At 35.9% G+C, this 102675-nt stretch overlaps 7 protein-coding genes across 9 annotated transcripts; 3 read left to right on the top strand and 4 right to left on the bottom strand.

The window, feature by feature from the left end:
- Positions 1–5330: 5330 nt before the first annotated feature.
- LOC144432160 (uncharacterized) lies at positions 5331–8823 on the bottom strand. The gene is made up of 6 exons (XM_078120284.1): positions 8699–8823; positions 8443–8501; positions 8169–8184; positions 7052–7114; positions 6453–6676; positions 5331–6233 (listed from the first exon to the last, which is right to left on the bottom strand). Exons 1-6 carry the CDS (start codon positions 8766–8768, stop codon positions 6039–6041), a joined length of 627 nt encoding a protein of 208 aa, XP_077976410.1. The 5' UTR covers positions 8769–8823; the 3' UTR covers positions 5331–6038.
- Positions 8824–13938: 5115 nt separating this feature from the next.
- Positions 13939–16745, bottom strand: LOC120341382 (uncharacterized). The gene is made up of 6 exons (XM_039409874.2): positions 16498–16745; positions 16242–16300; positions 15989–16004; positions 15555–15605; positions 14985–15208; positions 13939–14344 (listed from the first exon to the last, which is right to left on the bottom strand). The coding sequence occupies exons 1-6, from the start codon at positions 16565–16567 to the stop codon at positions 14153–14155; spliced, it is 612 nt and encodes a 203-aa protein (XP_039265808.2). The 5' UTR covers positions 16568–16745; the 3' UTR covers positions 13939–14152.
- A 5322-nt stretch (positions 16746–22067) lies between these two features.
- LOC120341491 (uncharacterized) lies at positions 22068–31072 on the bottom strand. The gene is made up of 8 exons (XM_078120041.1): positions 30823–31072; positions 29377–29531; positions 27237–27255; positions 25845–25931; positions 24850–24954; positions 23909–23995; positions 22877–23001; positions 22068–22382 (listed from the first exon to the last, which is right to left on the bottom strand). The coding sequence occupies exons 1-8, from the start codon at positions 30998–31000 to the stop codon at positions 22191–22193; spliced, it is 948 nt and encodes a 315-aa protein (XP_077976167.1). The 5' UTR covers positions 31001–31072; the 3' UTR covers positions 22068–22190.
- Positions 31073–41572: 10500 nt separating this feature from the next.
- LOC120341640 (uncharacterized) lies at positions 41573–68172 on the top strand. Its single transcript, XM_078119732.1, has 9 exons — positions 41573–41830; positions 60358–60436; positions 61793–61915; positions 62013–62126; positions 62333–62464; positions 63715–63878; positions 64721–64850; positions 65610–65792; positions 67720–68172. Exons 1-9 carry the CDS (start codon positions 41585–41587, stop codon positions 67722–67724), a joined length of 1176 nt encoding a protein of 391 aa, XP_077975858.1. The 5' UTR covers positions 41573–41584; the 3' UTR covers positions 67725–68172.
- A 2170-nt stretch (positions 68173–70342) lies between these two features.
- LOC120340715 (uncharacterized) lies at positions 70343–89308 on the bottom strand. 3 transcript variants are annotated; one of them, XM_078119733.1, is made up of 8 exons: positions 89119–89307; positions 85042–85152; positions 83029–83168; positions 81639–81787; positions 78415–78474; positions 74971–75072; positions 73208–73268; positions 70343–72449 (listed from the first exon to the last, which is right to left on the bottom strand). In XM_078119733.1, the coding sequence occupies exons 1-8, from the start codon at positions 89120–89122 to the stop codon at positions 72321–72323; spliced, it is 756 nt and encodes a 251-aa protein (XP_077975859.1). In that variant the 5' UTR covers positions 89123–89307; the 3' UTR covers positions 70343–72320. The 3 variants fall into 3 exon arrangements, with proteins under 3 accessions (XP_077975859.1, XP_077975860.1, XP_077975861.1); XM_078119734.1 differs by lacking the exon at positions 78415–78474 and having other exon boundaries at positions 89119–89308; XM_078119735.1 differs by lacking the exon at positions 85042–85152 and having other exon boundaries at positions 89119–89304.
- A 1330-nt stretch (positions 89309–90638) lies between these two features.
- On the top strand, positions 90639–97690 carry LOC120340722 (TELO2-interacting protein 1 homolog). The gene is made up of 3 exons (XM_039409069.2): positions 90639–92805; positions 94291–95101; positions 95597–97690. The coding sequence occupies exons 1-3, from the start codon at positions 90695–90697 to the stop codon at positions 96191–96193; spliced, it is 3519 nt and encodes a 1172-aa protein (XP_039265003.2). The 5' UTR covers positions 90639–90694; the 3' UTR covers positions 96194–97690.
- On the top strand, positions 97566–102270 carry LOC120340723 (regulator of microtubule dynamics protein 1-like). Its single transcript, XM_039409070.2, has 7 exons — positions 97566–97779; positions 98025–98154; positions 98507–98585; positions 99318–99582; positions 100326–100500; positions 100931–101064; positions 102137–102270. Exons 1-7 carry the CDS (start codon positions 97717–97719, stop codon positions 102191–102193), a joined length of 903 nt encoding a protein of 300 aa, XP_039265004.2. The 5' UTR covers positions 97566–97716; the 3' UTR covers positions 102194–102270.
- The last annotated feature ends 405 nt before the right edge of the window (positions 102271–102675 follow it).

The raw sequence follows: 102675 nt of genomic DNA, 5'->3' as shown, positions 1-102675 counted from the left end.
CTGTTTTATGGATAATTTAATTGGAATCTTTGCGTAGATTACAGAACACATATTTATCCAAAAGTAGAAATTTTCTGATTTTAAAACGGTAATATTACATTTCCTGCTTTACATCAGTTGTTTTTTTACCATTTTCGCGGAGCCGAATCCCAATGAAAAATTTCTATAGTTCGAGAAATCCCTTTGCAATTGGATTGCTGGAATCCTCGCCGCTGTCTGTCTCGCTGCTGAAACAACTGGTTAACTGGAAACCAGACGAGAGGCCGTGGTGCGCCATAAGATTGTCTTCCCTCCTCCGGGATGAACTTGAAATTTTTTCCTGCTCGCATATGATTTCACTATACTCATGTATTCAATTATACTTAAATAATATACATATGATAATATAGATAGATTGTCAGATATAAAGATAAACTTGTGGAACCCATGAACTGTACTGGCGGAACATTTGTTGAAACCAATGCATTAGGCCAGTGATTCTCAAACGGTGGGTCGCCCCCCACAAGAGGGGAATGGACAATTTATTGAGAAGGCGTGGCGCTAATTAAAAATAAAAATATTTTTTAGATTTATTCTTGCCGCCTTATTTTGGATTCTTACAGTTTTGGGATTGCGATTCCATCCTCGTATTTTCAATTTGTATTACTTACTTGTATACTTTCTCATTGTTATCTGTTATTTGTAGCTTATTGTTAGCTAGTTATTTCTGATGTGGGGCAAGAGACTTGACAATTTGTAAAAAGGGACGTGGTGTGAAAACCACTGTATTATGTGGTAGTAAGCTAAAACCTGGAAAACTTTAGTATTAGTATCAAAATTCGCAGAGATAAGTTTCTGATACAAAAATATTTTCCATTCATTAATTTTGTTCAAAAGTACTTGCAAGTGTCAACATTTTAAATGTGGTGTTAACGAGTCGATACATTCAGGTTCTGTTTTTATCGAGATTAAATTCGTGTGGGTACTTCCGTAGTATGTGTCCCAGGTTATGGTTGTGCCATAATTTTATTCCGATTTTGCGGGCTACAAGGAAAAGTGGTGCGGCCGCGAGGAAGTGCAAATTTTGAATGGAGTGCGGCCCGCGGAACGGATTTTAATTTAGTTTAATTTGGTACGCGCGAGTAATTCCAATCTGTTAGGGTTGCAAAGAATATACCTGATGCCTATGACGTTACCATGCCGCAACGGTTGGCTTGAAACTTTTGTTCGTGCATTTTAATCCTATTTTAAATAAAGGTGCGGCCCGCGGTTTTGCCCATTTATTTGCATCTGACCCGCCTGTATTAGGATTGCCTGTATTAAGACGAAATTCTTCTTTTGGTTTGCAATACGATCATATCCTATTTTAAACTGACCGATTGGTTTTAATTGATTTCAGTTAACGGATATATATAGATAAAAAAATGAAAGCAGCTTGTCTCCTTTACTTCCGGCCAATCGGGCCCCGTTTCCCCGACGGAACGGGGTTTCTTCTTATTTCTCCGTCGCTTGCTTGATTTTGTTCGGCGCCACAATGAAGGTTGATAACATTGCACGATTCGCCACCAGTAGGAAGAGGAACCGACTTTGAAGATTGAGCTTCAATACCGAGATATTGTAACACACAAGATAGAATAACAAAATATACTGCTACTTTTAACGCCATAGTTTAAATAGTTCCCTGCGAAATAAAAATGGTCTCATTTTGATATGATTGCACATATCTATGTGGCACGTTCAACTACTGTTTCTGAATAGATATGTACAATACCGATATTTTCGTTCGACCGTTAAGCACACAGAGACGACCAACTGTGAAAACATGATAATCAAGTGGGGTTGAGCTAACTTGATATAAAGGTACAGTCGGGAATATGCAAATACAGACATCCGTGCTATATATGTATACACTGATTGTTTAACATACATATGCATATATAGTGTCGTTTATGTGATGTACATACACGTCAATGGCTGTATATGTATATGAGTTATATTCATATTTTGGTTGTATTTGTATGACAAATTACCAACCCTATCGGTATCGGTATTGTCATCATTTACAACTCTTTGAACTTTCGATTTCATAGCAAACTACCTGTATGCTTACATTGCAAGTTTGCGTGTTCAATGATACAAAATTATCTCGCGTGAAACAAAACACTACTGTGAATGCAATGGATCTGGCGAAAGAATCGTGACAAAAAAGCAATTTACGAATTTTGCGATATTAGCGCTTCCCAGTGAAAAATGCCTCGAGACCCTCAGCTACCCAACCCCCCGGGCATCGGGGTGTTTTTCTCAAATGTCACATTATGTTTAGTTTTCTCGAGTATCTTTTTTTTTCATTATTGTGGACTTTCTACAAAAGATCCAAATAGCGCTTATGTATTTTGTTTTTTGTTTTGCAAATAACGCAATTTGCTTGCGCCATTCGAAGCATTTGAGACCGATGACGCGCTGCGCGAGACTAAAGTCAGCCATGTCGTTCGGAAATAAATAAGAGAACAAAAGAGAATGCTCCGTAATTGCGACATACGGGATTTCGCAATCAATTTTGCTCACAAATCAATTATCTGCGCACGGATGTATGTCGTAACGATGGAAGTTTTGCGCCGTTTGTTTTGTAGTAATTAGTGTGAGCGACGGGGTTTACAGACAGCAAAAGGGTCTACAGACTTTTCGTCCCACCGACTTTTTCAACCATTACTTTACAAAGGACGGTTAAATTCCAAATTTAAGGCGCGTTGGGAGTTGTTTGAAAGTAATGAGTAATAATGTATAATGAAGAATAGATTCACTCATGGAAAATTATTCACCGCAGTAGCGACATGTAGCGGTAACCTGCTACCACCATTTTCTAACTAAGATACCCATCGATTGAACGATTGACTGCATACACGATAAAAAAAATACAATTATATATTGTATATATGTACATACTAACATCATGCTGAACCTCACATTCAGCTCGAATATAAAAAAAAAACAATAATAATCTCACTAATTTTGTATAAAAGAGAATGTTTCATAATTCATATTCATAATTAGCTAATTCATTTTTTATACGGTATAATAGCTACACTCTCGACAAAAACAGAAGTTATGAAACTAAACTTCCCGATCTCATATTCGATCCCTGGGTGATGCTGCTCGATAATCAGCTTTGGTTCCCCGCAGCTTTCCTTCCCCAGTCGACAGGTGTGATTATCTTTTTTGATCGTATTTTGTGTAAAACTGTCTTCTTTACTGGTTGGAAAAAATAAACTGCACTCTTGACTTGTAAATTTATCTAATTCATCTTACTCGAGATATATGAGCGCTACTACTCAAAACACGAACCTTGGCTTACTGTAGCTGCAAATTGTTTGACTCATTATTGCATAAGATTTATTGCATGACATAATTATCTCTGCACTTTGTACTTTCTTAGCCCATCCATCAAATATTCATTGCTTCAGATAAAAAAAAACAAGCTTTGGTGGTACTGAAAGGGTTGTTTACTCACCACGTTCTCATGGCCTGTAATTAATTAACTCCGTACCACTCAGTCGTTTTACAAAACATTCAAGTTAAATATTCCAAAATCTTCGGGTAAAATATGACATGGCTTCAAAATAATGATTTAGAACAGCGGTTCCCAAACTATGGGTCGCGACCCACTGGTGGGTCGCAAGAGGAATCTCAGTGGGTCGTGAAAAGATGTAAAAAGCTTTAAATAATTATACTGGTTATTAGGATCGGTGGCAAAGCAAATTTAAAAGCAAATTTCGAAATAAACTGCAACTTTTCAATTTTTTACGTTTAAAACTATCTGAAATTGAAATAAATGTCAAGTCTATTATGAAAAATAGCAAAAAACAAGCTTATCTTTCCGACTAGCTTCACTGAAAATTCAATTTGAGAAAATAAATTTGTTTTCTCATCAATGTTTTATTAATTTATTAAAGTTAAGTGGGTCGCCACCACGCTGTGGTAAAAAATAGTGGGTCCCAACTCTAAAAAGTTTGGGAACCACTGATTTAGAACAAAATAGAATTGAGCGATAAATTATCGAAAATTTGCTTTGATTATGACCTATTATTTAAAATTAAATGTTTAGGTACATATTGATTTTGCCGTAAATGCATATGGCATTTATCTTTGTATGTACATCACTAAAATAGCTGGTATGTATAATCGGTTGTTTATATATATGTATATAACTTTGGTTTTGTATGTAATTTTTTAAAATTGCTGCATATGATTCTGCTATGCTATATTTAAACTACCATCTGCTGTTTCAGATTTATGGACGTCTGAATCATAAACGACCATAAATGACCACGCTTTTTGGGGAATCGAAAGTCTTTTCAATAAATGCCAATCATTTTATTTATCGCAATCTGTCTGCGATCTACACTTCGATAAAAGCTCAGTCATTTCACCAGAATTTGACATTAATTGAATAGTACTAACTTGTCTAGTCTGGATTGTTGAATTGTCAAGCAATCAATTTATTTGTAATTTCGTGGAGTCATATATATATATTGTTATTTCTTCTCAATATTACTTTACTCTAATTGTGAATTGTTGGGCAAAATAAACCAGAAACATGTTTCGTAGTGATATATATTATTGTACACGGAACAAAAATGATACATGACTATGGAAATGATCATGAATCCGCCGTTACATTTTTTAGAATGCTTGTCATGAATTAAAAAATATTAATTTAATAGCACGTATATAATTAAACATCTCGTTTTGGTGCTATTTAGTTGTGTTTGGGAAGTACGAGTCATCGACTCTAGTGACTTAGATCTTATATATTATAAATGAAATGACATCACTGGAACTCCTATTCATCCGACTGCCTGTGAGACAATAACTCAGTGATTTTTGACTCGGATGACGTGTGACTTGACTTGATTCGTGTCGTTTGGTTGAAAGACTTTTAACTAACAGTGCTCTCTAACTGGTCGAATTATCCTGAACCACATTTTCCGCGTTTTAAGTATTTTGCCAATGGGCCTTTGGGATGATGAATATGCCATATTAAGGCTATATCATTGTGCCTATTTCAAGTCATATTTATGTATTTCTTATCACTGCTTCTACAAAAAAATGAACCTAATGTGGGTCTCTAGCACAAGGACTTAATTACCAAACTGAGTACATAACTTTGTTCAAGTGATTCTCTTTTCATGTCCTCCCTAACCCAAAATATCTATAGATATGGTCATTTTCACGCATGCACACATTTTATCTCACGGTCCATTTCTTTTTTTGTTTGATTACCAGTAACTGGCGAAACAATAACAAAGAAACGCCACAAACAATCGAATGAATATATTCAACATCGTGTTTGGTTATATACAGAAATTAAAAGGGTGAAACAGCTATTAAATTATTTACCGAGCAGGAGGTCACAACAATTAAGGGGACCAATTTAAAAAAGGGGTTATACATTTAATAATAGTAAATGAATAATAAAAGTAAGTAAAAATAAGTAGAAGCTTATTGTGTGGGCTTTTATTTTATCTAATTCAAATCACAGGCCGACTTAATTGTGAATAAAAATCCACAAATAAAATTATCAGCAATTGAATCTACGTAAGCACGTAATTCGGCCTTCTCTCATAAATATAATTAGGTTTTATGCCTGGAAGGGAAACATTGTAAAATATGCAAAAAAAGTAGCTTTCAAGAGCAATTTAAGTTTAGATCACCTAAGGATCAACTGAAGAATTTCAAATAAATGAATAAACTGGTAAAAGGGGGATATTCTTCAGTTGGGAAACGGGATCAACTGAAGAACCAATTAAACTAAGACCAATTAAAGAATCTCCTCCTCCGTTGGGTTTTCTAGTTGATCCATTAATACAAGTTATGGGTCAAGAATAACTCAATTATTTGAGAATCGATAGTTCATAATATCAACGGCCATAGAAAAGCGAACAAAAAATCTTCATTAAACTGATATTCTAAATAATACAATAAAATTCAAGCCATTTAACCGTTTTTATCTTTATATAATTCACTCCGTCAAGGAAGATCCATCTGGTATTGATCTGGATTTATATTTCACAGATGACACCATGGAATGGCCAGGATGAAGGAACATTGGATGTTCCCTGATCTTTATTCTTTGGATCTTCATTGACACCAAGAATAATATTTGTGTTCGATGAACCGGATTTCGGATCACCAGGGAACCACACCTCTGTTGCTATAGTGATTGAGTTTCCATTGAACAGCAAAAGCTGATTGTACTGTAACAATTGAATAAATCGTTTTAAAATCTGTTTGCTTAAGTCACAACTGTTCACTGCAACCACTGTTCTATTATTTTGGTTTTGTTTATTATCCTTTCTCTTGAATATATTGCACCATTAACCTGTCCAGTGTTGGGTAACTTGATTAAAATCGGTTTTGCATCAATTTTTCGACGACGGTAAAGTCAAACTTCAATATGTGACCGTCATACTAACCTTATACTTCATTCCTGTCCAGGCGGCAATCCATGTCTGACCAGAAGGGATTAGTGAACGTAGGTATGAGAGCAACAGCTTGTCATGAGCGAGGTCGTAAATATTCGCGGGATTTCCGATTTTCATTGACTTGCAAATTTTTCGGGCATCGTTGAAGGTTATGTTGTTTTTAGTAAACACAACTGCTCGGTAGCATTTTGAATGATATCTGACACCACACTTATCTGAAACATGATTGTGGTCATTAAAGATTTTATGTTAAATTGACAACGCTTTCAGAAATAGCGTCAACGAATCTGGGATTAATTAAAGTTTGTGGAATTTTTTATTAAAGAGACTTCAGAAAACTGTATTCCGTTAATTTCGTGTAAAGACAAAAGTGACGGGATGAAATAAGAACGGCAGATCAAATCCATTTCAGATGCATGGTGGAGGGATGTAGTCAAAACCGGCTAGTGGCCAGGAGTCCAATACTTGAAATATTTATTAAATTAACTTTATATTCAAACCTACGTGCCGTGCAAATCCTTTCCTAACGACAGGGAGTGACATATTTTATAGTTATAAATTATCGAATCATCAAGCACAATAGAAATTACCTTTAGCATCACATTCAGCTTTTTTCTTATCGTCATGACTCTTCTTGATCAGTCTGACAATATCTGTGAGAAAATTGATATATTTTAGTTGTGTGTAGGATGCTGTGTTTCAAAATCAATTTTCGACTTGTTATACTGCCCAATACTGCCTAGAATTTTTTGCTAACGGTATAAATAACTTTACCCACCATATTATGGCAACACTATAAGAGCCTTGACAAAAAATTTGCACCAAGTTTTAAGTAAATACTGTAATAAACTTGGTGTCGCAAAGATCGTTGTGAAACGTTTGCCAAACTTTCTTTCTAAGAGCCAGGAGTAGATTTATTTATGTTGTTGGGTAGACATTGTGGACGTACAGGGTGAAAGGTTATGCTCGATTTTATAGTAATAGCAGTTTTATTGTATGATAAATGAGAACCACAACATCCAATATCTATAACATCCAATTCAATGCAGCTCGACTATAAATCTTTTTACAATTCACAAAAATATATCATTCGATCAATTGAAAAGACTTTATGATAGGGCGAAACTTTTTGGATATTCTGCGTATTCGCGTCGTAAGTTGAAGATATCAGGCGCGAAGATATTCATCACACGGAGTGTAATGAATTAAAATTAGGCCAGAAAAATTGGGAAAATAGCAGCGTCTCACCAATAGAACTGGGTATTTTCAAATACCTGATGCTTTCACAATTGAATCGAATATTTATTTCGATTCGAATCTCGAATTTTTAGGGATAATAAACACAATAAAAAACTTGTTTCATCAGTACCTCACAAGAAAAAACGAATCATGTCATGAATGCATTGCAAAAATTTGTCTTTAATAAACAAACTGAAGAATTCACTTCGACTTTTATGCAGCCAAATAAAAAACAAGATGGTGGCGATTAGAATCATTATCATCCCTGCTTACTAATTAATGGCTGATTGGTCTGAGCCTTTTTCGAAATAAAAATGAAAGATCGTCACTTTAATAAAAAAAAAAACACTAAATACGTTAACTGGCTTAAACTTCAATAAAATGTTGTGGCCATTGCATAATTTGTTTACGGTCACTTGAGTAGACATTTTTGAATCCAAAATATATCATAGAATAAAACGAACTCACCGGATCCATCGTTTTTCTGTGAGATAAATACAAAATGCAGATGATTAGTAACATCCTTCTACCACGTGAGTTGTTTCAGATTATCAATTTGATTTGGATCGAAAATATTATTTTGGATCGATGACGCGGTTGTTTGAGCGTTATACCCAATAGTTTTGGCATCGAAAGCCCCCAACCGTTCAAAAAACAGTAGTATTGATCGATGCTTGTCTAATGCCTTATTTGGAGTTGGAGAGAGAAAACATCTGATTAAAAATAGCAATTTTTATTTCACCTCGCAATCTCCGACTTGAACGAGTTTCCCATTCACAATCTTGGAAACGCAGGATCCAGCTGTCAAAAATAATACGAGGTTTTTTGGACAGAAATTTCGATATTTAAAGGTTAAAAATCTGGTTGAATGTGATATATTCCGAAATGATTATGAAATTTAATATTTTATGGTACCAGAAGCCAGTGGTGGATGTAGACAAAAATTGCCTGTAAACCAGAATTGCAAAATTAACAAATATATCTGAAACTTATCTCACTGGGTAATTTTATTTCTGCTAGAAAGCCACAGATGAGGGAGATAAAGAAAATTATTTTGACGAGTTCCATATTCTCTTCTAGAATTGTTCTTGGCAACGCTAATATATACTTAGCAATATAGCAAATATCTGTAAAAATAATGAAATCGTATTATAGGTTCAGCGAGGCTATAGTTATCTTGGCATGTTCAAAGTATTCTCTTAAAGTAAGTTGGGTGCAAAAAGACAATATTTGATGACAATTTATAAGATATTAGCTGGAGCGACACTCAAATAGAGCTGTGTGGTATCGAATTCCACGACTCGTGAAGTTGGGATATCGGGCTTCAATTACGCATGAACCAAGGAACTAACCTGAACTAACCACAAATATTAAACATACATTGCGGACCTGACGACTATGAACCACCCTGAAAATCATTCACTAAAACTTATTCTCAGCACAACCACCACATTCGCATATGCCTGTTCCTATTCAATTAATACTTGCTATATTTATACCTCAAGCCGCCCATATGTTTTTCAAACCGCCTAGCTATTCGTGCATTTTAATACTAACGACCGCCATCCATTTGCGTTATTTTCCTTCGTCACATTGAAATTTTACGCGTTTATCTGAAAATTTTTTTTCTTGAGTCATCTATTGCGACTGTCCAGGAAAAACCAGTCTGCGTAACCGTATTACATTTAGTCGTCATGGAAATTTTTTGCCGCGCACAAGCAACGCAACGGAGATGGCATGCATCGTCTTGTATCACTTGATTTTTCAGTGCTAGGTCTCAGATTCTCAGATTCTTCCCTATGGCTTCATTCATATGGATCATTCAGATTCTTCCTTATGACTTCCGATTTTTTTTTCGTCAAGAATCTGTAACTTCTCACGAAAACGATATATAAATTGATCAATTTTTAATACCCTTTGATCTCGGAAATTTATTTATTGTACTACGTCAGATTTGTACCGTAGTTAACCGTTGTGAACGAAAAAATAAATTCTTAATCGAGAAAAATTTACGATAATTTAGGTGCCAAGTTCGGCTCGGAAGGCCATTCCGAAGCAAAAAAATAACGATTAAAATAAATCTCAATTCGACCATAGAGTATTTAATGCAGTTTAGTGGTTGTTCTGCATTTCGCCGATTTGGGTGTTGCCACGTCTCGCCTAAGTCGGAAGTTTTGCATTGTTTTGCTTTGAATGAGTGATTTCTTATCGCTATATTTAACTGCTGAAAGGTAAAATCGCGTTCAATCCGGCAACTAAAACTCGAATCATACAATATGTCGTTGGGAAGATTTTTATTTTTTGATTTATTCAAACTACCGATCGCTGTTTCCGCTTAGTGGAGTTCTGAGACACGAACGCTCATTGATTCAAGTCTGGCGCATGGATTACGTTTATTGACGCTTCATTCACCATGGCTATATCCCATCCCACACGGACTAATTTCAGTCAAATAGTCTGATTTGCAACCGATGTGTTTGTTGTGGAGTAAACGTTTCCTAAAAAAAACGAGGAAACTTTTAAAAAAATCTGTCCGCATTAAGTAGGACAAAACGTTACATTTTTCAGACATTTTAATTATTTGAAAAAGCTAAAACAAAATGGTAATACGCTTTCAAACTTATCCCAGATAACCGATGATGGTTTACTCACGGAAGAGAAAATTCAAGCCTTCTGTTATTAGCTAAAAAGTAACACTCCTTCAGCAAAGGAAGTTCTGAAGAATCTTTCTCTGAAACTTCTTCTCAGCACAACCACAACATTTACATATTCCCGTTCCAATTTATTTTATTATTGCTGGTATTCATACTTCAAGCTGCCCATATGTTACCAGGGTATTTCTTCAAACCGTCTCGTTATTCATCACTAACGCCTTCCGAGCAAAATATCTCTTTCACGTAGCATCCATTTGCGACATTTCCCTCGCTACCTAAAAATTTTACGCGTTTTGGCTGAAACAAATTTTTCCTGAGCCACCCACTCATTGCGACTGTGCAGGAGAAACCAGTCTGCGTAATTATTATAAATTTTGCCGGCATGGGAATTTTGTGTTGCGCCCAAGCAACGCAGCGGAAATGGCATGTATCGCCTTGTATCACTTGATGTTTCATTGCCATGTCTCCTGCGTAATTCGTGAGGATATTCAGCATAAAATAATTAATTATTGATCGTCGGACAATATCATACCAAAGTAAATATATAGCTCCATAAATATATAACTGTGGCCTAAACGGTTCCTATAAAATTTAAATAATAACCGCACACCGGGCATAGGCCGTGCTTTGAGAAACTGCAAATATATCACGACCATTTATAATTGTAGATCGCTTATAGAAGACAAATGAATGTATTACACTATTTCGGTTATCCCTGATAAAACCCCGGTAGGTTAGATATTATAACACTGGGCGATTTATTATTAAGCCATTCCAAAAAGTTGAGAGAAGTTTTCGTACGGAATGAAATCATTGAGGTTCTTCCCTATGGCTTTCGAATGTTTTTGTTCTGGTCAAGAATCTGTATCTTTTCACGAAAACGAGAAATTGATCAATTTCTAATACCCTTTGACCTCGGGAAATTTTTGCAGTTTCATTGATAACTGTGCTTGCCAGTTGTACCGTTGTGGTGGAAATAGTATACTTTTAGTCGAGAAAAATTAAACGGATAGAACGACATACAATAATTTAGGTACCGAGTTTTGTTTGGGAGGTTGGTTCAAGGCTGAGAAATATACCAAAATCATAACCTTCTATCGAAATATACAATCTTAACTCTTTGAACCTGAGAACGTATTCTGACCCTGAAAGCCGCTTTAGCGGCTTTGGTGGCATCCCGTATGGGGTATGCAACTTTGAAACCCTCATATCTCGCGAACCATATATTATATTTAGACAAGTTTTACATAGTGAAATATAATCTACAGGACTAAGTATAATTTAAAAATTAAGATAAAATATTGTGATCATCTTAGGAAAGTTGGCCAAATTGAAAAGCTTAAAAAATTTCTGAAAAACTCCTAAATCAAATTGAAAAAATTTTAATTTATTTCGATTTAACCTAGTACATTATCGACTACATTTGTAGAAGTTGAAGATAGCTTTCCAATGATACCATTAGATAAAAAATTATGTTGCACCATTCAAATTTTATAAGCATTTTTATTCCATACGAAAAACACTTTTCCCTGCATGCTCGTAATGTCCTTCACGTAAGTTCGTACTCGTGAAGCGATCAACGACTTGTAAACGATACACGGAGGAATTTACGCATTACATTCAGTCTCAAAATCTGTTCGACTTAAATACACAATATGTAGTGTTATTGCCGTTTAATTGCATAAAAATATGAAAAACAGTAATTGCAAAAAATAGCAAAATTTGTCTGACTAACAACACACAGTATGCAGTGTTATTGCTGTTTTAATTGCATAAAGATACAAAAAATAGGAATAGCAAAAATACTCTATTTCTAAAAACGGAATGATGGAACATATCGCTTGATGCATTGTTTAGCGCCAATACTAGACTTTATTGTGCCAGCTTCTCTTCTTCCGATGGATGAATACTATCCAATATTCCCCCGGGAAAAAGCTTTCGTTTTAAATCCATTGTAAATATAGCAATATAAAGAATGTAGCGTATATGCAGTAATTTCTAAAATCGAATGAGGCCGCAAAATGTAAAACACTGACCAGGTGAGCTACTGGTGCCACCATGTCTTCCATATTCCCGTTATCAGTTTTTTTTTCAATTTTCATGATATCCAACGGTGAAGAATTAGCCTTGATGTTTTCGGCGGAACCTCATAAGTGCATGAGGATCAAATATTTCACTTCGGCCATTCATTTGCGTCCCATATGCAGATAATTAACGTATATAAAATGGCACAATCTGAACTCAAGCTGTGAACGACCAGATGCGCAATTGTTATCACGACAATGTCGTCGCCGCCCGGCGCTCCAGAAGTATGTGTACCAATACGGAGGTAACTAATTTTGTTCGTCTACTTTACATCAAATTGTGTACAGGGACTGATTACTATGGGCAGGGGGTGTATTCAATTGAGTAACACAGAAAGTCCCCAAACTTGTAATAGAACAAAAATAAGGAAAATCGGAATAAAATTATGGCCTAACCCTAACCTAGTACACATGCTACGGGAGTACCACAAACGGCATCGCTTACTTTACAGACATATCCTATAAATTGAATAAACTGGATTTTTCTCTTCGTAAAGGTGGAATCTATCCGATAAAAGTGGAATCTTCACTGTCTGGTTTCAATAATAATCTCATAGTGTATTGTGAAATTTACCTAGACGACAATTTTTCCGATTTTCTAGCTTGCAATTACGTGATACCAGTGGCAGACACATATGTAGTGTTGATGTAGACACGTATTTCAATCGGAAGTTCCAGAATAAAAAATTTACTCATTTACAAACATGGAATGTTTGGATAGAGAAACATGGAGAAACTTCATGTTTCAGCCATCTTTGTATTGAAACAGAAGGCAAAAGCAATCGCAAAAATCGATGAAAATAATATCATAATGACCTTGATTGTTAAATCGTGCTTCTCGTTATTATATAAACGTTAGCCTAGTTTTTGTAAATAAACTACCTCTATTCAAAGTTTTTCATATCGAGTTTTGAGCCTCCGGAAAGGGAGAGAGAGGGGGAGAGAGAGAGAGAGAAATAGAGAGAGAGAGAGAGAGAGAGAGGGAGAGAAAGAGAGAGAGTTATTGTTTTGTCAACCAGAAAACAAACGAAAAAATATATACAATATACACAAAGTTAATTCGGTATAGACTGGAGAAAGCGATACGACCATATAAGGTCATCAGAGTCAGCTCCCCCCAAATTCACTATTGAGATTCGCAGTTAAACGTATGCAGTTTGTAACTGGCTCATTCAGAAAAGTAATTGTCCACCCCTGTGTTAGCATGTGTCAAGTTATAGTTTATGTGTGACGCAGCCAAAATTAGACCGTACTAATGTGACGCAAATTGAAATTGTTCAATCATCGGCTCGTGTTCGAGGTGATCTAATTGTGCTTGTGAAGTAGATAAAGGTGAAATTGAGCTCACTTGTATGCCGGCCCTAACCCAAGATATTCAAAGATTGGTAGGCGTAGTCATTTTACGCATGAGTAAATTATGCCTTTTGGTTTAAGTCCTTTTCTTTTGAATTCCCAAAAACTGTAAAAAAACACTAACAAAGAAAGCCCTAAAAGGATTCAATGGATTTTTATTATCATGTTTGGTCATATACGAAAATCACATGGGCTGAGGCAGCTTTAAATTTTATTTGATGGGATAAATGTTTCTATAGACAAGGATCTAATGCAAAAGTAATGAAATAATATAAGTAAGTTAAAATAAGACAAAATTCAACTATTTGTGGTTCATATCATTCAATTCGTCAACAACATTCTGTCAGGTTTTTAGCTGGTTTTATATTTCGCAGATGACACCGGCCGTATCCGCGGTTGGTGGTGTATTGTAAATTCCCTGACTTCGATTTGGGATGTTATCGATTCGAAGAGCAACATTCGTCCGCCATGTTGTGTTCTTTGGAAAAGTGGGATTCCAGACTTCTGTTTCTATAATGAATGGTCCTCCATTGGACAGCAAAAGCTGATTGTTCTATAAACATTGATACAACTGACATATTAGATGAAAAACAAAAGTATTTACTACTAGTAATGAGCTTCATAGTAAACATAATAGTAATTAAGAGCCAAATACGATAGGTAACGCTATGATCGTGTGGTAAATACATAAATATGGGTGGAAAACTAAAAACCACTGAAAATATCACAAATTCTGAAATACTTTAAATCACAAAAATTTCAACCAGGCGGCAACGACTTTACAATATATTTGAAATCATATTTATGTTCAATACATACAAGGTGTCCAAAAAGTTTCGCCCGATCATAAAGTCTTTATAATCAAATGATATTTTTTTTTAATTTTAAAAAAGATTTATAGTCAACCTGTTTCTAATTGGCTGTTATAGATGTTGAATGTTGTAGTCCCCATTTATCATACAACCACATCTATTCAAATTTGCAATTGGTAAGGTAATGATATCTGGCGGAACTTTTTGGACACCCTGTATATATGTTTTTAATCTCTTAATAAATCATAATGCATCGTTAACCTATACTTAGCACCATTCGATAATTAAATTAAAAACTACTCTGAACCAACCTTGTTTAATAGGTTTACCAAAATGAGTCAGACGCCGCTTAGATTTTAGTTGGAGACGTACTAAACTGACCTTATACTCCAACCCTGTCCAGATGTGTGCCGATTCCTCACCAACAGGGATCAGTGAGCGTAGGTAAGGGAGCACCAACTGATAATGCGCCAAGTCGTAAATATTTGCGGGTATTCCGTAGTTCATTGATTTGCAAATTGGTTCGGCATCAACGAAGGTAACATTTGTTACATTATACAAGACTGATCGGAAGCATTTCGAATCGTAAATGACGCCACATTCATCTAAAAATAACATTATGGTTGTCTTCGAATATTTTATATTAAAACTGTCTTCAGAAAATGACGTCTTTGAATCTGAGATTCAAATGTTGTCGATTTGTTTATTTGGTGACAGAGGAAATGTACTCTATTAACTCCCTTGAGAGAGAAGCCGTTAGGACATACTAAGAACGGGGGCATAGTTGATGGGCGAAATCGAACCCACCAGTGCTTGGGTTAATTACCCAACGACGGTAATGGTCGAAATATTGAGTAAATTATATCTTGATTTAAATATATTCTTAACGCTTTGATGAGTGTGGCATATTTATAGTCGATTATCAAATCATCAAACATCGATATAAATTACTCCCAGCTGTTTTCTTTTCAACAAGACTCTTTTTGATCAGTCTGGCGATTTCTAAAAGAAAATGGATATATTTTAGTTTTGTGTAGAGTCAGGCATTTAAAACCAGTTTTCGTCATATTGTAATGTCTCAATTTTTGCATTGATAGATTATGTAACTTTGCCCGCCCTAATATGGCATCACTATGAAAACGGTGTCAATAATATTTTTGCCAAGTATAATTAGAATACCGTTACAAGGTTTGAGTCGCAAAGATATTCGTGATTTAGTGTTGCCAAACTTTCTTTCCTAAAGCCAAATCGTAACCAGTGGAAAGTTTACCAGTAGGAAAAATATTTGAACCATTTTTTAATTATGAATTAAAAGACCTATTTGCTTACTGTTACGGATAAATACTTTTGAGCGCATTATAAATCATTGGTTAAGGCGAACTCACCGGATCCATCGTTTTTCTGTGAAATAAATACAGAATGCATATGATTAATAAAGTGAATATAACACGTAAGTTGAATTAGATTATTTGAGTTGCGTGACACGCAGAAGTCGGATTTAAAACTGTTTATGTAATATAAAATACAAGCTTAGAGTCCTTCCGATATTACTAGCTCTAGAAATATCAGTAACTGCATCCCCAAAGCCTCGTTTGGAGTCGAAGTGTGGAAACACGTGATAAAAATTAGCAACTTTACCTCGCAATCTCCAACTTGGACAAGTCTCCCCTTCACGATCTTGGAAACGCAGGTTCCAGCTGTCAAAAATAAAACGTGAAGTTAAATAAAACGACATCTTGTGCGACATTGGTTGATTGTTTTCTTTTTGGCATAATTCTGAAATGACCTATATTTTTGAATTCATGGTACCGGAAGACAAGGATGGATGTAGACAAAGATTGCCAGCGATTAAATATTGCAAAACTCAAATAATTGCATCCCAAACAAATCTTACCAGGTAACTTTTGCTCCGCAGGCAAGACACATGTGAAAGAGATGAAGAAAATTATTTTGACAAAGTCCATGTTGGATTGTAGAGAGATTTGATAACACAACTAACGGCTTAATTATAAAGTAAATATCTGTAAAAATATTCAAAGGTATTATATGTTCACTATCTTGTAACCGCTCACTTTTGACAAGTACACTATTTTCGGCTATTCATGACCCCTTTTGAGATACAAACCGAAAGCAGATACCTTATGGCTTATGCAACATCTATGAATACCAAAATATTAAAAAATGTAGTTATTGAAAAATTTAAACTATGATACAAAAGCAAATGATTATCAAAATGTACACCTCGGTGTCCCGATTATGAGTTAGAGCAGACCTTTACGTACACATATAAATATAACAGTTTAATCCGATGCTGACATCAGTAAGGTGTCATTTTTGACAATTACACTTATTTGGCCTTTCATGATATAGTTGACGATACATGTCTAAAATCACATATGCAACATCCAACTACTATTGCTGTATAAGACTAACTTCACCCATATTCTAAACCAGCCAATAAAAACCGGTCGACAGGCCCTTGCAAAATCTGCGAGCGCGCTACACGCGATAAGGCTGCAAATGATCACGTGTTTGTGTGTGCTAGATCAAGAATATATAATAAAAAAACGCGATAAGGCTGCACGCGATAAGGCTGCAAATGATTCCGTGTTTGTGTGTGCTAGATCAAGAATATATAAAAAAAACGCCCGCATGACGCAGCATTCTACCTTTATTCACTTATAATATTTATGCAGTTGAGGACAGTTCATATTTGCGTGATGTTTTGTTTAACCCTTGCAAAATCGGCGATCGCGCTACACGCGATAAGGTGGCAAATGATCACGTGTTTGTGTGTGCTAGATCCAAAATATAAAATAAAAAACGCCCGCATGACGCAGAATCCAAACTTTATTCACTGTGGTGTTTTGTTTAACGCCACTTCATGTGCATCATATGAAACGATTTTCATTGCACCCTGTAACCCTGTGCGTATTTATAAATCTAGAATGGTCAAAACGGATTTCTTTCGCAACAACTAAAGCTTATTTGTTCACTTTTATATTAGTGCAGTTTAGGGCTGCCTTGTGCAACAACAAAACTCTCTGCAATGCGGCAATTGCGAACAATTTTGATAACAGTTTAAATTTTTTGTTGAAATCTTTTATTATTTTACTATTTATAACATAGAATAGAAAAGACTTTTGAATTACGAAACAGCCAAACTGGATTAACCCAGTATAACAGCGGAGTTGCGGGTAATTTTTATGATAGTTTATCGCGGTATTACATCGTGTTATGTCTATGAATATAAAACTTTATTTAGTTAAAATCTTCAAAAAGCAATAAATTACTTCGAGAGATTTTTTTTTTGCAAAATCGGAAATTCTTGCTTGAGAAGCTAGTATTTATAACGAGGCCAACAATCTTCTCGTTAACTGCAAGTGTTCTTAGTTTTGAATCGGGCATATCAAATACACGAAGTCGGGTAACTCCAAATCTGCAATAAACAATCTGCTCCGTACAGAAACAAATGATCACAAGCGTGTCGATTATGAACTAGAGCCGTGATTACAGCAAGGCAGTTATGTACACACAAGAACATTAACAGCTTATTCTGACGTCAACATCACCAAGACTTAATTTTTGATGAATACACTTTTTGACTATTTATGATATAGCTTATGATACGACTGTTGTTGTACGAAACTGCTTTCACCCAGATTCCAAACCACCCATTAAAAACAGGTAGGCAGGCAAAATCACGAGTGCGCTATACGCGAATGACGATGGAAAGTGATCAAGTATTTGCATGTGCATCTAAAACATGAAATATACAAAATACACCCGCATGACTTTATTCGCTTAATATATTTATGTAGTTGAGAGAAGTTGATATTTTCGTGCTGTATTGTTATTTAACGTCACTTCCTGTGTATATTATAATAAACCAACTAATGAAAACACTATTTTGATTGCACCCTATTACCCTGTGCTGCATTTTTAAATTTGAGTCCGGATCACGTGACTGGTGGTGTTGAGAGATCAGCTTTATCTGTGCTATATCTAGAATATATATATAAAAAAAAACGGCCGCATGGTGACGCAGCATCCAACATTCATTAACTTGTTATAAAGTGCAGTTGAAGGCAGTTTATATTCTCGTGTGATGTTTTGATTTACGTCATTTCCTGTGTTATATTAGAACATACTTTGCACCCGATTACCCTATGCTAAGGTGCTCGCTTAGCCTAGTCAGTTCAGGTTAATATTATTGCAACAGCATCACGAATACCTTAGCCTGACCCTGCAGATACCAATGTTTGCAAGAGTCAAAATGATTCCATGCACAGGTACTATAACTGGTCGTATTTTTTACAGTTCAATTAACATGCAGGTTAGTATAAGGTCCGCAGCGTTACTGTTTTGCATTTTGTAAAAATTAAAATCGCCCTAATGAGATAGCAAAAAACTTTATTCGTCATTAAACAGTTTAACAGTATAAATTACACCAAATCACACATGTAGCAATCATCGAAATTTGCAGTACGACACTAACTCCACCCAGATCTAAACTGCACAGTAAAGATTTAAAGTAAATCAAGTCAACAGACGCTTGCGAATCAGCGAATTCGCTCTACTCGACTGACGGTGGCAAGTGATCGGCAGTGATTTTTTATATCAAAAATATATATAAAATAAAAACGCCTGCCCGACGAAGCATCCTTTATATTTTACGTTATATTCATACTTTATATTTTTATTGCACGTTGTGCTACTTTTTTAAAATATAAAATGATGAAATTTTGCACAACGCAACTAACAAACCCTATTCACCCCTATACAAGAGTAGTTTCGGGCACTTTTGTTTATCGTTCAATTGTTGTCAAGACCTTTTAACCTGCACTGTGTATATAAATATAGAATAGTGGAAACGATACTCCGTGTTATATTTATAGGTTAATTTTGTTTATGGTTTAAATTGTTGTCACGTCCTTTTAACCTGTACAGTGTTTATAAATACAGAATAGTAGAAACGATCGCTTTACGCAAAACCCAAAGGTAGTCAGTCCTTTATAGTAGTGCAGTTAAGCCAATTTTGCTTATAGTTTAAATTTCTGTTGCACTCCTTCTATACTCTGTGCTATACTCATAAATATTATGCAATAACCAAACGTATTTCACCCTTTATAATAGTGCAGTTGCGCCAATTTTAATTATAGTTGGAGTTTTTCTTGCAATATCTTACCCTGTACAATATTTATAATATAAAAATGGAAAATTATCCAAAAATTTTTTACAGGGACACTTTTTTGGTTATTTATGTTATAGTTTACAAGACGTACATAAAACACATGGACTTTTGTAGTACGACACTAATTTCACCCAGATTCTAAATAACCCACCAAATCACCCATTTAAGATGAGACAAGTCGCGACTGACGGTGACAAGGGATCAGACATCGATTTTATCTTTGCTATACCCCAGTATGACGCAGCATAGGATAAGATTTACATATTCATCTCGGGGGAGAGGAAGCCGACAAGACGGATAAGTCATTAATGTGGCAAACCGCGGGCTCTGATCCGGTTACTAGTCCATGTCGGGTATGGGATTAATCAGCCAGGTATTTATTTTGGAAGCATGGACTCGATGGTGGGGGAAGCCGTAACCGACAGGCGGTTACGTGAGCCACCCTACTGATCCAAGTTTTTTTACTTGTCAATTTTGTCATATTTGCAGTCGAAGGAAGTTTATATTCTCGTGTGGTGTTTTGTTTAACGTCACCTCCTGTGCTATATATATATTACAAACCAACAAAATAAAAAATAAAATTATTGCACGCTATTTCCCTGTGCTACTTTTATAAAATATAATATGGTAAAACTTTCAAATAACGCAACAAGCAAACCGTATTCACCCTCATACAAGTGCGATTGCGGGCACTTTTGTTTACTGTTTAAATTGTTGTCATGCCCTTTTGACCTGTGCTGTGTTTATAAATATGGAATAGTAAAATCGATAAAGGTAGTCCTTTATAATAGTGAAGTTGGGCCAATTTTGTTTTCATGATATTTATAACCTAAAAGAGAAAAAAGATCTCGAAATTTTTAACAAATACACTTTTTGGTTATTCACGTTATAGTGTGCAGGACGTATAGCAAACACATGAGCAACATTCATCGACTTTTGAAGTATGACACTAATTTCATCTTGATTCTATACCCCCACTAAAAATTCAAAGTGAGACAAGTTGCGACTGACTGTGGCAAAGATAAGACAGATTTTATCTTTGCTATGCCTGTACCCACGCATGACGCAGCATAGGATAGGATTTACATATTCACCTCGGGGGAGAGGAAAGTTAATAAGACGGCTTAGTCATCAGATGGCGAACCACGATCGCTCTCCAGTCTATGTCGGGTATGAGATTAGTCAGTTATTTGTTTTAAGATGCATGGACTTGCTGTTGGAGGAAGCTGTAACAAACCAGCGGTTACGCGAACCACCCTACGAATCCAAACTTTTATTTACTTGTCAATGTTGTCATATTCATGCAGCTGAAGGCAGGTTATTTTCTCGTATTTTGTTTTGGTTACCGACTGTGCTATATATAAAACAATCTAACAAAATATAATTTTTTTTTTTTGCACGCTGTAGTAAAAACATCCGCATCACGCGACAAACAAACTTTATTTACCCTTTTACGAGTTTAGTTGCGGACAATTTCGTTTATCGTTTCAAAATTTAAATTGTTGTCGAGCCCTTTTAACCTGCACTGGTTTATAATAAAAACAGTTGCATTTTGCAACAACTAAACATGTTTTAACCATATAATAGTGCAGTTGCGGGCAAAATGGATTATAGTTCAAATTTTTGTAGCACGATTTAACAAACGCGTAACCGCCAAAAGATGTGCAATTTTCGATGACGCCATGGCACATAAAAAAACGAATCCCATAGCCCACAGATATTTTTGAAATAAACAAAAGTGATAGCCTTCGAGCAAAAAATACAATTTTTAACCACTGAAAATTTCGAAGCAATTGGTCCAGTTGTTGAAGAGAAAAGCGATTTTTCATAACGATAAGAAAAAAATACCAAGAAGAATAACAAGACCATAAAATAAAACGAGCCATAGGTTCACTTCGTTTTCAATAAAAACTTACCGTATGGTAAGAGCATCAGTGTACGTTAAAAAGACCAGGGCGAGTGAAGACTGGAAAACAGACCAAAACTTTACTATGTCGGAAAGCATGAATTTTCTATTAAATGTTTCAAAACATTGGGGCGGTATGAATGCTGAAAGCATCCGGAGGGGCCACGAGCCATAAAGGTTGGGAACCACTGGTTTATAGGAATATAGAATGAATATCAGCAGTGGCGTAACCAATGAGCTATTATGGGAACGATCATGTGGATAAAAACCTCTCGCCAGACCGTTGCTTGTTAATAATGGAAATTTTAGTTAAAAACATGAAAGTGAAAAACAAGATATAGATTACAGTGCATTTATGTATATTCATCCTCTTATAAATATCAATAAGGAGTCTAAATTTTCGCCAACCGGATTCAGTTTTTGTATCATTTGGAATCGATGAAATAATCCTTCAGCATAATCGCCTGGTTTTAATAGTAAAATTTTTTTAATAGCAATACATCATTACATCTTCGCCGTGATTACAGTTGTGGGCTCCCCAGCCATTGTGTGCACAATGAAATAGGCTTGGCTCGGTTCCAGTGCAACTTAGTTCATCCAGCCATATCTTGCCGGTACCTTGCCCGTATTTTGTAGACGAAACGCCACCATTTACATACCCCAGCATTTTACAGACGACCTGACAGGGAAATATATCTATTCACTTTATGTCATTACATCCGGACCAGACAGACAAACAGATCAGAAAGACAGGCAGACGAGACATACAGACAAGACAAACTCACCCGACAAACAGAATGCACGCGGGGCAATGCAAACATAAAAATACAAATGAGTTCGAATTCAATTCACCTATGTTACTATATATACTATTGCATTCGCCTATGATGCTATACTGTGCCATGCTGAGCTTATATTGCAGCATATACACAAGGGTCGGAAGCCTATATGATCTTTATCGGTCCTGTACATTGACACGCACAAAACAATATTTAATCACTATTCACTGTGATTACTGTTGAAATATTTACTTTATTGTATTATGTTTATAATAGTGTTGATTTTGTGGTAATGAATCTCTCTCTCTCAAAATCGTGATGTTTAGAACCATGTTTGAATAAACGAATCCACGGGACAAAATTCTATTCGCGTGATACAATATATATATCAGACCTTTGCATCTTTGCTGTCAAAGGAATCATCGCACACGGTTCCCCAAATTCCTTGATGGTAGATTTCTACTCTTCCTCTGTATGACAGCCCTGAGCCAACCAGTCTCACTACGGATAGCGCCGAAACTGTCAAGAACATGAGAGTCATGTGTAAGTATATAATTTCTTTGCATATACCACGTTTACCCGAAAATGAAACAGGATCCCATTTCATTTTTTTTTTTTCGAAAATCAATTTCATTTCATTCGAAAATTAACACTAGGGATTATTTTGGGGAAATGTCTTTTATTTTATTTATCAAAAAAAGAAATACGAAGTAAAGACTTAGGAGATTTTCAAATATACAAGATATGAAACGGATAACCATTTACTAATAAATAACACGTCTGTATTTAAAATACTTGCTAAACATATACTTCAATTGTTGTAACAGATGACAACATCAGATGAGCTTCTTTTACTTATGAGGAGTGAGAGTTACGCACCACCATTGTTCTATCTATATGATGAATATGTTGCCACCATTGCCCTACACCCCCGGAATAGGGGGTGAACACCCCCATCCATAAAATCCATAAAAGAAATGTGTCTATGACTTGGGACATACGCAATTTTGCAACTTGACTATACCAGTCCTGAAAACCAAACAATTCAAAAACGAATGTTATTCTTAGTATCTACTATATCTAATCCCCAATATAGCTAATCTGTCAATGGACTGACTTCACAGGAAATTTGAAAAACTATCGAAGTATTCGATTTTCTTCACTGAAAAAACAAAATATATCGTGCTACTTCCATCTACCATTCCTGAAAATTTGAAAGCGGTTTGGTCCTCACCTTTCTGAGCATACGCCTATTCTTTTTTGGCGCTCTTGTAGTATGTGTACCAAGATGTCGCACAACCTGAACCCTAACCCGGTACACATACCATGTTCAGGTTGTGCGCCATCTTGGTACACATACTTCTGGACCTCCTATTTTTACCATAGCAGGGTTCAGTATAAACTATCTATATCCAACGTACTATACCTTTCCTATCCAATGTATTCAAAGACGAATCCTGACGAGCGTCTGTGCGAGTGGTTGAGCTTTGTAAGTTGAATAGTTTTGATACATCTGGAAGTATACAAAAGGGTTGCAGCCGGGTTGTTGTACTGTAATTTATTAGATCAGAAACCCCGATATTACAGATTTGGTATTTGAGGCTTGTGGTTTTACCCATATTTTTTCAATTTTCCTTCAAATAAACGTATGCTTAAAGTTTTGTTTTTGAATGAATTCAAATTAAATAGTTATTCAGTCAATCAATTGTAGATTCTGGAGAAACACTGCCTACATTTTTCATTTTTTCAATATTCAATACAACGCCACTGAGAACCATGAACGAAAAAGTTATCGGAAAGGATATTTTCACCCACGATGGTTTATGAACGGAGTCCCATAACGCTAATTTGGATGTCCGTTTGGCCAGACATAAATAACATTGAATGAAGGATAAAATAATAGCATATAAAGCATATTATATCGTAACACGTGGATATTCATTTGCAGCGAATGTTAATATTATGGCCATTTTCATTGAATTGATGGTTAATTAACTTCCTGATGATTTAAATTTGGATTCCGGCTTCAGCTCTTTACTATCCGGAATTATATAATTTTGATCAGGTGCATAACCAAGTAGGGTTGAGGTTTCCCCTTTTTAAAATAGAGGTACATCGTCTTCAGCATCACACACAGCAATTTTTCGTAGTTCGAAACGCTTTCTAGACCCTGAGGAATCTTGAAAGCCTAAGTACCCGCTAGCGCAAGCTGTTACATAAGGTATAACTCTGCGATTTGACTTCACAGAAAGATTAGTGAACTTAGTACTCCGTACAAAGTTACGACTTCGGGTAATTTAAATTCGACTGCGACAAAAACACGCCAAATATCAACTTGCGATTTCAAGGCTCTGACACATATCATACCGCTCTTAGTCCGAATAAAAGACTGTCGCATGATTTCGGTCTCGTTGCGCAGGACCCCCATCTCTTCAGCTAGTTTTGTGTTGTTCAAGTGAAGTGTGTTCATTTCTGCAATAAAAATGAAATAGGTTAGGACTGTGGTTACCATCTGTTGGTTCGTAAAGCTAAATTCTGTCCGCGAAAAATATTGTTGTTTTTCTGTCGTCTCAATACTTTTCTACCGAAGCCAAAGTTGCGTATATTACGAAATTTTTCTTCAGCCGTCATACTGCTGTTTGATAAGTGGCCCGGCGACATTTTGGTGTCCAGTAATCGCACTTTTTGCTTATTCGGTTCCGATTCATCCCGAAAGCGCTTTGTCAAGTCTCGCGAGATTCAGAAACCTAAAGATCGGCACGCGTTTTTTTTTTTGGGGGGGGGGGGTCAGCATGCTTTTTCTGCTTAAACAAAGAAATATTTATAACCTTTTTTTTGGATAGTCATATTAAACCAGGAAACAGTAAAGAACAGTAGAATATTCCAGGGTTTCGCCTTGACATCCAGTAACATATATATGAACTTGTTGCGACCCTGCAAGGGGCAAGGGTAAATTTGTATCTAATTTACTAACAACAAATTCCCTCACTTCAGAAAACCACACCGAACTTTTTTTTAAAACAAGACCGGATTACTGATCATCGCTACATTCCAAGAGTGAATTCCACCCGATGTCCATCGGTCAGGTATAGCGGGGTTGCCAGACTCCTCATCGGAATAGAGTGGTTCACGTAACCGCTGGCTGGATACGGCTTTCTTTAACATCAAGTCCATGCTTTCGAAAACAAATAACTGGATAGCTAATCCCATACCCGACATGGACTGGTAACCGGACGAGATGGCCGTGGTTCGTCATATGGTTAGGCCGCCTTATCGGCTTTCCTCTTCCCCTGAATAAATATGTAAATCCTATCCTATATTTATCTCTTACTTTAGACAAATATGACAATTCCTGTTTTTACCTTTCAGCAGCTCACTCCTACTCATGTTCAGGAGTTTTTCGGCCACAGTGAGTTTTTCTATTTTTTTCATTTGATTTTTCTTGAGTGCTGCAACAGAAGTAAAACATCAATTCAAACCCTAGTCCTATCGTTCATAGGAAGGAACAGGGACGATTAGAGTTCCTCAATGTTTCTGCGCATCTTTTCTGAGACAATATTAGATGTATAAATAATCTGGTGTCCCTATTGTGGGGCCCTGTGGATTTCGCGGGAACCAGTCTGGGTGAAGATAAGAATTTTGCATTTGATTACCTCTACGCTGAGGCAGGCCAACAATAAAATAAACGTTGAAAACCGTTGGTCCAACTCACAGGTTCTCAGGTGTGCTGAAAGCCCAGCGAAGTATACGTTCAATTATCAAAATACTGACTTGGATAAATTTGTAATTGTCCGAACAAGAACGGCCATTTTTAACTACTGAAATTTTGATTTATTAGCTACGGAGAAAAGCAATTTAACAAAACGATACTGCGCTTATGTAAATCGCATTCTGTAAATGCCTTTCAGATCTTTTGTACAAAACCCCGATAATGCAAAAATGTGACATTCGAGAATAACACCCCCGTCACGTATTAAAATAAAAACGAGAATATCGGTCGGAGACCGGAGACTTATCGATCGGAGGTTAGGGGATCCCCCAAAACAGCGCTCTTACTCCATAGTGACACCGTGTGTCCCATCACTAATTAATTAATAACTCGCTAATTATACGACATAAATTATCGAAAATCTATGGGCTTCTGTTCCGAACTATGATGAATGCACATGCAAAATTTGGAGCAGAGTCAATCTTGCTTTCGTGACATATCACGTGTATCTAACAGACAAACAAACAAACAGACAAATACCTATCAACATACTTACCGATCTTAAGATCGATAAAAAAAAACTAGTAAGTATGCGCTTAGGGTTATAAATGATTTAAAAATTTGAATTCAATTTGAAGCGCAATATGCATTCCAAATCTGCATCCTAACTGGATAAATATTTTTATATAATTATTTTTATTTTGGGAGTCGGCGGAGGTGTTTTGGCCGGGGCTTTGTACAACGGATCATGCCTTTTGTGAGATTTAAGAAAAACACCCCGAAATCAAAATAAAAAAAGTAAATATTCAGTTAGGGTTGAAAATGATTTAAAAAAAATTAAAAAATTTTAATTTTCAGCGCAATCTGCATTCCTAACCCTCATCCTAACTGGATAATAACTAATTTCCTTATTTTGCGAGTTGGCGGGGGTGTTTTGGCAGGGGCTTGTACATAAGATCATGCTTTTTCTCTTTCTTATCGTCCAACGAGCTATTTATCGCATTAATACCGATTCTTGTATTTGTCAAAAAGCAAAAAATCTCACCTTCCTGGGTCTGACAGCTCTGTGAGATTTGTTTTTGTTTGCTATGACGTCACTGAACGTTCTGCGGACATCGGACGCTATTTTGTGTCCAACTGTACTGCTTCGCGGTCGCCATTTTGTGTCCGACTGTACTGCTTCGCTTGGTGTGAATATATTTGTAGACTGTGATCTGACGGTACGGTAAACCGTACTGTACTGCGAACAGACGTGTCCATATATTTGGGCGTAGCTCTCTTGTTATTATTTTATTCCTAAATATTAATTCATACGCGTGACTGTTCAAGAAGTAGGCGGTATACGCATGTCATTATAACAACACCGGGATCGAGTTCAGTCTGTGTTTTTGTTTATTGTAATCGTGGGTGTCGCTATCAAGACATTCATTTAGTTTATCGTTTTTAATTAGTCGGTTTTATCGCGGGTTCAATTCCCATGCACCTCATTTGTGGTGTATCAAATTGAATATGCAATGCCGAACGGGAAAAACATTGGGCATTCCAAAAATGTAAGTAACTTGGTTCAAGTCGGTAGGCGCTCAAGATCTTCGCTGATACATGAGGCGGCCCGCACTTCAGTAACCCGTGACCATCCACGCAAAATTGCAGCTACAGCGACAGCGTACTGCAGTGACCGGGATTCGAAACTGCCAGTTCAACTCAGAGCTGCGCATCCCGTCTTTTTCATTTTCGTCAGCGGTATACTGAGAGCTAATAATTGATCATAGTCACCAAAATTCCTGAGGCTTCCCCGGTTAATGGATTAACGAGATGAAAAGCGCTTGTTCGAAAGAGTATTTGCTTCGCGGGGGGTAGCGATCTCGGAATTTTAGATCCCAAGGTAGTTTGCGAGATAAAGACAACACGTTGTGAAAAAACTAGTAATTTCTCAACAATTGGCGGAATTTTTCGCTGATGCCATGGAAACGGAACATCATTCCAAAATTTGGTGAAACGAACATAACTAGAGTGATCTATAAGTTTAGTTTCGTAACTACTGTTTTTGTCGAGAGTATAGCTTTTATAATGTATAGAAAATTAATCAGCTAATATATTTAGAAATAAATAAATATTTTAGATTATATTGAGACGCTACAGTTTCGACACACAGACGGACAGAGTGACCGAGAATAAGAGTCTACTCTAGCGGAGATCCAATAAAACTGTAAAATTAAGACAAAAAGCGTAATAAAACGGGTAAATCACTTAAACTCAAATTGAGACAGAGAGATTGCTTCTTGCGGTTGAAATGTGTGCAGTCCCAGGAGTTGAAAGTCGAATGCCCCATTACGTAAACTGGTTATCACTGGTTAAGTGACCAGCGCGTCACTTAACCAATCGACTGCCGATGCTGCCTAAACCTAGGTGTCGCTTTTCAGCTGAGGCCTTACCGGTACCGACGCGAGACCTTCATGTACAATGTATATATATATGTACGTGTCCCGAAAATTCGCCGTAGGAAGTCTCGCTGCAGAAAATTTTGCCGCAAAGACCTAACTGTTTTCAACACAAATACTTGTTTTACAGCAAAATGCTCACGCGGCGAGATTTCCTATGCCGCGAAATTTCCTGCTGCGAATTTTTCTAGTACCATATATGTATATTTAGCATTGTTCTCTTGTTATTATTTTATTTCAAAATGTTAATTCACTCGCGTGACTGTTCAAGAAGTAGGTGGTATATGCATGTCATTATAACAACAACGTGATCACGTTTAGTCTGTGTTTTTGTTTATTGTAATCGTGGGTGTCGCTATCAAGTCATACATTCAGTTTATTGATTTAATGAGGCGTTTTTATATCGTCGCCCTGAACAAGGCTCTACACAAGAATACACTGTTACGGGGTTAATGTTGATTCCACATATTATCATAATAGGGAGGGTTTTACACGGTAGCTATTAGCGTTGGGTCGATTCGTAAGTTTTGCGTCAGAAATCTTCGTTCCCATAAATAAATTCAGCGCATTTGGGAATTTATTAATAAAAACCGTATTTTTCAAGTCGACAACACGGTCAAAACTGCATTTTGAAATACTGTATGATTATTTGAATTCAAAATTCACACCCTCGCCCCTGTCACACCAGTAGATACACCATATCAAATATAACTTGTAAATATCCTCCTGATGAGATAGAAAACTTACTTGAAATAAGAATAGGAATGTCCCGGCGGTAAAGACCAGATTTATGATTATCGCAACGTAGATAATAGCGACTGTGTTATTGAAGTTTGTTGAAGAAGGGTTGCTGACTTTGGCCGTTTCCTGTATATTAGGCTGTGCAGTGCTCACTTTACGTGCTGAAAAAAAAGTGGGAACACTGAATATGGCAGTAAATAATAATAGTTTTTTAAATGGAAATTTTACTGTAACAATGCGTGAGGTTTGATGAAGACATTCTATACCTAACACGGGCAAACTACGACCCGCGGGCCAAATCCGGCTCGCTGGGTAATTCAATCTGGCCTTCTGATGATGCCACAACCAAACTAAAACTAAATTTTAATTTCTCAGGTAAAAATAACTCATGGTATTTGAGATTGCGATTAAATTAGTTTTGGCACAAGGATTATTGCTTTCCACTTTTGCTTATGTAAAACTGTAAATTGTTCATAAAATGTAACTTTTGTCGAAATGTGGCAACAATGCGGTCAAAATGTGGCAACAAGCAAATCTAATATGACATTAAGTTTCAATTGATAATGCCATATTTGAATTCCCGTCTTGTTGCCATGATTTGAATATTTCTTAAGTACAACGCAAAGTACAAAGTAATATTAATTTACTTGGGAACATTGTTTGGTAAGTCACAACGTGTTATTTATTTTTTATTTTTTTATAAATTTATTTTAGGACTGCGTAAATAATAGTCAACGTCTTCACAGGTTTCATAACACCAAAAGTTTGAGAACATCTGCTTTAGAGTCATGACTCACCATTTGCCGAAGGGTTTAGTCACTAGTACTAAAGATTAAGCAACAATTTTTCTCCTTTCGTTCTGTTCTGTATTTATTCCATTCCCACGAGAAAGCGACGACAGCTTGCGCCTTTGGATACATCGTAAATTTATACCATTATACTTTACAGTATAAGTGTTTTGGTTGCAAAATTGGTTAATGTGGCTCATTGAAATTTCGTCAGGGATTTTTTTGTTCCAGATATGGTAACCCTAGACCAGAATCATCTAGATAGGATGACTCGTACTTGGCTTCTATCTATCCGAGGCAAAGTCGGCCTTATGCTACCGCAGTGTGCCACGCACTTCCATACGCCCCGTGATAATACGTGATAATTCTAGGTGAAATTAATAAATTTAACCATTATCGATTATAACTATGCACAGTTCAGTATATCAGCAAACATATTGGGCTGTCGGAACATTGCAAAATAAAAATGATATTACGATGTCACAGCTTTATTATACCGTTTTGTTTGTATTTAGGGCGTCATGTTTCTAAAAATTTCTATATTTTAAATATTCTTATGACGTCACATTTTGATTATGACGTAATATTTGAATTTATGACTCAATGCATTGAAAATTTCTAGTTTTTTAAATATGCCTAATTAATAAAAATAAAGAGTACATACCAGTATTTCCTTTTTGTCTCACTGAGAACTGCATGTTATCGTAGAAGTTTCTAGCTCGCCCTGTTTCAGAAGATTCAGCCTTTTCTGATTGGCTTGTTTTCGGATTTGCTTTCTTCTTAAAGACTACTGTTGGGTAAGCGTAATGGTGGTCGTCGTCACCATCGGAGTTGTCTTCCATTTTAAATAAGTTTAGTCGATCCGGATTGAGAAGAGAGTTTCAGCTGAAATAAATATTACATTTTACACTGCAAGTACTGTAAAATAAAATATTTTGAGAATAGTATGATTAGTGCATCCACTGATTTATTGATAGAATTAAATAAATATAAAATGAAAAACGTAGTACATATTTTAGTGTGTGTTGGCACTTCGGGTCCGAAGTCGTTATGACCACCAACTCACCCAAGGTGTAACTATCATGTAAATGAGCCACATAGACAAATTAGTTTTTACTTGTAAACTACGAAATAAAATATTAGCGACAACTGGAACGTCGCGGGAAAAGAAAGAGAAGAGAATGCGGTTATCGCTTAGCCCTCCAATGATAAATCCCCCAGGCAAAAGGGCAAAAGATTTAACGCAGCGACAAGACCATAAATCATTACGTATTTTTGCCAATGTGAGCGCCTTTTCTAAACATAAACTGTCGATTTAAGATTTTATGCTTGATGAGGAATAATCTGAGTGTTGACAAGGACCACACTAAATGACTCGGCGGGCCGGGTTGTGGCCCGTGGGTCGCCTGTTGCACACCCCTGATATAACACTATGATAGTGCGTGGCACTTTCTTAAAATTCTAGAAGACTCCTCTCTGGGCAAAGTTGCGGAATGCCAAGAGATACTGAAACTATATAGAATTATGGCGCAACTTTGTACTTGTTTTAATCACTAATATCAACAAGTATTGAGTTGAATCTACGATTCCATCATTCCACCCAACCTCATATTCCATCTTTGACGCTGCGTTCCACTCTCATTATGCATGAAGTTGTTATTATTATTGTTTTCATATGTTGTTAAGCCTTCAATTGACGCATAATACACTTGATACGCGCAACGTACACTTTTAATTAAACAGTTGAAATAGCTCATAATGTGAGCAAGAATCTAAAGATAGTCAAAAATATTTGCAAATACGATGTAAAATTCCCTTCTTCAAAACAATGAAATTATTCTCTGAAGAGGAATGTCTTTGTTGGAAATCGCTGACATTACACTCTGGAGAGGAATTCCTTCTTTGTTGGGAAGCGCTGACATACCTTATCATCACTTCGTCTATGCTTCAACGTTTCGCAGTACTTCAATGATTTCTCGGAGTCCAACTCAATCATTTTATTAACAAAGCACTAAATCCTTCTATGTGTTGGCATTATAATGTTATGGAATAATACAACAACGTCATTTCCGTGTTTTGTCACACTACCACGCATTGTTTACAATTTTTTGTGTTTTGATCCTCGCTCAGGACAAGGTTTTGAATGAGTAATCACTGATCCGTACGGAGTCTCTAAAAACAAGGACCAGACCAAGCGGCCATTTATATGTTTCTGTATACATTCATGCTTTGGCACTCCAGAAGTATGTGTATCAATATAGAGGTAATTCATTTTGTTCGTCTACTGTACATCAAGGTGTGTAAAGAGCATGAAACCTATGGGCAGGTGGTATATTTACTTCGCTAACACAGACAGTCCCCAAACTTGTAATAGAACTAAAATAGGAAAAATTGGAATAAAATTACGGCCTAACCCTAACCTGGTACAGTTGTACACACACTACGGGAGTACCCATGCTTTTGCGCGGGATAGGGCTTCAGATAAGCAGTAACTTATGCATATCGTCACGCTAATAACCGAATTGCGTAAGTCATTTTTGGCGGTTTTGAGTTTTTCATAAAATAGGTATTTATGTAATGCTGCGCACCTGTCTGTTAACTCAGATTTTATTTTAAGAATTCTGGAACCCATAAAAATAGAGATTTTGTATGATAAGCAAATTTGTTCAATTGTTTCGTCATAATGAATTATCATTGTTAACGCAGGACTATTATGACGTCACAAAGGCAAAATAACCTCGGCGAAGGATTTTCGAGTTTTTGCATCTCAGATTCTAGCTTAGCGCTTATAAATTTCAGTTTAAACTACAGAATAGGAAGGCGTGCACTTGTGATATTCACTGTCTGAATCCAATTCACCTTGGTTGGCTTTTATATAAGGGTACATTGCTGTTTTATTCTTTATATTTAACTTTAGTCTTATTTCGGTGGATGTGCAGAGCGTGTTTTTTTGAAATATATATTTTTAAACATAAAAAATAATGTAATCGAAACAGATTAGCTATTTTGGGGATTAGACATCGTATATACTAAGAATTACATTCATTTTTGGATTCTTTTGTTTTCAGGACTGGTACATATAGTCAAGTTGCAAAATTGCGTATGTCCCTTAGTCATAGACACATTTCCGCCTAAGTCACAGTGCGCCATTATGACGTCACTTGACTGCGTCATACAAATTAACTTGAATCCGTCTACGATCGAAAAATTGAACTATGGCAAATTATTGATTCTCAATGGCATAGCAATATCATCGGAAGTTTTTTACGTTTTTCTCAAAACTGCTAAAAATGACATACGCAATTCGGTTATTAGCGTGACGATATGATGTTACATTTCACACATTTTTCCAGAGCAAAACTTATACGCAAGATTTCACTGATTCGTAAAAATCTACTATTTGAGTTTTCGCTTCAAACAAAGCTCAGCGGATTCGTACTTTGGATCTTTGTAACAAGGCTTATTAAATTATGAGTCAATAACGTGGAAAGAACGTTGAAAAATAAGGGATCAGTGATCTATTTCTTCACTATACTGAAAGTACGAACTATACATACATAAATTAAAGGAAATAAAAAATAAATCGCATTCCACGGTGAAAGGAGACGCCGAAAACCAATACCGGTTATCGAGCGGTGGCACTCTTGGGAAAGTCTAACAGAAACGTGATAAATAGAATAAAACACATAATACGGAGTATCTTTTTTAAAGTTATACATATAATATACAATATAATATCGATTTAATTGTATCTCATCCATTTTTTTCCATTTATAGGACACACTTTCAAAGGTTCGGTCATTAAGCTCGTGAACATTGTGATAGTATATACCCGTGTGTTATATATATATAATGATTGATTTTGTAAAAAAAAAATGCGGAGACGCTTTTTTAATTTACCCTGTGATGGTGAATTTGACCTGTTAACTTTGTAAGCAAGAAGTGAAATTTGACCATTGACCGGATATCAGATTGCTACGATGTTTGGGTGCAAAGCCACTGTATCGAAATAAATGTTTTACCCTCTCGTTGGTAAGATACTATCTAGCCTCGTGCCATTTTGTCATAATTCACTTGTAGCATAGAGATAGATTAAGTTGAGGAGATGAGCTTTTGAAATTTTCCAAAAGGTAAACAAGATAATAGAAGTTGAGAAATTTTTTCGTTAAATAATCCTTTTTTTCTGTGAGCATTTTAATTTCTGGTACTTTAGTTTGAGAATACCCAAAAACCTGAATTTGTGTAACTACAAGGGCTTTTTTGACATGGAAAATACCACGATAAATATGGTTATAAAGTACAATAAAATCAGCGCTCCAGGAGTATATGTACCAATATGGAGGTAATTAATTTTGTTTGCCTATTTTACATCAAGTTGTGTAAAGGGACTGAAACCTATGGGCAGGGGGTTATATTCATTTGGCTAACACAGACAGTACACAAACTTGTAATAAAACTAAAATAAGGAAAATCAAAATAAAATTATGGCCTAACCCCAACCTGGTGCACACACTACGTGAGTACCATAATTTGTCGAAATGACAATTCAAATGCTCGATTCAACCTAACTTGCGGCAAATATATTGAGCAATAATTGCACAAATTGCTTTCGATGACGCGAAGATTGATTGATTTGAAACTTATAGAAAACGAATAACTTCCTTAAGTACGGTTCTATATTGACCTTCATGAGGCAATTCGCATTTTCATTCTAAACAAAGCTCTTATCAAGTAAATACTCTGACTTGTGAACTAATTACTTTGAAGATGGCCTACTGCATAAACCAGGGGTCGGCAAACTGCGACCCGCGGGTCAAATGCGGCCCGCGAGCTAATTTCATGCGGCCCTCGAATGACCCGATATTTAATACATGGAACAAAAATTGATCCTGAGTTTAATATTGTCTCTACACGGATTTATGTGGTAACAAGTGCTGCTGTTCGGCACTTCTTTTGTAATAAGTAGCGTCAGTTGTAGGTCGTTTGAGTTAATTTTGATTTTTTAAATTTTAAATGTCTGGGAAACGGGGGAAATTTGCGACGAGGGTGGAACATTTCAAAGTGCCTGGACTAAAAAATATATAATATACTTGCTCAATTTCAAACCTGTTTGCTCGATATGCCCAGTCGGAATTGCAAATACTAAGGGATTCAATGATATACTCGTTACGAAACAGCCCGAAATCTAGGATTGCGCCGCAGTTTGCCGACCCCTGCTTTACATTGATATTAAGTAAAGGAAAACAATGTATTGTTAGATAATATAATGAACACACCACATACACTTCTCATCATGGCGGGCTTTTAACGCAGCAATGGAAGGTGCGAATGCGACATAATTTGAAGCATATTGTAGCGATTGCTCAAAGGTGAATTTACTTCGGCCTGCGCGCTATCGGAAATGTGTTAATTTGGCCCGCAAGTACATAAAGTTTGCCGACCACTGGCATAAACGAATGAATCTATTACACAGTAGCTAAGGTGAACTAAAAAATTGACTTGAATATCATTAACGATCCTTGCGGCTATCTGGCTAACCGTCTGATTCAGGGTGGGCAACGGACAGCCCGCGGTTCACAATGCGGGCCGCCAATACATTTAGTGCGGCTCTTGTCAACCCTCAACATTTTCCCATCAGGCATAAAATCCTTTACAGTTTATGTTTTACTTTTGTCAAAGCTGATGTTAAAAAACTATGAGAACTCGGAATTTCAAGTGCCCCACTAAAATGTTAGGTAAATAAAATTTTTTGTGTGGGAATTTTTTTATTGTTTATGAAAATTTTTTTTTGTGTGGCCCAGCTTGATGTCTGAAATTGGCTATATGGCCCATCTACAAAAATGTCGCCTCTGATCTAATCAATATGACGCTGTCTATCAAAGTTTGGAAGGGTCGAGACATTTTCTCGACTCAAGTTGGACCCGATTCTCGAGTCAGCTAATAAAATAACCCAGCCTCGTCGTCATCAAAGGCCAGGGAGACATAAGGAGATTGACTAGAATCGAATGACTCATGAGTCGGAGTTTCTAATTTATTTGATTAGTTCGAGCCATCGATTCCAGCTGAGTCACTTTTATCAAAGACTCGAAGTGACGCAAGCTAATCGTAAGTCTCGGATTCGGTATCGCCAGTGGGACATAAGGAGATTAACTGACATTTAAGGCAGGGTTGTCGGGCTGCATGTAGCTCGCATAAAGGAGTCGTGCGACGGAGTAGACCTATGAATCGTTCTGTTATTATGTTGTTTTTGCAATTTTTGATCCAATCGATATGAGAAAAATCGATTTTTTCTGTAATTACTGGAACAATTGCCCTAAACTTTTCAGTGGTTAACGGTTGTATTTTTGCTAGAAGGCTATTACTTTTATTTATTTTTAATATTTTTGTGACCTTTGTGTATGTTTTTTGTGTGCTATGACGTATTTGCGCACCTTGTTGCAGTTCCGTAAACGCATATCAGCGGATCTCGTGCTCAGCGAACGTCGGCGAATCTCGTTGATTGTAACTGCAAGAAAAATAGTTGTACCACTTTCCGGAACAATATCAAAGATTCTAGTCGATAATAAAAACCGAGGATATGACATTCATAAATAACTGGAAAAATAGATTTCTATGCTGTCTATATCTTACTACTGCTTGAATCACGCATTATTCTTCACATTCATCATATTTTCACCAAATCAATCTGTAATTTTTAAATTTGCGGCCCGCGACAAAACTGAAAAACAATTTGTGGCCCCGGATCGCATTCGGGTTGGTCATGGCTGATCTAGGAAGCCAATGACGTTGTGTATTCAGCCCGACTTAAATCTCTAGAGAAGGTGTGACCAACTATACAATACTCGGATGATTCGGCTGGATATGAAGATGACCGGTGACTCGTGACTCGGGGTCCCGAGGCTCGCAGTGACTCGAGTCAGCCAATGAAATATCGCTAACCAACAGTGTAACTCAGAAATTGACTCGGTTCGAAACTCAGATCACCTGTAATTGATTTGAATCATGAATCTGGGTTTAAGGTCCTAAGTTAACACGACGTGGGCCAATGGATCATTTTGTTATTATGTTGTTGTTGTTAAAATTCTTGGTCTCATGAAAAAAATCGCTTTTCTCTTCACATCTTGAACGAATTGCTTCGAATTTTCTGTTGTTAAAGATTGGGTACTCCGTAGTATGTGTACCAGGTTAGGTCATAATTTTTGTTCCGATTTTCCTTATTTTAGTTCTTATACGAGTTCGAGGACTGTTTGTGTTAGCCAAGTGAATAGCGCCAAAGATTGTAATTTATGCCAGAAGGATATTACTTTTACTTGTTTCAAATATTTCTATGGGCTCTATGGAATTCATTTTTTGTGTGTGAAGACGTCATCGAAAACAAAATTCAGCATCTTGTGGCGTTTCTGCGTTCGCGATCTGGTGGTCGAAGTTGGCAAGACTATAGTGACGGTAGTCTACTGTGAGTACTACTTGGTTTTAGCTTTCGTGCCCATATATTTGAGCATTGCTCTCTTGATTTATTAATTAATTCGAGTCATCGTTTCTAATCGAGTAACATTTTTCAAAGATGACCCGTGATCCGACTTGACTTGCGAGCGGCTGCAGATCTCTTATCGCGTTAATGGTGATTTCCGAACCATTTTGAAATGGGAATTTATTGTTTTACTTTGAGCTCGCTCGCATTCGAATTAGGAAACCAATGTCTTACAGATATAACGGTGTTTTCACAAATATTCGTAATCCATAAAGTAATCGTGGTTAGCGTTAGGCCAATTTGCGTGTTTTGCATGGCTATATTGCGTGAGATATCTACGTTCCCATGAATAAATTCAGCGCATTCGTGAATTTATTGAAACCATATTTGGCAAGTTATCGCATTTTGCAAATATTTGCAAATATTTTGTCAATTCACCTGTATTGAAAGACCATATTGGGTGAGAAAAAGTTCAATCGATGTATTTTGAAATTTTGCAGAAAATAATTTGAAAATTTTGACGCCAGATATACAAGTATTGGAAGTTTTTTCAGGTCATAAATTGCAATTCGGTGTACGATTGTTTCCGTACACACGCGAATAACAAAATCAATCTCCCTCATGCGTCAGAAAAGTCCGTATCTAGCGGCCAAGTTCCGTAGCCAAGTCGAATCTTAATTGAACCAAAGCAAATTTCTTGAACTAAAGTTCATTATAAACAAGCCAAGTTCAACTTGTTTTTTCAACACAGCGTTAACTTTCAAGTCCCTTGTCGACGCTAAATTCTGATATAATTTTCACCAGGATGTAGATCAGGGGCGGGCAAGGTTTTTAGACCCGGGGCCAAAATTTTGCTCATCTAGGCTGGCGGGCAATGTGAGTGTGACGTAAAAAGTATTATGAACAATATTTACAGTGTCACAAGCAAAAGTGGAAATAATAAGCCTCATGCCCAGACTAAATTTATTTGCAATCACAACAAACTACTTGAGCTATTTTTCACCTAACTGATCAAAATTCGGGCCGGATTTGGCCCGCGGGCCGTAGTTTGCCCATCAAATACAGAATTACTAGGATGCAACATACTCTGGTACTGTAGTTAGAATGAGGTAACTAGGGCTCAGGGTGAACTAATAATGTTAAGGACCAAAACACTCTCATAAAAAGACAATAATATTATGCGCAACTACAGAACTAGGCTATATCTCTGTATCAATATATCGATATGATAAATAATATAACATTTTTACCGAATGTCATACAATAAACTTATACCACAGATGACAGTAATAGATCTACGGTTAATAATGTGCCAATTCCTATTTACTCTTTTCGATTTTCTTTGTGGGACTATTTGTATTTGCAATATTTATAAACAAGTTAAATTGACTATTTAACAGTTGACTATTGACTCAGTGTGCTCAGCATTTGCTTGTTATCAGCCAATCATTACTTTACGTGAGGGTTTGAATATAATTGAATTTGTGTGAGAGGATTGTTGGTAGCTTCCTATGGCGACTGTCTATCAGTGTTGAGGAAGCACTGGTCATTGGCTACACTCGAGTTGGACTCAAATCATCATTTATCAAAGACTTACAATGTCTCGAATGTCAACTTCCACAATTAAAATCCTGTAGTCTGAATCGCTCAACTAAAAGTTTATTACTGCGAGTCCTTTTTGGTTGCGCATAAAAACGAGAGAAAACAAAAAAAATAATAATCAAAATAAAATGAAGTTTCGTTCGAGAAAAAACATCGGACGTAAAAAAATATATTTGAGAGATTTTTGACGCTCTAAAAAAGTAAGTCTCGTTGCGGGAGTCGGTATAAAGAAAGAAAAAACATTTTTGTAAGAAATTACAGTCTCGTGGTTATTTTTGCAGTTATGTTCAGTCGAGAATGTGTAATCAATGAATCGCGACGTGTAATCGTTGGCCATCTGTGATCTAGTGTCGTGTCCAAAAAAGGGAATTTTTTTGTTTCCAATTGGAAACGTCAAATACCCGTGCGAGTCGAGACAATCACATTTTACCGAAAATTTTTCGTTCTAGAGCAGTCGATAAATATTCAACCTCTCGCAGTCTATGATAGCAATAATAGAATATACGGCGCTTCAGATGTATGTTTACCAATATGAAGTTAACTAATTTTGTTTGTTTACTTTACATCAAGTTGTGTGAAAGGAACGAAACCCATGGACAGGGGGTATATTCACTTGGCTAACACAGACAGTAACTAACTCGTAATAAAACCAAAATAAGAAAAAAGAAATAAAATTATGGCCTAACCCTAACCTGGTACATATACTACGGGAGTACCGAAATACTTTTATTTAGTACGAAGCGCTATCGGTGTGATATTGCATACCAGGATTATTCAACCTACAGTATAGTCAGTTATCATAGTATCCGTTGTATTTTGGACCAGTTTAGACTTTCGCTTCGAACAAGGCTATACATAGGTCGCCTCTAAAGATAACATCTAGATGTCCCGTTCTCAGCCAGAGGGCTATCGCCCACTCTGGGCCACGCAAATGGGCTAAAAACCTATAAATTAGTTAAACTTTGATTGAAATGAATGTCGCTTTTGCTTTTCGGCTTTGGGTGGTAATTCTCATTTCAATTATTAATGTGGAAGTTCCTATCTTTGCTAAAACAATTTTTTATTTTTATTTTAGTTTTTCCCTTTCTTGAAAAAGTTATTGGGCCACAGAATTTTTTGTGCAACAAAAGTGGGCCACGAGAGAGAAAAGGTTGATAACAACTGATCTAGATACTCTCTATCAGGTTACAGTTGGGCGTACGGTTTGAACTGAATATCGTCACGCTAATAACCGAATTGCGTAAGTCATTTTTGGCGATTTCGAGTTTTTTATAAAATAGGTATTTGTGTAATGCTGCGCACCTGTCTGTTACTCAGATTTCATTTTAAGAATTCCGAACCCCATAAAAATGGAGATTTGTTATGACATGCACATTTGTGCAATTGTTAGCTATTTTGGGGATTAGACATTGTAGTACTAAGAATTACATTCGTTTTTGGAATGTTTAGTTTTCAGGACTGGTGCATATAGTAAAGTTGCAAAATTGCGTATGTCCCCAAGTCATACCCACATTTCTGCTTAAGTCACAGTGCGCCATTATGATGTCACATAACTGCGTCATACAAATTAACTTCAATCCGGCTACGATCGAAAAATTGAACCATGGCAAATTATTGACTCTCAATGGCATAACAATATCATTAGGAAGTTTTTCTCAAAACTGCTAAAAAGGACTTACGCAATTCGGTTATTAGCGTGACGATATAATTATCCTTGGGTGCGTACATAGATCAGACATACACCTTAACGGTTCTAGGAAAATTCGGCGCATAGCTAAAATCGCCGCAAGATGATTTGTGATAAAAACAGGTTTTTGAAATCTCTTTTTATTTAAAAAAGATTCGTTATTTGAGAGCATATTCTATAAACCTTACTGTTTTTATCACAATTACTTATTTTAAAGCAAAAGGCCCTTGCGGCAATTTTTCATGCGTCGAATTTTCCTATGCAACGAAATTTCCTGCGGTGGATTTCCTACGGAGAAATTTCCTGCTGCGAAATTTCCGGACACGCACGTTAACCACTGAGCTTCTAAGTCTTCTAAAATGTATTTTGCCGATGATCAAAATCAAAGTTAATTTTTTTTTTCTTTTGCATGTCTATAAGTTAGCATTGTAAGTTGGAAGATCTTGGGTTCGATTCGTATTCAGTCAGTCAATAGTGAAGTCCAGACCGCGAGTTTACGTCCTAGAGCATATGGGTTAAACAAAACCGGAACGGTCTAACGAAAATATCGGTATTTACAAATCCCTATTAGGATAAAAAAAAAGTTGGACATACCACATAGAGATGTGACACAACAGCATAAATGTGCTAGATTTATTTGTATTTTGCAGGGAATCTATTTAAACCATGGCGTTAAAAATAAGAGTATATTTCGTAGTTCTGGCCTGTGTGTTGCAATATATCGGTATTGAAGCTCAATCTTCAAAGTCGGTTCCTCTTCCTACTGGTGGAGAATCGTGCAATGTTATCAACCTCCATTGTGGCGCCGGACAGAGTCAACCAAACGAAGGAGAATTAGAAAGAAATCCGGGATCTCCAGGGAAACGAGGACCGACTGGCCCGGCTGGATTAGCCGGAAGTAAAGGAGACCAGGTGCGGTCAATTTTTTTTTATTTCTCCGAGGTCGCTCCAGAGGTGTGTGAACCAAAATGGAGATAACTAATTTCGTTCGCCTACTTTACATCAATTTGTGTAAAGGGACTGAATCCTATAGGCAGAGGGTATATTCACTTGGATAACACATACAGTCCCCGAACTCGTAATATAACTAAAATATGGAAAATCGGAATAAAATTATGGCCTAAACCAGTGGTTCCCAAACTTTTTTGACAATTGCCCCCCTATAGTAGTTTATACAACTTCATCGCCCCCCGGCAATACAAAAAATATAAAGTCAGAAACGAATATATTACAGACCAAATAAGAAGACAAATCATAGTTTATAGTGTTTTTTAATGAAATAGATGAGCTTGGTGTTCTTCAGCGAGTTTTTTTATTGTATCTTAAATTACCCCGTTTACTGGTGGAAAGGCGATTTCGTTGTTTTGATAGCAATAGTAGCACGGCTGAAAACCCCTTTTCCACCATATAATAGGTCGGAAATGAAAGAATCCAGGGTTCTACCTTCTCAAAAACCGCCGTGTACTCTTGCCTTATAGTATTTCACTTCCTAAATTCATCCTATTTCACATTAAAATAATTAAAACAAAGTTAATTTTCCCAAACTTAATATAATGATTTTTGTACATCTCATTCATCCGATTCCTCATCCTACCACGGCCTCCAGTCCGATCACCAGTCCATAATTAATCAGCCATTTGTTTTTGGATTCATGGACTCGGATGTGGAAGAAGTCGTGATCGACTATCGGCTACGGCTCGCGGGACAAAATTCAGGGTTGCCAGTCTTTTGCGGGTCGCATATATTTTTTGAAATTTAAAAACGGAACAGCGCGCGAAAACTGCGACAATTCGTGAACTCAACTCAGTCGTCTTATTAAAAAATATTACAATGACATTTAATGTGACACTGTTTTGTTGCTGCTTCACGCTGAATAGCTTTACGGCGCCAAAATTGGAACATTTTCTAAATGGGCATCACTAATCCCAGTTCTTTGCTTGTTCTTTGTAATGTTCATTTTTGAAAAAAATTGTTCGCACAAATATGTACTTCCAAACATCGAAGTGAATATCTTCGCATGATTTGTGAAATTTTGATAAAGATTTCCTTTAAGAAGATACATTCTTACAAAAATTAAGCAGTGATGAATGTCTCGAATAGAATATGAATTTTATTTTCTTATTGCCTTGCAATATATTCGAATATTGACTGCGCTATTGAACCCCTGCCCTCAGCATCAACTTTTCTTCGTGTTTCCATTTGTCTAATTATAATTAAATTGTGGGCTCGTTAAACGAGTAGCTGTTCAATAGAATTTTTAGGATATAATAAAATTTAGTCCAAACGTGTCTCACGATAGATTCTGTTACGTAAAAAAAATGTAATTTACTCCTCGAGCGTGAATTATGAATAAAAAATTTTAATCGTCAAAACCGCCGTTTGGATGTTTACCCGGACATAGACTTCCTTGTTTACTTCCTAACATTGGCCAATGAGCAAGATACAAAACGTAACAATGCCCCCTTTCACTCCCGCTCAGTCACGCTCACTAAGACAGATTTTCAGGCGTGGTCGTGAACATTACCTCAGTTTCGCTTTTTGAATTATGTTCGTTAGTGTTTAGTTTTTTTCGGAAATTTAAATATAAATCAAATAAATCAATGATTACTTTGTCTTCCTATGAGTTTCAGTTTAATTACAGGAATCAAAAATTAGTGTAGAAATAGCTGTGATAGACTAGGCTAAAATTCTTTATCGGTACTTTTAAAAAACAGATTGTTGAATGGTCTGTATTAGAATGATAGTTTGAAACAAATACCCCATTTTATAGGCAACAACTCGCGAAACCACTCTTAAAATAAACACCGAAAATTTTAAAATGGTAAAGTATGGGAAGAATTTTCCGCGGTCAAAGGTCGGGGAAAGGTCCATTCAGCGAATCGTCTCGGGCCAGATTATTTTACTCCGGTCGTATTTTTCCGACCACTGGGATACGCAACTACCGTCCCTTACTGCGAAGACGAGTCCAGAAATCCTTTCGCGTGTGATAATTGCCCACGTGATTCAAGCCTGCGAATGCACACAGATTACAGAATTAAGTGCGCCGAACATAAAACAGGTTTCGCGAAATCGCCCCCCTATCGCCCCCTTCGACTTTTTCGCCCCCCTCTGTATCGTTGTCGCCCACAGGGGGGCGATATCGCCCACTTTGGGAATCACTGGCCTAAACCATAACCTGGTACACATACTCCGGAAGTATCCACGCGAGTATAATCTCGATAAAACCGGAACCTGAATGTATCGACTCGTTAACATCACATTTAAACGCGCCATGTTGATACTTGCAAGTACTTTTAAACGAAAGTAATAAATGGAAAATAGTTTTGTTCAATAAAGTGCGTTATACCAAATGCATAATTCTATACGGGAAATTTAACGAAACGAAAATGAACAGCCGTTTTTAAAAATTAGAAACTTATCTCTTTGTATGTTAATACTAATACTAAAATATTCCTAGTTTTGGCTTACTACCACCTAACACATTGGTTCTCAAATTTTTAAATCGCTCCCCCTTTTTAGAATTTGTGAAGTCTCGCACCCCACCTAACTAGCTATTAATAAGCTCCAAATAACAAATAGTAAGGGAAAAATATCTTTTATTCAAAATACACATTGAAAATACGTGGATGGAATCGCAATCTCCAAACAATAAAAAAATGTCAAAATCCAAAATAAGGCGGTCAACATTAAATCAGACAAATATTTTTATTTTTAATTAGCGCCACGTCCCCTTGATAAATGTCAATTCCCCCCTTGTTGGGCGCGACCCACCGTTTGAGAACGACTGGCCTAATACATTGGTTTCAACAATACTTCCGCCAGTATAGTTCATGGGTTCCACAAGTTTATCTTTATATCAGAGAATCTATATTATTATGTGTATATTGCTTGAGTATAATTAAAGACACCGTTTTAGCAAAATCATTTGCAAGCAGGAGATAATATCATTTTTATACCGGGGAACGGAAGCCGATAAGACGGCTTATCCTTATGGCGAACCACGGCCGCTCTCCATATTGATATATGTATATTGCTCAAGTTAAATCAAAATTATTCTTATGGCGAACCACGGCCTCTCTTCTAGGGACCAGTTAACCAGTTGTTTCGGATGCATGGACCGACCCGATGGTGGAGAAAGCCGTTAGTAGCAACGCTACTTGAACCATCCTACAGCGGCTAGGATTCCAGCAATCCAAGGGGTTTCTCGAACCTTTGAAATTTTTCATTGGGTTTCCGCTCCGCGAAAAAGGTTACAAACAACTGATCTAAAACATGACACGTATTATTTCCGTTTCAAAATCAGAAAATTTCTACTTTTGGATAAATATGTGTGCTGTAATCTAAGCAAAGATTTCAATTAAGTTATCCATAAAACAGGCGAAAATATAATTCCTTTCTATCCCCTCCGGGCTGGTAAAAACGCCTCCAGACCTACCTCATTATTCCGGACTTACCCAAATTTTGACTCCTTCTCGCAGGGCCGGATATATCATTAGGCAAGGTAGGCAGAAGCCTGAGGGCCTCGATGTTCAATTTTACTTTTAATGAGTCGCATTAATTTTTGTACTTCTGTAATATGTGTACCAGGTTAGGGTTAGGCCGTAATTTTATTCCGATTTTCCTTATTTTAGTTCTGTTACGAGTTCGGGGACTGTCTGTTTTAGCCAGGTGAGTATACCCCTCTGCCCATAGGTTTCAGTCCCTTTACACAACTTGATGTAAAGTAGGCGAAAAAAATTAGTTACCTCCATATTGGTACACATACTTCTGGAACGCCCTAATTTTAAATTCGTTTCTAAATTGAGGAAGCTTGTTCCAGAATAAATCCGAGTTGAAATTTTATAGAACTGTTATTTGTTTAATTTTAATCAGAATAATAGTTATTGTCCCAAATAGCTATTTACCGAAACTAAGAATTATTATATTTCATTCTACCGTATGTTACGAACTTTAAGGCGCACTGGGTTATAGGGCGCACCTTCAATAAATTGCTAAATTAGGGTAATGTCCATACATAAGGCGCATTGGGCTGTGAGAAGCAATAAATTTTAAAGCAATAGCGGTGCAGGTTTCGAGTGTAGACAATAAAGTATATTCCTTACATTAGGCACATCAACTTATAAGGCGCGCGATTGAATTTTAAGAAAAAAATTGTATTGTAGACTCGTTTATCTTAAAAAATGATCCATTGATCCATTCCGTGTTCAAAAAGGCTGTCCGATGGAGCTAAACGACATACAGCAGTAGAGACGTCTTACTCGGGTTATAAACTTATTCGCTTTTATATTGGAGCTTCCATTAAACGATCATTTGAGAAACTGTTGTTTTGTGATAACGAAACAATCAGATTACCGGCAAAATGTCAAAAATCAAATTTGCTCAAGTTCGGGATGAATATTTACGTTCCGAATGACTTGCGAAGGAGTGACGGTTAAATGATAATCGTTCAACACTACGGAGATTCTGTAAAAATACCGTTTCTCTCGAATTTGTCAAAACAGTGGGAAAAGTGGAGTTTCGTTGATAATTGGTTTTAAATCCATGCCCACCACCTCACCCAATGTGTAATACCGCCTTTGCAAGAATAGTAGCAGCTCCTTGTCTTGCAATCGATTTTGTTGACAACCGGACAACCGTTAACTGGAATACCGTTTGTAGGGGAAATTACGAATCTACCGGTTATAAAATTCTAACATCGCGAAAATAACAACGAACCAGGACCCGAACCCGAATCTTTCCCCTTTCCATACCACAATCAAAACACAATCACATAATAAAAACTTAACCGCAAAACCAACTAAAATAACAAATAGTCCATTCTTCAATTAAAATATCGAATTTCAATGTGATGCATTCCGTCGTCGTGAGATACTCCATTCAGTAAAGTCACTCGCACGCTTGAACTAATGGAAACGTAACATTCAAACAGCGGAATCTTTTTCCCACGTGAAACGCGCACCCAGGGGTCAAGCAGTTTGAGCCGCGAATCACTAAAGTTACGCATATACAGTGGTTCCCAAACTATTTTAGTCACGCACTCGTTTTAGTATTATCCAATCTACCTATGAATCATTTTGTGATTATGTTGTCGTTGTTGTTCTTCTTGTTATTTTTCTTCTTGTTGTGAAAAGATCACTTTTCTCTTTAACTACTGGACCAATTGCTTTGAAATTTTCAGTTGGTAAAAGGATTGTATTTTACGCTAGAAGGCTAGAAAAGCTAGAAGGCTTTTCGTGTTCATATATTTCAGCATAGCTGTCCTGTTTGGCAATATTATGCTTTCTTGCCTTTTCATGTGTAGGATTAACCTCGATGTTTTTACATTTGAATTTGATTTTAATCATTTTGAACTCAGTATCTTTTCACTTTGATCTTATTCAATGACCTATGACATTGAAAAGTGCATTATTGCAATAAACCGTATCGGCAAGGTTATAATGAGTGATATATTCTGAAATATTCCCCAAAGTTGCTATCTTTTTCAATTTAGTCTCGATTAGTGGAACCCGAGTTGAACTCGCTTTTATCAAAAAGTCAAATCGTCAAAAATAACTAGGACTACGTCACGTTTGTTCCCAAAGCTGTGCTTATTCGCACACAAAATAATCTAGACAGCGTTGTTTGCGCACAATGACATTCACGGTCTGACGATTTCGCGGATTTGAAAACGTAATTGTATGTGTATTATTACGATAAACAATATTACATAGCAATTTAGAAAGATTAACTCTTAATAGTACTTTGGCTGTTACAGTATCGGGAAAGGGTTAATTTAATTTCACATTTTTGAATACTCATATTGCTATCAAGGTTGGGACAAAAATTTAACCCATACAAAACTTTTTACATGCGTAGGACGCCGTTGTATCGCAGTAGCAAGTGTTCGCTTTAAGAGCATACCCCCACCCACTGGTTCTCAACCAATGGGCCATGGCCCACTGCAGGGCTAAAGAAACATTTTCAACATTTGAAAATTACCAGAGTTATTTATAAATTAGTTAAACTTTGATTGTAGTAGCAAGGAATGATAATACTGTACTACGCTACTAAATGGTAATTTTATATCAATTATGGAAATGAAGAGTCTAATTTTGTATAAAGAACCTTTTATTTTTTTTTTATAGCTTTTCTCTTGCATGAGATAGTTAATGGGCCACAGATTGTTCTGTGCAACGGAAGTGGGCCAAGAGAGAAAAAAGGTTGAGAACCACAGCCCTAACCCTATAAACCTAACTGTTTTTATCACAAATACTTGTTTTACAAGCAAAATGCTCTTGCGGCGGTTTTTCGTGCGGCGAATTTTCCCATGCTGCAAAATTTCTTGCGGCGTATTTTTTGGACACGATGATTTTCAACCTTTATCGATACGCGGCATACCTTCCATACAATAATTTTTAGCGGAACACCAAAGAAAGTTTTATAGATTTTTCAGATTTTAAAACCAGGACTGTAAAGTCGGAAAGAATTTACAATCGACTCCGGACTGAGAAGAATTGACTCCAATTTCTCGTATATAAATGATTTCGAAACCCAACTCGGTATTGTAGAATAATTCGACTTCGATTTCAGCTTCAAATCCAGCAATCCAATTTCAAAGGGGTTTCTGGAACCTTTGAAATTTTTCATTGGGTTTCCGTTCCGCGAAAAAGGTTACAAACAACTGATCTAAAACATGACACGTAATATTACCGTTTCAAAATCAGAAAATTTCTACTTTTGAATAAATATGTGCGCTGTAATCTAAGCAAAGATTCCGATTAAGTTATCCATTAAACAGGCGAAAATATAATTCCTTCCTATCACCTCCGGGCTGGTAAAAACGCCTCCAGACCTACCTCATTATTCCGGACTTACCAAAATTGTGACTCTTTTTTGCAGGACCGGATATATCATTAGGCAAGGTAGGCAGAAGCCTGAGGGCCTCGATGTTCATTTTTGCTTTTAATGAGTCGCATTAATTTTTGTACTTCCGTAATATGTGTACCAGGTTAGGGTTAGGCCGTAATTTTATTCCGATTTTCCTTATTTTAGTTCTATTGCAAGTTCGGGAACTGTATGTGTACGCCAAGTTAATACCCCCTGCACATAGGCTTCAGTCCCTTTACACAACTTGATGAAAAGTGGGCGAACAAAATTAGTTACCTCCATATTGGTACACACACTTCTGAAGCGCTTAATTTTTAAGTCGTTTCTAGTTTGCTTGTTTCAGAATAAAAACGGTTTGAATTTTATAGAACTGTAATTTGTTCAATTTTAATCAGATAAATATTTATTGTTCCAAATAGCTATTTACCGAAACTAAGAATTATTATATTTCATTCTACCGTATGTTACGAACTTTAAGGCGCACTGGGTTATAGGGCGCACCTTCAATAAATTGCTAAATTAGGGTCATGTCCATACATAAGGCGCATTGGGCTGTGAGAAGCAATAAATTTTAAAGCAATAGCGGTGCAGGTTTCGAGTGTAGACAATAAAGTATATTCCTTACATTAGGCACATCAACTTATAAGGCGCGCGATTGAATTTTAAGAAAAAAATTGTATTGTAGACTCGTTTATCTTAAAAAATGATCCATTGATCCATTCCGTGTTCAAAAAGGCTGTCCGATGGAGCTAAACAACATACAGCAGTAGAGACGTCTTACTCGGGTTATAAACTTATTCGCTTTTATATTGGAGCTTCCATTAAACGATCATTTGAGAAACTGTTGTTTTGTGATAACGAAACAATCAGATTACCGGCAAAATGTCAAAAATCAAATTTGCTCAAGTTCGGGATGAATATTTACGTTCCGAATGACTTGCGGAGGAGTGACGGTTAAATGATAATCGTTCAACACTACGGAGATTCTGTAAAAATACCGTTTCTCTCGGATTTGTCAAAACAGTGGGAAAAGTGGAGTTTCGTTGATAATTGGTTTTAAATCCATGCCCACCACCTCACCCAATGTGTAATACCGCCTTTGCAAGAATAGTAGCAGCTCCTTGTCTTGCAATCGATTTTGTTGACAACCGGACAACCGTTAACTGGAATACCGTTTGTAGGGGAAATTACGAATCTACCGGTTATAAAATTCTAACATCGCGAAAATAACAACGAACCAGGACCCGAACCCGAATCTTTCCCCTTTCCATACCACAATCAAAACACAATCACATAATAAAAACTTAACCGCAAAACCAACTAAAATAACAAATAGTCCATTCTTCAATTAAAATATCGAATTTCAATGTGATGCATTCCGTCGTCGTGAGATACTCCATTCAGTAAAGTCACTCGCACGCTTGAACTAATGGAAACGTAACATTCAAACAGCGGAATCTTTTTCCCACGTGAAACGCGCACCCAGGGGTCAAGCAGTTTGAGCCGCGAATCACTAAAGTTACGCATATACAGTGGTTCCCAAACTATTTTAGTCACGCACTCGTTTTAGTATTATCCAATCTACCTATGAATCATTTTGTGATTATGTTGTCGTTGTTGTTCTTCTTGTTATTTTTCTTCTTGTTGTGAAAAGATCACTTTTCTCTTTAACTACTGGACCAATTGCTTTGAAATTTTCAGTTGGTAAAAGGATTGTATTTCTTTCTAGAAGGCTAGAAGGCTTTTCGTGTTCATATATTTCAGCATAGCTGTCCTGTTTGGCAATATTATGCTTTCTTGCCTTTTCATGTGTAGGATTAACCTCGATGTTTTTACATTTGAATTTGATTTTAATCATTTTGAACTCAGTATCTTTTCACTTTGATCTTATTCAATGACCTATGACATTGAAAAGTGCATTATTGCAATAAACCGTATCGGCAAGGTTATAATGAGTGATATATTCTGAAATATTCCCCAAAGTTGCTATCTTTTTCAATTTAGTCTCGATTAGTGGAACCCGAGTTGAACTCGCTTTTATCAAAAAAATACTTCACAAATCACAAATACTTGTTTTACAAGCAAAATGCTCTTGCGGCGGTTTTTCGTGCGGCGAATTTTCCCATGCGGCGAAATTTCTTGCGGCGTATTTTTTGGACACGGTGATTTTCAACCTTTATCAATAGGCATATATATACGCAATATGCGATGTCATACAATAGGCATCCACCTTCCATATAATGATTTTTAGCGGAACACCTAATGAAAGTTTTAGTATGTGCACCAGGTTAAGATCAGGCCATAATTTTATTTCGATGTTCCTTATTTCAGTTTATTACGAGTTCGGGGACTGTCTGTGTTAGCCAAGTGAATATCCCTTACCCATAGGTTTCAGTCCCTTTACACAACTTGATGTAAAATAGGCGAACAAAATTAATTACCTCCATATTGGAACACATACTTCCGGAGCGCCATAAAATGTGCATAAATAGGTATCGTAGTGAAGAAAAAGAACGGTGCTCCCGTAGTATGTGAACCAAGATGGCGACCACCTGAATATAGTATGTGTACCAGGTTAGGGTTAGAACATAATTTTATTCCAATTTTCCAATTTTAGTTCTATCAAGAATTCGGGGACTAGCCAAGTGACTCCCGTAGTATTTGTACCTGAAATTATGGCCTAACCCTAACCTGGTACACATACTACGTTCAGGTGTCCGCCATATTGGTTCACATACTACGGGAGTACTAAACGAATCATAGAACATAGTAACTCCACTACCAGTGCAAAGCAGAGTTCCTCCCCAAGAACGATAAAATTTCTTCCCCGGTTGGGAAACGTTGGGATAGATCAAGGGGGGAGGGGGGGGGGGGGGTAAAGTTTTTGGACCAACCAAACATTTTGCCTATCTGGACTGGCGGGCCATGTTATTGTGACGTAAAAAGATACATTTTATAGACAATATTTACAGTGTTACAAAAGTAAAAGTAGAAACAATAGGCCTCGTGTCAAAACTAGATTTAATCACAATCTCAAAAAATTCATTGAGCTATTTTTTAGATAAAACATCAAAATTTGGATTTAGTTTGGTTGTGGCAGCATCGGGCGAGCCAGATTAAATTACACAACGGGCCGGATTTGGCCCGCGGGCCGTAGTTTTCACATGCCCGGGATAAACCGTTGAAAGAGTCTTGATTTGTTTGAGGTATTTTGGTATCTATTTTGTTTTCTATTATCACCAAACTCAACACAGCCGGATGGCATATATTTAGTAATTATAATTAGTAATTTTAGTTTATTTATTATCTTGAGAAAAAAACATATTTTTTAAAAAAACAAATAGTATTATATCTGCGTGGATTATTTCCGCGTGGGAATTGGCTAGTTATATAAATAGGACGGGATTGAACTCGAGCGAGTCATATCGATTCATGCGTCATAATAAAAAAATAAATAAAAAAAATAAAAAAAAAACTTCAATAATAAACAAATGAGAATAAAAAAAAAATAGGAAAATCTACCTTAACACAACCAAATACTCCAAGAATATATACTATCACATTACGAAATGTGCTATGCAGTAGTAGGAAGATATACTATCACATTACGTCTCGTCAGCAGTCGCAGTTATTCGTTAGAGAGTGTCCTCTAGCAAATAGAGAACAAACAAGAGAGCTATGCTCAAATATATGGACACGTAGAGTCACATAATTTTGATGACGTCATAGCGAAAAAAGAAGTAATAGCCTTCTGGAGAAAATTTTTATCTTTAACCACTAAAAATTTCAAAGCAATTGGTCCAGTATTCGAAGAGAAAAGCGACTTTTTAAAAACGTGTCAAGCGGTACTGAGTTAGCAGTCAGGCAGCATCTTACCTGTACACTGTAGGCCATATACGGTAATTGATCACAGAACAGTTGTTCCCTTGCAAATTTTATGTTGTTTACACTTTAGGACAGATAATTGATCACAGAACAATTCTTCCCTTTCAAATTTTATGTTGTTTCCAGTAGACTCTCATCAAAATAAACAAATATAGTAGGCTACAAGTGCTACAACGCTTGCATTACTGCACTGGTAGGACCGTGAAAGAATAAGTTACGGTAATTTCATTGTCGTAAGACACCGGTACCGGCACCAGTACCAGTATCGTACTTACGTACTGAGCTACCAGTACCGGTTAGCAGTCAGCCAGCATCTTACCTGTACACTGTAGGCCATATACGGTAATTGATCACAGAACAGTTGTTCCCTTGCAAATTTTATGTTATTTACACTTTAGGACAGATAATTGATCACAGAACAATTCTTCCCTTTCAAATTTTATGTTGTTTCCAGTAGACTCTCATCAAAATAAACAAATATAGTAGGCTACAAGTGCTACAACGCTTGCATTACTGCACTGGTAGGACCGTGAAAGAATAAGTTACGGTAATTTCATTGTGGTAAGACACCGGTACCGGCACCAGTACCAGTATCGTACTTACGTACTGAGCTACCAGTACCGGTACCGAACCTGTAGGTCTGATATTCCGTTCCGCATACGATAGGCTATAAAACTTGCATTGCAGCATTAGTAATACCGCGGAAGGAATAAGTCAATTTCACTGCGTTACGGCACCGGTATGGCAACTTACCAGTACCGACCTACAGTAGCTGTAGTACTGAGCAAGACAATCGATCGCGAAACCGCTTGAAATAAGTGTAAAACAGTGTTCCCATGAGTAAAAATAAATGCCGCGAAATTTTGTATGAAATATCATATCTCATAGGATTCATATAAAATTTAAGAATAAACAAAAGTAATAGCCTTCTAGCGAAAAAATTAATCTTCAACCACTGAAAATTTCAAAGCAATTGGTCCAGTATTCGAAGAGAAAAGCGACTTTTTAAAAACGTGTCAAAGAACAAGAACAAGAACAACAAGAACAACAACAACATAATATTGAAACGATCGTTATGTCCACTACGTGTCCAAAAATTTGTTCCTAACCATTCAGAAGCAAATGATTTAGTGGAATCGGACATTTCTTAACCGGTTGCTGCCGGTACATCTAAGCCCAATTTTTTTTTTTTAATGTATAATTCCTCGTTAACCAATAACGCCTGACACATCACTCAGGGCTCGTTGGAAGCTTTGTTTCGTTTTCTACACGCTAGATGTCACTCCTGGACCATTATTCGTAAGACGTCACACTTATGCGAGAGTAAGCATCAGCTTGTAAACAAACAATCAACCTTTTTCAATTCCTGCCGAACGCGTCATTCTTTATCATAACAGCACTCTCGCATGTTTGGTATCGTTGATTTCCTAGTTGTTATAGCAACAGAATGAGACCGTAAAAGGACCACTGTGAAGCTAGCAGCACTTTCAGCCAGAATATTTTTACACATTGAATATAGGTTCCACGCGCATATAGTGTTCACTTATAGGTAAATATGAAAGTTGAAAATGCTGATCAAAATATAATATTGGCACGAAAATAGATGAAAAATCTTTAAACTGAATGAATACATTAAATTTAACAAGAAAATAGTGTTTAAACTAAGCGAAAAATGAATTTTCAGGTATTCCGCAAATACAAAGTTTCGGAAAATTATCCTTTTCGGAACCTCGATTCCTCGAAAACCGCCAATAAAGGCAGCACCACGACACATTTGGAGAAAGGCAGATACCCTATAAACTCGATTTTTCTATAACAGAACAGTAGCAGTACGTTTTGGCTTGACCATATATATTACCAAATATATTGTGTAATCTAAATTTTAATAACGGCATGGACGTAAAAAATTTAAAATTGATTTTGTATTTCAACTAAATTTGCTAGATAATGAATAAAATATCATTTTCTCTTTGTCACACATTAATACTGTACATCTCTTAAACTTGGAATACGTTGCGGGAAGTATAAAACAGCAAAAAAACATTTGCGACTCCTATATAGTGGATTCTGTCCTGGATTACAAAAAATTATCGTTTTTAAAATGGCGATTTTTTGAAAACCGCCAATAAAGGCAGCACTACGACACATTCAGAGAAAAGCACATACCTTATAGATTCAATTTTATTATGTCAGAACGGTAGCAGCACGTTTTGACTTTGCCATATATAATACCAAACATAGCGTATACTCTTTAATTTTATGAACAATGTGGACAAAACAAATTTAAAAAGGAATTGTATGTCAACTAAAATTGCTGAACAATTGATAAAATATATATTTTTCTTTTTGTCACACATTAATACTGTACGTCTATTAAACATAGAATGAGTTGCAGAAGAAAAGTATAAAATACCAAAAAAACATTTTACGCCCTATCGTGGATTATTTTCAAAACTTCGAAAAATTATCGATTTTGGAAGGGCAATTTCTCGAAAACCGCCAATAAAGGCAGCACTACGACACATTCGGAGAAAAGTATATACCCTATAGATTTGATTTCACTATAACAAAACAGTGGCAGCATGTTTTGACTTGGCAATATATAATACCAAAATAGCGTGTATTCTCAGTTTTATAAACAAAGTCGACGTAACAAATTTAAGATGGATTTGTATTTCAACTGAAGCTGCTGGAAAATTGATCAAATAGATTTTTCTCTTTGTCACAAATGAATACTGTGCGTTTATTAAACTAAGAATTAATTGGGAAAGTTTAAAATATAAAAAAAAACATTTTACGCTTTCTATAATGGGTTCTTTTCTGAATTCCGAAAAATAATCGTTTTTGAAAGAGCGATTTCTCGAAAACCGCCAATAAAGGCAGCACTACGAGACATTCGGAAAAAAGCAAATACCTTTTAGATTCGACTTCACTATACCATAACAGTAGAAGCACGTTTTGACTTGGCCATATATAATACCAAACATAGCGTATAATTTTCAATTTTATCAACTATGTAGATGTAACATATTTAAAAACGGTTAGGTATTTCAACTTAATTTACTGGATAATTCATCAAACACTTTTCTCCATTAATAATACCAAACATAGCGTATATCTCAATTATTTTAATAGCGTAGATGTTCACATATTTTAAAAAGGTTTGGTATTTCAAATAAACTCACCTAATATCGTAATATTCCGTTTTCTTACTTTTTCAAACACCGATACTGTGTGTTAATTAAACTTAGAATAAGATGCAAATCGTATAAAGATGTTCACATATTTTAAAAAGGTTTGGTATTTCAAATAAACTCACCTAATATCGTAATATTCCGTTTTCTTACTTTTTCAAACACCGATACTGTGTGTTAATTAAACTTAGAATAAGATGCAAATCGTATAAAACAGTGAAAAATGTCTTACAACCTATATATAATTTTTTCAATTTCCAAAACATGCCGTTTTTGGAGTGACGATTTCTCGGAAAATGGCCAATAAAGGCAGCAATACGACACTTTTGAAGAATAGCAGATACTTTGAAGATTCGATTTCACCAAACCAGAACAGTAGCAGCACGTTTTGATTTGGCCATATTTAATACTAAACATAGCATATGATTTTCAATTTTATCAACTATGTAGATGTAACATATTTAAAAACGGTTAAGTATTTCAACTAAATTTACTGGATAATTCATCAAACACTTTTCTCTCTTGGTCATACATCAAAACTGTACGTTCATTAAACTTGGAATTAGTGTGCAAATCTTAAAATGCCAAAAAATGATTTGACGCCCTCTAGTGGATCCTTTTCGGAATTTCAAAAAATTATCGTTTTTGAAAGGGCGATTTCTCAAAAACCGCCAATAAAGGCAGCACCACGACACATTCGGAAAAAAGCAGATACCTCATAGATTCAATTTTATTATGTCAGAACAGTAGCAGCACGTTTTGACTTGGCCATATATAATACCAAATATAGCGAATATTCTCAATTATTTGAATGTCGTAGATTTTCACATATTTCGAAAAGGTTTGGTATTTTAAATAAATTCACCTAATAACGTAATATTCCGTTTTCTTATTTTTTCAAACACAGATACTGTGTATTAATTAAACTTGGAATAAGTTGCAACTTGTATAAAACGTTAAAAAATGTCTTACTTCTAATATATCATTTTTTTAATTTCCCAAACATGCCGTTTTTGGAGTCACGATTTCTTGAAAACCGCCAATAAAGGCAGCATTACGACACTTTAGGAGAATAGCAGATACATTGAAGATTCAATGTGATTGAACCAGAACAGTAGCACCACGTTTTGATTTGGCCATATATAATACCAATGTTATGAAAGATAACAGGATACCGATTCTAGGCTTTATTAAACATAAGAACACCACTACCACAACTTAACACTGTAAACAATAGAATAACACACCAACAGTAAAGTATGCAGTACGACAGAGCTAGGGCAATCGAGAGTACATTGTTTATCTAATAATTACACTGTAAAGAAATACTAACACCACAACCAAACATAGCGTTTATTCGAAATTTCAAAAAACAATGCAGACATAACATATTTAAAAAGAGTTTTGTATTTGAACTAAATTCACTAGATAATTTATCAAACTTTTTTTTCTTGCTAACACATCAATACTGTACGTACATTAAACTTGGAATAAGTTGCGGAAAGTATAAAATACCAAAAAATCATTTCAAGCCCTCTTGTGGATTATTTTCAAAATTTTATAAAATTGTCGTTTTTGGAGTGGCGATTTCTCGAAAACTGCCAATAAAGGCAGGACCACGACACATCCTTAGTAGTGTAGTACGACACTTATTAGTTTAATGAACGAACAGTATTGGTGTATGTTTAATAGAAAAAGATGTTTGATGTATTATCTCGTAAATTTAGTTGAAATACAAAGCGCTTTTTAAATATGTTACGTCTGCATTGTTTATGAAATTTTGAATTCACGCTATGTTTGGTAATATATTGGCCGAGTTAAAACGTGCTGCTATTGTTCTGACATATTGAAATCGAATTTATAAGGTATCTGCTTTTCTCTGAATGCGTCGTAGTGCTGCCTTTATTGGCGGTTTTTGAGAAATCGCTATTTCAAAAAGATATTTTTCTGAAAATCCGAAAAAAAATCCACAAGAGTGTTACTTGTTGTTTCTTGTCGTAGTGCTGGCTTTATTGGCGGTTTTCGAGAAATCGCTATTTCAAATACGATAATTTTTTGAAATTTTGAAGATAATCCACAAGAGGACGTAACTTGGTTTTTGGTATTTTATACTTTCCGCAACTTAATCCAAGTTTAATGATCGTACAGTATATATGTATGTCCAAGAGAAAAAAATGTTTGATAAATTATCTAGTAAATTTAGTTGAAATGCCAAACGGTTTTTAAATATGTTACGTCTGCATTGTTTATAAAATTTTGAATACACGCTATGTTTGGTATTATAAATGGCCAAGCCGAAACGTGCTGCTACTGTTCTGACATGATGAAATTTAATCTACGAGGAATCTGCTTTTCTCCGAATGTGTCGTAGTGCTGCCTTTATTGGCGGTATTTGAGAAATCGCCCTTTCAAAAACGATATTTTTTTGAAATTCCGAAAAAAATCCACAAGAGGGCGTAAAATCATTTTTTGTTATTTTAGGATTTGCCACTTATTCCAAGTTTAAAGAACGTACAGTTTTGATGTATGACCAAGAAAGAAAAGTATTTGATGAAGTATCCAGTAAATTTAGTTGAAATACCAAACCGTTTTTAAATATGTTACATCTACATAGTTAAAAAAATTGAAAATCATATGCTATGTTTGGTATCATATATGGCCAAGTTAAAACGTGCTGCTACTGTTCTGACATATTAAAATCGAATCTATAGGATATCTGCTTTTCTCTGAATGTGTCGTAGTGCTGCCTTTATTGGCGGTTTTTGAGAAATCGCTATTTCAAAAACGATAATTTTTTGAAAATTTGAAAATAATCAACAAGAGGACGTAAAATGATTTTTTGTTATTTCATACTTTCCGCAACTCATTCCAAGTTTAATAGACGTACAGTATATATGTATGTCCAAGAGAAAAAGATGTTTGATGAACAATCTAGTAAATTAGTTGAAATACCAATCCGTTTTTAAATATGTTACGTCTGCATTTTTTATAAAATTTTTAATACACGCTATGTTTGGTATTATATATGGCTAAGTCAAAACGTGCTGCTATTGTTCTGACATAATGAAATCAAATCTATAAGGTATCTGCTTTTCTCCGAATTTGTCGTAGTGCTGCCTTTATTGGCGGTTTTTGAAAAATCGTCCTTTCAAAAACGATAATTTCGTGAAATTTAATAAAGAATCCGCTAGAGGGCGTAATTTTTTTTTCGGTATTTTAGACTTTCCTCAACTTATTCTAAGTTTAATGAAGTGCATTATTGTTGTGTGACAAAGAGAAAAATATCTTCTTTGATGAACTATCCAGTAAATTTAGTTGAAATACAAAATCAGTTTAAATTTGTTGTATATACATTGTGCATGAATTGAAAATTATACGCTATGTTTAGTATTATATATGGCCAAGTCAAATCGTGCTGAGACTGTTCTGACATAATGAAATCGAATCTTTGAGGTTTCTACTTTTTACCAATGGTGTTGCAATGCTGCCTTTATTGGAGGTTTTCATGAAACGACCGTCCTAAACGACGAAAATTCAGTCATTTTTAAACAACTCTCAAAAAAGTATAAAAATTATTTATGCACTGTAACAGTCGCTTTAGCTTGTTTACTATGTATTAACAATACGAGGAGTGTAGTTAATGATTGTTTTGCTTTATTTGCTATTGTGAAACTAATCAAAATGTACACTTTTTTTTTAAAATCATTGGAAACATTTAATTTTACGCGTGGGTATTTTCTGCGATTCTGTCAGTCACAAATTCGTGTTTTGCTGCTAGCTTCACAGAGGTCGTAAAAGGTCTTATAGCTTACGCCGTCGCATAGTGAAGACGTGTTATGTTTTGGTAGGTCGTGTCTTCGCGTCAGGTTGTGCGACATGAAAGTATGAAATTGCAACTCAAGACTCTGGGGAATTCAAAACAATTCCCATTTACCACTTCAGTTAGTTTGGAAATACGACTCCGGCTTCGGTGAAAACATGTCCAAAATCGACTCTCGACTGCACAGCTCTATTTTAAATCCCCACAGATACAAATTTTCGGTCTCGGGCGAACCTTGGGGCAAGTGCCGGATTTACCATTAGGCAGGTTTATTACCATTAGACTCGACATTCGATCGAATCGACATTCATATATGATTTCTTTTTAAATTTCAGAGACCTGCCCCAAAATATAACGGGTTTCGAATTTTCAAAAATGGTAGGCCTACTTATTTAATTTTTCAACCAAGCTAACAATTTTTGTCTCAGTTATTTTACGTTTGAAAAGTTAAGTAATAAAAGACGGATAAATAAATGAATTTGTTTAAATTTGAAAAACTTGAGTTATTTTTAGGTTTATTACATATTCTACTATTCATTTCTAAAAAATGGAATGATAAATTTATTTATTCAATGTTTTATTTATCACTATTTGGTTCATGGACCCCCCCCCCCCTGCTCCATCTTCTTTTTGTTTCTTTTATCAAATTAATATTATTGTTTCTTATTTTAAAGGGAATGAAAGGCGTCAAAGGGGAGACAGGCCCAGAAGTGAATGTTACAAAACTGCAAACAAAAATAATGAAAATGCTTGGTAGGTAAAAGTATGAAGTCTGGCGCTCCCGAAGTATGTGCACCAAGATGCTCACAAACTGAACCCTAACCTGGTACACATACTATGTTCAGGTTGTGCGCCATCTTGGTGCACATACTTCGGGAGCTCCGTCTTGTATACGTTAGTACAATTTGTATTCTGAAGATATTCGGTTTCTAAATTTTGAATATTAACAATGCACCGCTGAAATATCGTGTTTCCCCAAAAATAAAACTGGGTCTTACTTCAATTTTTTTCTAAAAAATAATACTGGGGCTTATTTTAGGGGGATGGCTTATTTTTCATTAATCAAAAACGAAATTACAAAGTAGAGAATTACGAGATTTTACAAATATACAAAATATGGAAACCTATATTCATTTACTTATAAATTACACACTTTCATTCAAAATAACTGCAAAATATGAATTATCACTCATTTAAAACGTGTAAGAGAGATTTCTTGCTATCGACCGGATCAAAAAAAAATTTTCGTTATTGACTAGATCTTTTTTTAAGGGGAGGACTTATATGAAAATCCTTTTCAAAATTCTGGCTAGGTCCCATTTCCCGAGTAGGTCTTATTTTCGGGAAAACACGATAACACAGGGATTAGTGGTGCAACAGAAAGTTTGTTCCAAACGCTTGAGAGCTAATTAACAGTAGGCAAATGTGATAACGCCAATCAACTGGTAGAAATGGGAATTGGAAATAATTTTCATTATTACCCAGAGGAAAATAAAACTTTATGTTCATTGTGACATCATAAGTTACATATAATCATTGTGACGTCATAATTTATGAAATAGTCGTTGTGACATCATAACAGAAATTGTCGTCCATTTGACAAATGTACTATGATGTCATAAATTTATTAAATTTGCGTAAAATACGAAATTTAGTTGTAGGCTATCTATATGGGGTTATGAGAATACATTATCGCTACAGATGAATAGAATTGAAGCATGAGTTTGACTAGGCGTCTGTCCATATCGTTTATGAGAATACTTCAAACTTTCCTACCTAATGGTACTCATCGGTGAAATATCAGACATATAAGAATAGCTTATTTCATGCGCTCAGGAAGTATTCGTACCAATATGACGCACAACCTGAACGACCCTAACTCGGTACACATACTGTGTACAGGTTGCGCGCCATCTTGGTGCGAACACTTCGGGAGCACCTTATTTCAGCCCCATGATCAGTATTTTATACCATAAAATAATTAGTAGAAACAAATAAATAAAACTGATTACGAAATCGGGAGAAATAAAACCTCAAGTTAGGCTTAAAAGGTACACGTTGTGTCAAACGAAGTGCTTATTCTAACAACGTCTATACATTGATATCTAGGGGCAAAAAGTTGTAAAGAACTGAATGAAATACACGGAATGACGGAACCTGGTTACTATCTGATCCGGTCTGAAGGACGTAATCAGCCTAATTATGTCTATTGTGATTTTCGCGTTTACGAAGGTAGGTGACACGTAGATAGAAACATAATTCTTGGGTGAAAAAAAGTAATTGAAAAAAAATCGAAGTTTCAATGAGATAGGCCTACTGATATATTCAGGTGTGACAAATTGTAATGGACTTCTGGAACGAGGTGTGCGATTTAAATCGGACGAAATTGCGAACTTTTTAACGAGAAGGAATCAAGCAGCTGCCATTGAAGAGATAAGTTGCAGTAAGATGATATTTTATGGTTTATAAAGTATACTGATATCACAGTTCTTCCTAGCGCCAAAATTACCTAAACAAACTGATCTTTGCAACGACCGATAAAAAAAAATGCAATTTGACCAAAACTACTAACTTAAGTTGATTATAAAAGAATAAAGATTATTCTTTTACGCAGTCTTGATCATATCACACATATTATCTAATTTTCAGGCAATATATTCACAACCTGTCATGAACTAAGGCAGCGTAACACAACTATAACATCTGGATTTTACACATTACATTCGCCCACAAACCATCAGAATACATTTCGAGCTTATTGCGAATTTACAAGAGGAAAAGGTATGGTTAGTTCTAATGTATTATTGTTTGTTTGTTTGTTTTAACCCTTCCATAAACATAAAAAGAACGATAAATTGGGGAGAATGTTAGATTTGAACACAATGGTATGATTTTTTGCCGTGTGAAATGATTGGCTTTAGTCATCATAAATTTTTTAACGATCAATGGGTGATTAGATTCAATTTTCAAAAAATACTAACAAAAACAAATATTTCATCCAGCTTCCTTCGTCTTCAATTTGCTCGATTTCAAAAGTTGACCAAATAAAATATAAATAATTATTTTCCTGAAATCCCCACAAAGCCGTAATCACTTTCTAATCTAACTCACGAAGACGATTTGTGTTTCATACATAAAAACAATGAATAGTAAAAGTTTTCAGCACCCCTGTATTTTCTTGCCATGTAAAATCATCGACTTTTGTCATCATAAATTTTTTAAGTGATTTAAAGTGTGTGTGAGGATTATTTTCACATAATAAAAGTTCACTCTTGAAAACTCTTGCTTCAATTAAATAGATGCAGTAAATCCTTTAAAACGACTCTCTTTTCTAATTCGGCTCAACAATGCTTTTACACTGCTTTATGAGATGTTTATATTGATTTTTTGGACCTCCTGAAGTATGCGCACCAAGATGGCGCACAACCTGAACTCAGGTTGTGTATAAGGTTAAGATTCAGTTTGAGTCAGTTTTCGGGAGTACCGATTTTTTGAAATATAAAATTCTGAAACATAAGCAGAATCTGCTGTCAAAATTTTAGAACCATCATCAAACTGTTTTTGTTTGCCTCGGAAACAATATTTTTAAAATGGAAAATTTATATAACAATGCAAGAGTTTAAAAATACAAGTATATATATGATTTAGACTTTTGTCTGTTAGGCGTAAACGGTTTTAGCGATGTAGAATGGACGTCTCCAATCATTTTCTAATTACCGTAATGACCGTTGCATGGGTAATGGTTATCAAGATGAGTCAATCTGACTCAGGTAATTGTTCCAGATGCATCAGTTTGAATAAAGTATGAATAATCTGTGATCCGACGCAGGGTATCTTGTCGGGGATATTTATGTGCCAGATAATTGCTGGACTTCTCACTGCGTAGGGTGGTTCACATCTGAAACAAATACCTTTCTAAATAATCTCATACCCGACACGAACTGGTAAACAGGCGAAAGCCGTCACACGCCATATAATTGAGGCCTATCTCTCCCTTGAATTTAATATGAAACTCTTATCCAATATATCAGCAATCACCGAAGTTCGACATGCTCAAATGGAAGAAATACAGTCAACTCAATCCTCTTGTAGCAGGAATAAAGGTTGCTATTCCTGGATTCCGAGATACAACTTGAATCGAGAGCAAATTATCGGAATTATCAAACAATCAAGTGAATGCAGGCAATTCATAAAGGTAAGAGCCGCTTAATCTATTTCAATTTAATGATCTACTTTGGCATGACCGAATGTGAAATTTACACTATTTTGAAAAATGAAGTGAATGTAAAAAATTCAGCTTTGCGAGATTGAACTACGTTTGCACTACACCTGTCCGTTCTCATAAAACTACACAGGAGCCATAAAATCAATGACGCTAAAAGGTTATAATCCGAGTAAAGTGGTGACTCCCGTGAGGGGGACTGGGGGACTAACTGTTAATTGACAATAATTCCAAATCCTCCAAAAACAAGCTACCAGGGCACCGACTTTGAAGTCTGAAATACAAATCTCATAGAATTTGAAAATCCTTTTAGGAAAACTCTATCACGCGCAAAAATCACGTCATGATGAAGCAAATTTGAGAATCGGTAATTTGAAGTTGATTATGATAGGATAGGCGGAACACGGCCTCTCGCCCGGTTACTTGTCCGTGATGAGTATGGGAATAGTTAACAAGTTATTAGTTTCAGATGAATGGACTTGATGGAACCAACCAGCGCTTACCTGAACCACCTCAAGACAACAAGGAGTTTAGCAATCCTCTCGCAGATGATTATCCCACAAGAAATTCGAACCTGCAAACTCACGCAGGGTAATCAGGACGCCACAAGTTTCGTGCCAGTATTCCTAAAACAGTCCTTCGACACCGAAATGACATTTTTTCATAAATTGGCTGCTTCATAGCTTTAATAATGACATAGAAATTAAGCACGAAATGGAATAATTGCCATCGGCTTCGGAATGCTTAGAAATATGACTGTAATTCACAAGATATAATAACATGAGCATACGCTTACCGCATCAATATTTCTTCAGGCAAGATGTGTTGAAACCTTTTTATTGCGTAGCGGCTATGCTTGGTGGGTTTCCAGAGATGGAGAAAGAATGAATTATTGGGGAGGAGCCACATCGAGGAGAGATGAATATTGTGCTTGTGGAGAGACTGGTTAGTTGAATCGATATAAATTAACTTATGATAATCTGTGTTGTTGTGTATTTGAATGAAGCGAACTGGCGAAACCCTGATTGGTTGAAAGCGTCTAAGACCGCGAGTGGCCCCAGGGTACGCCATTTGTGAGGCCTCTCTTTAACAATGACATCGTCATAACAGGCCTGCCACTTTTATGTAAACTGTATTATAATGTCATGAATTGATTTTTAATCGCGTGAAATTTGAAATCATAATACATGTACTCCAATCACCCAAGTAGATAGTGCATTTAAAACTCAGGGCTATAATAACCCGTCAGGGGACTACAGTTCTGAAATTTTGACAAATTAATTTATACACAGTATTCAATATTTTAACCTTAAAAGAAAACTAGAATTATCAAATTGAACAAAATAAACAAATTTCAGTTTTATAAAATTCTAAACCGGTCATCAGACCAATTTTCTCATTCAGATTGTTGTCCGATAACTTATTAAAAAAGAATTTGGACTAATCTCTATAGACAATGTGAATTGCTTTGAATGGACACTATCATCACGAAGTAATTGAATTATTTTAGTGAATGAAATTTATAATGCTTTTTCAAAATTTAGATAAATTCTAACGAATTCAAACCACTTATTTTACTTACTATTAGGAATGAGGCTCAAATTACTTATCTATCGCTAAGACCTTATGAAGTTGGTCTGATAACACAATTTAATTATAATATTTACTGCGAAGCTAAAACCAGACTATGTGTTGTAATTCCAGGCACCTGCATTAACAACAGTTATAAATGTAATTGCGACACAAACAGTGCAACTCAGGGCACAGATGAAGGCTATCTCACTGATAAGACAAAATTACCTGTGAAAGAACTTAGATTTGGTGATTTGGATGACTCTATCGAATTTATATGGCACACGCTTGGCAAGCTCGAATGCTGGGGTGAAGGTAGGTTTCTCTAATTACACACAAGCAGTTAGTTCAATCTCAACACTTCGCTCAATCAACTAGTCTCCATAAACATACTTGCGTCGCAACACAGATTCCAGGACTGTGGAGTCCTAAAATGTCCCATGGACAAAATTCCTATTATGGCTGCGGTTTAGAATATTTTTACTCAAACTAGGATCTCATTTCAGAGATAATAAAAATTTAGTCAATGCAATTTATATTTGGTCTTTGGTGGATTTTTGGCTCAACTTAGGCTCAACTTTCGAACTCTTACTCCGCAGCCATCATTAATCTTTATACAAAACGCAGGTTAGAATCCAGTGAGTAGTTTTCATGTGCCAAACATGCTAGAATTGCCGTTTGGGAAGGATTAGAGTAAATTTATTCGTTTATTATAGTGAAGTCCAAGAGTGGTTCTTTCTTATCGAGCATTTAACCGTGGTCAGTTTTATAGTTCAATTTAGACACACAAAACATATCAGCAGTTACTCATTTTTTATGATTAGTTTCTGAATTTTGTTAGGAATCTGTTAATGGATAAGTAACGTCTAATTATTAGACTCTAATACATACATGAGCAAAGTACGGTCCGCGGGCCAAATCCGGTCCGTTGGGTGATTCAATCTGGCCCGCCTGATACTGACACAACCAAGCTGGAACCAAATTTTGAAGTTTCAGCTGAAAATAGCTCATGTTATTTGTTGAGATTGGAATTGAATTTAGTCTAAATTTAGGTCTATTGTTTACCACGGTTGTTTTTGTAACACTGTAAATATTAAGTGATTCAAGAGTCTTGCTGCACACTAACACAAATATATTTCTGTAACGTTTCGTCTGACCAAGGTCAGACTTCTTCAGACATACATAGTTCAACTTTAACACGAGAAGCAGTTACATGCATATTTAAACAATCAGTTTAAAATTATGGGAGTCACGCATGTTAAATAATCAATAAAATCGGTGAATTTTTTGATTAAATAACAGCGGGTGGCCGAAATAAATGTCATTGATGAGATCTCTCTCTTTGTTTTATATTTAACAATTGAAGTCCAAATTAAACAATGGTGTTTTGTTTCTCAGTATTGTATAATGCAGACCAGTCTCGTAGAAACCAAATATTCACTGTAAATATTGTTTATAAAAAATATATAACTTTTTACATCACACTTACATGGCCCCCCAGTCTAGGTGGGCCCCCGGTCCAAAAACCTTGCTGACCCTTGGTCTAATACCTAGAGACCTACCAACCTTGTGGTTGAAACAGTGTACCCAGTAAAGTGGCAGCCCTTTGAAACAGACGACAATCCCCGTCTAAAACGTTTAATTCTAACTGGAAATGTGATCCTAGATTTCTCAAAATTCTTTCCGCGTTATTGGTTCACATTTTTGAGTAAGCCTTGCTGCAAACATCCCAAGTATGAATCCGCTGAGCTACTAAAAATAATTATGCAAAAGTTTTCTAATTTAACACAAGCATGTAACAATCAAAGCGGCCGATGTGCTCATGGTTTCGATATTGTACGGTCAATATACATCCCAGCTTTTCATTTTAGTAGAGGGGTTCCAAATTAGGTGGTTGTATTTATTTTGCTATTACTAATAAAACAATATTTAACCTCCAACCTGTTATGTATTTGACTGACAATCTACAATGGTACAACGCCACTTTCAAGATATCCAAATACAATTATATTCAATTCAGAAATTAAACTGCGGTATCACACTTCGAAATAGGGGGTGTTTGAAATTCAAAGATGGGAGGGGGTGTTTGAAATTTAAAAATTGGGGGGGAAGGGGGGTCCAAAATTCAAAGAACGGGGAGGGGGTGAAGTTATTGATTAACGTACTTGTATGAGGAGTTAGAGTCATAACCTTTCCGCTTCAAGTGCGTTTTCTTAAGTTAACACTGCATTACTTTTTGCAGCCTAAGTCGTTGAAGAATTGGATTCTCCATTTTGTACATATGCACATCGGAATCATGTTATCACGCAAAATCAGCCACTTGACATCTTCAAAGAAACCAGAGCTGTGGATAAATTGCCACAAGAGACATCTCTCAGCCAATCAAAGTCTAATATTGTTCAACAATAACTTCAAATCCTGCCCAAAGACTGTAGACTAGGGCAACGTTCCCCAACCTTGTTGGGGAAAACCTTGAAGGAACTAATTTTATTTTCTTGTAAATTTTATTGTGTTTTTGTATTTGGTATTGAAATGCTGGTCAATGGTAATTGTATCTATGGGAAGTATCGCAGCTTAAAATCTTGGAAGCATTTATTTTGGTTAAGTGAAGCCACGCCACGATTTTAAAAACTCACTGCTGGCGAATAAGCGCAGCTTTCTCACTTTGAAGTAATGTCTGAGGAAATAAATGTCATGTATTCCGTTCGAAAAACAGTTTGAAAACCACTGAACTAGGGTACAGACTTTGAATTCTAGAATAAAACTCTCTGAATTTTTGAAAACATCACCCTGGGTAGTAGAAAATAACCAGGCTTGTCCATCGAATTGGAATCTCATGGGTTTGGACAGCTCACATTTGTATTTCCCACGGGACACGTGGGACACGAAATACTGTATGATTTGAAGTGAATTGATTGTAAAACATTTTCTTATGGACTTCGTGTCCATATATTTGAGCATAGCCCTCTTGTTAGTTATATTAACAATGTACTTTGTGAAGTGGCTGATGAACGCATGTATGATAGTTTTGAATTTAAAGTTGACGAAGTCACTAAATTTTGTTGTTTTGCATGTCTCTTGGTACATTTAGTCCTATCTAACAGACGCTAAACCTAAATTTAATAATTTTATTGAATTGTATTCCAATGGGAACCCCATGGGATTGGAAGGGCATAAATTGCTATCGGATGGGACAGAAAAATATGTCCCATGGGCAAGCCTGTAAATATCACATTATGAATTTGTAGCATTGGAACAAACTTGAATTTAGTAGATTTTGAAACAAACCGTGAACATTCTAAATGTGACTGTAACTCAAGTAATAAATTAGTCATATCATAAAATTTGCTTTATTTATTTATCAATGACGGAGAACAGAGATGAATATTACCTATGGTGTTACTCTGGGTGTCCGACTTGGGCCAAATTATAGCAGCCTCTTCTAGTATAGGAGAAAATAAACTCCTAGACCAGACCCATCTTGATAAAATACCTTTAAATTGAAAGCAATTTTTTCTATGAACTAAATGCCATAGGATTTAACATCCAATTGTAACGTAAAATTTGCTGATTGAATCCAGGGCTGTAAGATATGAGAAATTTTACATCACACATCATACCGTGTTTCCCCAGAATATAAGGGTACTCCCGTAGTATGTGAACCAAGATTGCGGACACCGGAACGTAGTATGTGTACCAGGTTAGGCTATAATTTTGGTACTCCAGTAGTATGTGAACCAAGATGGCGGACACCGGAATATGTACCAGGTTAGGTTTAAGCCATAATTTCATGTACAAATACAACGGGAGTCACTTGCCTAGTCCCCGAACTCGTAATAGAACTAAAATAAGGAAAACTGAAGTAAAACTAGGGCCTAATCTTAACCTGGAACACATACTACGTTCCGATGTACGCCATCTTGGTTCACATACTACGAGAGTACCAAAATAAGACCTAGCCTGAATTTCAAAAATGATTAAAATATAAGCCCTTCCCTTAAAATAGGACCTAGTCAATACTGCCTGGTCATATGGCGTGCCACAACATATGATAGGGTGTACCAATTTATCTCGGGAGAGAGGGAACCCGATAATACTTACTGCCTGGTCATATGGCGTGCCACAACATAAGATAGGGTGTACCAATTTATCTCGGGAGAGAGGGAACCCGATAATACTTACTGCCTGGTCATATGGCGTGCCACGACATAGGGTGTACCGGTACCAATTTATCTCGGGGGAGAGGGAACCCGATAATACTGCCTAATCATATGATGTGCCACGACATAGAGTGTACCAATTTATCTCGGGAGAGAGATAGGCCGATGATACTGCCTACTCATATGACGTACCACGACATAGGGTGTACCAATTTATCACAGTACATGGGATAGGCTTCCCATGTTTATCCCGGAAGGAAGGATATGAGATCTCGTCTGGCACCAGTCCAAGACAGGTATGGGATAAGTTGGGTACTCCCAAAGTATGTGAACAACGATGGCGGACACCTGAACGCAGTATGTGCACCAGGCTAAGGTTAGGCCATAATTTCAGGTACAAATACTACGGAAGTCACTTGACTAGTTTCTGAACTCGTAACAGAGCTAAAAAAAGCAAAATTGAATAAAATTATGGCCTAACCCTAACATTGTATACATATTACGTTCCGGTGTCCGCCATCTTGGTTCACATACTTCGGGAGTACCCAACTTATCCCCTACCTGTCGAGAGTACCAATGGTTGACTAGTTATTTTGTTTAAGAAGCATGGACCTGATGGAAGAGCTTCCTGGCAGCTTCATTTTACCCAACTGTCATAGTCATTTCACAATAAAATTAATGTTCTGAATATTATAAAACCACACATTTCGCATAATATAACACTATATTGCAATGTACATTAATAATGCAAGATACAGACATAATTATTGGCTTCTCAAAATCAAATTTTGTGCCTTGTTCCGAGGGAATACAGAATTAAACACCCCAAAAGTAAATAAGCAAAAATATAATGTCAGTATTTCCGCATATAATGTATTTTATTATATTACACATAATTATTATTAATACCGATGAGAGATTGGTTAGAATACTGTATTCTCATGCTATATATATTAAGTTTTTGTGGATAATTGACTTCTTGAAAGAGCTTTACTCTAAGAAACCTAGGGACTCATTGGAGTTATTTCTATTATAGTATCATCTGGTTACCGAACCATGTCAGGTATTGGAATAGTTACCCAGTTGTTTGTTCGGGATGCATGGACCTGACAATGTTTTTTTTGGTTTGAGATGGGCTGTAAACTGTGGTCTTAGACATAAAATTTTTATTTAGGTATTATGTACTATCGATTGGGTTTCTACAAGACTAACTACTTGTCTGTCTTCTATGCGGTGAATCCGTATGAATATAATGCAAGGATGCTGTAGCAAGAGTGTAGATAACAATCATAAGGGATTCAAGAGTCTTGCTACACACTAACACAAATATATTTCCGTAACGTTTCGTCTGACCAAGGTCAGACTTCCCCAGACATACATAGTTCAACTGATGTTGACGAGACGTTACAGAAATATATCTGTGTTAGCGAGCAGCAAGACTCTTGAATTACTTTTTAGTTATTAGTTGGTTAGCAAATAAATGCACAGGTAGTGAAAAGTAAACAAAGCTCTTCCATGTGATGTTTCTGTTTTCAAATCACCGCTTTGAAGACTAATTACAATCAAATGGATATTTCCATTTTGCTAAATTCTTATACTTCCATCTATTTCCTTGATGGGTAGGCCTGTACCAGTGGTTCACTCTTCTTCGTGACCCACATGCTTGGGAAAAAATTCTGGGTCCTATTAACTTTCACATGCAAGGGAAAAACTACAGGAAAAGCAAAAAAAAAATTACTGTAATACATATTAAGGCTAATACATTGTTGACTATTTAAACTAAACGAGTGTGCAGGTTGCACATTGTATTAAATATATATCTTCTTATACATTCTGTAAGAAGAATTAAAGAGTTTCGAAATAAGCAATGTAAGGAAATATAATGAAAAATATTCGGGACCACTGGTATAGACATTTTGAATATTTGAAAATTGGGATACTCCCGTAGTGTGTGTACCAGGTTAGGCTTAGGCCCTATTTTTATTCCGATTTTCATTATTTCAGTTCCATTAAGAGTTTGGAGACTTTCTGTGTTAGCCAAGTGAATATCCCCCCTGCCCATAGGTTTCAGTCCCTTTACACAACTTGATGTAAAGTAGGCGAACGAAATTGTTACCTCCATATTGGTACACACGCTTCTGCTTCCGGAGTGCCGAAAATTGTTTCCTTTTTATCAGTTGTGAACCACTACCCTTGTTGGGCTGTGAATTATTGAAGATAGAAAAGCAATGATGTGGAGCTATCATTTTAAGTACTTGAGACGGTACTCCCATAGAATGTGAATTAAGATGGCAGACATCGGAACGTAGTATGTGTACCATGTTAGGGTTAGACCATAATTTCAGATACAACTACTACGGGAGTCACTTGACTAGTCCCCGAACTCGTAATAGAACTAAAAAAGGGAAAATTGGAATAAAATTATGGCCTGACCCTAACGTGGTACACATACTACGTTCAGGTATCCGCCATCTTGGTTCACAGACTACGGGAGCGCCTGTGAGACTAATATTTGTTACCAATTGGTCTGACTAATATTTGTGCCATTTTTGAAAACTAAGCAAGTCTATATATGTATTAAGAGTCTGAATTTAATGAAATAAAATGGATATTAGGGTATGTATGTAGCAGTAGCTAATAAACAGATTGTAGCATTTCCGTTATGTAGATATAATCTAGTTTTTTACAGGGGTGGGGGGTCTGTTGTTGGGTTGCTTTCGCTCTGGTGGGGCTGTGTAGTAACTGGGGTGATCTCAGTTGCTTCTTCTGCTGTTTCTGGACTTTTCTCAACTCCTGTTCCGGATACCTTGGCCTAAGAATTGTATTGTAAATTGCTTTTGGTATTATAGTTTTGGACTATTTTTTTGTGGCATATGCATGATTCTGTTTACATACCAACTTTGGTGCTCCCGAAGTATTCGTACCAAGATGGCGCACAACCTGAACATAGTATGTGTACCAGGTTAGGGTTGTTCAGATTGTGCGTCATCTTGGTATGAATGCTTCCGGAGCGCCCGAACTTCTTGGCATTGGTGGAAGTCTATCTGTCTGGCTTCTTTGGGACCAATAAACTCAGGTTCACTTCCCATGTTCAACCTCTTACATATTCTGGTTGAATTTCAAATCTTTTTTTGGAGTGGTAGAGGTAAGATCGGGCCTAAAAATCCCAGCCTGGCTCATCCCAGGCCCATGGGTAATAAACCCACCCCGACTAATTAACAGGATTTGCAGGCCCGAGCCCGAAGCAAACCCGAAATTTCTTTTCTTATTTAGGACTTACTTGAATTTTTTTAACACAGTATGTGTCGTGTTGATGAGGCAACTTCTGTTTTCTTTTGCAGACCACGGTCACTCGTGGCCGAAACACAAACGAAACGCCTCATTCAAAAAAAGCCAGCGATAGAGAAGCCCGACCCGACCAGAATGTAATGATTAACATTTCAGAGGTCGGGCTTCAGATCTTAGCTCCATGACGTAGTTTTATGAAATGTTTCAGATTTTGTGATCGAGCGTAAATTTTTCCAGACCCCACAACTCCACTTTAAACTAGTATTCAGAAATTGAACATACCATAATGGTGGAACCAACTCCTTCCACTTTTTCTTCAAATGATTTGAAAGCTTGTGAATTCCTGCAATGTAAAAAAATAAATAAATTGACCAAAGATGAGGTTTTATCACAAACAACGTCGTTGGGAAGTCTGGTACACAGATTTTTTATAGATCAGCAATTTGTGTGTCTTTGTATAAATCCAATGTTCACAAATGAAGCATGACACATTTAACCTAATGTGATTCAAACTGTTAGAAAAGGTCTTAATACAACCAAATACTCCACTCCAATCAGTTCAGTCAGGGATGTGCAAACTGTGGCCAATCCCCACAAGGAAAAAATGTGTGGCCTGCGGAGAAGTGCAAACACCGTGCGGCCCGCGAAACAAATTTTTGATTTAGTTTGATCTGGTGTGTGTGATTCCAATCGGTTTGCGTTGCAGAGCCTATACCTAAATCAAATTCATTATATGCTTTTGACATTACAATGCCTTTACAGCTATCTTGTGCGAAGCAAACAACGCATAACATGAAATCAGAAGCAAAATATTTTGTGCCTGCAACTATTAGAAATTCTATCTTAAATAAAGGTGTGGCCCGTTTTTCTACTCAGTAATTTTATAGGACCCTTCTGCATTAATGGTTGCACATCCCCAGTTAAATAGAAAAGAACACAAAGCATGTCTGAGACAGGGTAGAAGAAATGGCATAAAAACAGGATGGGAGAAATGACATAACCCAATAAACACCAGTGATGCACAAGATCATCAAGAAATATAGGAGGAACCTTATATGCTTCTTTCTCTTACTACTGGAAAATATTGAATACAATTAATTTGGAGCACCATTAATTTATATCGACTTGTTTTGGAATCCTTAAAAGTGGTCTTATTGTCGGAAAAGTATGTGGGGCGAAACTTTCGCTTAGCATTCTATTTGGGATATTGTTGTAGTTTTAATACTTACTTGTTACTTATGTCACAACTCTGACTTCTCCGCAATAAACCGAAACTATTCCATAAGTTAGCATGAGATAAATAAAATAAAATCATTTTCGCAGTAACTGTTAGAGCAACAACTTCTGATTTTTTTTTTCATTAAATTCCACCCTTCATCTATTTTGATGAATCTTATTTCTTACTCGCTATGTATACGACTACTTAATTTATTCAATCTCTAATAGATCCTTAGCTTGTGTTATACACAAGTTGTACTCACGCTTTTGTATATTTAATAAAGTAGTTTATAAGGTGCAAAAATAAGTATTATAATAATAATATGGAATAAAAATATTAGGAGTCTGTGGCCGTAGTCTAAATTTATGACGCATTGAAGTCAAATTATGTTATTTTATTCGGCTCAGAATGTTGAGGTCTAAATAATGTGTCAATTTTTTTTGATTCTGCTGTTTTTATTCCATAGACGTGCACTGAAACGTGTTGAGCTATCCCTATACTAAACCTGGACTGGTAGCTGGAAGAGAGGGCAAGGACTACTAGTGCTACCGTTTTTTATCTTTCCTCAATAAAATTATTCCACAACTTGATGGCAGAGTAGCTCTTATTTGGCTAAGAATTTAGAGTCTGAATTGAGTGTAATTTTCCCAGGCAAAACAGTCCTGGACCGTAGCTGAAATGTTAAACAAGTTAATTAGGCTATTCTTAGACTCTATCTGGACTGGTAGCATGATGAGAAGTAGCGATGCCATCTTTTTAATCTTCTCTTTTGTAATTAATACCACCACATCCAAAGTGTATAAATGAATGACCAATATAAACTTACTTCATTTCACTTAATTTTTGAGACATTGAACTTCCGAGACTCGAAATTGCTGAAGCGGTCGATTGTCCGGCTGATTTCAGAGTTTCCGAGGTTTTCTTGTAACTGAAAGTATCAAGAAGGGACTTTAATTTACATACGACACTCTAAAAAAGACCAAGCACAAACTAATATGATAACCTAGGTAGGTATATTTTTGTGTACTCAATATATTACACCCTGGGTGAGGTACTCCAGAAGTATGTGGGCCAAGATGGTGGACACCGAAATGTAGTAAGTGGATGAGGTGATAGAGATGAGATTTAAATCGTAGATCTGTATTCTGCCATGCTAATACCAGCTTAGGAAGGGCCGAGCAATTGACTCCACTCAAGTCAAGCTCAAAAAGACTCTAGGTATCTGAATGAAACTTAACTAATGACAAGTTAGACTCTGTGACGACTCAAACTCACGTTTTTGAAGGTTTTCGGCGTTTTTTCACTGTTTCTGCGAGTTTTTTTTTGTGTTTTTTTTTGTGATTTTTCGCTGTTTTTGCAAAAATGTTGATAGTTTTTCATTGTTTTTGCAAGATTTTTGGTGGGTTATCATTGTTTTTGCAAGGCTTTAGGTAGTTTTTCGACTCCTATCATGATTCGGGACTCTTCCACCCAATATAGCCAAGCCCAACCGCTCTAGCACTTATTCAAACTTCTACACCAGAGTAGGCTATCCAAATACATTTTTTTAGGTATTTCATATGCTTGCTCTGAACAAGGGGAACGAGCAGCTACAGGTGTGCATGCATTAAGGACCCAAATTTTACTGCTCACTGTCAGTATAGATTACTCAAATGTTAACTATAAACAACCAGATGAAGCTGTTTTTTTGGATTCTGAACACTGATTTTTTCATTCAAGAAACATGAAAAACTAGAGCATGCAGAATTCTGAACAGAAATTACAAAAACCAAGCAGCATGCAGTTCAATCATGCATTACAAACTAAACATAAAGAATAAATAATTATTGCAAAATTAAAAAATAACAAGGTGCAAAAATACCATGATACAAAAAACACGAAATGGATTTTTGAATAGGGAGAAATTAAAAAAAGTATTTTATTTCTCGAAATTGTCACTGATACTTTTTGTGTGCCTGTGGTCAAAAGAAAAAAAAGATTCGTTCACTCTGTAGTCTTTTGTGACCTTGCTTTGAAGAATGTTATGAAACCCTATTGGAGAACAAGAAGACAAATAGATAGGATAGGAAGTTCCCATTTATCCTTTAGGGAGAGGAAAGCCAATAAGATGACTCAATCATATGGCGAACAATGACTCCATGTTGGTTTTTGAAATAGTTAGATTGTTATATGTGCCATGCATAAATTTAAGCACAGCTTTAAACCAGGTTTGAATTAAAATAAAATTTGAAAAAAAAAAAAAAAAATTTATATTCCAACTTTAGTCCAATTTTAAACATAAACAAGATAAATCGTTGAGATAATACAACATGCAAACTCAAATTAAGGTGCCTAATCATGCAAAAACATTCAAAATAATAAACTGGATACATAGATACATGAAGTAACCAGGGTTGTACAGAAAAGTCGGCTACCCTTTACCAGGAGAAAATATAAGACCCTATCTGTCCTAATATATGATTTCATCAAGTATGCAGACTCGACAATTAAAGTTTATCATATATAAAGTGACCGTACATTCTTTCCTTTGTCTGGAAGTACAATTTTTTTGATTGGGAAAATTGCTCAATGCAAAGTCACAGTCACTCATAAGAAAAGGAGACCAATCTCCTTAAAGACATAACATAGTGGAAGCGACAGCGAAAGCCTTCTATTTTAACTGAAACACTAAATGTATCACTGTAATTTATTTAGTGTCCACTAATGTAATGTTAATTTGATTTTTAGTATTAAATTGTTACCGTGGCACTGCTATTTACATATGGAGAAAAATATATTTTGGTAATTCTAGAGTGGAGGGAATGGATTTTAAGGTTGGGGGGGGGGGGGGGGGGGGCAAATGTGCAACATTTTGATTGATAAATATTGAACAAAGAAGAGTAAAATACATTATGTATGGTCACTTGTAGGAACAGTTGACATAGTAGGGTCCCGACTCCCTAAAAACGGCGATTTTATAAAAAATCGCACATAAGCCGGTCTTACGAATCGTTACACGCCGGACGCCTCAAAAAAAACGTAGAAAGAGAACAAAATAACTGTAACGCAAACATTTCTCACGTTTATCGCTTCTGCATGTTAGCGAAGGCCGTAGGGGGATTATTACCCGTAACTCTTACTTGTTAATTTATGTTAATGAAGTCTATATTGCTTTTCAATGCGTCATGATTGTGTCGGGAGTTTAAAATAGAGTTCCTGAATCACCATAAAACAATTTCCTTTGATCGCCACAACGCTATATTAACACATTCTTATAAATCGCTACGAATCTTAACATGCCAGACGCCTTAAGAAAGACGCAGACAGAAAACAAGATTGCTGTAACACAAATATTTCTCACGTTTATCATTTCTGTTTGTTAGCGTCGGCCGTAGATTCTTACTCGTAACTCTTACTTGTAAATTCATGTTAATAAAGTCTATAATGCTTTTCATGCGTCGTGATTTGTATTAATGGAAGGGATTGTTGTCGGGAGTTTAATAAGAGAGTCCCTGTGTCAGCATAAAACAATTTCTTCTGATCGTCCACAAGGCAGTTAATTTCGATAAGAGTCTTTATCACCGCCCCTTAACGGATAACATATCGTAAAGGTGATTAAAAGTCGCGCGTCGTTAATTGCCTCTACGGCGATAGCGCACCAAATAATAACGTTTTCACCACGAAACAACTGGCCGTAAATCGACACTGTGGCTGTTGTGTAAAAGAAACACAAGCGAAAACAAACCAATCACAGACTGTACAAGCGTCACGTGTTAAACAACCAATCACAGACTGTACAAGCCATCAGCTGTATGATAAGACAATCCACTTTCACAAGCGATTGTGTGTGTGCGTGCACGCTTTTATCGTGAGAACTTGGTATGATTTGAAGCTTTTGGAATTACCGGCAAGTCAGCATAATATCATCTCGTTGCGTGATCAAATTCTGATGCGTGAATGAGCCGATTTTTTGGTGCAATCTGAGTTATGCGCGAATAAGACGGTCCCTTAGTTTGGCAACTTTTTTTTTGAGTTTTAAACTCGGCCTATTCGCGAGCATATACGGTATGTTTTAGTAAATACGAATTGACCTTGACTTGAAGCACTTTATGGCAATACAACCAGGAAAACAGGTATCAGGTAATGAATTCCACATAAGTTAAGCTTTTAGGAAAAAAAATTTTTGTTGGTAGGTGCTCTCAAAGTAAAAAAAGTTATAAAATATTACTTATTAATAAACTTAAACGTGAAAGTGCGAAATGAAGGATATTAGTAGTATGTTATCACTTACTAGTCAGAGTGAACTATTTTTTCATTCAATTCTGTAACTTTTTGGCTTGTGGATTGGTACCTGAGGAAAAATGGGGTTTCATAAATATGAGGGAAAAATAATTGATGACACAAAGTCATCGCATAATGGTAAAATATATCATAGACAAGCTCGCAAACATTAATGTTGGAGATGGGATGCATACACAAGACGAACGAACTTGTATGAACAGTTGAGACAATAGGAGAAAATGATGGCCAGATGATGGGTGTGGCTTGTGAAGGGAATAATATAAGGGAGAAATAATAAATGCTGAAAATATAATATTCTACAATCCGAAATGAATGTCTCGTATTTTTAACACGAAATACCAAGTCGCGATTAAAATAAAATTACAAAATGAAAAAGGCTGACGTATGAATGATATCAATTATAACAGTTGAATTTATTGATTTACGCATACGCTTGAGCGCCCGCATACGTCAAGCACCGAGAAAATGTCAAATAAATTCAGTGTGAACGGAACTTATAAAACTATTTTTCTTCCAGTTAAAGTTCGTCATTTTTGTATTGAAAGACAGATTAGCATAGTCTTTCACTCCAAAAAAAGCTGTAAAGCTGTAAATAATCCAATTGATCATCTTCATAACTTTTACAGCAAAAAATGACCTCTCTCATAAAAGATTTTAGTTGGTCCAATGGAAATCTAACTGCTAAAATCAAGTTTTATATATCTGAAGGGCGCTTCAGAAGTGTATACACCAATATGGAATTAACCAATTTTGTTTGCCTATTTTACATCAAGTTGTGTAAAGGGACGGAAACCTATGAGCAGGGGGTATATTCACTTGGCTAACACAGACAGTCCCGAACTTGTGATGGAACTAAAAACGCTAACCTAGCACACACACTACAGGAGTACCTTCTGAAGTGTTTCTTGAGCAAGGTTCCAGTCAAGGATCAAATAATATAGGAAGCTCAATAGCTCTGTTAAATTTTGCTCTTGCAGTCGAATAATTATCGTACATCATGGGTGGTATTAGTGGGGATTTGAACGATATCCAAAATGAGATGCTAACTTTAAATTGACATATTAGCAACTAGGCCAGGCCTATTCATCTTTTTTCAATATTTAAAACGCTCATTTTTGCAAACATGCAGAAATATGCAACTTGTAAATATGCAAAACAAAAATAAAAGGTGATAAATAGAACGATGATTTAACACGATGACACAGAGATGATTCACAATAGAATGAATAAAATACAAGAATTGCTACAAATCAGGTTGATAAAACCGGAAAAGCTGTGAACAATTCAACTATATTTGAATAAGGTTTCTGAATAATCTACAATTAGCTGTATAATCATTATTCAAAGATAAAAGCAGTTTGCAATTGATATTTTTTGCAACCAAATTTATTTGACAAGTTCACACATTTATCGAAAGAGAGTATTTTCCGATCCACCTCAAGAAATACAATATGGCAGCTCAATCATGACAAACCACAACCTCTCGTCCAATAACCACTCTATTTCGGGTATGGAATTAGTTAACCAGTTATTTGTGCTCGGAAGCTCGGACTAAGGTTCCCCTTTGTAATGGAATGTTATCTGGATTTCAATCCCAACAAAAAGGTTGAAATGTACTGCGTTAGGCTACCACAACGATTGAGATAATAGTTATCCGCATCCGAAATTTTTTTTTTCATAGTTTTCATTTCAGTTCGCCAGAATTACCAAACAAACACCAAGCATGAGCCACAACACCAACTTTAACCAGTATCACAGGCAAGCGAGTAACCCTATTATAAGTTTTGATTCAACGTTTTTCATTTTTATCAATACTTATCAAAAACGGCACATCTGTATTTAAGGCCGGCATGTTCTCGTGCATCCATCCAGTCTTCAATATTGATAATTATCCACTCTTTTTTATTGCTTTTATGAGACGAATAAACATACATGCATACAACTCACACAAATGCAAGCCATATCCCTCTCATACATCTCAAACACTGAGATAATCCAATGTTATTTTTATAACAATATGATTATGGTAGGAGTCATAGTATATTCAAAGTTTAAAGCAGGTGGAGGGCATGGGATTTTAACCCAAGATGTGCAATCTTCGACGCTAGCACAGTAAAGTCTGACACCTTGAACGCAAGGCCTGTGCCGCACAAAATTACAAATGTATCGATTAATAATGAACCAAGTATTTTGTTATGAGCACACTACTGGGTACTCCCGAAGTATGTGAACCAAGATGGCGAACACCGGAACGTGGTATGTGTACCAGGTTAGGATTAGGCCATAATTTTATTCCAATTTTCCTTATTTTAGTTATATTACGAGTTCGGGACCTAGCCAAGTGACTCCCGTAGTATTTGTACCTGAAATTATGGCCTAACACTAATCTAGTACACATACTACGTACCGATGTTCACCATCTCCGTTCACATACTTCGGGAGTACAAACTACTGCATACCAGTCCATACAATATTTTTCATTGTACAATGGTAATTTATTTTAGTAGCACTATTAAACGCAACACAAACGCTTCAAATAATGTACTAAGTAAATATTCCATTGCTGATTTATTTGTTTATTGCTCATTTTTTCCAAATTATTTCAAATTGATGATAATAAAGTCGATATTAGATTGATATATTAGGACTAAGCCATTAAAATTTGAGTGTTTCAAACAGGTAGTGAGGCATGTTGATTTTCGTGAACATTTGAGTCGGATTTTCAAACCCCCCAAGTCGAGGTGAATTCTATGAACTAGGGAGTCATAATTTCAGACTTCTAATGTTGATAATCGAAGTCCAAATTTGTGACATCAACACAAAAAATGTTGCATTGACTGAGCTTTCAAAACAGACAGTTACAGAATGCTTTCATATGCCATAGTTTCAGTCATCAAAATTCTTTTTCTCAAAGCTTGAGGCTGTATTCGGAGTCAAGATTTACTTTAATTAAATTTTCTTCAACTGAACAGATCTGATACTAATTTGACAAATTGTGCAAAAAAATTAGAATATTTGCTAAATTTATTCTATTAAACTAGACATTTCACTACAAACTTTGTGGAAATAGCAATTAATTTGATTATTTGAATTACTCCTTTAAAAGCACTAATTCAGAATTTCGTTTAAGTGAAATATTTTCAAACTACGGTGGATGAAACTAGATCAAACTAGTTTATTCCTTGATTCGAGAAATAAATAATCGATACTTACGCGTTCGAACTTTGGACTTTGTTTAATTCTGCTTTGAAAGATTGTGAAAGTTGATTGAGTGGAGTGAGACCAAGTTTCTTTCGTAAATCTGCAGCGTAAACTTCTTTCGCTTGTAATACTTGCCGCAATGTGTTGATTTCCTCCTCAGTCTGATAAAAAAATTAAATTGAGTAGAACCCAAGCGAATACTGCTAAAAAACTATGATACACCCAACATACATAAGCAGAGTTTAAAACTCGAAAAAAGTTAGCAAATAAAGGGCTTATATGCGCATAACTCTGATCGCACTCAAACGAAATGACATTTATCTGACCTAATTCTTTGAAAGAAGGGGCGCAGGTCATAAAGTATGAGAACAACCAATTACAAGCTAGCTGTTGGGGCATTGTAATGTCATAGATAACAAATTGGACTCAGGTATAGGCTTTGTAACACAAAGTGATTGAAATTATTATCACATACCAGATTTAACATAAAATGAAAAATCGTTTCGCGAGCCGCACACCATTCAAAATTTGCATTTCTCTGCTGACCGCACATTTTTTTCTTGAGGGCCGCATTTGGTCTGCGGGCCGCAGGTTGCACACACCTCCTGATTTAAGACACTAGCGAAGTAAGAATGGTACTTAAATATTAGCGGGTAATAGCAGGTTGCACACCCCTGATTTATTCCACTCTTGATTACTCTAACCCAGGGGTGCGCAAATTACGGCCAGCGGGCCGGATCCAGCCCACCCGAGTGTTTCATCCGGCCCACTTGTGCCGACATCAGGACTATGGTTTTTATGAATATAAATTTCCGTTGAAAGTATCGATGATTTAAAATGACATTCCATTAAAAATATCGATTACTGAACGTCGGCTAAAGTAAATACCGTAATTCCCTACGTATGGATGTTTCCCCCTGGTTATTTCCGTAACAATGACCAATCATCAAAAAGTTTACGATGACGTAGCTAACAATTAAAGATATTCAAGCATAGATTAAACATTGCCTAGTTTTAGCGGTTTTGCGTGAATTTGTCGGTTTTTAGTTGTGTTTCAATAAATTAGTTGTAAATGAACTGTTTAAATTGTCACTATGTCTTTCGGTGAGCTTCAGCTTGGTTGCAATAATCAAACAAAAATGGAGAGGTTTGTGCATGTAAATCAGTTTGTACGTGTCAACTCTCCAAAACACTTGCAAACTTCTTTTTCTATAAACTTTATTCGTGCAGCTGCCGTAATTTGCCATTCTCTGCAATAACGTCCCATTAATAATCGTTATGTCTACGTATTTACAAATAACCGTTTTTGATCATTTTGAGTTTGGATCCTCTGGCCCAGTAACCAAGTCTATTATCCAAATCCGGCCCACTCAGTAAAGTAATTGCCCAACCCTGCTCTAACCTTAATCAATTCTTGTCTCAATTCATCCGAAGGGTCTGGCTTTGGCGGCTCGGTAGTTTCATTTTCATCAGTAGGAAGTGAGGCTGCCTCTCCCTCGGGGGATAAGTCTGGGTAAAGAGTTTGCCCTTCATTTGTTGAAGCTGAAAATAAAGAAGCCGTAAATTTTACTGCATAACTGAAAAAACACGCACTTCGTGAAGCACGATGGTCTAACAGTTAAAGAGTGACAGACAGTTACAATGACCTCTACTGTATATTACTATAAATAGTATTATGTTGTCAGTATCGAGAAGGCTGTCTTGTCTTCAGTATCTAAAATCAATATAATCAAATTTAAAAATGTGATAACTTGCGTGTTTAGGTGCATACCGCGTGTTCGATCTGTAGCGTCTGCTTATGTGCAAATTTTTGTAAATTCACAGTTTTAGAGTCGTTTTTAAGGGACTGGCTTTTTGCGAGGATACACGGTAACTACATTGAGAAAGGAATATAGGCAAAACGACTATCCCATAGTATGTGAACCTAGATGGTGGACACCGGAACGTAGTACGAGTTAGGGTTAATAAGCCATAATTTTATTCCAATTTTCGTTATTTTAGTTCTATTACGAGTTCGAGGACTAGCCAAGTGACTCCCATAGTATCTGTACCTGAAATTATGGCCTAACCCTAACCTGGTACACATACTACGTTCCAGTGTCAGCCATCTTGGTTCACATACTACGGAAGTACCAGAAAAACAAAGTAGGGAAATAGGAAACTTGTCATTATATGACTCATAGGCATCCTATCGGATAAATTAAAGTTCCATGAGTATAAAGTTAAGCAAATAATTTCTTGGTTTGAAAAATCATGGCGGCTTGTAAATTGTGACCGACTTACAGAAAAGAATTTAACAAATATTTTGTGGGGCCCGAATACAATTTAAAATAAAATATAGAAAAATATTTCAATTTCTGAAGACTGTGAAATACAGAAAATCAATGAAATCGGTGCTAATCACTATTAGTCAATCTCGACCTTCTTGACTTCAAAATTCGAACTAAACGTACAAATGATTTTTATGTGTTTCTTGTTGTCATTTTTACTAAATTCAATACCCAATATTCAAAAATATTATTTTAGAATGAATTCGTAATAAGTAACTCTTCAGTATTGGCCATCCTTCCTGTCATCTTTTCTGTTAAGAATGCTTACTCAACTGCTTTTTAATTTACAGTCACGAAATTCAACGTTATTTATTTGAAAAAAACTGAATAACTTACTCAGAGGATACGACTACAGCTATTATAATGTCAATGAAAGCATGCTAAATTACTACAACTGCTGGTGACAACAACTGGATATTTCAAATCTTTTGCAAAACATTTTTGGTGATCAAATACCTGAAATGGATTTGCAAGTAAATGTGTTCTGGTGACATTTTCACAGAAATTCAAAAAGAAAAGTCACAATAATCAATCAGAAATAAAGAAAATATATCTCTGAGTAAAGTTTCGGATGGGCACTATAGTGCCAAGAACTATGGAAAGAGCCTATAAAGCATAGGATTGCAATTTAGTAAAGTTTAGTGAGTTTTTGGAAATAAGAATTCAGACATCAAATTTTCATTTGTCTGATAGGTACATGGGTGAGAGCACACAGCCAATCAAATTTGACAGCTGAAAACTCTTGACTACAGGATAGAATAGCTATAAAGTAGGTTATATATGTTTTTTACTTCAATTTTTGATCGCCGATAACAAAATTGTTAGGCTTACTCAAAATTGTGACTTGTGAAATTAAATGTGTTCTTTTTCAATTACATCGTTTTAATGCCTTCAACTTCAAACTTGGCTCTGATTAGGCAGGCCATAATTGAGTTAGGATAACTCTAAACAATTGAAGCAAATTGAAGCAAAAGAAAGCATGTGAATTGAGGAACCCATGAACTAAATGATGGTTTAACAGAATTGTTATCTTGCTAAGGAAGCTACCAGGTCTACAGACTACAAATCTGTATCTACGTTCGCACCAGGATTATAATTTGGATTTTCAACCACTCTTTGAGTAAAACTGAACATATCTGTATCATCGGGTACGCCACGGATTTTCGACGACTCACCAGTGATGCTTGTATCGTTTTCTAAAGGAAGCAAGTTTAAATATTGCTTGTAATTATCAGCTTTCTTTGCAAATTCAAGTTTTTGCTCTAGAGTCGTGTTGTTTTCTTTGTTATTTTTATCATTCATTATTTTATGTTAATTACACTAAAACTCAGGAAACAGAAAGTGTTGAACATACTTCTAAAATATTGTCTAGACACAAAAAAATAAATAATTTATTGTGCTACATTCTATGTATATTTTTTAATCAGGAATGAAATTTGAAAAAGGTCGCACAATTCAGAGATGAATACCGAATATGAATAACATTATTTGTTTCCACAAAATAGCAAGTATATTTTTGTATCCAATTAGTCCTATACTAACACAAATGTATTTCTGAAATGAATCGTCCGACCAAAGTCAGGCTGTCTCAGACAAGCAGTTGACAACAATGGCAAGAAATGAAATACTTTTGTAGCAAGTATATTTTTGAGCTTGCATTAGATCATATTGTAACTCCTTCAGCAGTACAACTTGTCACGTCTGAAAAAGATCGGACTATGATTTAACGAATGTTTAAAGATATATATTGTATATAAGAGATATATATAAGAGATTATGTCGTTCTTATTTGTATTGTCCATGCAATTCAAAACCTATTAATCTAAATTAAATCTTTAACTGTTAAATTTTTGAATTATTCGATTTCGGCTATCCCTACTCCACATTCCCAAATCATTCCAAATACAATTTTGGCTCAGGCCTCGATACCATCGAAAAAACAGTGAATTGTTTTTAGTCACTCAATTCCAAATTTTCAGGTCAGAATGACATGACACCTTGATCAGGTGACATTGATCAAGTCAAGACTTCATTATACAGAGTGACAATGATAAATAAAGCTCATAAAGTACTTGTAGAAAAATGAAAAAAAAATTTGCAACACTTGAACTTCTGTTTGTGTATGATTGTACCCCAAAGTTTCAGTAATCAAGGACGCTTTGCACAAAAGTTGCGTTCTTTTTAGAATATGTTTCAAATGAGCTGTGTTCTATTTTTCAGTCACCCTGTACTTCGAACAGCTTTTCATAAACATTATTTCACATTCTCAGTTACTTTTGAAATCTTTCTTCATATCTCACTAATACTAATTTCAATTCTTCTTAACAGCTTTCCACTCCCCCAGGATAAACATAAAAACATCCTATTCAAAGATCTCAACACAAAACTCATTTGAGCATTATTCAGAGTGTCCAAACAATTTCGCCCGATTTTGTAGTTGTAATAATTACAAATTCTTTGTCTTCGTTTATAAATACTTCTTATTGTCCTTGTAGTTCTCATTTATCATAAAATGAAATTTATTTAAACTTGCAAGTGTGATTACTTTATAATCGAGCCCAATTTTAAGTTGTTCTTGCTGTGGGGAGGGGCAAAATTTTTTGGACACCCTGCAGCTATTAAATTTGTCCTCCCATTTCTACTTAAACAACTCTAAAAATGAATCATTTATAACATTAGCAAAGTATATACAGGCAGTTCTACCAAACCTCATAGCTATATATTGATCTTCTATCGAACACTTTCAAGAGGGCAATTGAATATAGACTACAGTACTTGAAATATGACGATTCTCAAAGTTAGAAACAGTACTAACAGTTATTGAAGTGTAGACCTAGACTGTGTTGGGATCACAAACTACACATATTGGTTTCAAATCCCATGCCCCCCCCACCTCACTCAGGATATAATAAATTTGGCGAGCAATGCCGAATCAGGAGAATTCCAGTCCTTTCGAATGATGATAGCTTCAAACATATAGTTAGATATCAGTGGCTGCATAGGATCTTGTTCAGAATGAACGAATAAATGTGGAATGAAAATTTTTTTAATCAAGCATTATCTATTTCAAAATTCAACTGTCTAGTTTGGTGGATATCACAGCTCCTGAATTCAGGGATGTTTAATCAGAATATATTCGATATCACGACTTTATTTCAATGTCTTTTGTATTTATAGCTACTTCACAATGATAACATTATTAAGATCAATTCCTATGTCTCTTTTAGAAAAGTGAATAAAATCTAAGTGGGGGATTTGAGAATGTATTCGAAATTCAGATTCAAAAATAATTTTTTGGAATGTATTCGAAACAGTCAAGTATTTGGTTATGACCATCTATACCTAGATTTTACAGTCTTATGAAAAAAATTAATTCTGCTCTAAACATGGCACTGAGCAAGAGGTTACTAATACATGGGGTAGCAAAGTGTATTTGCTATTTGGTATGTATTACTTATAGGTAACAAATTAAATGTAAAAACAATGTTTGAATACATACCAACAGGATCAATGACTACAATTAGAATTAGTCATTCAAAAATTTAAATCAAGATTGCAAATATCAATCACATTGTTACAAGTAAGGCCGAGAAGTGAGCACTGACTTTTTGCGAAAGATGTGACACTGGTCTGACACACAGCTAGAGACCTTCAGACCTGGAATGTCAATCAATGACCCACAAATTTTTCACACTGAATGACATCAAGTATTGCACAATACTTAACATATTACATAGGCATGGAAGAAAATGTATAAATTCCCTGTTCAATACTGCTTACCAGTTGATCTATATATAAATATATATATGACAATGTCATCTTTAAATTAGCAAGGCCAATTGACAAAAACATCCAAAACAATGCAGCTAGTATGGCAGTTTTAATAATCTTTTACCAAATACTTTTCTAGATAATAGGGTGCTACCGTAGTGTGTGAACCAGGTTAGGGTTAGGTCATAATTTTATTCTGATTTTCCTTATTTTAGCTCTACTACAAGTTCGGGGACAGTCTGTGTTAGCCAAGTCAATATACCCCCTGCCCATAGGTTACCGTCTCTTCGCACAACATTATGTAAAATAGGCGAACAAAATTAGTCACCTCCATATGGGTACACACACTTCTGGAGCGTCGGTTATTGAATTGCTAATTGAAAAAAACATAGCATGTTAGTAGTGCTTGTAACTTCTCTATCAATACTCTTCTCACCTCAAGTTGAGAAATCGGGAATTGTTGATTATAAATAAGCCTCTTAAAATTCCTCTACCCATTCCTTGTTATCTCATTAACTCACACACACTTGCACTACTGTTAATAAAAGCAAGTATCTTGCAAAATGCAGGTCATAAAGTATCTGAAATTACCCGTGATTGGATTAAGTTAATGATTCAGCTTATTATCTTAGTTTGTTTACCTATTATATTTGTGCATTGATGTTAGAACAAATAAAAACTTTCTCATCACAATTTTCAGGGTTTTAAATTTATATTATTTTTTACAGACATTATTTTTGAGCATGATGGTGAATACAGACAGGATTTCATAATTTAAAGTTTCTTTTGACAATTTTCAGTTATGCCTCCAAACAGTAGGTAGGCATTGATCAGTCATTTTATATTCAGAAAGTTTTTGTATTGTTTTAGTATTGAATTCAGCATTCGTTATTGAAAAACAGCCCAGAATAAGCTTAAATAGACTCAACAAAAATCAGATATAATAGCATCCCCTTGAATATTATGAAACAAAATGATGTTTTCGAAAATGTGATAATTTGTAAAAAATACCCAACAAAAATGTTGCATGTTATAAGTATGGAAGATATATTTTGAGGTAAAAAATCGGAGAATTTCCATTAATTTGTAACTAGTGCCACATGCAACAGACGAATGGTCGTGGTTTGGCATAGGATTGCGCCATCCTGTTAGCGTGTGGGGATACAGAAAAGTAGTCACTTCTGAGAAAAAGAGGTATTTTGCCACAATACTGAAATATGTATGATAAACCCAAAGATACCTCATTTTAAAGTCTAATTTGGCAAAGCTTGATACAAATATCAGAATATTGTACTAAATTCAGGTGTCTTACAGTCTTAGGCAATAGACATATCAGCATATAAAATTACTGATATAGTCTAAATATCAAACATGAAACAAAGTTTCCTTACCCATATTTTCTGCTTTCAAGATCACTTTTATGGAATCTTCTTTTATCTTTTCCAAATATGCTTCTGGAGTTTATAATAATTCAGAAAAAAATCTTCGATTATCGCAATTTACAGACTTATATTTTTGTAATTCAGCTGAATGTGCCTATGCGACGGTGCGAATTCTGAAATGCGAGCAAACTATCGTCAAAAAACAAATTTATTACTGTTGCCAGAATGATTCATTCGTTCTCATGATTACAAACTTGAGCATTAGTAAAATAATTAATCATTATCTGTTTATTTTACATTAGATATGATTATAGACGTAAAAACAGTTATACACTGTCATAATTTTAAATATTTGCAAGACGATTCCAAAAATAACATCATATTAAAATTAAAAATTATCAAAAACTGGCATCCATTTTGCAAATTCAACACGTGAGTACGATCGTGTTCCAGGCAAGTGTGTACATCACCAGTCGTTCTTGCATGGCCAAACATATTTCGAAGCTAACTTGGCGATATACAACTTCATTTTAGCAAGCGAATAATCACTTTATTTTATTAATTACTTGAGCTTGAGCTAGTAATTTCATTAGTTTGGTAACCAAATTTTGCTATCAGTTTTGGAACTTGTTGTGGATATTCAGGAAATTCCCAGTAATTTACTAATTAGTGTTTCTGCATAGCCACTTCCCCTTCGTACCGGTAGCTCTGTAGATCAGTAGTTGCAGCCAGTTTCCTGGACCAGCCAATGCTGATAAAAATCCACGGCAGAATATTGCATTGAATACCTTCGCTGAAGAAGCTTTAGGTCAGTTAGCTATTGCACTTACAAACTTCTGAACTTATGGTCTAATAATTTGGTACCGGTACTAATTGAGTACCGGTACTTAACATACCGGTACCGTTTATGAATTTGTCTCTTTTTGCCAGTCTGAGTAAGGTACAGGAGTAGCCTAGTGCAGAAGGATTTCACTATCTACGCTAACTGCTAAAGTTATACGGTAGCTGTACTGGGTGAAAAGAGTATGGAATAGGCCTACTGGAATAATATAACCCAGTAACCTGATGAATATCATTGCGGCGGTATGGCTCATCGTGCTAAGCGTAAGGAATAGGCTCGCCACCGCATTTCTGATTACCTTGCGTGGGTTCGCAGGTTCGAATCTCATGCGGGGTACCGGTACGGTAGTTATGTGCGAGAGGATTGCTGGACTCCTCGTCGTCGTATGGTGGTAAGGTCTGAAGGTGGTTCACGTAACCGCTGGTCGGTTACGGCTTCCTCCACCATCAAGTCCATGCTTCCGAATACAAATAACTAAAACTAATCCCATACCCGACATGGACTGGTAACCGGACGAGAGACTGTGGTTCGCCATATGATGTGGCAGTCGCATCGCCTTTCCTCTCCCCCGGGATAAATATGTAAATCCTATCCTACCTTGGTTCTTTTCACCCATGATTCTTATATTGATTTTTATTAATTGTCATTAAATGTGTACAACAATTTTAATTTTGCATGTTTCAGGCTTTATGACTTTAAAGCATTTACCAAGTACTCAGTTTGGTAATAGTTGAATAGAAAATCATGTCTTCAGATGCATCTGTAGTATTCAATCGAATCCGACCATATTGTGTGGAATTCGTACAAACAAAAAACTTGCAATCACTGCGGAAATTTTATAAAAAATTAAACGAAATAAATCAAGAATCTTTGGATGAAATCGCACTTTATATTTTATTTCCATTACGAGTTGCTTTGAAAAATAAGGAAATATTAAAAAATGAAGATTTTGTCTGCTGCGTTTTGGAATGTCTTACTTATATTTTTACTCACGCTATTGTGAATGATTGGAATGTAATTAACGAGATTTTAATCCAACTTTGTGGAATAATTTCCAATCCGGAGGAAAAGGACATGAATGCTCGAGGCTCAGAAGAAGTAAAAGGGGGAGTAGCAAGTACAATATATCACTTATTCGATCATGCATCTTTGCCAATTTGGAGGAATATGTATGATTATTCAACTATACCGCTCCTTGGTCATGTTGTGACATTATTGCTGTCAATTGCAAAGGAAAATATTGAAAGAAAAGCTCGGATTTCTGCTTTAACAGCTCTCAAGTCAATATGTAAACCATCTTACTTCTCTTTACTTGAAGAGAGTGAGCAAAACGCAGCTGAAATTGTGATTGGCGATTGCATAGCATGTTTTCTGCCTGGAGTCTCCATTTCTCTGTCCAAAATTATTGCCAGTGATCTGAGCGCAGGGCAAAAAATCAAATCTTTTTGTTTAGAAGTGCTTGGAGTGTACCTCACTGCAACTTTGTCAGATAAAAGCACAGAAATATCAGCCGTATCGAAAAAATCGGTCAGTGACATTAACCCTCGTCTGAAGTCATTAATCGTTACTAGAAATGATAAATGGGTTTCTATGGTTACCAAAAATCTGGAACCAATCATCAACAACGCATGCTCAGCTTCGAACTCTGAGGAATGGTCATTGCGATTGAATTGTGTGAAATTTTGCAAAAGTATTTTACTGCATTGCTCAGTAAATCTGAAAAATCACGCCAGCACTTTATTAAAAGTTCCTGTGAAACTTTTAAATGATGATTACGTTCAAATTAAACAAATTTGTTCTCAAATTTTGGAAGATTATTCCCTCAATCTTCAGAAAACAGAATCTAAATCCCAAATTTTAGTAGAGATATTGGAAGAAAATTTATTTGCATTATGCACAAGTTTTCCTCGATATATGAGGACAATGCAAGATTCTGAAAAACTGTCAACGTTAAAAATTCTTCTCGGATATTTAACATTATTAAAAGACAAAATCAACAATCTTCTTTATTCACAACCACATTTGAAGAAGTTGAGTTCAGCCTTGTTGCACAGTTTTGAACTTGATACTTCAAGTATACAACTTATGGACATTGTGTTGTCATCAGAAAATGGTGACAATGGTTTCCATAGCGATAACAACTCTCCAATTACATCATGTTTTCGAAAAGAATTTAGTCATTTTCGTAACAAGGATATCTTCACCACACTAAAACATATTTGTAATGTATTGGGACAACATGGCGACTGTGATGTTCTGTTGGATCATTTTTTAGAAATCTACAACACATCAGAGTCTTTTTGCAAGCAAGCTGTGCTTATTCTTAGTGAAATTTTAATCGGTGTTGAAAAAGGTACCAGAGACACAAATTTTAAAATTGTGCAATCAAGTGTTAAAACTTTATTAGAAGAGTACCTCTTGCCTGAAAACTGGTTTTTAGTTACACGCTTCGATTCTGAGTATTTAAAGACTCATCACCAAACTAGGATGCAGAAAATTTCCCCTGATATACAAATGGCAGTTATGCCGATGCTACACCTGAATGGTCAAAGAAAATTACCACTAAAACAGATGAAAAGTAATGTAATACTGTGCTGTCTACATCTTGAGGCGATTCTAACATTTTCGAGAGTATTGGGTAACGATTTCAGAGCATTTCTCATGTATGCTCTGTATCCGTTACTTGAGAAAACTACGGAACAAGACAGCACAATTTCGTCTTGTGCTATTCGTGCATTGCGGGGCGTTGCTTCATATTGTGGATATTCTTCTTCATCAATGATGATTGCTGAAAATGCAGATTATCTTATAAGTGATATTTCAATCCAGATTCATAGAATTGAAGTATTTCCAAGGTAACGGCCGAATTGATATTTTTTTCTAAAACTAAAAAATTGTATAATTTTGGGAACTAAATGTTTGCTGTATTATACTGTTGCCATATTTGCTCAAACTTAGCAACAAAGTGTCGCTGACTGAATGACTCATCGAGCATTTCCAATCCCTCATCAATTGCTAGATTCAATGTTTTCCTTTTTTTGTCATTTTCGCATGTGTTTATTGTTTTACAATAACTGAGCTGAGTTTCATCCGGCCCGCGACCAGTTTTTTTGATTTAGACAATTTCTTTTTTTACTTTATAACGGTAAACAAAAGAAAGAATAATGAAAAAGTCGGTAATACCGTTCGACTAAATTTTGTCAAAATTACCGATGGTTTTCGTCAGCGTGAGGTGTTCTTTGGGTCGAAAACACCTTTACGTCGGTGTTTATTTTCTCAAACTACAAATTTCTTCCAACATATACATGTCTTGTAACGGTACGGTGAACAATTGAGAAAAAAACGAGTTATTATATATTTATCGGCGACGAGATGCTAAAGGTTTTATCACAGACGTAAGGATTTTTCTAGCTGTAAAACAGAGCGAAGTCGGTTTTGTAAGAACGAATCAGATTTGGCGAATTCTCGAAATCGCAATACACGAATCTGACAATTTATGTCACATCTTTATGTCCGCGGATTGCGGTGGTATTTTAGAGCAGTAATGCTTATATTTTATCAAAGCAGCCACGGCTTAAGTTGAAAACAATAGAACAAGACATCTTAAATTAGCCGTATAGAAAAAAATATCATCAAAATCAAGTATATTCCGGTAGTTTATCTCACATTTTTATAGCCGCAGTACAATAGATATAGTACTTTGTTTTATTTACATGTGTAATAAAATACGACAAAAACGCGCAATGTATGTTGACTTTACTTAGTCTGGCCCGCCACTGCATTATGAATATTCAATGTGGCCCGATAGCAAAAATAAATGTCCAGCCCTGTGTTAGAAGATGTCGGAATCTCATTAAGCATTGCCAGCCTTATTTATTGCATCCTTAGTACCATGTAAGATATGGGATTTAAACCCGAGATTTTTAAATTGCGATACCAATGTTATAGATCAGACATGGGCAAACTACGACTATCAGGCCGAATCCGCACCCCCCCCCCCCCCCACCCACCCCCCATCGTTAGATAATTCGATCTGGCCTGCCTAATACTGCCACAACCAAACTAAAACCCAATTTTGATGTTTTAGCTAAAAAATAGCTCAAGGAATTGGTTGAGATTGCAATTAAATTTAGTTTTAGCATGAGGTTAATTGTTTTCTTCTATTGCTTTTGTAGCTCTGCAAATAAAATTCTGTTTATTGGATGTAACTTTTTACGTTTAGCTTACATGGCCGCCAGTCGAGGTGGACGACATTTTTGGCCTCTGGTCCCAAAATCTTGCCCTCCCCCCCTCCCCCCATGCTATAGCTACTCATGCTCACAAAATATATGTATTTACAGATGTCCTGCAGTACTTCAAGCCATGCTGGACAACAGTAATTCTGACATACTTGCTCTGGTCAGTGATACAATCGATGAGATTTTGTTGTCGTTGGATTTACATCATCTGAACCACGCTCGACTTTTAGTATTCTTGCCAGTTTTACTTTCTGTGGTAAAGGCAGTATATAGATGGACTCGGAAACCAGATGCAAAACTTTTTTCCGAAAAAGATGATTTTTGTTCTATCACAAATTCAGAATCAAAGGAGTCCAAAATTAATGAAACAGTTGATACAAATGAAAATTCTGAGACTGTGACTCATAATGAGTCAGAATTTAATCCTGCAGATATCTGTTCGAGCGTGAATTCTACCAAAAATTCTAAGACTGTGGAGGTGAAGACAGAAATTAATTCTGGAGATACCTTTTCACACATGAATTCTGCCAAAATTTATTCTCGTAAATTATTTGTTAAAAACCTCAAAAAAGAACTTTTAGAATCACACAAAAACAAGAAAATTGCAAATTTAGAAACCGATGCTGAAGTAGACCCCAATTGGGAACCAGAGCAAGAATATGATGCTCAACATCAGCATGAACATGAAAATGATGAAAAACCAGAAATTCCAATGGAAATAACTGTCGTAACGAAAGTTTTGAGTCGTTGTATCCATTTGATGGCGCACTCAAACCCGAAAGTACGAATGAAAGTTATGGAGATAGTAGAATGTGGCATGTCCATACTAAGCACACACGAAAATGAGTTGCTCCCTATGACACATAAACTATGGAATCCTCTGGTTGTGAGATTTAGAGATCATGAGTTACAGGTATAATATATGATTTTAATGGGTCTTTTCATGTCTAATTCTGAACAAGTGTCTAGGCGGGCTCTAGCATATATAAATAACAGCCAAGAAATTAACCAAATCCGAATAAATTTACATTAATAAAGTAATGCCGTTTTTGCGCACAGCACCTTGTGAAGATTTTTTGGTACTCCCGTAGTATGTGTACCAGGTTAGGGCATAAGTTTATTCCGATTTTTCCTATTTTAGTACTATCACAGGTTCGGAACTGTCTGTGTTAGCCAAGTGAATATATCCCCTGCCCATAGGTTCCAGTCCCATTACACAACTTGATGTAAATTAGGCAAACAAAATTAGATACCGCCATACACATACCTCTGGAGCGCTGATTTTTCCTGTTGCCCCCTGAAAATTGGACTGGGGGCTTAGTTTGAGAAACCCTAATCTGCGCCAATTTTCAGTGTAACTAATTTTTTATTCAGATTCATACATAACTTTAATTTTTCTTTTTCAAAGGTTGTGATGAAAGCTTTCGACACATTGTGTGTCATTGCTTCTTATTCAAAAGACTTTCTTCGAAAACGATTTGGCAAAGAAATTTTGCCAAAATTACTCTCTGTTCTTGAAATTCAAGCTAAAAAGAGCGTTGGACTATCAAAAAGACCGATATCGGGGGGTGTCACTTCTATTACAATTCCGTGGCATCATACAATGACACCATCACAAGACACAGTGGCATATATGCATTCCGTGGCTTTTAAATTGCAACAAAAGGCTCTGAAAGGACTGGGACCTCTTCTAAGGAATATTGAAATTGATAGAACTGATCTTATCAAAGTGTGTCAGACATGCTTGCCCTATTTAAGCTCAAAGCAGCCTCATCAATTGCAGATTGACGCTATATCTCTATTTCAAACTTTATTTACAATAGATAGAGATGTAACTTGGCTTCAACTCGTCGGTTTGTGGTGCACGGAGTCAACTTTAAAGCCTCCTGAATATCTCAGTGCCCACCCTATGGGCCGTAACTTGCAAACAATTTATTTAGGTGGTACTACGGATCAGAAAAGCGAATTTGCGGTTAATGTCAAAAAGTTACTTCAATTATCCTGACTGGAAGGATATAATTTTTATCTAACAAAAATTGTTTCTGCGAATTGAGAGAAAAAATTTAAGGTGAAATATCAAACTGTGACAAAATTGAAAAAAACAGAAAATCTAGTGACTTTTCCCGTCTTCGGGTACAGAATATTGGAAACCCGTCAGTTCTGCAAACAAGTGATTTTTCCCAACAACCGATTCAGAAAATCGTTCTGCAAGCGAGCTGTGCTTTTTCTTAACAAAATTTAGTCTGTTAAAAATAGTACAAGAGAAACAAATTTCAAAATTGTGCGGTCAAGCGTAAAAACTTTATTGGAGAAGTACCTTTTTCCTGAAAATAAAGGTAAACTAATTTATGTATGTATGGACTTCATATCTTGCCCGAAAAAAAGTTCCTTTCTTGTTCCCTTATTTAAATTGAATGATAAAACTGTTCAATAATAATGTTGGGATCACTGCCTTCTGTCAGGTTCAACGCCATGCTTGCTAGAATAAAGGACAAGTTTTAGTAACCTAACTGCCTGCTAATGTAGGCTACTTACTTAATTTCAGCTGCTACCTTTTGATAACGAAGCCATGAGATTGTAATAGACTGTGTGATTTAAGGTTGTGAGTTATTAGAATTCTTTAAAAATATAAGAATTACTTTTCACCTGACCATTTTGAGTTCCCCGTCCTTATTCCAGGTACCTATCTATTTTTTTGTTTTTTCAACAGTGTACCTGTTAAACATTGTAGATAAATATACATTGTTATCACTGCATACTGGAGAATTATTGATAAAGTGTTCGTTATCTAAGCTATGATTTCACACAATCAAATTTATCTATTTGCTATCATACGTTATGAAATCACCTTCTGGCAATTGACAAAAATATACAGCAGAATATATATGAGAGATGGAAAATATCTCATGGGAAATGAACACATTGACCAGTGTCTTGGCACGCCACATGTTTTGTATTTCTGATTCATTCAGAAAATTTTCCTATGGCGATAAGATAACTATACTCATGATTTGGTTTCTGTGAGACTGACTACTCATCTTTGTTCTATGCTTTTGTGTCAGTGGATTCGTATGCATATAATGCAAGGATGGCTGTAGCAAGAGTAAAGATAACACAAATATATTTCTATAATGTAACTATGTATTTCTGAAGAAGTCTGACCTTGGTCAGACAAAACATTACAGAAATATATTTGTGTTAGTGTGCAGCAAGACTCTTGAATCACTGGTGATAACTATAGTTGCACTTGATAAGGTTAGGAACCTGAACCTTCTTAATTTTGCAGTCAATTGTGCAGGTGAAGAGCATGGTCAGAAATGATTTTTTAGCAGAAAAGTTTCAGAAAATATTCTTGTAGAAAAATCATGTTGCGAACAATAATATTGTGTAATTTATTGAGCTATTCACATCTGTTGCTTTGCATATTTTTCTTCTTTGTCAATCGTATTTAATTTACTTTTCTAAATTTTGTTTTATTTAATTTGTTACTCATTTTTTTCAGTTTTTTCACTAGTTTTAGTATTAATCATGAATTCACGAAGAATTTTGTCTCGTCGTCTTTTTTCATTTTGTAGAAGATTTTCTAATCAGGTAATAAATATCAAGGTTTTGTAAAGAAGATAAAATAGTTTCATAATATTATATGAACATGTTTCGGAAAGTTTTAATGATAATCCGGAACATTTCTTGTACTGTACTGTAAGGAAGTTTTAAATATTGTTATAATGTTACAAAACAAAATCATCTCTCCCTGCTTTTTTAGATTGATTAGCAATGACGCCAATCAAAACAATAAGTGATAGGTTTTCTACGTAATTTTTTAATTTTTATACCAGGTCACAGCCTCGCAATCAGCAATTTTCAAAATATGTCAGAGAAAAGCTGCCATATTCTCAATATTTTCTGGGAGTGGAATTTTATTATGGACAAGAAGGATCAAGAGTTTGAAGGCAAAAGAAGTTGATGGTAATGAAGTTACTTTACTTGGTTTGATTTAAAAGTAGATGGATTGTGTCGAACGTTGGGGAATAAATAGTGTTGTGAATTCGCGTAAAAAAAATTTTGGCTCTGACCATACTAGGTCTTATTGTCAGAGAAAAAACGCCATTTGGATGATAGGAACCAAGAAGAAACGCTTAGTCTGACTAAGGAGTATTCAACTTTCCTGCATTAAACTCGTTGCACAGATTTCTATTTGTTCTTTGTTGAACATGATCCATATTTGAATATATTTGATACTTCACATTCTGAAATATATTTGGAATAGATATCCACTTTCATTCATCCCTGCTTGAGACTCCATTTTGTTTCTTTTCAGATAAATCCATCATAGTAGAAGCTGATAACTTGTATTCAACCGGGGACGAACCAAGACATTTGTATAATTATTTAATAAAGTAAGTTGAAATCAAATAGCTTGTGATGGCTTTTACTTGCGGTTCAACTTCGATGATTGAAAATTTTGACTTGACCAGTGCCAAAATGCAAGAAAAAATTATGATTTGCCAAAAGAACTCGCCATTTTGACTATGACCGCAGGGATTTTTAAATGACAACTCTTTAGAAAGGATATTGACAGAAACATGCCAAACTTCATTTCTAGGCCCCTAATTCACAGCCCTGGTTTCTATGCACTGAACTTTTTATATACTGAATCAATGCTCTTTCAACCTTTTTATCCTCGTGAGACCTCCAATATACTCGTTGCTTTACCATGGAACAACAATTATTACCGAAAATTCCAAAACAGATAAGATAGATAAGTGTATGAAAGTCAAACTTTTTTTGTTTTCGAATCTTAAAAATAAGATACTTTTACGTAACCCCAAAAACTCATAGACCCCCAACAAGAGTTCTGCAGAACCCCAGTTAAAAGAACTGTGCTAGATATACAAAGTGTTCATAAAGTCCTGTTACTATTTCAGTTTTGTTCTAAAATCGGTTATAACTGAGTTTTTTCATTTAAAATGGAGAAGATTTTTTATATCATTCAATACACCTGTATTTCCACACTATCAATTGCATGAAGCACATCCAGGTTCTTTTACCTGATATAATACAGAAACTCATAGACATCATGCATATCAAATTAGGACGAATCACAAAAGCAGAAAATTTATTTATCATAGATACAAGGACTCAACAAATGCTGAAATATTATGGAGAGTATCACGTGCATCGAGAGATCTTGCGTTAAATGGAAGCGATGTTTCAAAAGAAGACAAAAAAGCTTTAATATACGATGCATTCGAGACTGCTAAACGAGCATTAGAAATTGACGAAACAAATTGGGGGTCGCATAAATGGTTCGCTATCACTTTGGGAGATGTTGGTGATTATGAAGGAACAAAAATTAAGATTTCAAATGCTTATGTTATTAAAGACCATTTGGAGGTAGGTTTTTCGGATAGGGCGTTAACACCACTTAAAGTTATGATAGTGAACTATGGCAGCTCGTTAAGTTACCTGTCGCGTAACAATAATGTTGACTTAATTTATTTGTCTCCGATGCATGAACTTGATGGTGGAAACCATAACCAACCATCGGTTATGCAAACCACCCTACAAGGGTGAGAAGTCCAGTATTTGTTACTTATCGATTTTAATCGGTAAGTATGTTGATAGGTATTTGTCCGTCTGTCTGTGTGTATGTCTGTTAGATCAGATGCACGCGATATCTCACGAAAGCGAGATTGAATCAGCTCCAGATTTTGCATGTGCGTTCATCATATCTCGGACCAGAAGCCTATTGATTTTGGGCAAATTATGCCGTATAATTAGCGAGTTATTAATTAATTAGTGATGAGACACAAGGTGTCACTATGGAGTGAGAGCGCTGTTTTAAATGATCCCCTAACTTTCGATCGATAAGTCTTCGGTCTCTGACGGATATTCTCGTTTAATCTTTTATGGATTCTTAGCTAGTGTTATGCACAAATCGCACTCCTGCTTTTGTAGTTAGTTCAAGTAGTTGGTGCATAAATAAGTATTACAGTAATACTAAAGAACAAAAGAATATTACTAATACTACTCCAAATATTGAGCAAAATTCCTCCATGCTTGGGAATCATGGCATTATGCCATCACACCCCAAAAATTGAAAATAGTTATCACAATCAGAACACTTTTATCTTAAGAGAGCGCTTCAATTGAATCCTAAGGATGCCACAACAGCTCATTGCATTGGTCTTTGGTGCCTTGCATTTGCAGAATTGCCATGGTACCAACAGAAGATAGCATCGGTGTTATTCGGCACACCTCCTACTTCTACGTATGAAGAAGCAATAAAAATGTTTGAACTAGCTGAAAAAAGTAAGTTATTTGTAATATTTTAAATTTTAGAATCAAATTACTTCTTGTAGTCTCTCTCTATGGCGAGGTCCTTTAGTAAGGACATTTGGAATCAAAAAATTGAATCATAATTTCAGTGGGTTGAAACTTCACGTATTTACTTGCTGCGAAGTCCAATTGCCTGTTTTAAAGTAATAAAGATCGGTACTCCCGTAGTATGTGTACCAGGTTAGGGTTAGGCCGTACTTTCATTCTGATTTTCCTTATTTTAGTTCTTTTACGAGTTCGGGGATTGTCTGTGTTAGCTAAGTGAATATACCCCTTGCCCATAGGTTTCAGTCGCTTTTTACAACTTGATGTAAAGTAGACGATTATAATTAGTTACCTCCATATTAGTACACACACTTCTGGAGCGCAGTGATTACATGGAATAATATCTTTTGCATTACAGCTGAACCAAACTTCTACAGTGTGAATTTAGTGGAATTAGGAAGGTGTTACATGATGATAGGAGACAATAGGCATGCATTGTTATATCTTGACAAAGCTTCGAAATATCCTGCGACTAATGACGAAGACAGACAGGTTGGTTTTATAATGCTGTAGCAGTAGTTTTTAACTGGAGTCACGCAGCGGTACCTCTGAAGTATGCGTACCAAGATGGCGGACACCGGAACGTAGTATATGTACCAGGTTAGGGATGATAATTTTATTCCAATTTTTCTTCTTTTTGTTCTATTCCGAGTTCATGGACTAGCCAAGTGACTCCCGTAGTATATGTACCTAAAATTACGGCCTGACCCTAACCTGGTACGCATACTACGTTCCAGTGTCCACCATCTTAGTATGCATATTTCAGGAGTACCCCCACAGCACTCTAGGGTTCTGCTAATACAGTCCAGGGGTTCTGCAAGTTGCCTTTAAATCCAGGATTCTATTTTAAATAGAAATTGTCTAAATATCAATTCTATCACCATCCACTCAGCCAGGATATAATAAACTTAGTAGGAAATGACAAACCGAACAGATTCATCCTTCAAACATGGATTGTATGTTCAGGTCTAAAATAGCATCTGTATTATCCAGTGGTGAGATTTAAAATTTTGAGAACGGATTCTTTTTGGTATTGAAAACTGTAATAACAGGTTCCCTCATTATTCCAGAAACTAAAAACAAAAAACTAGAAATGGTTCCCTGATTGTCACTGTATCCCAAGACTAAAATACCACAACTCCGGTCGTTTTTTTGGCTTATTCAGTAAAGTGGAAACCGACCCAGCAGCCCAGGGTCATACTTCTGTCCTTAAGCCGGCAGCGCTCAGTCTCCAGTGATCTGATCTGCTCTGAGTTTGACTGGGGTGGTACATCTGTCAAAGAGTAACGCAGGTATCTTAAGGTTAGCTCAGGGAAGACGGAAACCTTGCGTAGAGCAAAAGGGCAAAAAAAAGCTCACTCGATTTTGATTTTCAGTATGAATAAAGACCGCGAAAGCATGGCCTATCTTTCCTATTGAGTTTGCGAGTTTCAAGCACGGGGTGTCAGAGAAGTTACCACAGGGATGGCTTGTGGCAGCCCCATAAATCTCACCACTGATACTGGTGCATTAAGGACATGTTTCTGAAAACTTTTCACATATTCACACTCTGTATACTTTTCAGGCCGTCGAGAGAGCAAAGAAATTACTGGAAGAATTAATTGCAAAGAATAAGAAATAATTCAAGCAGTCGATATCGAGATATTTTTTATGCAATTTTCTATCTTATCATAATCATATAAATTGTGTGCTAACAAATGGTGTCATATTATTTCAACTTGTACTTGAAACTTTCATTCCACATCGCGTAAGTGAATAATCGAGTTTATTTTTTCCATCCATTAAAAGAAAGCATGCAAAATTTGAAAGAAAAATTGAATACACGATTTACGGGGAAGCGGGGACCAAAGCTGGTCAATTAGCAGCGACACCTGAGGTTCTAATAGAAATTATTAATTGTTGGACTCAGCTCGGCGATGTGGCGCATCATGTTAAGCGTTTGGATATTTTCAGTGAACTTTACTTTTTATTCAAAATCGGAAAAGGAAATTCCGATTGAAACAGTCGTCACGATTACGTCATTTGTTAAAATTGCAGCCTTTTTTAGTCATGATAGTTTTTCTGTTGCGCGAAACATTCAATCCATGGCTGATACGAGTATTG

This window comes from Styela clava, chromosome 14 (genome assembly GCF_964204865.1).
Source record: "Styela clava chromosome 14, kaStyClav1.hap1.2, whole genome shotgun sequence".
Taxonomy (NCBI): Eukaryota; Metazoa; Chordata; class Ascidiacea; order Stolidobranchia; family Styelidae; genus Styela; species Styela clava.
The sequence above is the reverse complement of the archived record's forward strand: the minus strand, read 5'-3'. Positions and strand labels throughout refer to the sequence as shown.

Excerpts from the sequence above, each read along its gene's own strand:
- LOC144432160 (XM_078120284.1), bottom strand. The coding sequence starts at position 8,768 with ATGGAACTCGTCAAAATAATTTTCTTTATCTCCCTCATCTGTGGCTTT. Across the intron at positions 8,502-8,698 it reads AGCAGAAATAAAATTACCCA|CTGGATCCTGCGTTTCCAAG; the intron begins GTGAGATAAGTT and ends TATTTTTGACAG. Across the intron at positions 6,677-7,051 it reads AGCTGAATGTGATGCTAAAG|ATAAGTGTGGTGTCAGATAT; the intron begins GTAATTTCTATT and ends ATCATGTTTCAG.
- LOC120341382 (XM_039409874.2), bottom strand. The coding sequence starts at position 16,567 with ATGGACTTTGTCAAAATAATTTTCTTCATCTCTTTCACATGTGTCTTG. Across the intron at positions 16,301-16,497 it reads TGCGGAGCAAAAGTTACCTG|CTGGAACCTGCGTTTCCAAG; the intron begins GTAAGATTTGTT and ends TATTTTTGACAG. Across the intron at positions 14,345-14,984 it reads GGACAGGGTTGGAGTATAAG|AACAATCAGCTTTTGCTGTC; the intron begins GTCAGTTTAGTA and ends CAATGTTTATAG.
- LOC120341491 (XM_078120041.1), bottom strand. The coding sequence starts at position 31,000 with ATGGAAGACAACTCCGATGGTGACGACGACCACCATTACGCTTACCCA. Across the intron at positions 29,532-30,822 it reads GAGACAAAAAGGAAATACTG|CACGTAAAGTGAGCACTGCA; the intron begins GTATGTACTCTT and ends CTTTTTTTTCAG. Across the intron at positions 23,002-23,908 it reads GAATACATTGGATAGGAAAG|TTTCGGCGCTATCCGTAGTG; the intron begins GTATAGTACGTT and ends TGTTCTTGACAG.
- LOC120341640 (XM_078119732.1), top strand. The coding sequence starts at position 41,585 with ATGGCGTTAAAAATAAGAGTATATTTCGTAGTTCTGGCCTGTGTGTTG. Across the intron at positions 62,127-62,332 it reads CATTGAAGAGATAAGTTGCA|GCAATATATTCACAACCTGT; the intron begins GTAAGATGATAT and ends TCTAATTTTCAG. Across the intron at positions 63,879-64,720 it reads AATGCAGGCAATTCATAAAG|GCAAGATGTGTTGAAACCTT; the intron begins GTAAGAGCCGCT and ends ATATTTCTTCAG.
- LOC120340715 (XM_078119733.1), bottom strand. Across the intron at positions 75,073-78,414 it reads AAAATAGTTCACTCTGACTA|TTACAAGAAAACCTCGGAAA; the intron begins GTAAGTGATAAC and ends TGATACTTTCAG. Across the intron at positions 72,450-73,207 it reads GAGTTGGTTCCACCATTATG|GCCAAGGTATCCGGAACAGG; the intron begins GTATGTTCAATT and ends TACAATTCTTAG.
- LOC120340722 (XM_039409069.2), top strand. The coding sequence starts at position 90,695 with ATGTCTTCAGATGCATCTGTAGTATTCAATCGAATCCGACCATATTGT. Across the intron at positions 92,806-94,290 it reads AGAATTGAAGTATTTCCAAG|ATGTCCTGCAGTACTTCAAG; the intron begins GTAACGGCCGAA and ends ATGTATTTACAG. Across the intron at positions 95,102-95,596 it reads TTAGAGATCATGAGTTACAG|GTTGTGATGAAAGCTTTCGA; the intron begins GTATAATATATG and ends TCTTTTTCAAAG.
- LOC120340723 (XM_039409070.2), top strand. The coding sequence starts at position 97,717 with ATGAATTCACGAAGAATTTTGTCTCGTCGTCTTTTTTCATTTTGTAGA. Across the intron at positions 97,780-98,024 it reads GTAGAAGATTTTCTAATCAG|GTCACAGCCTCGCAATCAGC; the intron begins GTAATAAATATC and ends TTTTTATACCAG. Across the intron at positions 99,583-100,325 it reads TTATTAAAGACCATTTGGAG|AGAGCGCTTCAATTGAATCC; the intron begins GTAGGTTTTTCG and ends TTTTATCTTAAG.